This window comes from Coregonus lavaretus (assembly GCF_964263955.1).
Source record: "Coregonus lavaretus genome assembly, chromosome: 33".
NCBI lineage: Eukaryota > Metazoa > Chordata > Actinopteri > Salmoniformes > Salmonidae > Coregonus > Coregonus lavaretus.
Window position 1 is genome coordinate 3,320,570 of NC_140020.1, and position 144,179 is coordinate 3,464,748.

The window sequence follows — 144,179 nt, forward strand, 5'->3', positions numbered from 1 at the left end:
ATATAGTCAGAGGACCGTTATTAGAATGTTTTAACCACTCCTATGTAAATGGTAGATTATCAGACACTCAAGAAGAAGGTCTGATTTCATTATTACTGAAACAGGATACAAGTGGGAAATATAAAGATCCAGTCCATTAAACAAATTGGAGGCCCCTTACACTTCAGTGTTGTGATGCAAAAATCCTAGCAAAATGTATAGCGCATAGAATTAAAAAGGCATTGTCGGACATTATTCATTCTAATCAGACAGGTTTTTTTACATGGACGATACATTGGAGATAATATAAGGCAAGTACTGGAAACAATAGAACACTATAACAAATCTGGGAAACCAGGCCTGCTATTCATAGCAGACTTTGAAAAGGCATTTGATAAAGTACGACTGGAGTTTATATATAAATGTCTGGAGCGTTTCAATTTTGGAGAATCTCATATAAAATGGGTTAAAATCATGTATAGTAACCCTAGGCGTAAATTTGTAAATATTGGCTATTTCTCCTAAAGTTTTAAACTGTCAAGAGGAGTAAAACATGGTTGTCCACTATCGGCATATCTATGTATTATGGCCATTGAAATGTTAGCTATTAAAATCAGATCCAACAATAATATCAAGGGATTAGAAATCCAGGGCTTAAAAACAAAGGTATCATTGTACGCTGATGATTCATGTTTTCTTTTAAATCCACAACTTGAATCCCTCCACAGACTCATAGAGGATATAGATACATTTCTAACCTCTCTGGATTACAACCAAATTATGATAAATGTACTAATTATATTACACATTGGATCACTAAAAAATACAATTTTTATATTACCATGTACAGTGGGGGAAAAAAGTATTTAGTCAGCCACCAATTGTGGAAGTTCTCCCACTTAAAAAGATGAGAGAGGCCTGTAATTTTCATCATAGGTACACGTCAACTATGACAGACAAATTGAGAGAAAGAAAATCCAGAAAATCACATTGTAGGATTTTTTATGAATTTATTTGCAAATTATGGTGGAAAATAAGTATTTGGTCACCTACAAACAAGCAAGATTTCTGGCTCTCACAGACCTGTAACTTCTTCTTTAAGAGGCTCCTCTGTCCTCCACTCATTACCTGTATTAATGGCACCTGTTTGAACTTGTTATCAGTATAAAAGACACCTGTCCACAACCTCAAACAGTCACACTCCAAACTCCACTATGGCCAAGACCAAAGAGCTGTCAAAGGACACCAGAAACAAAATTGTAGACCTGCACCAGGCTGGGAAGATTGAATCTGCAATAGGTAAGCAGCTTGGTTTGAAGAAATCAACTGTGGGAGCAATTATTAGCAAATGGAAGACATACAAGACCACTGATAATCTCCCTCGATCTGGGGCTCAACGCAAGATCTCACCCCGTGGGGTCAAAATGATCACAAGAACGGTGAGCAAAAATCCCAGAACCACATGGGGGGACCTAGTGAATGACCTGCAGAGAGCTGGGACCAAAGTAACAAAGCCTACCATCAGTAACACACTACGCCGCCAGGGACTCAAATCCTGCAGTGCCAGACGTGTCCCCCTGCTTAAGCCAGTACATGTCCAGGCCCGTCTGAAGTTTGCTAGAGTGCATTTGGATGATCCAGAAGAGGATTGGGAGAATGTCATATGGTCAGATGAAACCAAAATAGAACTTTTTGGTAAAAACTAAACTTGTCGTGTTTGGAGGACAAAGAATGCTGAGTGGCATCCAAAGAACACCATACCTACTGTGAAGCATGGGGGTGGAAACATCATGCTTTGGGGCTGTTTTTCTGCAAAGGGACCAGGACGACTGATTCGTGTAAAGGAAAGAATGAATGGGGCCATGTATTGTGAGATTTTGAGTGAAAACCTCCTTCCATCAGCAAGGGCATTGAAGATGAAACGTGGCTGGGTCTTTCAGCATGACAATGATCCCAAACACACCGCCCGGGCAACGAAGGAGTGGCTTCGTAAGAAGCATTTCAAGGTCCTGGAGTGGCCTAGCCAGTCTCCAGATCTCAACCCCATAGAAAATCTTTGGAGGGAGTTGAAAGTCTGTGTTGCCCAGCGACAGCCCCAAAATATCACTGCTCTAGAGGAGATCTGCATGGAGGAATGGGCCAAAATACCAGCAACAGTGTGTGAAAACCTTGTGAAGACTTACAGAAAACGTTTGACCTGTGTCATTGCCAACAAAGGGTATATAACAAAGTATTGAGAAACTTTTGTTATTGACCAAATACTTATTTTCCACCATAATTTGCAAATAAATTCATTAAAAATCCTACAATGTGATTTTCTGGATTTTTTTTTACAGGCCTCTCTCATCTTTTTAAGTGGGAGAACTTGCACAATTGGTGGCTGACTAAATACTTTTTTCCCCCACTGTAGTTTACCCCAAAAGAAAATTGATGGTGATGTGGATATACTCGGAATACATATCCCAAATGAAACAAATGATCTCACTCCAATACATTTTAATAGAAAGTTAGCAAAAATAGATAACATCTAGCTACCATGGAAAGGTAAATACCTGTCTATTTGTGGAAAAATCACCCTGATTAAATTTGTAGTATTATCCCAGTTTACCTACAGTTGAAGTCTGAAGTTTACATACACCTTAGCTAAATACATTTAAACTCTGTTTTTCACCATTCCTGACATTTAATCCTAGTACAAATTCCCTGTCTTAGGTCAGTTAGGATCACCACTTTATTTTAAGAATGTGAAATGTCTGAATAATAGTAGAGAATGATTTATTTAAGCTTTTATTTCTTTCATCACATTCCCAGTGGGTCAGAAGTTTACATACACTCAATTAGTATTTGGTAGCATTGCCTTTAAATTGTTTAACTTGGGTCAAACGTTTCGGGTAGCCTTCCACAAGCTTCCCACAATAAGTTGGGTGAATTTTGGCCCATTCCTCCTGACAGAGCTGGTGTAACTGAGTTAGGTTTGTAGGCCTCCTTGCTCACACACGCTTTTTCAGTTCTGCCCACAAATTGTCTATAGGATAGCGGTCAGGGCTTTGTGATGGCCACTCCAATACCTTCACTTTGTTGTCCTTAAGCCATTTTGCCACAACTTTGGAAGTATGCTTGGGGTCATTGTCCGTTTGGAAGACCCATTTGCGACCAAGCTTTAACTTCCTAACTGATGTCTTGAGATGTTGCTTCAATATATCCACATAATTTTCCTTCCTCATGATACCATCTATTTTGTGAAGTGCACCAGTCCCTCCTGTAGCAAAGCACCCCCACAGCATGATGCTGCCACCCCCGTGCTTCACGGTTGGGATGGTGTTCTTCGGCTTGCAAGCCACCCCTTTTTCCTCCAAACATAACGATGGTCATTATGGCCAAACAGTTCTATTTTTGTTTCATCAGACCAGAGGACATTTCTCCAAAAAGTACGATCTTTGTCCCCATGTGCAGTTGCAAACCGTAGTCTGGCTTCTTTATGGCGGTTTTGGAGCAGTGGCTTCTTCCTTGCTAAGCGGCCTTTCAGGTTACGTCGATATAGGACTCGTTTTGCTGTGGATATAGATACTTTTGTACCTGTTTCCTCCAGCATCTTCACAAGGTCCTTTGCTGTTGTTCTGGGATTGATTTGCACTTTTCGCACCAAAGTACGTTCATCTCTAGGAGACAGAATGCGTCTCCTTCCTGAGCGGTTGGATGGCTGCGTGGTCCCATGGTGTTTATACTTGCGTACTATTGTTTGTACAGATGAACGTGGTACCTGCAGGTGTTTGGAAATTGCTCCCAAGGATGAACCAGACTTGTGGAGGTCTACAATTAGTTTTCTGAGGTCTTGGCTGATTTCTTTTGATTTTCCCATGATGTCAAGCAAAGAGGCACTGAGTTTGAAGGTAGGCCTTGAAATTCACCTCCAATTGACTCAAATGGTGTCAATTAGCCTGTCAGAAGCTTCTAAAGCCATGCCATAATTTTCTGGAATTTTCCAAGCTGTTTAAAGGCACAGTCACAGTCAACTTAGTGTATGTAAACTTCTGACCCACTGGAATTGTGATACAGTGAATTATAAGTGAAATAATCTGTCTGTAATCAATTGTTGGAAAGATTACTTGTGCCATGCACAAAGTAGATGTCCTAACCGACTTGCCAAAACTATAGTTTGTTAAAAATAAATGTGTGGATACCGAGCAGTTGCCATACCAGGCGGTGATGCAACCGGTCAGGATGCTCTCGATGGTGCAGCTGTAGAACTTTTTGAGGATCTGGGGAACCATGCCAAATATGTTCAGTCTCCTGAGGGGGAAAAGGTGTTGTCGTGCCCTCTTCACAACTGTCTTGGTGTGTTTGGACCATGATAGTTTGTTGGTGATGTGGACACCAAGGAACTTGAAACTCTCGACACGCTCCACTACAGCCCCATCGATATTAATGGGGGCCTGTTCGGCCCACCTTTTCCTGTAGTCCACAATCATCTTCTTTGTCTTGCTCACATTGAGGGAGAGGTTGTTGTCCTGGTACCACACTGCCAGGTCTCTGACCTCCTCCCTATAGGCTCTCATCGTTGTTGGTGATCAGGCCTACCACTGTTGTGTCGTCAGCAAACTTAATGATGATGTTGGAATCGTGCTTGGCCACGCAGTCGTGGGTGAACAGGGAGTACAGGAAGGGACTAAGCACGCACCCCTGAGGGGCCCCGGTGTTGAGGATCAGTGTGGCATATGTGTTGTTGCCTACACTTACCACCTGGGGGCGGCCCATCAGGAAGTCCAGGATCCAGTTGCAGAGGGAGGTGTTTAGTCCCAGGGTCCTTAGCTTAGTGATGAGCTTTGAGGGCACTATGATGTTGAACGCTGAGCTGTAGTCAATGAACAGCATTCTCACATAGGTGTTCCTTTTGTCCAGGTGGGAAAGGGCAGTGTGGAGTGCGATTGAGATTGCGTCATCTGTGGATCTGTTGGTGTGGTATGTGAATTGGAGTGGATCTAGGGTTTCTGGGATGATGTGAGCCATGACCAGCCTTTCAAAGCACTTCATGTCTACCGACGTGAGTGCTATGGGGCGGTAGTCATTTAGGCAGGTTACCTTCGCATTCTTGGGCACAGAGACTATGGTGGTCTTCTTGAAACTTGTGGGTATTATAGATTCGGTCAGGGAGAGGTTGAAAATGTCAGTGAAGACTCTTGCCAGTTGGTCCACGCATGCTCTGAGTACACGCCCTGGTAATACGTCTGGCCCCGCGGCCTTGTGAATGTTGACCTGTTTAATGGTCTTGCTCACATCGGCTACGGAGAGCGTGATCACACAGGCGTCCGGAACAGCTGGTGCTCTCATGCGTGCTTCAGTGTTGCTTGCCTCGAAGCGAGCATAAAAGGCATTTAGCTCATCTGGTAGGCTCGCATCACCGGGCAGCTCGCGGCTGGGTTTCCCTTTGTAGTCCGTAATAGTTTGCAAGCCCTCCCACATCCGACGAGCATCAGAGCCGGTGTAGTAGGATTCAATCTTAGTCCTGTATTGATGTTTTGCCTGTTTGATGGTTCGTCTGAGGGCATCGCGGGATTTCTTATAAGCATCAGGATTAGTGTCCTGCTCCTTGAAAGCGGCAGCTCTAGCCTTTAGCTCGGATGGTTGATATGATTGACTGCTTCTTCTCAATTCCTGTTGGCTGTCTCACACTAACATAACTGACTAGGCAGGCTAGCGCGAGAACTTCTGTAGTGTGAGAGTACAATCAGTAGAGCAGGGCTCTCCAACCCTGTTCCTGGAGAGCTACCATCCTTTAGGTTTTCACTCCAACCCTAATCTAGCACACCTGATTCTAATAATTATCTGGTTGAATCGGGTTAGTTTCAACTGGGGTTGGAGCGAAAACCTACAGGAGGCTCCAGGAAAGGGTTGGAGAGCCCTGTACTAGAGCGAGTGGCCCCCTCTGGCCGAAACAAGAACAACATGAATGGCAAGTCAATACCGGTAATAACAGCTCAAAACGATTCACTCAATCCACAGTCCTTTTTTACATTATGTGGGTAAATCAGGGACATTTCCGCCGAAAGATCTAGCCGGGGACAGGCCACCAAAATCGGGGACTGTCCCCGGAAATCGGGGACATCTGGTCACTTTATCCCACGGGAAACATACAAGTTTTTAAAATGCTCCCGAGTTGAGAATGTTGGTAGCCTAACCAGAGACCAAGATAGTTAGTTAAGGAGCCAATGCTAACTAGTGTTAGCACAATGACTGGAAGTCTACAGGTACGCTAGCTAGTGAAGGGGTTCTCAAAGTGGGGTCCGCAGAGGTAATGCCAGGGATCAACAGACAGATCTCAAAATATATACACTACCAGTCAAAAGTTTAGACACACCTACTCGTTCAAGGGTTTTCTTTATTTTTACTATGAAATAACACATATGGAATAATGTAGTAACCAAAAAAGTGTTAAACAAATCAAAATATATTTTATATTTGAGATTCTTCAAATAGCCACCCTTTGCCTTGATGACAGCTTTGCACACTCTTGGCATTCTCTTAACCAGCTTCATGAGGTAGTCACCTGGAAAGCATTTCAATTAACAGGTGTGCCTTCTTAAAAGTTAATTTGTGGAACTTCTTTCCTTCTTAATGCGTTGAGCCAATCAGTTGTGTTGTGACAAGGTGGGGGGGTATACAGAAGATAGCCCTATTTGGTAAAAGACCAAGTCCATATTATGGCAAGAACAGCTCAAATAAGCAAAGAGAAACAACAGTCACTTGGTCAGTCTATGTCATGGAACGAGCAGGTGTTCCTAATGTTTTGTACATTAAATAAATATACCCTTTATTAGGCACATCCATCCAGTACCGGGTCGGACCCCCTTTGCCTCCAGAACAGCCTGAATTCTTTGGGGCATAGATTCTACAAGGTGTGGTGTTCAAACATTGCTCAATTGGTATCAAAGGACCTAACATGTGCCAGGAAAACCTTCCCCACACCATTCCACCACCACCACCAGCCTGTACCTTTTAGGCAGGATGGGGCCATGGACATGATGCTTACACCAAATCCTGACTCTGCCATCAGCATGACGCAACAGGAACTGGGATTCATCAGACCAGGTGGTGTTTTCCACTCCTCAATTGTCTAGTGTTGGTGATCGCATGCCCCCCCGGAGCCGCTTCTCGTCTGCTGCAATAGCCAATCCGTGACAAGGACTGACGAGTTTTGCGTTCCGAGATGCTGTTCTGCACACCACTGTGCCGATATTTGCCTGTTTGTGGCCCACCTGTTAGCTTGCACAATTCTTGCCATTCTGCTTTGACCTCTATCATCAACAAGCTGTTTTCGCCCACAGGACTGACGCTGACTGGATGTTTTTTGTTTGTCGCACCATTCTTGGTAAACCCTAGACACAGTCGTGCGTGAAAAGCCCAGGAGGCCGGCCATTTCTGACATACTGTAACCGGCGCGCCTGGCACCGACAATCATACCACGGTCAAAGTCGCTTAGGACACTCATTTTGCCCATTCTAAAGTTCAATCGAACAGTAACTGAATGCATCGATGCCTGTCTGCCTGTTTTATATAGCAAGCCACGGCCACGTGACACACTGTCTGTAGGAGCTAACCATTTTCGTGAACGGATGAGTGTATATACTATTAAAACCTACCCAAACCAGAAACCGTGGATAGATGGAAGCATTCGCGCAAAACTGAAAGCACGAACCACCGCATTTAACATTTACATTACATTTACGTCATTTAGCAGACGCTCTTGTCCAGAGCAAGGTGACTGGGAATATGGTTGAATACAAACAGTGTAGTTATTCCCTCCGTAACGCAATCAAACAGGTAAAACATCAGTACAGAGACAAAGTGGAGTCGTAATTCAACGGCTCAGACACATGACTTATGTGGCAGGGTCTACAGACAATCACGGATTACAAAGGGAAAACCAGCCACGTCGCGGACACTGACGTCTTGCTCCCAGACAAGCTAAACACCTTCTTCGCCTGCTTTGAAGATAACACAGTGCCACCAACGCGGCCTGCTCCCAAGGACTGTGGGCTCTCATTCTCCATGGCCAACGTGAGTAAGACATTTAAGCGTGTTAACCCTCGCAAGGCTGCCGGCCCAGACAGCATCCCTAGCCGTGTCCTCAGAGCATGCTCAGACCAGCTGGCTTGAGTGTTTTACGGACATATTCATTCTCTTCCTATGCCAGTCTGCTGTCCCCACTTGCTTCAAGATGTCCACCATTGTTCCTGTACCCAAAAAAGCAAAGGTAACTGAACTAAATGACTATCGCCCGTAGCACTCACTTCTGTCATCATGAAGTGCTTTGAAAGGCTAGTTAAGGATCATATCACCTCTACCTTACCTGACACCCTAGTTCCACTTCAATTTGCTTACCACCCCAATAGATCCACAGACAAAGCAATCGCTATCGCACTGCACACTGCCCTATCCCATCTGGACAAGAGGAATACCTATGTCAGAATGCTGTTCATTGACTATAGCTCAGCATTCAACACCATAGTACCCTCCAAGCTTATCATTAAGCTTGAGGCCCTTGGTCTGAACCCCGCCCTGTGCAACTGGATCCTGGACTTCCTTCCGGCCGCCCGCAGGTAGTGAAGGTAGGAAACAACACCTCCACATCGCTGATCGTCAACACAGGGGCCCCACAAGGGTGCGTGCTCAGCCCCCTCCTCCCTGTTCACCCATGACTGCGTGGCCACGCACGCCTCCAACTCAATCATCAAGTTTGCAGATGACACAACAGTAGTAGGCTTGATTACCAACAATGAGGAGACCGCCTACAGGGAGGAGGTGAGGGCCCTGGCAGAGTGGGGCCAGGAAAATAACCTCTCTCTCAACGTCAACAAAACGAAGGAGCTGATCGTGGACTTCAGGAAACAGGAAAGGAAGCATGCCCCTATCCACATGGCCAGGACCGCAGTGGAGAAGGTGGAAAGTTTTAAGTTCCTCGGCGTACATATCACTGTCAAGCTGAAATGGTCCACCCACACAGACAGTGTGGTGAAGAAGGCGCAACAGCGTCTCTTCAACCTCAGGAGGCTGAAGAAATTTGGTCTGTCACCTAAAACCCTCACAACTTTCATCCAGAAGGCAAGGTCAGTACAGGTGCATCAAAGCTGGGACCGAGAGAATGAAAAATTAGACTGTTAAATAGCCATCACTAGCCGGCTACCACCCGGCTACTCAACCCTGCACCTTAGAGGCTGCTACTCTATGTACATAGTCATGGAATCACTGGTCACTTTAATAATGGAACACTGGTCACTTTAATAATGTTTACATACTGCTTTACTCATCTCATATGTATATACTGTATTCTATTCTACTGTATTTTACTCAATGCCACTCCGACATTGCTCGTCCTAATATTTATATATTTCTTAATTCCATTCTTTTACTTTTAGATTTGGGTATTGTTGTGAATTGTTAGATACTACTGCACGGTAGTAGCTAGGAACACAATCATTTCGCTACAACCGCAATAACATCTGCTAAATATGTGTATGTGACCAATACAATTTGATTTGATTTGATATGTAATGGCGTGTATAGACAGTCTATGAATAGAAAAGGTGTGTACAGGAGTAGTTATATAGGATGAACCATGACTAGAATACACTATATACATATAAAGTAGGTAAAACAGTATGCAAACATTATTAAAGTGACCAGTGTTCAATTACTCTATTTACATAGCACCTTTTTTTCTAATAGTGTATCCAGAACCTAAAAGGGTTCTTCGGCTGTCCCCATAGGAGAACCCTTTGAAGAACACTTTTTAGTTCCATGTAGAACCTTTTTGGTTCTAGGTAGAAGCTTTTGGGGTTCCATGTAGAACCCTTTCCACAGAGGGTTCTACATGAAACCCTAAAGGGTTTCACCTGGAACCAAAAAGAGTTCTATCTGGAGCCAAAAAAGGGTGCTCCTATGGGGACCCTTTTTTCTAAGAATATAGGGCAGCAGTCTCTAAGGTGCAGGGGTAGAGTACCGGGTGGTAGCCCGGCTAGAACAGTAACTAAGGTTCAGGGCAGAGTACTGGGCGGAGGATGGCTAGTGGGGACTGTTTAACAGTGTGATGGCCTGGAGATAGAAGCTGTTTCACAGTCTCTCGGTCCCAGCTTTGATTCACCTGTACTGTCTCCTCCTTCTAGATGGTAGCAGGGTGAACAGGCCGTGGCTCGGGTGGCTCGGGTGGCTGAGGTCCTTGATGATCTTCTTATCCTTCCTGTGACACTGGGTGCTGTAGATGTCACGGAGAGCAGGCAGTGTCCCCCCGGTGATACGTTAGGCCTACTGCACCACCCTCTGGAGAGCCATGCGGTTGCATCTGTAGAAGTTTGTGAGGGCCTATGGGGTCAATCGGGATGTCTTCATCCTCCTGAGGTTGTAAGTACAGTACTGTAACAAGTATCGTAATTACTTCATTTGTACTTACAGCGTACTAAAAAGGATTTGTCTTGATGAAAGTAACAAGAAGTTGACATTCATTTTTGTTATTGTAGGCCTATTAATGCATGAATCCCAGCAATAGAAATATCACTGCGTGTCTAGTCATCTTGTTAACCTTGTTACTGGCTTTAATTGAACTGCAAGTTGTTGAAGACAAAAACAATAAACACATTAGTTCAAGTGTTTCCCACGACTGCCCTTTTACCATCCAAGGGGCGAAGATGTAGTAAGGTTAGAATTTCCTCTCTCCTCTCACCACAAACTGGGGAAACATTATTATTCTTAACCGGACCACACTTCCTCATAAGTGTTGCTTTCTTTCACATGCGAGAAAATAGTGTTTCCCATTGGAGTACATTGTGGCTAATGGGAACGTTGCACAATGAACATTGTTTTCAACACATACTTTACAGTGGGGCCCCTGAATCAGAAAAACATATTATTTCAGTCAAGACAAAAACAGACAAAGACAAATTGAATACAATGAATCCACAAACTAGAGTGGACAAAGTACATTACTTCACATTTACATTTTCCTCTGATGCTTTTTCAACTCTCTTTGTATATCTGAATAACCATTCAAAAGTTACACAGTATTACATAAATAACAATTCATTGCAAAAAATAAAAAATAAAAAACCATCAGGTCGCTAATAGCCTGGTACTCAGGGCTCTATTGTCCCTCTAACCACTCTGACATCCATGCAAATGAAATCGAAAATCAGATCAAACATTAATCATTATCATCAAAACAGTATTGTGCATTTAAAACTTACTTCACTGTGATTGATACATTTGAAGAAAGAAGTTCAACAACAGGTTGAAACTGAGTGGAGAACATGGTTGTTGAGGATGTTGTTTCAAAGCCTAACACAATGGACTGATCTTACTAAGGTGCTAATTAATTAAAAACACCCGTAGGCATATTAGAGCTTATGCATACGCAAGCCCAAGCCCGACCCCCCCCGATTTAAAATAATATTTCTGCTATTATACAATAGATAGCCTACCGCATATTATGCACAACAGAAAAACATAACAAAATATACACTACCGTTCAAAGGTTTGGGGTCACTTAGGAATGTCCTTGTTTTCGAAAGAAAAGCAATTGTTTTGTCCATTAAAATAACATCAAATTGATCAGAAATACAGTGTAGACATTGTTAATGTTGTAAATGGCTATTGTAGCTGGAAACGGCTGATTTTTTATGTAATATCTACATAGGCGTACAGAGGCCCATTATCAGCAACCATCAGTCCTGTGTTCCAATGGCACGTTGTGTTTGCTAATCCAAGTTTATCATTTTAAAAGGCTAATTGATCATTAGAAAACCCTTTTGCAATTATGTTAGCACAGCTGAAAACTGTTGTGCTGATTACAGAAGCAATAAAACTGGCCTTCTTGAGATTAGTTGAGATTAGCTGCGACCCCCTTTGAGGTAAGATACTCTTATATACATATGTCATGGTACTAGTTTACTACTAGTAGGTTATTAATTGACCTGGGTCAAATATTGAATTTTGCTCAATGTATTATTATATTGAAACGAATAGGGCATTTATTTTTTTGAATTGTGAATTAATACTACAGTATTTCTTTATTGTGATTTATCTTCATATTCTTGCTAAAGCTGGCTATTTTCTATAACATTTATTCCTGGTGTCCTGCTCATTATATTTATATTGTTTACTCTCACTAGCGTTGGTGTACGGCGGCAGGTAGCGTAGTGGGTAAGAGCGTTGTGCCAGTAACCGAAAGGTTGCTGGTTCTAATCCCAGATCCGACTAGGTGGAAAATCTGTTAATGTGCCCTGAAGCAAGGCACTTAACCCTAATTGCTCTGGTTAAGAGCGTCTGCTAAATGACTAAAATGTAAATGTGCACTTACCCAGGAGTGGGTTACACATGCAATGTGTGCGAGAAATTGGGAAATCACTCAGTGTTTATATTGTGTAATTCTAGGAGGTCCCGTGCTTTCACATTTTTTGATATGTGGCTTATTTCAAGGAAAAAAAGGGCCTCCAAATATTTCTGCAATGAATCACCCAAATGAACACATTAAACGGCAAGATGAAACACATTTTCCTTTTACTTTCATTTGGCAGTGTGGTGCCAAGAGAAAAGGGAAGTCGAACCACTGCATTGAACATGGCATTAGAGAGCATAAGCACTCTGCCACTGAGGCTGCTTTTAACAAAATAATGGATGTTGTTGATTCGTTTTTTATAACAACACTACTGGCCCTATTCAATCACAACTGATAGCAGATAGAGATGAATCATGAAAAGGGCCCCAATTATTCTCTTGACCATAAATACGTTTGTCATATTCTCTAGTACAATGAACCAAGTACAATACACTTACATGAGTCTCTAACTGGATGATATCGTTCCTATTGATGCAGATAAGGGTACTGCTACAGTAACTACTCTGTTACTGCATAAGGAATTTGATATTTAAGCAATGAGGCCCGAGGGGGGGTGGTATATCGCCAATATACAACGTATAAGGGCTGTATTTACGCACAACGCAACGCAGAGTGCCTGAATACAGCCCTTAGCCGTGGTATGCTGCCCATATATCACAAACCCAAAGGTGCCTTATTGCTATTATAAACTGGTTACCAACTAAATTAGAGCAGTATAAATAAGTGTTCCGTCATACCCGTGGTATATGGCTGTCAGCCAATCAGCATTCAGGGCTCAAACCACCCAGTTTATAAAATAAAAAATACAGTATCACTATTACATCACTATTACATCACTATTACTTCAGATTGCAGCATTAGGTTTGATCTAGAACAAGCCTTCCTGTTTATAAACATTTGTGTCTCTGTCTAGCAATATTCTAACAGCGAAGAATCTAAATCTTAGTCAAGCATATACTGCAGTCAATCCAATAATAATAATAATTAGTTGTGTGCTTATATTTCTCCTATTTCACACATGTACAAGTGTGTATTGTGCATGAGTGAATTGGAAAGTTTTTTTTTTTGCCTATCCCAACTCTCTCTGAGACGCCCTCGGAGCTTGGGGTCAAGGCCAGGGTCAACGGTAGACATAACATAGTAAACTTAAATCTGTCTCTCTCCATTTAGTGTGATATGTTACGTTTCGTATGTACTGTATTCATTTGTGGATGTCCGCCATCCAATTCGTACAACATGTTACGAATTATCGAAACGTACGATATGTTACGAATTCCAATTTTCTGTGGCTATCGTTTCACCTTGTCGGCTCAGGGATTCAAACTGACAACCTCTCAATTACTGTCCCGCTCTAACTGCTAGGCTACCTGCCGTCCTATAATCTACAACAGTGGTCAAAACCGTAGTCCTGGAAAGCTACGGGGTTGTGCAGGTCTCTTGTTCTAGCCAAGCACTTCAGCTTATCAGGATCTTTAGTAATGGGTTGTCACAAACATGCGTACACATAGCTTTACAGCCTCAGGAGTGGTATCCAATAGAAGATGTTCTCTAGAAACGAGGATCCACGTAAACTCCCAGCTAGCGCATAACGTTCTGAGAACGATATGTTTCTTAGGGCTTGGTGAGAGCGTGGTTGTCCTATGGCTATTTTGCATACAACCTTCCCACAACTTTCTGGGAATGGTGCAGGATAGTTGCTTGGCTTTGGAATATTCTCAGCACATTTAAGGAACTTGACAAAATAATGTTATTTTCTTGGTATTTCTTTACTTTAACAGAACGTTTCCTAAAAGTTCAAACATGGTTACATTTAATTACATTTTTGGTAATGTTCTAGTAACGGTCTCCAACTGGTTTGACATTGGGAATGTTACCAAATAGTTCAGAGAACGTTAAGAAACAACGTTCTTCTGTGAGAACTTCAATACTTCAGCATAACGTTTCCTACATGTTTCCTATTTAAAGTAATGTTCTCAGAACATTCAGAAAATGTTAAGGAACAACGTTCTTCTGTGAGAATTTCAGTACTTCAACATAACGTGTTCTGCAGGTTTCCTCATGGTTCTATTAATGTTATGTTCTCAGAACATTAAGAAAACTTTTCATAAAAACCACAAGAAAACATTACTGTTCAAAGAACATTCTAAGAATGTTTTTGAAAAACATATACAGTGCTATGAAAAAGTATTTGCCTCCTTTCTAATTTTCTCTACTTTTGCATATTTGTGATACTGAATGTTATCAGATCTTCAACCAAAACCTAATATTAGATAAAGGGAACATAAGTGAACAAATAACACCAAAATTACATATTTGTTTCATTTATTTCATAAACAAAGTTATGCAACACCCAATTCCCCTGTGTGAAAAAGTAATTTCCCCCTTACACTCAATAACTGGTTGTGCCACCTTTAGCTGCAATGACTCCAACCAAATGCTGTTGATCAGTCTCTCACGTCGCTGTGGAGGAATTTTGGCCCACTCTTCCATGCAGAACTGCTTTAACTCAGTGACGTGTGGGTTTTCAAGCATGAACTGCTCGTTTCAAGTCCTGCTAAAACATCTCAATTGGGATTAGGTATGGACTTTGACTAAGCCATTACAAAACTTCCAATGTGTTGCTTTTTAGCAATTTTCATGTAGACTTGATTATGTGTTTTGGATCATTGTCTTGCTGCATGACCCAGCTGCGCTTAAGCTTCAGCTCACAGACGGATGGTCTGACATTCTCCTGTAGAATTCTCTGATACAGAGCAGAATTCATGGTTCCTTCTATTAAGGCAAGTCCAGGTCCTGAGGCAGCAAAGCATCCCCAAACCATCACACCACCACCACCATGCTTGACCTTTGGTATGATGTTCTTACTGTGGAATGCAGAGTTCAGTTTTCGTCAGGCATAATGGGACCCATCTCGTCCAAAAGGTTGACTCAAGTTTGCCAAAAAGCACCTGGATGATCATCAAGACTCTTGGAAGAACATTCTATGGACAGATGATTCAAAAGTATAACTTTTTGGACGACATGGTTCCAGTAATGCCTGGCGAAAACCAAACTCTGCATTCCACAGTAAGAACATCATACCAAAGGTCAAGCATGGTGGTGGTGGTGTGATGGTTTGAAGCTGGTGTACAAAACCGAAAGTAAAAGACACAAAAACAAATTGGGAAAAAAAACACATTGGGAAAACCCCACCATTTGCGAAACGCTGCATTAGGTCATGCAGTCACCAGTAGTACACACGCTCTCATAACCTTTGAACTCCTACCCATATAAATATATATCTACTGCTGAATACTTTCCAGTAGTGTCCACTCAACTAGGGTCCTTGGTTTACAGCTTATCATGTATCATTCTCTGTAGGGGAGTCATTTTATTGCAGTGAGTGTGATGATAAACTGTTGAGTGAGGCTGTGATAACACTGCAAGCCTTAGTCAAGTGAGGCATGGATTCCTGGCGCCCACTCCTACTCTCCTCTATACAAAGAGCGATGAACAAAAACTGACCTTGTGATGTGGGTAACATTTAGACTGTCCCACATACAGTGCCTAGTGGAAAGTCTACACACCCCTTGCACAGTGTTCACATTTTTCTGCCTTAAAATTAAATCTAAAAAGGGATTAAAATGAACATGTATTGATTGCGTATATCTTCACACCCCAGATGTAATACTTGGTGGAAGCACCTTTGGCAGCCATTACAGATGTGAATCATTTTGAATACGATTCTACCAACATTGCACAGCTCTAAGGGCAACATATGAGACTGACCGGCTCGATTCGGTCTTATGTGGCAAAATATATCACATCCATTTATTTGTAATATTTTGTATTGCTCAAGCTCAGTAAATTTGGTTGGGTGTCATTGGTGGACAGCAATATTCACACCTTGTCTCTGAATTTAAAGCAGATTTAAGTCAGGACTGAGACTGGACCATTCAGGAACACTCACCATCTCTTGGATAGCCATTCTGGTGTGTCTTTGGCATAAAAAATGTGTGTAATTGTCCCGTCACACCCTGATCGGTTTCACATGTCTTTGTGCTTGTCTCCACCCCCTCCAGGTGTCGCCCATCGTTTCCTAGTTTCCCCGGTTCTGACCATTCTGCCTGCCCTGACCCCGAGCCTGCCTGCCGTTCTGTACCTGCCTGACTCTGACCCGATTACGAACCTCTGCCTGCCCTGACCCCGAGCCTGCCTGCCATTCTGTACCTTACTGACTCTGTCCTGGATTACGGACCTCTGCCTGCCCTTGACCTGTCTTTTGCCTGCCCCTTGTTTGGTCAATAGACATCTGTGATTGTAGCTGTCTGCATCTGGGTCTTATCCTGAGTTCTGATAGTACGAACTGGCCATGACTGACCCAGCAGACTCAGACCAGCGCCACAATGCTGTCTCCCAGCAAGGAGCCACCATTGGAAGACACAAGGAGTTACTGCAATGCCTTATGGAGGGACCATACCCTGGCGGAATGCCATGACCAGGCGTTCGATAAATTGCTGGAGCAATTCCGCGGATTCCCTACAATGCATCAAGCCACACCAGTAATTCCCCAGACTCTCAGCAACCCCGCCACCAGCGGCGCTTCTTCCCAGCCTACCACAGTGTCCAGAGAACCCCGCTTACCTCCTCCTCCGGAGCATTACGCTGGAGATTCTGGAACCTGCCGGGCCTTTCTTTCCCAGTGCTCCCTCGTCTTCGAGCTGCAGCCTTCGTCGTTCCCCTCGGACTGCTCGAGGATAGCGTACATCCTAACGCTGATGTCCGGGAGGGTACTCGCCTGGTCTACGGCGGTGTGGGAGCAACAGTCCGCCATCTGCCTCAGTCTGGAGGAGTTTGTGGCGGAAGTACGGAAGGTGTTCCAGTCTCCGTTGTCCGGGAGAGAGGCTGCTCGTAAACTTCTCCAGCTACATCAAGACTCCCGTAGTGTGGCAGACTATGCAGTGGATTTTCGCACGTTGGTGGCTGAGAGTCCTTGGAACCTGGAAGCATTGTTCGACACGTTTCTTTACGGATTATCGGAGGTGATCAAAGATGAGCTCGCAGCCCGGGATCTGCCCATGTACCTCGACTCCCTCATAGCCTTGACCATCCGGATCTATGGGCGGCTACGAGAATGTAGGAAGGAGAGGGAATCTGTTCCCTGTCGCCCTCGTTCGCCCTTGATTCCCACCTCGCCTCTGAGGAATCCCTGAAAACCCCGACTGCATTTCCGAGAGAATCCGATGTCACCTGAGTGCTAACGGGAATCACCGTGGGCTGTTCACTCACCTCCTCCAGAGCCCAAGCAACTGGGAAGGGTCGATTGTCTCCGGATTAACGTTTACACAGACTGAACACCAGGAGCTGTCTGTATTGTGGGACTACAGGACATTATATTTCCACCTGCCCATTAAAAAGACCAGGCTCATCAGTAGGTACGAGTACTCTGGGGAGCCGTACAGGGATTTTCCAAACTCTCATTACTCGCACCCCTCTCCATGCCACCCTGTGAAGGGGTGACCAGGCCTAATCACTCCGGTTGCTCATTGACTCTGGGGCTGATGAGAGCTTTATTGATGCTACCATGGTGTCGGAGCTTGGTATCTCCACTCAGCCCCTCTCCATTCCCATGGACGTCAGAGCGCCGGATGGGCACTCTATTGGCAGAGTCCCCAACAATACAGTTCCTATCAACCTACGAGTATCAGGAAATCATAGTGAGTGTAAGCAGTTCCTGTTCATCGAATCTCCCAATGTACCTGTGGGTTTGGGATATTCTTGGCTCCAGAAGCAAAATCCCCTGATCGACTGGGCTACTGGTGCTATAGTGGGTTGGAGCCCGTTCTGCCATGCTCTTTGTCTCAAGTCGGCCCAGCCTGCCCCAGGACGTCTTCCTGCAGGCTTGAGAGAAGCCTCGGATCTCTCCGCCATTCCCACGGAGTACCTGGACCTCCGGGAGGTCTTCAACAAGTTCCACGCTACTTCTCTCCCTCTGCATCGACCCTACGACTGCACCGTTGACTTTCTCCCGTGCACTACACCCCCTTGGGGGTGGCTTTACTCCCTGTCGGGTCCGGAGACCAAGGCTATGGAGGAGTACATTGAGAACTCTCTCTTTGCAGGAAGTATTCGCCCATAGGCCTCCTCCGCCGGTGCAGGGTTCTTCTTTGTGGAGAAGAAGGACAAATCCCTGTGCCCATGTATCGACTACAGGGGCCTCAATGACATCGCTGTAAAAAAAAGTTGCCCTCTACCACTCATCTCCTCGGCTTTCGAACCTCTTCAGGGAGTGACCATATTCTCTAAGTTGAACCTTCGGAACGCCTACCATCTGGTTCGGATACGGGAAGGAGAAGAGTGGAAAACAGCCTTTTTACACGGCTAGTGGGCATTATGAGTACTTAGTTATGCCATTCAGGCTGACCAACGCTCCCGCTGTGTTCCAGGCCCTGGTCAATGATGTGGTCCGGGACATGCTGAAATGGTTCGTGTTAGTCTACCTCGACGACATCCTGGTCTTTCCCGGTCAGCTCAAAAACACGTCCTCCAAGTCCTTCAGCGTCTCCTGGAGAACCAGCTTTTCGTTAAAGCGGAGAAGTGTGAGTTCCATCGCTCCACCATCTCCTTCCTAGGATACGTCATCACGGCAGGACATATACAGATGGATCCAGACAAGGTGAGAGTGGTGGTGGATTGGCCTCAACCCACATCCAGAGTGCAGCTGCAACGTTTCTTGGGGTTTGCTAACTTCTACTGCCGCTTCATCCAGGATTGATTGGCGCCGACGAAGATGGCGGCCTCGCAACTAGCTCTTTTATGTATTATTCTTTACATTATTAGCTCAGAAAGTGTTTTGTGTCATTACATATAGCCGGGAAAAACTATTGGATGTCAGAGAGGCGGTAACTCAACAGCATTACGACCAGGAATACAACTTTCCCAAAGCAGATCCTGTGTTTGCTCTCCCCAGGGCAATTGAACTGATTCCAGTGGCTGACCCAAAATATCGCTGGCGGAGGAGAGGCACTCGGAGCAGCCTGCTGGTTCGATTTAGGAGGCGCGCACACCACCCACCACATCCAAGTATACTACTCACTAATGTTCAATCTTTGGATAACAAAGTCGACGAGCTCAGGGCAAGGATTTCTTTCCAGAGATACATCAGGGCCTGTAACATACTTTGTTTCACGGAAACATGGCTCTCTGGGGATATTCTATCGAAATCGATCCAGCCAGATGGGTTATCAGTTCATCGCGCAGACAGAAATAAATATCTCTCCAGGAAGCAGAAGGGTGGAGGTGTGTGTTTCATGATTAACGACTCATGGTGTAGTTGTAGTAACATACAGGAACTGTTCACCCGACCTAGAATACCTCACAATCATATGCCGACTGTATTATCTCCCAAGATAATTTTCTTTGGTTATAGTCACGGCCGTGTATATCCCCCCTCAAGCCGATATCACGATGGCCCTCAAAGAACTTCACTGGACTTTATGCAAACTGGAAACCACATATCCTGAGGCTGAAATTATTGTAGCCGGGGATTTTAACAAAGCAAATTTGAGGACTAGGCTGCCGAAGTTCTATCAACATATCAACTGTTGTACTCGCGCTGCTAAAATCCTCGACCATTGCTATTCGAACTTCCGGGATGGTTATAAGGCCCTCCCCCGCCCTCCTTTCGGCAAATCTGACCACGACTCCATTTTGCTCCTCCCTTCCTATAGGCAGAAACTCAAAGAGGAAGTACCCGTGCTAAGGACTATTCAACGCTAGTCTGACCAATCGGAATCCACGCTTCAAGATTGTTTTGATCACGCGGACTGGGATATGTTCCGGGTAGCTTGCGAAAATAATTTAGACGAATACACTGAAACGGTGACTGAGTTTATCAGGAAGTGTATAGGTGATGTTATGCCAACTGTGGCTATTAAAACCTACCCTAACCAGAAACTGTGGATAGTTGGCAGCATTCGCGCAAAACTGAAAGCGCGAACCACCGCATTTAACCATGGCAAGGTGACTGGGAATATGGCAGAATACAAACAGTGTAGCTACTCACTCCGCAAGGCAATTAAAGTGGCAAAACATCAGTATAGAGACAAAGTGGAGTCGCAATTCAACGGCTCAGACATGAGACGTATGTGGCAGGGTCTACCGATGTCTCGCTTCCAGACAAGCTAAACACCTTCTTCGCCCGCTTTGAGGATATCACAGTGCCACCGACGCAGCCCACTACCATTAACTGTGGGCTCTTCTTCTCCGTGGCCGACGTGAGTAAGACATTTAAACACATTAACCCCTGCAAGGCTGCCGGCCCAGACGGCATCCCTAGCCGTGTCCTCAGAGCATGCGCAGACCAGCTGGCTGGTGTGTTTACGGACATATTCAATCTCTCCCTATCCCAGTCTGCTGTCCCCACATGCTTCAAGATGGCCACCATTGTTCCCATACCCAAGAAAGCAAAGATAACTGAACTAAATGACTATCGCCCTGTAGCACTCACCTCTGTCGTCATGAAGTGCTTTGAGAGACTAGCCATGGATCATATCACCTCTACCTGATGATGTGGGGGTGCTTTGCTGGTGACACTGTCTGTGATTTATTTAGAATTCAAAGCACACTTAACCAGCATGGCTACCACAGCATTCTGCAGTGATATGCCATCGCATCTGCTTTGCGCTTAGTGGGACCTCCTTCAAGACTGTTGGAAAAGCATTCCTCATGAAGCTGGTTGAGAGAATGCCAAGAGTGTGCAAAGCTGGAAAACTATAGGTAAGATAAATGCATCTAGCATAACACATATGCTGACTGGTTGGTGTGTTTACGGACATATTCAATCTCTCTCTATCCCAGTCTGCTGTCCCCACATGCTTCAAGATGGCCACCATTGTTCCCATACCCAAGAAAGCAAAGGTAACTGAACTAAATGACTATCGCCCTGTAGCACTCACCTCTGTCGTCATGAAGTGCTTTGAGAGACTAGTCATGGACCTCTACCTGATGATGTGGGGGTGCTTTGCTGGTGACACTGTCTGTGATTTATTTAGAATTCAAGGCACACTTAACCAGCATGGCTACCACAGCATTCTGCAGCGATACGCCATCCCATCTGGTTTGCGCTTAGTGGGACTATCATTTGTTTTTCAACAGGACAATGACCCAAAACACACCTCCAGGCTGTGTAAGGGCTATTTGACCAAAAAGGAGAGTGATGGAGTGCTGCATCAGATGACCTGGCCTCCACAATTACCTGAACCCAATTGAGATGGAAGGAAAAGCAGCCAACAAGTGCTCAGCATATGTGGGAACTCCTTCAAGACTGTTGGAAAAGCATTCCTCATGAAGCTGGTTGAGAGAATGCCAAGAGTGTGCAAAGCTGTCATCAAGGCGAAGTGTGGCTACTTTGAAGAATCTCAAATATAGAACATATTTTGATTTGTTTAACACTTTTTTGGTTACCACATGATTCAATATGTGTTGTTTCATAGTTTTGATATCTTCACTATTATTCTACAAAGTAATAAATAGTAAAAAATAAAGAAAAACCCTGGAATGAGTAGGTGTGTCCAAACTTTTGACTGGTACTGTATAGACATTGATTGTTGAATAATATGACTTATAAATGCCTCACAAGCTTAGTTGAACTTAGTCTTACTCCTTCACAACCCAAAATATAAGCTTGTTTTACTCCAATGTTTGTAAGTAACAAAATTGTAAACAAACATTGTATATCTTTAATACATGGTTAAAACTATCATTTTGATCTCATGTTGAGCTCTGTCTATGAATTTGAGAATGGTAACATTTCTCCAGCCCCAGCTGTTTACCAAAATGTGGCAGGGTGAACGCTTTCTGGTTGTTTGAATCCCAGATTGGCTCTTTAAGGTATACAGTATTTTCCTTTTGTGAAAAGAAGAGGCAATTGCAGTGAGTGGATAGCAGGGAAATCAATGAAGATAAATAGAAACCGAAGGGGGAATTACTTCCTCCAGAAAGACCCATGGTATCCCCCTACCATGCGCATAAAGAGAGAAGCTTGTATCAGTGGGCAAGCATATAATATAAACGGCTGACACAGTGGAGTTCTTCAGTCTTGAGTAGGATGTAGTCTTGAAGAACTGCTACAAGTGTTGTTCATTTACATTTACATTTACGTAATTTAGCAGACGCTCTTATCCAGAGCGACTTACAGTTAGTGAGTGCATACATTTTTCATTTGTTCATTCAGCTATTCACAATGAGGTTGTCTGCTCTCCATATACTGCCCAGAAGAACGCGGAAAACTATAGGTAAGATAAATGCATCTAGCATAACACATATAAATAGCCTACAATATGCAAAGGTTGTAATGTATTAATAGATAAGAATAGCCTTTTGTTGATGCTCCCCCGAGTGGCACTGCGGTCTAAGGCAGACCCGCTGGTTTGATTCCAGGCTGCATCACAACCGGCCATGATTGGGAGTCCCATAGGGCGTAGTCCGGGTTTGGCCGGTGTAGACCGTCATTGTGAATAAGAATTTGTTCTTAACTGACTTGCTTAGTTAAATAAAAAATGACATTCAGCACATTCTAAATGATAGGATTTCATGTTTAGTATTGTAACATACAGCATGTGATCATTTCACATTTTGTAAGAGGTTGTCTTTCATCACATTGGAAGCACATCATCTGAAAAAGGAAGAGGGGAATATGAAACGTGGTCTTGTTAATATCTGATGCAAATATTTAGGCAATTTACAGTGGGGGAAAAAAAGTATTTAGTCAGCCACCAATTGTGCAAGTTCTCCCACTTAAAAAGATGAGAGAGGCCTGTAATTTTCATCATAGGTACACGTCAACTATGACAGACAAATTGAGATTTTTTTATCCAGAAAATCACATTGTTGTCACGGTTTCGGCCGAGGCTGCTCCTCCTCCTTGTTCGGGCAGGCTTCGGCGGTCGTCGTCCCCGGAGTACTAGCTGCCACCGTTCGATGTTTCATGTTTGTTGGGTTTTGTCTGTTTGTACACCTGTCCCTTGTTAGTGTTTGATTTTGTTTCCTATTTAGTTATCGTGTGTTGGGTCAGGTGTTATGTGTGATTGGTTTTTGTCAAGCTGTTGCTCTCGTTATTACTCTCGTGTTTTGTTGTTTTCGAGAGTCCGCACTGTGTGCGCTATTGTCATTTTTACGCACTGTGTTTATTTGTGCGTAATTTGTATTTTGCCTCCCGGTTGGGTTGGCTGTTCGCCTGTTTGGTGCTGCTTTCGTTGACTAAAGTCTGTTCACGAACGCCCGTGTTTCCTGCGCTTGATTTCCACACCGCATCTACACTCAGCTACTGACAATTGTAGGATTTTTAATGAATTTATTTGCAAATTATGGTGGAAAATAAGTATTTGGTCACCTACAAACAAGCAAGATTTCTGGCTCTCACAGACCTGTAACTTCTTCTTTAAGAGGCTCCTCTGTCCTCCACTCGTTACCTGTATTAATGGCACCTGTTTGAACTTGTTATCAGTATAAAAGACACCTGTCCACAACCTCAAACAGTCACACTCCAAACTCCACTATGGCCAAGACCAAAGAGCTGTCAAAGGACACCAGAAACAAAATTGTAGACCTGCACCAGGCTGGGAAGACTGAATCTGCAATAGGTAAGCAGCTTGGTTTGAAGAAATCAACTGTGGGAGCAATTATTAGGAAATGGAAGACATACAAGACCACTGATAATCTCCCTCGATCTGGAGCTCCACGCAAGATCTCACCCCGTGGGGTCAAAATGATCACAAGAACGGTGAGCAAAAATCCCAGAACCACACGGGGGGACCTAGTGAATGACCTGCAGAGAGCTGGGACCAAAGTAACAAAGCCTACCATCAGTAACACACTACGCCGCCAGGGACTCAAATCCTGCAGTGCCAGATGTCCAGGCCTGTCAGAAGTTTGCTAGAGTGCATTTGGATTATCCAGAAGAGGATTGGGAGAATGTCATATGGTCAGATGAAACCAAAATATAACTTTTTGGTAAAAACTCAACTCGTCGTGTTTGGAGGACAAAGAATGCTGAGTTGCATCCAAAGAACACCATACCTACTGTGAAGCATGGGGGTGGAAACATCATGCTTTGGGGCTGTTTTTCTGCAAAGGGACCAGGACGACTGATCCGTGTAAAGGAAAGAATGAATGGGGCCATGTATCGTGAGATTTTGAGTGAAAACCTCCTTCCATCAGCAAGGGCATTGAAGATGAAACGTGGCTGGGTCTTTCAGCATGACAATGATCCCAAACACACCGCCCGGGCAACGAAGGAGTAGCTTCGTAAGAAGCATTTCAAGGTCCTGGAGTGGCCAAGCCAGTCTCCCCATAGAAAATCTTTGGAGGGAGTTGAAAGTCCGTGTTGCCCAGTGACAGCCCCAAAACATCACTGCTCTAGAGGAGATCTGCATGGAGGAATGGGCCAAAATACCAGCAACAGTGTGTGAAAACCTTGTGAAGACTTACAGAAAACGTTTGACCTGTGTCATTACCAACAAAGGGTATATAACAAAGTATTGAGAAACTTTTGTTATTGACCAAATACTTATTTTCCACCATAATTTGCAAATAAATTCATTAAAAATCCTACAATGTGATTTTCTGGATTTTTTTTTCTCATTTTGTCTGTCATAGTTGACGTGTACCTATGATGAAAATAATTTGGGTGGGAGTGGGAGAACTTGCACAATTGGTGGCTGACTAAATACTTTTTTCCCCCACTGTATGTATGTGGAAGGGACAGGGCGTTACTATGTAGTAGTAAAATCAATGTTTTTATTTTCATAATGATTTGTGTCTCAAGTGTCTCATAAGAATGAAATTGAAATGTTGTTTTTTTCTCCTAATGCTACATTAAATTCTGTAGAGTATGGCAAATTATATATTGATGGATATCGGTCGCCTGTCAAATGTAGGCTATCTAAGCCATCGTCTCCGCCCTCTGTACAGCCATTTTTGATACCATAGCCAAGCCTACGGGTCTATCGATCATTATCAGGCTACGAATAGGTACCGAATGTTCTGAGAGCATGAAAGGTAGGCACATTTTAATTTGGCTTTTTGCACCTTTTGAGCACGTTATTAAATATTAAATAACAACAAATATGTGTCTGCCTTTGTGGTTTTGTTTTGGCTAAGCAGGCTTAACTCTACGTCTGCTATAAGAGAGAGAACGGCTATGGATGTCAAAGGGTTATTTTATGCAACATTCGCCTGCGGTTAAATAGTTTTAATAGAAACCGTTTGTTCAGTGTTGCCTATGTATGTTTTAACCTGAACCCACTATTGTAGCCTATAACTTCGTATTGAGTTTGTTTGCCTACTTTTACCTGTGTCGCAATGAATGGTACGATGTGATTTTCTAATTGCCTAGGCGATAGAAAAAAATTGTTGCAATGTCATGATAGGTTTTATGAAGAGAAAATATTGATGACTGTACAAAATATGTATTTTTTTTTTTTACAGAGGAAGTGGATACGGTTGGACCCGACCCGGTGGCAGCGATGGCTAATCTATCGCCTGCAATGCAGGGCAGTCCCAAAACTGTACATGGGAGGTTTAGGCATAAACTGAAAATACCCAAAATACCAGGCTTTAAGCGACGTCCACGGATCCCCAAACCCAGCACCACCTGCATAGTAGAGAGCAATCCTCCTCCAACAGGTATATGTAGCTACAGTATTAATTGGTCAGAAGTTGTATTCAGCATTCTCTCTGATGTTAGAATGTGTGCATAATATATATAGGCTATAGCCTACTTTAAGGTTAGTTTGGATAGTGCAATAAGTGCATGCACTATGAAGTAGCCTGTATGAAGTACTAGCCTACTACCTCAATATATTGATTTGTCAGATGTATCATCCTTAAAGAGGAACTCTAAACGAAATAAATCAGTGTGTTATTATATTTTATTTTAATGTGAGAAATTATTGGCACAATACATTTGTTGTGTCACGTACAGACTGCACTACAATAACTATTCTAAGTGTAACCCCCAAACCTCAATCATTGTACTTGATGGTATGTGTAAGGGTTGGTGTGAGGTGTGACCCAGGTGCGGTGCAGGATAGACAGTGGGCAGTAGGCAGAGATGGTGAAACAATTATCTTTACTGGTGGTCCCAAAACCAGGATACAAAATAACGGACTTATCACGAAAAATAAAGCAGGAGCAAATTGGTCTCCAAAAACAGGCTGACAGCAAAAATACGAAAAATACTAACTATGACAGAAAACAACAATGAAACAGGGAGAACACTTCTCAAGTACCTGTACTTCCGTCTTGTGATCAGACACTGATTCGTACTGCTTGGCATCAAGAAACTAGCAGAGAAAACTGAGCAAGGGAACATAGGGAAGTGAGGGAATAAATACACAGGTGAACAGGTAGACACAGGTGACACAAATAGGATCATGATTAGTCCAGACTGTGAGTGAGGAGGTGCCTAAGGTTGTCGGAGGAGGACACCTAGTGGGTCACTCCGGAACTGCGACCCCCTCCTGTAACAGGTATGTGATTGTCATAAACATTCTACTTGTTTTCTTTCAGAGGTGGTTTTGGACTTTCTGGAGAACCTGAAGGAAAATCGCTTGGTGGAGGCTTGCCAGCAGTTGCTCTTGCGAGAGGACCAGCTTTTTGGCCAAGAAACCATGACGGCGGAGGGGTTGGGCTGGGTTTGCAACGAGGACAAGGAAGACACTCTCCAAAAAGACTATGAAACCCTGCTGCTCCACTTATGGATGGCAGTTCACGCCACCTTCAGTTCCACACCCTCAGGACAACACATAGAGATACTTCGGAGCGCGGTGGAAACCATAACTCTGCAGGAAGAGAAGGACCAGCAATGGGAAGGGCGGCCCAAAGGCAGGAGCAAGGCCCCCGTGTGGCGGCCACACCAGTGCCGGCGCAACCACGACAACCTGCTTAAAAATATTGTGGAATCCCGGATGAGGAACGCGGCAGTGGAGGAGGACAATGTCAGCGTTAGCAGTGCGGACAACCTGTCAACGTCCATGAAAAGGGAGATCTGTAGGATGGGCAAGTGTCTGAAGGACGACGTTCTCAGGGTGGCCAGGGACGTGAGGGACTGCTACCCCCCAGACTTTGACGTGTGCAACTTGTACATGAGACTTTACCATCAGATGTTCTCAGCAAGGTTAACTGAACTGGCCCGCTCTGGGCTCGATGTGGATGACTGTAATTACCTCCTCTGCTGGGTTAACGATTACTATCCAAAGTAAGTGGGAAATGGGAGGGAAGTTGCCCCGGATTCTTGAAGGGCTTGTTAACTATCAATGTAAGTGATAGGGGCAATTGTGAAATTTTATTTTTTAAATGACCAAATCACGTTTAAGTAATGTCAAACCGCATATGGAGTTGATTTGAGTTGATTTGGCCATTACATTTAGAAAATTGCACAATTTCCCCTATCACTTCCATTAATTGTTAGCTAGCAGTGGCTAAAGTTAGCTGAAGTTTGTAGTGGCTGGAACCATCCCACTGGGCAAAAACTAGTTGAATCAACGTGGAAAACTATTTTGATTTGCAAAAAAGTCTTCAACTTAATGGAATTTCGTTTTCACCCAACTTTTAACATAAATCCAATGACAGGGTGACATTTTTTTGGTTGATTTCACGTTGAATTGACGGTAGTTGACCACTCAACCAAATGTAAATTAAAACTAGACGTTGAACTGACGTCTGTGCCCAGTGGGAAGCCACTACTGTTTGTGGCAGATGCTAAAAGGCTAGTTTCGCTTTTAAAATCTTCTGCTAACGTAAACGCTGCATATTTGGCATCGCTGATAGCTTAAGTTTGTCTACATTATCCTCCACTGTACAGTCTTTGAGTGTTTCTGAGATGTCTTGTATGGTTTCAATCAATTACATGATGTCATTTACAACATGTAATACCATTTTTATATATGTTTCAGTGACATCTTAAAACACAAAGACCTTGAGGGGCACATCAACATTGAGTCTTTGGGAACTCTTTTATCTGAGATGGATCTCACAACAGTGGAGGAGCAGTATCTACTACAAAAAGAGGTAATGAGGATGCCCCAAACAGCTAAATCTAATGAACAGGCTAAATCCATTTGTATACTTCTAGACAATCCTTTCAGAGTAGCCTGGTCCCAGATCTGTTTGTGCTGTCTTGTCAACTGCTATTGTGTGATAATGACCATAGGGTTTGGCAAGATAGTACAAACATACAGTTGAAGTCAGAAGTTTACGTACACTTAGGTTGGAGTCATTAAAACTCGTTTTTCAACCACTCCACAAATTTCTTGTTAACAAACTATAGTTTTGGCAAGTCGGTTAGGACATCTACTTTGTGCATGACACAAGTAATTTTTCCAACAATTGTTTACAGACAGATTATTTCACTTATAATTCACTGTATCACAATTCCAGTGGGTCAGAAGTTTACATACACTAAGTTGACTGTGCCTTTAAACAGCTTGGAAAATTCCAGAAAATGATGTCATGGCTTTAGAAGCTTCTGATAGGCTAATTGACATCATTTGAGTCAATTGGAGGTGTACCTGTGGATGTATTTCAAGGCCTACCTTCAAACTCAGTGCCTCTTTGCTTGACATCATGGGAAAATCAAAAGGAATCAGCCAAGACCTCAGAAAAAAATGTGTAGTTCATCCTTGGGAGCAATTTCCAAACGCCTGAAGGTACCACGTTCATCTGTACAAACAATAGTACGCAAGTATAAACACCATGGGACCACGCAGCCGTCATACCGCTCAGGAAGGAGACGCGTTCTGTCTCCTAGAGATGAACGTACTTTGGTGCGAAAAGTGCAAATCAATCCCAGAACAACAGCAAAGGACCTTGTGAATATGCTGGAGGAAACCGGTACAAAAGTATCTATATCCACAGTAAAACGAGTCCTATATCGACATAACCTGAAAGGCCGCTCAGCAAAGAAGAAGCCACTGCTCCAAAACCGCCATAAAAAAGCCAGTTTGCAACTGCACATGGGGACAAAGATCGTACTTTTTGGAGAAATATCCTCTGGTCTGATGAAACAAAAATAGAACTGTTTGGCCATAATGACCCTCGTTATGTTTGGAGGGAAAAGAGGGACACTTGCAAGCCGAAGAACACCATCCCAACCATGAAGCACGGGGGTGGCAGCATCATGCTGTGGGGGTGCTTTGCTGCAGGAGGGACTGGTGCACTTCACAAAATAGATGGCATAATGAGGTAGGGAAATTATGTGGATATATTGAAGCAGCATCTCAAGACATCAGTCAGGAAGTTAAAGCTTGGTCGCAAATGGCTCTTCTAAATGGACAATGACCCCAAGCATACTTCCAAAGTTGTGGCAAAATGGCTTAAGGACAACAAAGTCAAGGTATTGGAGTGGCCATCACAAAGCCCTGACCTCAATCGTATAGAACATTTGTGGGCAGAACTGAAAAAGCGTGTGCGAGCAAGGAGGCCTACAAACCTGACTCAGTTACACCAGCTCTGTCAGGAGGAATTGGCCAAAATTCACCCAACTTATTGTGGGAAGCTTGTGGAAGGCTACCCGAAACATTTGACCCAAGTTAAACAATTTAAAGGCAATGCTACCAAAAACTAATTGAGTGTATGTAAACTTCTGACCCACTGGGAATGTGATGAAAGAAATAAAAGCTGAAATAAATCATTCTCTCTACTATTATTCTGACATTTCACATTCTTAAAATAAAGTGGTGATCCTAACTGACCTAAGAGAGGGAATTTTTACTAGGATTAAATGTCAGGAATTGTGAAAAACTGAGTTTAAATGTATTTGGCTAAGGTGTATGTAAACTTCCGACTTCAACTGTATCTGCGACCAGGCTACTTTCAGGATGCTTTAGAATTTGAAATAATGTATTATTTTATAATGTTGTATACAATGTCTTTCAGAACCATAGTGTTAAGCTTACAGACTTGTGATGACCTGTGCTATGTTGTTTTCAGAGTAAAGTCAGGACCTGGCTCTCCAATGCTCTCAGTAAGGAGGAGGAGGGTTGGCTCAGTGGAAAGAGTCCAGAACTCATTGACGGGTACTGCTTCTCTCCTCTGGCCATAGACGTCATACAGGTTGATAGCTATTGGATTACTACTACTACTTCTTCTAGTACTTTTCTGTTTTCAGCCCTACTCTGTCTTTGACCTGAACATGTTCTTCTTTGTTTTCAAACTACAGATATGAAGTTGGTTTCTACAAGCTTTCATATTAACATGTCAACCTTGACATAATTCCATTTAAAGGGACATTACCCTCCAAAAACCAAAGTTTGTCTGATATTTTCAGACCTCAAAACAATGAGCACCATAAGTCAGAAATATTTAATAAATCCATGTACATTTCAGACATTTCTAGACTGAATTGAGTTGACATGGAATTGACCCCATCCCTGCTCTAAGCAGTTTTGACTGTAGAGGGTCAGGTTTGATCTGCTAATACTGTATGTTGTTCTGTTTAATAGGCTGTTGATGGGTCCATGAGAGAGGCCAGGACTATTCTGGGCAGTGAGGCTAAAGCCCAGAGAATCCTGTGTCAGCTGGACAGCTTCTTGATAAGGTAGTGTACCCATTCCTTATACAGTGCCTTGCTAAATTATTCATCCCCCTTGGCGTTTTTCCTATTTTCTTGCATTACAACCTGTAATTTAAATGGATTTTTATTTGGATTTCATGTAATGGACATACACAAAATAGTCCAAAATTGGTGAAGTAAAATGAAAAGAATAACTTGTTTCCAAAAATTCTAAAAAAATAAATAAGGAAAAGTTGTGCGTGCATATGTATTAACCCCCTTTGCTATGAAGCCCCTAAATAAGATCTGGGGCAACCAATTACCTTCAGAAGTCACATAATTAGTTAAATAAAGTCCACCTGTGTGCAATCTAAGTGTCACATGATCTGTCACATGATCTCCGTATATATACATCTGTTCTGAAAGGCCCCAGAGTCTGCAACACCACTAAGCAAGGGGCACCATGAAGACCAAGGAGCTCTCCAAACAGGTCAGGGACAAAGTTGTGGAGAAGTACAGATCAGGGTTGGTTTATAAAAAAATATCAGAAACGTTTAACATCCCACGGAGTACCATTGAATCCATTATTAAAAAATTGAAAGAATATGGCACCACAACAAACCTGCCAAGAGAGGGCCGCCCACCAAAACTCACGGACCAGGCAAGGAGGCCATTAATCAGAGAAGCAACAAAGAGACCAAAGATAACCCTGAAGGAGCTGCAAAGCTCCACAGCGGAGATTGGAGTATCTGTCCATAGGACCACTTTAAGCCGTACACTCCACAGAGCTGGGCTTTATGGAAGAGTGGCCAGAAAAAAGCCATTGCTTAAAGGAAAAAATAAGCAAACACGTTTGGTGTTCGCCAAAAGGCATGTGGGAGACTCCCCAAACATATGGAAGAAGGTACTCTGGTCAGATGAGACCAAAATTTAGCTTTTTGGCCATCAAGGAAAACACTGTCTGGCGCAAACCCAACACCTCTCATCACCCGAAAACACCAACCCACAGTGAAGCATGGTGGTGGCAGCATCATGCTGTGGGGATGTTTTTCATCGGCAGGGACTGGGAAACTGGTCAGAATTGAAGGAATGATGGATGGCGCTAAATACAGGGAAATTCTTGAGGGAAACCTGTTTCAGTCTTCCAGAGATTTGAGACTGGGACGGAGGTTCACCTTCCAGCATGACAATGACCCTCAGCATACTGCTAAAGCAACACTTGAGTGGTTTAAGAGGAAACATTTAAATGTCTTGGAATGGGCTAGTCAAAGTCCAGACCTCAATCCAATTGAGAATCTGTGGTATGACTTCAAGATTGCTGTACACCAGCGGAACCCATCCAACTTGAAGGAGCTGGAGCAGTTTTGCCTTGAAGAATGGGCAAAAATCCCAGTGGCTAGATGTGCCAAGCTTATAGAGACATACCCCAAGAAACTTGCAGCTGTAATTGCTGCAAAAGGTGGCTCTACAAAGTATTGAATAGTTATTCACGCTCAAGTTTTCTGTTTTTTTGTCTTATTTATTGTTTGTTTCACCTCAAAAAATATTTTGCATCTTCAAAGTGGTTGGGATGTTCTGTAAATCAAATGATACATACCCACACAAAAATCCATTTTAAATCCAGGCTCTAAGGCAAAAAAACAGGAAAAATGCCAAGGGGGGTGAATACTTTTGTAAGCCACGGTAGCTCTGGCCACTGGGTCGTGTTCATTAGGCACCAAATGGAAGAAAACTGACGGAAACAGAGAGAGACTACCTGGACTTGTCCAATAAGTAACACAGATTTTCCTTTTCTATTGCAAAACATTTGGGTTGTGTGCCCTAATGAACACAACCTGTCGTAGTTGGACGTTTATTTTTCCATTGTTCTAATGAACTTAATCACCAAGTTTCTATTGATAACCAAATAACTTTTTGCATTAAGTTTGAATGGTTTGGCATAGGGCTGTCCACATTGTGCAAAATAATATTTTACTGAAGAACATGCACTTTGATATCCAGCATCATGCTCAAAGCCATTGGATGAGCTTACTATGTTCTGGTTTCACATCCACAGACAAATTGCAGAATTCTATATGACCTTTTTCCTGGGAAATGTTGGTAATTCAACCTTGGTGTTCAACTGTCTTGTTGCAGACTGTCTTTGACCCTGTTTAGTTTATAATGGATATGTATGCTACAAATGAGTAATATGCACTGCAGTGTTATTATTCAACCTTTTACTGACATGATAAAGAAGAACCTGGAGATGCATGTTGACATTTTGTACAATGTATATTTGCAGCTATAAGAAATCTCTTGAAGAATTTGTGAAGAGGAGACGGGAGAACACTCAGGCAGTCGTGAAAGCTAACCTGGTTAGCATCGAACAATTCAGGTAGGCTAATGACTGTTGCTCATTTCACCAAGTCATTTGTTTCATAAAATTGCATTTTGTGTGGTAATTTGTTTGGAATTTGAAGGGTAGCTAGCTACACACAAGCTTCATAACACACGTATAACCCTTATATAAAACATTCATAAGCACTAAATAAGCATTTCATACATGCTTTTTGTTTCTACTAATCCCCAACCCCCCCTTCTCATGAAACAGTCTTGATCTACATGCATGCAGTATTGTCTCTTAATCTGAAGTTCTATCGTTTGTTCTACCTATCTACCTACTTTTAGACACTCTAGGAAAGTAGCTTTGAACTGCCATTGTCATTCTATCCCTCCATGCCTCCCAACCTCTTATTTGAGTTCATAAATCCCACATTGATATAATTATATTGGCTCCTCCTCTACAGAGACTTCATAGTGAGAAGAGAGGTGTCGATCTCAGAAGAGATCCAGACAAGCTGTATGTCCACAATGGCAGACCTGAGAGACTGTGGCTACGGATACTTCACCAGTCCCATACACGAGGAGCTCAGGGTAGGCTACATGTGGCAGCAGAGACACCAAGCATAATAGTATAGCAATACTCCAGTATACAATGTTACCTCTGCATCGTTAATTTGGTTGACTTTTGTCATCTAGTTCAAAATCCCAGACAGCCTTTCTCAAGTTAGATGATTTGAACTTACCAACGAGTTAAACAGGCCTCTGGATAGAACCATAGTTAAAATCTGGGTAACACTTTACTGTAGGTGTCCTTATGCATGCATTCATAAGCCATTATAACAGCCATATAACATTTGTCATAAGCTGTCATAAGTCATTTTCAATAGTTATGAGTCACGGCATGAGACGTTATTTGTCCGGTGTTAGAAATCACTGTTCATCCTGTTGTCATATGCTCTAATGTCAACTGTTAATACAACTGCTATTATACAGTCGTCTTGACAACAACATTCTTCCGTGGGAATGTCAGTACTTCAAAACAAATCAAATCAAATTTTATTTGTCACACACACGTGTTTAGCAGATGTTATTGCGGGTGTAACGAAATGCTTGTGCTTCTAGCTCCGACAGTGCCGTAATATCTAACAAGTAATATCTAACAATTTCACAACATATACCCTATACACACAAATCTAGTAAGGAATGAAATTTAAGAATATATACATATATGGACAAGCAATGACAGCGCGGCATGGACTAAGATACAGTATATACATATGAGATGAGTAGTGCAAGATATGTAAACATTATTAAAGTGACTAGTGTTCCATCTCTTAAAGTGGCCAGTGATTTCAATAGGCAGCAGCAGCCTCTAATGTGCTAGTGATGGCTATTTAACAGTGTGATGGCCTTGAGATAGAAGCTGTTTTTCATTCTCTCGGTCCCAGCTTTGATCCACCTGTACTGACCTCGCCTTCTGGATGATAGCGGGGTGAACAGGCAGTGGCTCGGGTGGTTGATGTCCTTGATGATCTTTTTGGCCTTCCTGTGACATCGGGTGATGTAGGTATCTTGTAGGGCGGGTAGTTTCCCCCCAGTAATGCATTTGGCAGACCGCACCACCCTCTGTAGAGCTCTGCGGTTGCGGGCAGTGTAGTTGCCGTACCAGGCGGTAATACAGCCCGGCAGGATGCTCTCAATTGTGCATCTGTAAAAGTTTGTGAGGGTTTTAGGTGCCAAGCCAAATTTCTCCAGCCTCCTGAGGTTGAAGAGGCTCTGTTGCGCCTTCTTCACCACACTGTCTGCATGGGTGGACTATTTCTGTTTGTCAGTGATGTGTACGCCAAGGAACTTGAAGCTTTCCACCTTCTCCACTGCGGTCCCGTCGATATGGATAGGGGGGTGCACCCTCTGCTGTTTCCTGAAGTCCACGATCATCTCCTTTGTTTTGTTGACGTTGAGTGAGAGGTTATTATCCTGGCACCACACTCCCAGTGCCCTCACCTCCTCCCTGTAGGCAGTCTCATCATTGTTGGTAATCAAGCCTACTACTGTTGTGTCATCTGCAAACTTGATGATTGAGTTGGAGGCGTGGTTGGCCACGCAGTCATGGGTGAACAGGGATCACAGGAGGGGCTGAGCACGCACCCTTGTGGAGCCCCAGTGTTGAGGACCAGCGAAGTGGAAATGTTGTTTCCTACCTTCATCACCTGGGGGCGGCCCGTCAGGAAGTCCAGGACCCAGTTGCACAGGGCGGGGTTCAGACCCAGGGCCTCAAGCTTAATGATGAGCTTGGAGGGTACTATGGTGTTGAATGCTGAGCTATAGTCAATGACAGCATTCTTACATAGGTATTCCTCTTGTCCAGATGGGATAGGGCAGTGTGCAGTGTGATGGCGATTGCATTGTCTGTGGATCTATTGGGGCGGTAAGCAAATTGAAGTGGGTCTAGGGTGACAGGTAAGGTAGAGGTGATATGATTCTTGACTCTCAAAGCAATTCATGATGATAGAGGTGAGTGCTACAGGGCGATAGTCATTTAGTTCAGTTACCTTTGCTTTCTTGTGTACAGGAACAATGGTGGCCATCTTGAAGCATGTGGGAACAGCAGACTGGGAAAGGGAGAGATTGAATATGTCCGTAAACACACCAGCCAGCTGGTCTGAGCATGTCCTGAGGACACGGCTAGGGATGCCGTCTGGGCCGGCAGCCAAGCGGGGGTTAACATGCTTAAATGTCTTACTCACGTCGGCCACAGAGAAGGAAAGGCCACAGTCCTTGGTAGTGGGCCTCGTCGGTGGCACTGTGTTATCCTCAAAGCGGGCGAAGAAGGTGTTTAGCTTGTCTGGAAGCGAGACGTCTGTGTCGGCGATGTGGCTGGTTTTCCTTTTGTAGTCCGTGATTGTCTGTAGACCCTGCCACATACGTCTCGTGTCTGAGCCGTTGAATTGCAACTCCACTTTGTCTCTATACTGATGTTTTTCCAGTTGAATTGCCTTGCGGAGTGAGTAGCTACACTGTTTGTATTCTGCCATATTCCCAGTCACCTTGCCATGGTTAAATGCGGTGGTTCGCGCTTTCAGTTTTGCGCAAATGCTGCCATCTATCCACAGTTTCTGGTTAGGGTAGGTTTTAATAGTCACAGTTGGCACAACATCACCTATACACTTCCTGATAAACTCAGTCACCGTTTCAGTGTATTCATCTAAATTATTTTCGCAAGCTACCCGGAACATATCCCAGTCTGCGTGATCAAAACAATCTTGAAGTGTGGATTCCGAATGGTCAGACCAGCGTTGAATCGTCCTTAGCGCGGGTAATTCCTGTTTGAGTTTCAGCCTATAGGAAGGGAGGAGCAAAATGGAGTCATGGTCAGATTTGCCGAAAGGAGGCCGGAGGAGGGCCTTATAACCATCCCGGAAGTTCGAATAGCAATGGGCGAGGATTTTGGCAGCGCGAGTACAACAGTCGATATGTTGATAGAACTTCGGCAGCCTAGTCCTCAAATTTGCTTTGTTAAAATACCCGGCTACAATAAATGCAGCCTCAGGATATGTGGTTTCCAGTTTGCATAAAGTCCTGTGAAGTTCTTTGAGGGCCGTCGTGGTATCGGCTTGAGGGTGGATGTACTATAACCGAATACAATTCTCTTGGGAGATAATACAGTCGGTATTTGATTGTGAGGTATTCTAGGTCGGGTGAACAGAAGGACTTAAGTTCCTGTATGTTACTACAATTATTTGTGGTAACATACAGGAATAAGGCTGTAACGTAACAAAATGTGGAAAAAGTCAAGGGTTCTGAATACTTTTCTGTATGCACTGTACATGTCCGTACATACACATAACAAGTAGGTCACATGGGGGAGAGGCATTGGAGATGTTGCTTTATTTCTTTTTTCTGTGAACCTTTGTTCTTCTTATCTAATCTAACAGTAGGAAGGAGGGAGAATAAATATAAGCCTTCAGGAGAAACCCCTCCTAAATGGTTTCCGATGTTTGAAGGGCAAAGCATGACTGTGGGTCACAATGTTGTGATCCAAGTGACCACTCAAATCACATGGCCTGGACATTTTACATTTAAGTCATTTAGCAGACGCTCTTATCCAGAGCGACTTACAGGAGCAATCAGGGTTAAGTGCCGTGCTTAAGGGCACATCGACAGATTTTTCACCTAGTCGGCTCGGGGATTAGAACCAGCGACCTTTCGGTTACTGGCACAACGCTCTTACCCACTAAGCTACCTGCCGCCCCCATCTTTGTGGGTTACAGATTGTCCATGTTTTTCTCCCATAAAGTTTTTACTTTGCTCTTCAGTTGTGATGAAACAGTTCACGTATATTCTGGGTGGATAATGTGGATTTGATTTTTACACATTTGTTAAATTCTCATTTTAGTATTATTGTTATTATTATTTTATTTTTTTTCAAATTAGTGGAATAGAGAGGGAATTGATTTTAACTTTAACTAATATGAAGTTGTTATGACGGTACAACTGTTAGCAGTTCATGCTATTCTTCAATAACACAGACCCCAAAGCAAATCAGGGGGAGAAAAGTATATTTATTCAAAGAGAACAAATCATAGTTGTTATGCTGGAAAGTAGATGGTAGATGTTCATTCTTCCCTGTCCTCAATGTTTCTCCACTGAACAAAGAGACATGATGTAGTTTATAGCCTCAAGCCTAGCATGTGGCTGACCAATTAGAATTTCTTGCAATAAAATTGGGCCAATGGCCAAACGCCAAGTATCCTGTTTCAGGCTCAATGTATAGACAATTTCGACCAATGAGAACTTGCCACATGTAGCTATGAATCCTGGACTGAAACCCCTACACAGATTCTAAACAGATGTTGAACTGAAAAACAACTATTTCCATTGATCGTTAATTCCCTATTGACCTATAGTCCTCTATTGACCACTAGTCCTCTGCGTTGTGTATTTATCTTAAAATATTCTTACATGTTCTGACCACTGTTATCAACTGTATCAAGGTCGGATATTGACCTCTGCATCACTTCCTGTCTCCTCAGATGCAGTACCGTAGGCTGTGGACACAGGCCTGGTTTACTGGGGGTCAGATGGTACTGGATGACCTTCTGGGGACGCTGGACAGACACATGCAGCAATTCACAGACCTCAAACCCATCTGTATGGAGGTAAGGTTACACTCACACACACACCAACAGATGTGTGAAAACACAGACTCGTACACACACACACACACACACACACACAGTGACATTACACACACAGTGACGTTTGTGTGTGTGTGTGTGTGTGTGTGTGTGTGTGTGTGTGTGTGTAGGAGCTGCTGGGCCGGCTCCACATGGAGATGATGGTGGAGTATGTGAAGAGGATGATGAAGAGGAAGATGAGGCTGAAGGACAAGGAGCAGCAGGAAGCAGCAGCCATGTTACTGGCTGACAGCAGCAAACTGAGCACCTACTTTACTGAAGCAGTAAGCACTGTTAATGTACACAAACACATGAAAGTAATAGCATTATTCTTGCTCTGACACACAAAACCAACTCAAACACACACTTCAAAACATTTATACTAAGAATTGTTTTATTTAAAATGTTTATGATGTATAAAGAATAAGAAAGAAAGAAAGAAAGATTGAAAAAAACGAATTAACCCCCTAGAGGCCTAATGCATCAATCTAAAATCCCCATCAAAATCCGTCAATTTAAGCTAGAGATATACGTTTTTTTTGCAATCCACTGCATCCTCCGATGTTGCACTTCTGCATCTGCGGTGAAAGGTGGCAGACCTAGAGGTCTGTTTGTCAGACCATGAGACATCCCGAAAATTGGTCTTCTCACGCAAACGTCTGTAGGTTCTGAACGGTTTGACCTACAAACTATTATGCCTACTCTATGGAAAGGGAAGACTCTCACGAACACATTTTGCTCCAAGACCCCCACAAGTGTCAGGGGACTCGTACTGTCGATGTGCCAACTTCTGTTTCTAGCGTCCAAACCGTTTGGGGTACAAACTAATGTGACCCCACTGTGGAAAGGGGAGATTCTCACTATGGTGTTCTCCGTTGTGCTCTACGACCCCCACAAGAGTCACGGGACTCGTCTGAAGGTAACCGGCATCGGTTTAAAAAAATGAATGGAAGTATGAAGGTCGTTTTGTGCCTACCCCAAAAAGGGGTTAAATATGTGTAAAAAAAAAAAAAAGAACTTACAATATTTCCTGAGCTTTCCTATATCTTCTAGATAAACTTCTTCTTCAAAACCTTGTTTCTTATTATTTATTTTTTGACTGTCTTTTTTTTTGCCATTTATGAATGTGTTACTCAATGCGTTTCTCTGGGCTGTAGTAGTAAAGGTCAAATTCAATATTTTATCAAAAAATAATAGATACCTAAAGGGGTCCTACAATTCAGTCAAATAGCTAAATGATCCATATGAGCATCTTAAAACAATTCCATAAATCAGCTTAGAACCACCCCCCTCATGGCTACAGACGTGCTACGGGTCGGTAGTAATTTAGGCAGGTTACCTTAGTGTTCTTGGGCACAGGGACTATGGTGGTCTGCTTGAAACATGTTGGTATTACAGACTCAGACAGGGAGAGGTTGAAAATGTCAGTGAAGACACTTGCCAGTTGGTCAGCGCATGCTCGGAGTACACGTCCTGTTGATCCATCTGGCCCTGCGGCCTTGAGAATGTTGACCTGTTTAAAGGTCTTACTCATATCGGCTACGGAGAGCGTGATCACACAGTCATCCGGAACAGCAGATGCTCTCATGCATGCTTCAGTGTTACTTGCCTCGAAGCGAGCATAGAAGTAATTTAGCTAGTCTGGTATGCTCGTGTCACTGGGCAGCTCGCAGCTGTTTTTCCCTTTGTAGTCTGTAATAGTTTGCAAGCCCTGCCACATCCGACGAGCGTCAGAGCCGGTGTAGTACGATTCGATCTTAGTCCTGTATTGACGTTTTGCCTGTTTGATGGTTCGTCGGAGGGCATAGCGGGATATCTTATAAGCTTCCGGGTTAGAGTCCCGCTCCTTGAAAGCGGCAGCTCTACCCTTTAGCTCAGTGCGGATGTTGCCTGTAATCCATGGCTTCTGGTTGGGGTATGTACGTACAGTCACTGTGGGGACGACGTCATCGATGCACTTATTGATGAAGCCAGTGACTGATGTGGTGTACTCCTCAATGCCATCGGAAGAATCCCGGAACATATTCTAGTCTGTGCTAGCAAAACAGTCCTGTAGCTTAGCTTCTGCTTCCTGCTTTAGTTTTTGCTTGTAAGCAGGAATCAGGAGGATAGAATTATGGTCAGATTTGCCAAATGGAGGGCGAGGGAGAGCTCTGTGTGTGGAGTAAAGGTGGTCTAGAGTTTTTTTCCCCTCTGGTTGCACATTTAACATGCTGGTAGAAATGAGGTAAAACGGATTTAAGTTTCCCTGCATTAAAGTCCCCGGCCACTAGGAGCACCGCCTCTGGACGAGCGTTTCCTGTTTGCTTATGGCCGTAAACAGTAAATTGAGTGCGGTCTTAGTGCCAGCATCGGTTTGTGGTGGTAAATAGACAGCTACGAAGAATATAGATGAAAACTCTCTTGGTAGATAGTGTGGTCTACAGCTTATCATGAGATACTCTACTTCAGATGAGCAAAACCTAGAAACTTCCTTAGATATCGTGCACCAGCTGTTGTTTACAAATATACATATACCGCCACCTCTTGTCTTACCAGAGGCTGCTGTTCTATCCTGCCGATACAGTGTATAACCCGCCAGCTGTATGTTATTCATGTCATTGTTCAGCCACGACTCGGTGAAACATAAGATATTACAGTTTTTTATGTCCCGTTGGTAGGATATTTGTGCCTGTAGTTTGTCCACTTTAATATCAAGCTATTGTAAGTTGGCCAATAGTATCGATGGCAAAGGCAGATTGGCCACTCGTCGCCGGCTCCTTACCAAGCACCCCGATCTCCTTCCGCAATATCTCCTTTTTTTTCTACTGCAATTGACGGGGATGAGGGCCCTGTCGGGTGTCTGGAGCAAATCCCTCTCGTCAGACTCATAAAATTAAAATTATTTGTCCAGTTCAAGGTGAGTAATCGCTGTTCTGATGTCCAGAAGCTCTTTTCGGTCATAAGAGACGGTAGCAGCAACATTATGTACAAAATAAGTTACAAACAGGCTGCCTGCTCCTGGACACGCTGCTTGGTCCTGGTATGGTGGGATCTTCTGTCACGATCGTCGTATGGAGTAGACCAATGCGCAGCGTTAGTTGCGAACATACTTCTTTATTAAGTGAATAACGACAAAAACAACAAACACGATAACGTGACAGCCAACGGTCAAACACAAACCTAACTAGAACAAGATCCCACAACCACAAAGGGAAAACAGACAGTTTAAATATGGCTCCCAATCAGAGACAACCAGCCACAGCTGACACTCGTTGCCTCTGATTGGGAGTCACTCTGGCCAACATAGAAACAGACAAACCAGAACTCCCAACATAGAAATACACCACATAGAATGACCCCACCCTGGCTCAACATATAGAGTCCCAGAGCCCGGGTGTGACAGTACCCCCCCCTAAAGGCGCGGACTGCGACCGCGCCTCAACTTGAACAAAACAGGGGAGGGCTGGGTGGGCATTCCTCCTCGGCGGCGGTTCTGGCTCCGGGCTTGCCCACCACCCTCCAATCATCCCCCCATAGCGCCCCTGGTCCGATCTGGCCCCGCTGGCTGGAGCTGAACTGGACATAGTAGGAGCGGATAGCTTCAGCTCCGTTGTGGAGCAGCTGACCGGTACCTGATTAGGCACCGGTGACCCAGGCACGGGTTGTGCCGGACTGACGACACGCACCCCTGGCTTGGTGCGTGAGGCAGGAACGGACTGGACCGGGCTGACGATGCGATGGCTTGGTGCGTGGAGCAGCAACGGGCCGGACCGGGCTGACGATACGCACCCCTGGCTTGGTGCGTGGAGCAGGAATGGACCGGACCGGGCTGACGATACGCACCCCTGGCTTGGTGCGTAGAGCAGGAACGGGCCTTACCAGGCTGACGACTCGCACCCCTGGCTTGGTGCGTGGAGCAGCAACGGGCCGGACCGGGCTGACGATGCGCACCCCTGGCTTGGTGCGTGGAGCCGGAACGGGCCTTACCGGGCTGACGACTCGCACCCCTGGCTTGGTGCGTGGAGCCGGAACGGGCTTTACCGGGCTGACGACTCGCACCCCTGGCTTGGTGCGTGGAGCAGCAACGGGCTTTACCAGGCTGACGACTCGCACCCCTGGCTTGGTGCGTGGAGGAGGAACGGGCCTTACCAGGCTGACGACTCGCACCCCTGGCTTGGTGCGTGGAGGAGGAACGGGCCTTACCAGGCTGACGACTCGCACCCCTGGCTTGGTGCGAGTAGCAGGAACAGGCCGGGCCGGGCTGGCGACGCGCACCGTAGGCTTGGTGCGTGGAGCAGCAACGGGCCTTACCAGGCTGACGACTCGCACCCCTGGCTTGGTGCGAGTAGCAGGAACGGGCTGGACCAGGCTGACGACTCGCACCCCTGGCTTGGTGCGAGTAGCAGGAACGGGCTGGACCAGGCTGACGACTCGCACCCCTGGCTTGGTGCGAGTAGCAGGAACGGGCTGGACCAGGCTGACGACTCGCACCCCTGGCTTGGTGTGTGGAGGAGGAACGGGCCTTACCAGGCTGACGTCGCGCACCGTAGGCTTGGTGCGAGTGGCAGGAACAGGCCGGGCCGGGCTGGCGACGCGCACCGTAGGCTTGGTGCGTGGAGCAGCAACGGGCCTTACCAGGCTGACGACTCGCACCCCTGGCTTGGTGCGAGTAGCAGGAACGGGCTGGACCAGGCTGACGACTCGCACCCCTGGCTTGGTGCGAGTAGCAGGAACGGGCTGGACCAGGCTGACGACTCGCACCCCTGGCTTGGTGCGAGTGGCAGGAACAGGCCGGGCCGGGCTGGCGACGCGCACCGTAGGCTTGGTGCGAGTGGCAGGAACAGCCTGGGCCGGGCTGGCGACGCGCACCGTAGGCTTGGTGCGAGTGGCAGGAACAGGCCGGGCCGGGCTGGCGACGCGCACCTTAGGCTTGGTGCGAGGGGCAGGAACAGGCCGGGCCGGGCTGGCGACGCACACCGTAGGCTTGGTGCGAGGGGCAGGAACAGGCCGGGCCGGGCTGGCGACGCACACCGTAGGCTTGGTGCGAGGGGCAGGAACAGGCCGGGCCGGGCTGGCGACGCACACCGTAGGCTTGGTGCGAGGGGCAGGAACAGGCCGGGCCGGGCTGGCGACGCACACCGTAGGCTTGGTGCGAGGGGCAGGAACAGGCCGGGCCGGGCTGGCGACGCGCACCGTACACTTAGTGCGAGGGGCAGGAACCGGCCGGGCCGGGCTGGCGACGCGCACCGTACACTTGGTGCGAGGGGCAGGAACAGGCCGGGCCGGGCTGGCGACGCACACCGTAGGTTTGGTGCGAGGAGCAGGAACAGGCCGGGCCGGGCTGGCGACGCGCACCGTAGGCTTGGTGCGAGTGGCAGGAACAGGCCGGGCCGGGCTGGCGACGCACACCGTAGGTTTGGTGCGAGGAGCAGGAACAGGCCGGGCCGGGCTGGCGACGCGCACCGTAGGCTTGGTGCGAGTGGCAGGAACAGGCCGGGCCGGGCTGGCGACGCGCACCGTAGACTTGGTGCGAGTGGCAGGAACAGGCCGGGCCGGGCTGGCGACGCGCACCATAGGTTTGGTGCGAGGAGCAGGAACAGGCCGGGCCGGGCTGGCGACGCACACCGTAGGCTTGGTGCGAGGGGCAGGAACAGGCCGGACCGGGCTGGCGACGCACACCGTAGGCTTGGTGCGAGGGGCAGGAACAGGCCGGGCCGGGCTGGCGACGCGCACCGTAGGCTTGGTGCGAGAGGCAGGAACAGGCCGGGCCGGGCTGGCGACGCGCACCGTACACTTGGTGCGAGGGGCCGGAACAGGCCGGACCGTATTGGGGACACACACCACTGGCTCTACCCCGGGATCTGGAACGGGCCGGACCGGACTGGTAACACACCCCAGTACCTCTCGCCGTGCCTATACACCTTCTTTCCCTACTTTGACCAGTGGCCCCCGTAACCTGGTGGCCTTCTGAATTCGCCCCTTTTCTGCCTCCGTCAGCCCCGTCGTCCATGCCCTGTGCCCCCCCCTAAAAATTTTTTGGGGTTGCCTCTCGTCCGTCCGACGCCGACACTGATTACGCCGTTGCTCCTCTCTCCGTCGCGCTTCTACCGTCTCACTCCATGGCCGGCGATCCATCCCGGCCAGGATTTCCTCCCAGGTCCAGGACCCCTGCCCGTCCAAGATCTGCTCCCACGTCCAGGCTGCCTGCTCCTGGACACGCTGCTTGGTCCTGGTATGGTGGGATCTTCTGTCACGATCGTCATATGGAGTAGACCAATGCGCAGCGTTAGTTGCGAACATACTTCTTTATTAAGTGAATAACGACAAAAACAACAAACACGATAACGTGACAGCCAACGGTCAAACACAAACCTAACTAGAACAAGATCCCACAACCACAAAGGGAAAACAGACAGTTTAAATATGGCTCCCAATCAGAGACAACCAGCCACAGCTGACACTCGTTGCCTCTGATTGGGAGTCACTCTGGCCAACATAGAAACAGACAAACCAGAACTCCCAACATAGAAATACACCACATAGAATGACCCCACCCTGGCTCAACATATAGAGTCCCAGAGCCCGGATGTGACACTCGGGACCTGCTCTCATGGAATAAATGTATCCAGCAGGTAACGTTTAAATTTTTCTGCACCGGTAGGCCTGTTCTGTCCCGAGTGGAAAGGTAGGCCTAACTTTTAAAAGTACCATGCTCAGATTCATAATGACGTCTCAGATTTAATTATTTGTAAAGAAGACACACTGATTTGGCATTGGAGAAATATGATAAGATGAACACATAGGCCTCTCTCTCTGTCCATTCTTAGCCTGTCATTTCAGTCATTTGTATTAAAAAAGATTCTGCTATAGAATGATGTAGAATTGCATGAAATGTTTATAAAAGGCAATTTTTTCTCGGACCTGCAAATATGATAATAGATTCATGCAACGCTTTTACTATAAAGGAGATATTTCCACCTCTACTCTTGTCCATGGTGGTCTGCAAGCCCACAACCTTCTGGCCCGCAGCCCTGTGCACTATAAAAATTCCTGCGTTGCCATGTAATGCTTACAGGATGAAGAACAGTTTATATACAGTGGGGGAAAAAAGTATTTAGTCAGCCACCAATTGTGCAAGTTCTCCCACTTAAAAAGATGAGAGAGGCCTGTAATTTTCATCATAGGTACACGTCAACTATGACAGACAAATTGAGAAGAAAAAAAATCCCGAAAATCACATTGTAGGATTTTTAATGAATTTATTTGCAAATTATGGTGGAAAATAAGTATTTGGTCACCTACAAACAAGCAAGATTTCTGGCTCTCACAGACCTGTAACTTCTTCTTTAAGAGGCTCCTCTGTCCTCCACTCGTTACCTGTATTAATGGCACCTGTTTGAACTTGTTATCAGTATAAAAGACACCTGTCCACAACCTCAAACAGTCACACTCCAAACTCCACTATGGCCAAGACCAAAGAGCTGTCAAAGGACACCAGAAACAATATTGTAGACCTGCACCAGGCTGGGAAGACTGAATCTGCAATAGGTAAGCAGCTTGGTTTGAAGAAATCAACTGTGGGAGCAATTATTAGGAAATGGAAGACATACAAGACCACTGATAATCTCCCTCGATCTGGGGCTCCACGCAAGATCTCACCCCGTGGGGTCAAAATGATCACAAGAACGGTGAGCAAAAATCCCAGAACCACACGGGGGGACCTAGTGAATGACCTGCAGAGAGCTGGGACCAAAGTAACAAAGCCTACCATCAGTAACACACTACGCCGCCAGGGACTCAAATCCTGCAGTGCCAGACGTGTCCCCCTGCTTAAGCCAGTACATGTCCAGGCCCATCTGAAGTTTGCTAGAATGCATTTGGATGATCCAGAAGAGGATTGGGAGAATGTCATATGTCATATGGTCAGATGAAACCAAAATAGAACTTGTCGTGTTTGGAGGACAAAGAATGCTGAGTTGCATCCAAAGAACACCATACCTACTGTGAAGCATGGGGGTGGAAACATCATGCTTTGGGGCTGTTTTTCTGCAAAGGGACCAGGACGACTGATCCGTGTAAAGGAAAGAATGAATGGGGCCATGTATCATGTGATTTTGAGTGAAAACCTCCTTCCATCAGCAAGGGCATTGAAGGTGAAACGTGGCTCGGTCTTTCAGCATGACAATGATCCCAAACACACCGCCCGGGCAACGAAGGAGTGGCTTCGTAAGAAGCATTTCAAGGTCCTGGAGTGGCCTAGCCAGTCTCCAGATCTCAACCCCATAGAAAATCTTTGGAGGGAGTTGAAAGTCCGTGTTGCCCAGCGACAGCCCCAAAACGTCACTGCTCTAGAGGAGATCTGCATGGAGGAATGGGCCAAAATACCAGCAACAGTGTGTGAAAACCTTGTGAAGACTTACAGAAAACGTTTGACCTGTGTCATTGCCAACAAAGGGTATATAACAAAGTATTGAGAAACTTTTGTTATTGACCAAATACTTATTTTCCACCATAATTTGCAAATAAATTCATAAAAAATCCTACAATGTGATTTTCTGGATTTTTTTTCCTCATTTTGTCTGTCATAGTTGACGTGTACCTATGATGAAAATTACAGGCCTCTCTCATCTTTTTAAGTGGGAGAACTTGCACAATTGGTGGCTGACTAAATACTTTTTTCCCCCACTGTAACTGCATATCTAAGACTCTGTTCTGTCCAAGAACCGAGGGTAAACGGTAGACGTTCTCTGCTATCCACTTTGTTTTGGTTATTATTTTGGGTATAGGGGGAGGGTCACTTTTTTTTGTTCAAGCGTTCAGGGAGGGTTCAGGTAAAATATGTTTTGCTGAAAGGAGGGCCATCCATTTTCTTTACAGAGAGGTCCGATTTTCTCCCATGTGACCTTTATTATAAATAACGTTCAGTCCCTTACATATTCCTGATTGGGTTGTCTTACACCATGAGGAGTAGATCTCTACCCATTACTCAGTCCATGTTTCCACTGTACTGCAGCCTGTAAGGGCCTCGCTTTCCCAATTTGTACTTTATCTAAAGGTTGTCATGTTTGGTTAAAGTCAACAAAGTCACAGCATGGGGAATGTGTTTGTAGTGGAGAAGCTAACTCTAAATCCAATCAACCCATTTTAAATGTTCTTCATGATCAATTGTATTGAGAGAAAGCACCTTTCTTATTGAGTGAACTTCTGCCACCTCTCTCCCTCTATAGTCTGTTTCCTACAGTGAAGGATTCTCCCAAGAGATCATACCTTACACTGTAAATGACTTTCCTCTGCTTTTTCAATGACTTCTCTTTCACTTCTCCATATAACGTTCACTCCCTATGCCAGTGTTTCCCTGGTCCTCCATTACCCCCAACAGTACACATTGTTGTTGTAGCCCTGGACAAGCACACCTCATTCAGCTCATTGAGGGCTTGATGATTGGTTGCCAAGTTGAATCAGGTGGCTTGTCCAGGGTGCTTGTCCAGTTTTGTCCTTAACTGCATAATGTTCATGACACACTCATATCCAAAGCGTTCTCCCAATTTGTAATTGTCTGCATCATTTCCAATCCCCCATATATTTTTGAAAATATATACAGTACCAGTCAAAGGTTTGGACACACCTACTCATTCAAGGGTTTTTCTTTATTTGTGGTAAAAAAAAATTACATTGTAGAATAATAGTGAAGACATCAACACTATGAAATAACACAAATGGAATCATGTAGTAACCAAAAAAGTGTTAAACGTATCAAAATATATTTTATATTTGAGATTCTTCAAAGGAGCCACCCTTTGCCTTGATGACAGCTTTGCACACGCTTCACATTCTCTCAACCAGCTTCATGAGGTAGTCACCTGGAATGCGTTTCAATTAACAGGTGTGCCTTGTTAAAAGTTAATTTGTGGAATTTCTTTCCTTAATGCGTTTGAGCCAATTGGTTGTGTTGTGACAAGGTAGGGGTGGTATACAGAAGATAGCCCTATTTGGTAAAAGACAAAGTCCATATTATGGCAAGAACAGCTCAAATAAGCCAAGAGAAACGACAGTCCTTCATTACTTTAAGACATGAAGTTCAGTCAATCCGGAAAATGTCAACAACTTTGAAAGTTTCTTCAAGTGCAGTCGCAAAAAACATCAAGCGGTATGATGAAACTGGCTCTCATGAGGACCGCCACAGGAAAGGCAGACCCAGAGTTACCTCTGCTGCAGAGGATACTTTCATTAGAGTTACCAGCCTCAGAAATTGCAGCCCAAATAAATGCTTCACAAAGTTCAAGTAACAAACACATCTTAACATCAACCGAATTGCTGCAAAGAAACCACTACTAAAGGACACCAATAAGAAGAAGAGACTTACTTGGGCCAAGAAACACGAGCAATGGACATTAGACCGGTGGAAATATGTCCTTTGGTCTGGAGTCCAAATTTGAGATTTTTGGTTCCAACCGCCGTGTCATTGTGAGACACGGTGTGGGTGAACAGATGATCTCCGCATGTGTGGTTCCCACCATGAAGCATGGAGGAGGAGGTGTGATGGTGTGGGGGTGCTTGCTGGTGACACTGTCTGCGATTTATTTAGAATTCAAGGCACACTTAACCAGCATGGCTACCACAGCATTCTGCAGCGATATGCCATCCCATCTGGTTTGCTCTCAGTGGGACCTACATTTGTTTTTCAACAGGACAATGACCCAACACACCTCCAGGCTGTGTAAGGGCTAATTTACCCAGAAGGAGAGTGATGGAGTGCTGCATCAGATGACCTGTCCTCCACAATCACCCGACCTCAACCCAATTGAGATGGTTTGGAATGAGTTGGACCGCAGAGGGAAGGAAAAGCAGCCAACAAGTGCTCCGCATATGTGGGAACACCTTCAAGACTGTTGGAAAAGCATTCCAGGTGAAGCTGGTTGAGAGAATGCCAAGAGTGTGCAAAGCTGTCATCAAGGCAAAGGGTGGCTACTTTGAAAAATCTAAAATATATTTTGTTTAACACTTTTTTGGTTACTACATGATTCCATATTTGTTATTTCATAGTTTTGAAGTCTTCACTATTATTCTACAATGTAGAAAATAGTACAAATAAAGAAAAAGCCTTGAATAAGAGGTGTGTCCAAACTTCTGACTGGTACTGTATATAAATGATATATTTGTGTGTGTATATATATATATATATATATATATATATACAGTGGGGAGAACAATTATTTGATACACTGCCGATTTTGCAGGTTTTCCTACTTACAAAGCATGTAGAGGTCTGTAATTTTTATCATAGGTACTCTTCAACTGTGAGAGACGGAATCTAAAACAAAAATCCAGAAAATCACATTGTATGATTTTTAAGTAATTAATTTGCATTTTATTGCATGACATAAGTATTTGATACATCAGAAAAGCAGAACTTAATATTTGGTACAGAAACCTTTGTTTGCAATTACAGAGATCATACGTTTCCTGTAGGTCTTGACCAGGTTTGCACACACTGCAGCAGGGATTTTGGCCCACTCCTCCATACAGACCTTCTCCAGATCCTTCATGTTTCGGGGCTGTCGCTGGGCAATACAGACTTTCAGCTCCCTTCAAATATTTTCTATTGGGTTCAAGTCTGGAGACTGGCTAGGCCACTCCAGGACCTTGAGATGCTTCTTACGGAGCCACTCCTTAGTTGCCCTGGCTGTGTGTTTCAGGTCGTTGTCATGCTGGAAGACCCAGCCACGACCCATCTTCAATGCTCTTACTGAGGGAAGGAGGTTGTTGGCCAAGATCTCGCGATACATGGCCCCATCCATCCTCCCCTCAATACGTTGCAGTCGTCCTGTCCCCTTTGCAGAAAAGCATCCCCAAAGAATGATGTTTCCACCTCCATGCTTCACGGTTGGGATGGTGTTCTTGGGGTTGTACTCATCCTTCTTCTTCCTCCAAACACGACGAGTGGAGTTTAGACCAAAAAGCTATATTTTTGTCTCATCAGACCACATGACCTTCTCCCATTCCTCCTCTGGATCATCCAGATGGTCATTGGCAAACTTCAGACGGGCCTGGACATGCGCTGGCTTGAGCAGGTGGACCTTGCGTGCGCTGCAGGATTTTAATCCATGACGGCATAGTGTGTTACTGGAGCTCCTGAGTGGCGCAGTGGTCTAAGGCACTGCATCGCAGTGCTACCTGTGCTACTAGAGATCCTGGTTCGAATACAGGCTCTGTCGCAGCCGGCCGCGACCGGGAGACTCATGGGCGGCGCACAATTGGCCCAGCGTCGTCCAGGGTAGGGGAGGGAATGGCCGGCAGGGATGTAGCTCAGTTGATAGAGCATGGCGTTTGCAACGCCAGGGTTGTGGGTTTGTTTCCCATGGGGGGCTAGTGTAAAAAAAAAAAATGTATTCACTAACTGTAAGTCGCTCTGGATAAGAGCGTCTGCTAAATGACTAAAATGTAAAATGTAAATGTTACTAATGGTTTTCTTTGAGACTGTGGTCCCAGCTCTCTTCAGGTCATTGACCAGGTCCTGCCGTGTAGTTCTGGGTTGATCCCTCACCTTCCTCATGATCATTGATGCCCCACGAGGTGAGATCTTGCATGGAGCCCCAGACCGAGGGTGATTGACCGTCATCTTGAACTTCTTCCATTTGCTAATAATTGCGCCAACAGTTGTTGCCTTCTCACCAAGCTGCTTGTCTATTGTCCTGTAGCCCATCCCAGCCTTGTGCAGGTCTAAATATTTTATCCTTGATGTCCTTACACAGCTCTCTGGTCTTGGCAATTGTGGAGCGGTTGGAGTCTGTTTGATTGAGTGTGTGGACAGGTGTCTTTTATACAGGTAACGAGTTCAAACAGGTGCAGTTAATACAGGTAATGAGTGGAGAACAGGAGGGCTTCTTAAAGAAAAACTAACAGGTCTGTGAGAGCCGGAATTCTTGCTGGTTGGTAGGTGATCAAATACTAATGTCATGCAATAAAATGCAAATTAATTACTTAACAATCATACAATGTGATTTTCTGGATTTTTGTTTTAGATTCCATCTCTCACAGTTGAAGTGTACATATGATAAAAAATGACAGACCTCGAAATGCTTTGTAAGTAGGAAAACCTGCAAAACCGGCAGTGTATCAAATACTTGTTCTCCCCACTGTATATATATTCCCTTTATTATGTTCCCCTCCTCTAAACTAATGGATAGCACTTAGGCTTCTACTTCCAGCTTATACATACTATATACATTTTATGTACAGAGTATATTTTCCAATAGATTTCTCTTGTTTGTTTTCAGCTACCCTCAACCCCTCCCATCTATCTCTGAACACCATCCAGTTAAATTTGCCAATATATTTTTCAACTGTGATGTTTCACAAAAGTTCTGAACTTTTCTATTTTTGTAGATTCTACATATTGTAAATTAAAGATAAATATTTTTTCTAAGAGTATTATTATATTGCTCGATTGACTATGACTTTTTAAATCACCCAGCAGTGCTATTTGCAGAGTTAGCTCCAGGTAAATGTTGCAATTCTTCAGCCATTCCTAAACCTGCGACCAAAAACAAGCTACATATGGACAGTACCAAAACAAGTGATCTAATGATTCTGTCTCTTTGCAGAAAAATCTGCAGAGCTGGGATGGTTGTATCATCCATATACAGTGGGGAGAACAAGTATTTGATACACTGCCGATTTTGCAGGTTTTCCTACTTACAAAGCATGTAGAGGTCTGTAATTTTTATCATAGGTACACTTCAACTGTGAGAGACTGAATCTAAAACAAAAATCCAGAAAATCACATTGTATGATTAAGTAATTAATTTGCATTTTATTGCATGACATAAGTATTTGATCACCTACCAACCAGTAAAAATTCCGGCTCTCACAGACCTGTTAGTTTTTCTTTAAGAAGCCCTCCTGTTCTCCACTCATTACCTGTATTAACTACACATGTTTGAACTCGTTACCTGTATAAAAGACACCTGTCCACACAATCAATCAAACAGACTCCAACCTCTCCACAATGGCCAAGACCAGAGAGCTGTGTAAGGACATCAGGGATAAAATTGTAGACCTGCACAAGGCTGGGATGGGCTACAGGACAATAGGCAATCAGCTTGGTGAGAAGGCAACAACTGTTGGCGCAATTATTAGAAAATGGAAGAAGTTCAAGATGACGGTCAATTACCCTCGGTCTGGGGCTCCATGCAAGATCTCACCTCGTGGGGCATCAATGATCATGAGGAAGGTGAGGGATCAGCCCAGAACTACACGGCAGGACCTGGTTAATGACCTGAAGAGAGCTGGGACCACAGTCTCAAAGAAAACCATTAGTAACACACTACGCCGTCATGGATTAAAATCCTGCAGCGCACGCAAGGTCCCCCTGCTCAAGCCAGCGCATGTCCAGGCCCGTCTGAAGTTTGCCAATGACCATCTGGATGATCCAGAGGAGGAATGGGAGAAGGTCATGTGGTCTGATGAGACAAAAATATAGCTTTTTGGTCTAAACTCCACTCGCCATGTTTGGAGGAAGAAGAAGGATGAGTACAACCCCAAGAACACCATCCCAACCATGAAGTATGGAGGTGGAAACATCATTCTTTGGGGATGCTTTTCTGCAAAGGGGACAGGACGACTGCACCGTATTGAGGGGAGGATGGATGGGGCCATGTATCGCGAGATCTTGGCCAACAACCTCCTTCCCTCAGTAAGAGCATTGAAGATGGGTCGTGGCTGGGTCTTCCAGCATGACAACGACCCGAAACACACAGCCAGGGCAACTAAGGAGTGGCTCCATAAGAAGCATCTCAAGGTCCTGGAGTGGCCTAGCCAGTCTCCAGACCTGAACCCAATAGAAAATCTTTGGAGGAAGCTGAAAGTCTGTATTGCCCAGTGACAGCCCCGAAACCTGAATGATCTGGAGAAGGTCTATATGGAGGAGTGGGCCAAAATCCCTGCTGCAGTGTGTGCAAACCTGGTCAAGACCTACAGGAAACGTATGATCTCTGTAATTGCAAACAAAGGTTTCTGTACCAAATATTAAGTTCTGCTTTTCTGATGTATCAAATACTTATGTCATGCAATAAAATGCAAATTAATTACTTAAAAATCATACAATGTGATTTTCTGGATTTTTGTTTTAGATTCCGTCTCTCACAGTTGAAGTGTACCTATGATACAAATTACAGACCTCTACATGCTTTGTAAGTAGGAAAACCTGCAAAATCGGCAGTGTATCAAATACTTGTTCTCCCCACTGTATATAACATTCTATTAGTTGCAAGAATTTTGTATAATAATTTAAATGGGAAAACTGTTCAATTGTTCTCCCAAGTTAGACTAAGCCCATTGGAATGCATGAGATTCTCTTCTGTAGCCCACATGGAAAGCGGTTGAAAACCACCACCATCTGGGTAATTTTATGACTTGGCAGACTCCAGGCAGTCTTTAAATCAAATCACTCATGTAGCTTAAACTGCAGCTGTGGACGGATTCTCCTAAACTCTATTTATTTAGACTTGTCTCTAAACCTTAGTGGGGAATATAAACAGGTCAAAACATTTGGTTTACTGATGTTTAGTTACTGTGAAAGTAAATCATGTTTTGACCAAAATGGAGGATAAAGTCAATCATTTTGATTTGATTCAGCTCTATTTGTAACTAGGAATTTTCATCCATTGACAATTTTCACAAGTTTCAGGAACTATATATGCAAATTGTAGTTACTTAAATGCTTTCAACATAAATACCTGTATTTCCAGTCTTTTAATAACTGCAGGTCTTCACAAACGTAATCTTTTAAGTCCTCTTAATGAGTTTGCTACAATGTATACTTTGTTTATATTTTAATTCCTGTAAAAGCAAGTCCCACATATAGCTTTCCACTTCAGCCCCCTGAAGTCAAACCATTGCCCAACCCACTCAACAGATATTAGTATCAAATCAAATCCAACTTTATTTAAAGTGAATGTAAACATCCCAAATATGTAAAGTAGCCATAATACAGTAAATGGAAGACATTAAATACATGAAAGTATGCATAATTTGACCTTTCCACTGTCCACAGGGGTCCAAAAGGAGCTGGCTGAGTAAGGTCCTCCCTAAAATTGCGGAGGTGGTCAGACTACAGGACCCAGGAAGCATCCAGCTGGAGATCGTCACCCTGGCTAGGGACTACCCAGACCTTAGGTGAGACAGACAGACAGATCCTCCACACAAGGCTAAAGACATAGATGGAGAGCTTACCTACAGTGCATTCGGACAGTATTTAGACCCTTTTACTTTTCCCACATTTTGTTATGTTACAGCCTTATTCTACCCACAATTCCCCATAATGACAAAACAAAAACAGGTTTTTTGAAATGTTTGCAAATGTATTCAGATCCTTTACTCAGTACTTTGTTGAAGCACCTTTTGCAGCGATTACAGCCTGGAGTCTTCTTGGGTAGGACGCTACAAGCTTGGCACACCTGTATTGGGGAGTTTCTCCCTTTCTTCTTTGCAGATCCTCTCATGCTCTGTCAGGTTGGATGGGGAGCGTCGCTGCACAGCTATTTTCAGGTCTCTCCAGAGATGTTCAATCAGGTTTAAGTCCGGGCTCTGGCTGGGCCACTCAAGGACATTCAGAGACTTGTCCCGAAGCCACTCCTGCGTTGTCTTGGCTGTGTGCTTAGGGTCGTTGTCCTGTTGGAAGGTGAACCTTCACCCCAGTCTGAGGTCCTGAGTGCTCTGGAGCAGGTTTTCATCAAGGATCTCTCTATACTTTGCTCCGTTCATCTTTCCCTCAATCCTGACTAGTCTCCCAGTCCCTGCCACTGAAAAACATCCCAACAGCATGATGCTGCCACCACCATGGTTCTCCCATCTCCCCAGAGGAACTCTGGAGCTCTGTCAGAGTGACCATCAGGTTCTTGGTCACCTCCCTGACCAAGGCCCTTCTCCCCCAATTGCTCAGTTTGGCCAGGAGGCCAGCTCTAGGAAGAGTCTTGGTGGCTCCAAACTTCTTTCATTTAAGAATGATGGAGGCCACTGTGTTCTTGGGGACCTTCAATGCTGCAGACATTTTTGGGTACCCTTCCCCAGGTCTGTGCATCGACACAATCCTGTCTTGGAGCTCTACCGACAATTCCTTCGACCTCATGGCTTGGTTTTTGCTCTGACATGCACTGTCAACTGTGGGACCTTATATAGACAGGTGTGTGCCTTTCCAAATCATGTCCAATCAATTGAATTTATGGCAAGTGGACTCCAATCAATTTGTAGAAACATCAAGGGTGATCAATGGAAACAGGATGCACCTGAGCTCAATTTCGAATATCATAGCAAAGGGTCTGAATACTTATGTAAATAATAATAATAATAATGTAAATAAGGTATCTGTTTTTTATTTTAATACATTTGTTGTTGTTTTTAAACAAAAAAAAAACGTGTTTTCGCCCAGATGAGGAAAATAATTAATTTAATCAATTTTAGAATAAGTCTGTAAAGGAACAAAATGTGGGAAAATGTAAGGGGTCTGAATACATTCACAGAATCACAGAACTCCAGTCACATTACCTGGTACTACTTTCACAGCACCCCAGTCACATGACCTGGTACTACTTTTACAGTTCCCCAGTCACATGACCTGGTACTACTTTCACAGTACCCCAGTCACATGACCTGGTACTACTTTTACAGTACCCCAGTCACATGACCTGGTACTACTTTTACAGTACCCCAGTCACATGACCTGGTACTACTTTCACAGCACCACAGTCACATGACCTGGTACTACTTTCACAGTACTCTAGTCACATGACGCAGGACTAACATAAAATGGGTCCGTCAGATTAAATGTGGGGTTCGCCTAATGTGAAAGGCATGTCTGTGGGTACATCTTTCATATTTCACATAAGCAGCAACGCCATTATAAAAGTTGTGTGGCCTTAATCCTTAAATGCTGAACACAGATGTTTGGGCAAAATTTGATCTCAACATCTCTGGTTGCACTTTCTTTGCCATCTGCTTTGTCTAAACTTGTCCTTTCATGATGTTGTTCATGCTCAAAAGAGGGAGGGAGGGAGGGAGGGAGGGAGGGAGGAAGATACACAGAGAAGGGGTGTAATATGACTCCTGTCTGATGTCTAGGACCGGCCAGCGATCCCTGCTATCCCCAGCACTGTGCAGTGGAAGAATACAGGCCAGGGCTAGATATGCATCCCAAATGGCACCCCATTCCCGTCATAGCGCTCTAAAATTAACTGTTTTCAACTATGTTGATCAACTATAACGGACTAAATTAACTGTTTTGAACTATGTTGATCAACTATAACGGACTAAATTAACTGTTTTGAACTATGTTGATCAACTATAACGGACTAAATTAACTGTTTTGAACTATGTTGATCAACTATAACGGACTAAATTAACTGTTTTGAACTATGTTGATCAACTATAACAGACTAAATTAACTGTTTTGAACTATGTTGATCAACTATAACGGACTAAATTAACTGTTTTGAACTATGTTGATCAACTATAACGGACTAAATTAACTGTTTTCAACTATGTTGATCAACTATAACAGACTAAATTAACTGTTTTGAACTATGTTGATCAACTATAACGGACTAAATTAACTGTTTTGAACTTTGTTGATGAACTATAGTGTTTTTTGCTCTTCCACCTTTCTCAGTTGGAGGCATATCTCGGCCCTGCTCTTCCTCAAAGCCAACCTATCCACGGCTGATGTTGATGGCATCAAAGAGAGCCTGGTAGAGAACCGTCCTACAGTCAACTCCTCCAATACCAACCCACCATTCTTCTCCAAGGTCCCAGCAGTCAAAACTTGGTACATGCCATCTGAATTACGAAAATACGTCATATAACCAGATTACAACTAGCTGGTCTCTGTTACAACCAGGTAAAGACGTCTTTCTTGGTTGTTATCTTGTCATCTAACCAGATTATAAAGAGTCCTTTGCTTTCCATAAAATATGTAATAATAATGTCTTTGCAACTACCGTATTTTCCGCACTATAAGGCGCACCGGAGTATAAGCCGCAGCAGCTAAATTGAATGATGTGTACATATATAAGCCGCACTGGACTATAAGCCGCAGGTGTTTTAATGTTTAATTACCATATGTAAGGGTTCGTGCACAAAGGGGATTGTCGGGAAAGAGATGGCTGCTTGAGGAAGCTCCCATTTATTAACATTTCAACAAACAAGTTGCATATTTGCATAACGTATTCAAGTGTTACCATTTAGTGCAATAGTAGCTACAGAACATATACTGTGCTGTGTAAACGGTACTGTATCACATAGCGTTTCAGACACACAAACTTTTCAACTTTCAAACTTAAACGGTGCGCTCCCAGCGCACATACCGGCAGTGATCTACAGCAGTGGTTTTCAACCAGTGGTCCTTGAGGGAGTGCTAGGGGTTCCCCAGCAAAATTAGTTAATAGCGTCACAATCATTTAACCACTTAACTTTGGTTATTTTTGAAAAACCTTGAAAAAGTGTGCACATCTTTGAATATTTATCTACATTATAGCCTACAGTAGTACCATAACAAAAAAACAAAGCTTACAGCGCTTGACGAGGCAATATCAATGGCTAAATTAAATGTTTTTTTTTTAAAAGTGCAAAATAAAGTGCCTGTAACACGACAGTAAGCGCGTAAGCCTAAAGTTGCAGCAACACGGCTGCTTAAAATATACGGTAATCAGCCTACCAGAAAAGTCATTAATCCTCGTCTTCATCTTTTAGGCTAAGGTGCAGTACACGGCTGTAACCAGAAAAGTCAAGTCATTAATCCTCATCTCCGTCTTCTTCCTGCGTACTAAAACCACCAAAGTCCTCATCTTCAGTGTCGGAAACTAACAGGCTCAGGGTGGCTTCGTCAGCCACTCTCCTCTCTCCTTCGTTGTCGCTCTCAAAACCAACGAACTCCTCTTCGTCACTGTCGGAATCGAACAGCCTCTGAAGGGCCTCAGCTGTGGCGGCGTCCTCCTCTTCATCACGCAGCAGTCCAGCCTTTCGGAACCCGTTAATGATCGTGGATGTTTTGACACTCCTCCACGCTATCAGGATCCACTCGCAAACTTGAGCGAAAGTTGCTTTTCGCATGCGACCAGTTTTGGTGAATGATTTATCGCCGCTAGTCATCCACGCCTCCTACTGAACGCGTAGTGCCACTTTGAACGCACGATTGACACTGATGTCGAGTGGCTGCAGATGCTTCGTTGTGCCCCCAGGAATCACAGCTGGAATCGAGTTTGTGCTCTTGATGGCTGCTTTCACATAATCCGTTATATGGGCCCTCATGCTGTCCAAAACGAGCAAAGCTTTTTTTTGGCGAAATAATCCTCCAGGGCGCTTGACGTAGCACTCATTCAGCCACTCATTCATTACGCTTTCCATCATCCACCCTTTCTTGTTGACTTTAAAGGAGATGCCGTTCAGGATCTTTTCTTTTGGCATTGTAATCCGCTTAAAAATCACCATTGGCGGAAGCTTTAATCCAGATGCTGTGCAGCAAAGAACACAAGTGAAATTCGTTCTCTCGTGGACAGTGGTTCTCAACGTGATGGACGATTCACCTTTCTTGTTAACAGTCCTAGTGAGAGGCAGGTCAAACGTCAAAGGCACTTCATCCATATTTATGATCTGGTCTGGTCCGATGGAATATTCCTCTATCTTTCTTTGTGTGAATTCGCCGAAGTTTGTTATTATTTCCTGGTAGTCGGGAGGGAGTTGCTGACACACAGTCGTCAGCGCCCTGATGGACAGTCCCTTTCGTCTCATAAATCTGAAACACCAGGATGGTCCACCTCTAAAATGTTAAATTTTGATTTCGGTGGCGACTGTTTCAGCTTTCAGTCGGATCTGTACGGTGGAAACACCTCGGCCGTCTGCTCTCTGTGTGTTCACCCAATCTTCAAGAAAGTCTTCAAGTTCGGGCCATCTGCTTTTATTACCTCTGAAAGCTTTTTTTTGACTTTTTGCATTGAGACAGTTCTTCCCGCTGGCGTCGCCAACGTCTCACCATTGACTCATTGATGCCAAGGCTACATGCGGCAGCTCTATTTCCTTCTTTTACAGCCAGATTGACTGCCTTTAACTTAAAAGCTGCATCATATGCATTTCTACGTTTGTTTTCCATAATGAGGGTTTGTGCATGAAAACTTCCTTTGAACAAACTGTCTCGCTCTCGTCATGTCTGTCTGTCTTGCCTCTCGTTCTGTCTCTCGTTCTGTCTCTCGTACCACTCTCGGTTCCACTTTTACTTTTGCGCGCTACCTGTCTCACTCTTTTCCGGCCTCCAGCTTTTCCTGCTGGAGCCCGCCGCTTAAAGGTGGGGGGGCGCGGACCGGTCATAGAGCCCATAGAGTTAAAGTTGGTGGACTGTAACCTGTAAAATCCATAGATTTAGGAGGTCTTCTAGTGGCCGTTAGCTGTAAAAATCCATAGATTAGCCACACCGTTATATAAGCCGCAGGGAAAAGCTGTTTTGCTTAGTGGGCTGCTAGTGAAATGGTTTAAGAAAATGGTGATTCACCTCAAAGGGAATGGGTCTAAGCATTTCACTGTTAGTCTACACCAGTTGTTTATGAAGTATGTGACAAATAAAATTGAAAATGTAAAGATTTAAAGATTACAATACTTTATTTTTCTGTGCGATCACAAATGATTTTCTTCTCTTTGTAGCCAGATGTGCAGTGGATTTCTGAATGCCTTTTATTTTAGTAGACTGTGGAAACTCACAATTTATTGGACTGTATACTATTCACTTATAATGCCTGAAATATGAAAGCAAGTGTTCAATGTCAATATATATCAAATGTGGAATAAATTAAATTGTTTCAATGGATGACTTCAGTTTGACGACTCAGTTTGACGACTCAGTTTGACTCATGACTCACATGTTTTCCAGTAAAACAAAACTACAAAAACCCTGATGACATCATCTTTATTTAGAGAACGCCAGCCCCCTGGACATGTATGATGAGAGGGTCCATTGTCAAAGTATGCATGTGTGAATGCGTTACACCCCGTCCACAACAGTTTCTCAAAATTACCTCATTGTTGTTTGGAACCAACAAGTAACTCCTCACACAACCCACGTATTCATCAATGACTGCCCCCAGCCAAGTGTCAATATGTCACCATTGCACTGACAATAGCTACTCCCCCATGCTTCTTCATAACTCAAATTTATGCATCCCAAATGGCACACTATTCCCTTCATAGTGCACTACTTTTGACCCTATGGGCCCTGGTCAAAAGTAGTGCACTAAATAGAGAATAGTGTGCCATTTGGCATACTCCCCATATGATTTACTACCATACTCCCATACAAAGGCACTTTGTTAATGACTCCACTGCACACAGCCGCTCTCTGTCCTCCCCTCAGTACTGTGAATACCCCTTGAGCTATGTAATAACAACAGGCTCTTCTGGCTTAAATTGAATCACTGCAAGTGTCAAGCGTCAAGTATCAAAAATTGTATCAAAGTTACTCAAAGTCAAATAAAAGTGTCAGGATACTATGACATACCCCTTCACATTACCATGACATACCCCTTCACGTTACCATGACATGCCCCTTCACGTTACCACACTGTACAGTTGATGCTTCCCTAACCATATATACATTATCATTTAAATATATTAAAGGGGAAATCTGCTGTTCAAACAATAACAAAGTATAGTTTTAACCATGTTTTAAGGCTATACAGTGTTCGTTTACAATTGTATTGTTTACATTTTCATGTTAGTCATTTAGCAGATGTTCTTATCCAGAGCGACTTACAGGTAGCGCATTCATCTTAAGATAGCTAGGTGGGACAACCACATTATCTCAATCATAGTTAGTACATTTTTCCTCAATAAAGTAGCTATTAGCAAAGTTAGTGCTGGGGGGGGGGGGGGGGAGACAAGTGTGAGTTTATGAATGGCAAAACACATTTTGGGTGGGGGGGAGGGGTGATGAAGGGGTGCGGGGTTATTTGAAGAGGTAGGGTTTCAGATGTTTTCGGAAGATGGACAGGGACTCTGCTGTCCTAGCTTCAGGGGGAAGCTGGTTCCTCCATTGGGGTGCCAGGACAGAGAAGAGCTTTGAGCTGGCTGAGAGGAGCTGTCCTCCCGTAGGTGTGGGAGGGCCAAGAGACCAGAGGTGGCAGAACGGAGTGCTTGGGTTGGGGTGTAGGGTTTGAGCATAGCCTGAAGGTAGGGAGGGGCAGTTCCTCTTGCTGCTCCGTAGGCAAGCATCATGGTCTTGTAGTGGATGCGAGCTTCATCTGGAAGCCAGTGGAGTGTGCGGAGGAGCGGGATGACATGGGAGAACTTGGGAAGGTTGAACACAAGGCGGTCTGCGGTGTTCTGGATAAGTTGCTGTGTTTGATGGCAGAAGTGGGGAGCCCAGCCAACAGCGAGTGGTTGAGTGTCATCCACATAGCAATGATAGGATAGATGTTTATAAGTTACTCAATCTGGTAGAGTATCAAAGGTATCTGAGTAGGTTGCTTGAAATGTTCTGCTACAGAAACGAGTGCCAGAAAAGTGGATTCCTGGATTAGCATCTTGCAGATGTCTGTAATGTGTTCCAGATACAGTGGGGAGAACAAGTATTTGATACACTGCCGATTTTGCAGGTTTTCCTACTTACAAAGCATGTAGAGGTCTGTAATTTTTATCATAGGTACGCTTCAACTGTGAGAGACGGAATCTAAAACAAAAATCCAGAAAATCACATTGTATGATTTTTAAGTAATTAATTTGCATTTTATTGCATGACATAAGTATTTGATCACCTACCAACCAGTAAGAATTCCGGCTCTCACAGACCTGTTAGTTTTTCTTTAAGAAGCCCTCCTGTTCTCCACTCATTACCTGTATTAACTGCACCTGTTTGAACTCGTTACCTGTATAAAAGACACCTGTCCACACACTCAATCAAACAGACTCCAACCTCTCCACAATGGCCAAGACCAGAGAGCTGTGTAAGAACATCAGGGATAAAATTGTAGACCTGCACAAGGCTGGGATGGGCTACAGGACAATAGGCAAGCAGCTTGGTGAGAAGGCAACAACTGTTGGCGCAATTATTAGAAAATGGAAGAAGTTCAAGATGACGGTCAATCACCCTCAGTCTGGGGCTCCATGCAAGATCTCACCTCGTGGGGCATCAATGATCATGAGGAAGGTGAGGGATCAGCCCAGAACTACACGGCAGGACCTGGTTAATGACCTGAAGAGAGCTGGGACCACAGTCTCAAAGAAAACCATTAGTAACACACTACGCCGTCATGGATTAAAATCCTGCAGCGCACGCAAGGTCCCCCTGCTCAAGCCAGCGCATGTCCAGGCCCGTCTGAAGTTTGCCAATGACCATCTGGATGATCCAGAGGAGGAATGGGAGAAGGTCATGTGGTCTGATGAAACAAAAATATAGCTTTTTGGTCTAAACTCCACTCGCCATGTTTGGAGGAAGAAGAAGGATGAGTACAACCCCAAGAACACCATCCCAACCGTGAAGCATGGAGGTGGAAACATCATTCTTTGGGGATGCATTTCTGCAAAGGGGACAGGACGACTGCACCGTATTGAGGGGAGGATGGATGGGGCCATGTATCATGAGATCTTGGCCAACAACCTCCTTCCCTCAGTAAGAGCATTGAAGATGGGTCGTGGCTGGGTCTTCCAGCATGACAACGACCCGAAACACACAGCCAGGGCAACTAAGGAGTGGCTCTGTAAGAAGCATCTCAAGGTCCTGGAGTGGCCTAGGCAGTCTCCAGACCTGAACCCAATAGAACATCTTTGGAGGGAGCTGAAAGTCCGTATTGCCCAGCGACAGCCCCGAAACCTGAAGGATCTGGAGAAGGTCTGTATGGAGGAGTGGGACAAAATCCCTGCTGCAGTGTGTGCAAACCTGGTCAAGACCTACAGGAAACGTATGGTCTCTGTGTTTGCAAACAAAGGTTTCTGTACCAAATATTAAGTTCTGCTTTTCTGATGTATCAAATACTTATGTCATGCAATAAAATGCAAATTAATTACTTAAAGATCATACAGTTGAAGTGTACCTATGATAAAAATTACAGACCTCTACATGCTTTGTAAGTAGGAAAACTTGCAAAATCGGCAGTGTATCAAATACTTGTTCTCCCCACTGTATGTGTTTCTGTGTGTTTGTGTGTATGTGTTTGTGTGTGTGTATATGTGTCTGTTTGCAGGATATATTGTACAGTGAGCTATTTTGTTGCTGAAGAAGATTGTCAAACAAGACTACACCCCTGTTGCCCCCTGAAAACATTGAGATCCAGATAAACATTTTGCTGAAACAAGGAACTTCAGAGAAACATCAAACTGATTTGCTGATAAGTGAGAAAACTTACATTTACATAATTTATTAGCCACTCTTATCCAGGTACTTACAGTAGTGAGTGCATACATTTTCATACTTTTTCCCCATGGGAATCAAACCCACAACGCCATGCTCTACCAACTGAGCCACAGGAAAATGTTTCCCCGGAATTCATAGAATTGATGAACAGATTCATACCCACAAACTTTTTATTATAGTTTCTATCGTAGAATTGTTGTATTTTCTCCTGATTGTTGTCTCGGATTAAAATATTTTCATATGAATTTAATCTGTTATGAGTAATAGCAGCTGGTCTCTCTGAGTCACATTATAATGATAATTTGTGAGTCACATTTTAACGTCGCAAATTCCAACAAGGCAATTTAACTACTGTGTCATTTGGTATAGAGCCTGGTCATGTCTGCCTGCTAAACTCACACCTATTTAATGTATTGGTTTATGTGCAAAATGAAAATGTACCTTATTGTCACTACTAGCCATTGTGCGAAGAGGAAAATGTGTCATCACCCACATTCCATTGTACAGGCTTTAGCTGCTAAATTGTGGATGTGAACCCTGACTGTCACGATCGTCGAAGGAGGAGGACCAAGGCGCAGCGTGATGAGCGAACATACTTTATTATCTTTAGTGATAATACGAACAAAACAATAAACGATGACGTGACGTCCTAGGTTAAACACAACCAACACGGAACAAACCAAACGGAACAAGATCCCACAACTATTGTGGGAAAAACAGCCTGTTTAAATGTGGTTCCCAATCAGAGACAACCAGCCACAGCTGACACTCGTTGCCTCTGATTGAGAACCACACCGGCCATCATAGAAATAGAACACATAGAATATACAACACAGAACAAGAACACATAGAATCTACACACCCTGGCTCAACATATAGAGTCCCCAGAGCCAGGGTGTGACAGTACCCCCCCCCCCAAAGGTGCGGACTGCGACCGCGCCTCAACATAAGTGCATCGTCGGACCGGGCCGACGATGCACACCCCTGGCTTGGTGCGTGGAGCAGCAACGGGCCGGACCGGGCTGACGATGCGCACCCCTGGCTTGGTGCGTGGAGCAGGAACGGGCCGTACCGGGCTGACGATGCGCACCCCTGGCTTGGTGCGTGGAGCAGGAACGGGCCGTACCGGGCTGACGATGCGCACCCCTGGCTTGGTGCGTGGAGCAGCAACGGGCCGGACCGGGCTGACGATGCGCACCCCTGGCTTGGTGCGTGGAGCAGGAACGGGCCGTACCGGGCTGACGATGCGCACCCCTGGCTTGGTGCGTGGAGCAGGAACGGGCCGTACCGGGCTGACGACTCGCACCCCTGGCTTGGTGCGTGGAGCAGGAACGGGCCCTACCGGGCTGACGACTCGCACCCCTGGCTTGGTGCGAGTGGCAGGAACAGGCCGGGCCGGGCTGGCGACGCGCACCATTAGCTTGGTGCGGGGAGCAGGAACAGGCCGGGCCGGGCTGGCGACGCGCACCGTAGGCTTGGTGCGAGTGGCAGGAACAGGCCGGGCCAGGCTGGCGACGCACACCGTAGGCTTGGTGCGAGTGGCAGGAACAGGCCGGGCCGGGCTGGCGACGCGCACCGTAGGCTTAGTGCGAGGGGCAGGAACAGGCCGGGCCGGGCTGGCGACGCGCACCATTGACTTGGTGCGGGGAGCAGGAACAGGCCGGGCCGGGCTGGCGACGCGCACCGTAGGCTTGGTCCGAGGGGCAGGAACAGGCCGGGCCGGGCTGGCGACGCGCACCATCAACTTAGTGCGGGGAGCAGGAACGGGCCGGACCGGACTGGTGACGCACACCACTTGCTTGGTGTGAGGAGCGGGACTGGGTTTCGTCATAACCCTCCGCTCCCTCAGCTGCCTACACAGTTCCTCTCGCCGTGCCTCTATTCTCACCTTCTCCCTTATCGCCTCCAGTAGCTCTACCCTCTGCACCACTAACTCCTGCGCCCTCTGGACCAATAGCCCCCTTAACCTGGTGGCCTCCTCACCTAACCTCCTAATATGCCCTGTAGCTGCCTCCTGCTGCCCCGTCGCCCATGCCGTGTGCCCCCCCCTAAAAATGTTTTGGGGTTGCCTCTCGTCCGTCCGACGACGACCCTGTTGACGCCGTTGCTCCTCTCTCCGTCGCGCCTCTACCGTCTCCTTCCATGGACGGCGATCCATCCCGGCCTGGATTTCCTCCCAGGTCCAGGACCCCTGCCCGTCCATTATCTGCTCCCATGTCCAGGCTGCCTGCTCCTGGACACGCTGCTTGGTCCTGGTATGGTGGGATCTTCTGTCACGATCGTCGAAGGAGGAGGACCAAGGCGCAGCGTGATGAGCGAACATACTTTATTATCTTTAGTGATAATACGAACAAAACAATAAACGATGACGTGACGTCCTAGGTTAAACACAACCAACACGGAACAAACCAAACGGAACAAGATCCCACAACTATTGTGGGAAAACAGCCTGTTTAAATGTGGTTCCCAATCAGAGACAACCAGCCACAGCTGACACTCGTTGCCTCTGATTGAGAACCACACCGGCCAACATAGAAATAGAACACATAGAATATACAACACAGAACAAGAACACATAGAATCTACACACCCTGGCTCAACATATAGAGTCCCCAGAGCCAGGGTGTGACACTGACTATGGGAGCCCCATTCCTACCTGCTGGTTTAGGGGTTACAGCCACTACTGTCTCCTGTGATATTTTGTATCACAGGAAATACGGTGACAATAGCGCAGTATGGCACAGGGGTGCGGAGAGATGTGTTGCTTTGAGATAACTAGCCTATATTATCAGATCAGATAAAAAAGGACCAGTTTCCCAGACGCAGATTAGGGCCTAGTCGTGCACTGAAAAGCATGTTTAATGGAGAATCTCCTTTTAGAATGATTTTTTGTTCAGGACTATAATTAATATTAATATGTGTGGGAAACCAGCCCAAATTATTTTATTTTGTATTCTTACTTAAAACGTTTGAATTCTTACTTTTTTTTTGGGGGGGGGGTCAAATACATTAAAAAATAATGTATGCACTCACTAACTGTAAGTTGCTAAATGACTAAAATGTAAAATGTAAATGATGAAACCCATCAAAATCAATGAAGGATGCTCCTTGAGACTTTGGACAAGGGTTCTTCTATGGTTATGGAGCCAATGTAATAACATGTTATGAGCGTTCTATAAACCACCCAATAGGTTTTCAAGCAGACAAAGCTGTGATCAAATTGAAAAAGTGTTGAAATGACATTACATAAACATTTTGCTAGGGTTACCAGTCAGTCTGGCCAACCTCCCCAGGCCTTTGCGATCATCATACAAATATCTCCCTCCAATGTGACTGATTACCATTAGATCATAATCTAACATGAGACCAACATTTCCAAACATAGTTGCCAATGATCTGTCCTCACCGTGCCACACCTCAGGAAGAGGGTGGTGGTGTGGTGTAGGGTTTCCTAAACTCTGTCCTGGGGCCGCCATTTTGGTTTTTGCCCTAGAACTACACAGCTGATTAAAATAACCAACTCATCATCAAGCTTTGATTATTTGAATCAGCTGTGTAGTGCTAGGGCAAAAACCAAAACGTGCACAGGACTGAGTTTGGGAAACCCTGGTGTAATGGTCAAGCCAAAATGCCATTAGTGAATTTCAATACAATACTACATACCATTGGAATAATGGGAAACTGTCACGATCGTTTACGGACGAGAAGGACCAAGGCGCAGCGTGATATGCATTCATATTTATTTACGTACTGAACACACGACAAAACAACAAACGAACCGTGAAGTCCAAGGTAGACAAAAAAAACATACCACACACGGAACAACATGGCCAGTATGAAAAAACAAACATGTATGCACTCACTAACTGTAAGTCACTCTGGATAAGAGCGTCTGCTAAATGACTAAAATGTAAAATGAGACTGAGGGAGAAAACCCAAAATAATGTAAAAAAGGAAATGGTGTTGATATGTTGATGAAGGAATTGCGTTCTTATGACTGTGATGATTGGCAGAATTATTTGCAGGATTTTGTCAAGCAAAGCTGACATGGCCTTTACCTCAGCTCAGGGGTTTCCAGACTAACCCTAATGAATAAAAATATCAAGTCAGTATGTCACTACTCGCTAAAAGTTCTTATGGCTTTCTCTTGATACATGGATTTAGCAGCAGCAGATGATGCATTGTGACACATATAAACAGAAATGTAAACAAAAGGCCTATCTGAAACAGAAATGTCAAATTATAATTTAATTTATATTGCTTTGTTCAAGTGTGTTCACACACATTCATAATATAATAAATATAATATCCCATTTAGCAGACGCTTTTATCCAAAGCGACTTACAGTCATGCGTGCATACATTTAAAAAAATGTTTGTGTATGGGTGGTCCCGGGGATCGAACCCACTACCTTAGCGTTACAAGCGCCGTGCTCTACCAGCTGAGCTACAGAGGACCACATTCATATTTTAAACTCTGCTGCCCCTAGTGGATATAATTTGAAAAGGCATAGGCTTTTATTTTGAGTGTAATCATTTTTATTTATTGTAGAATTATTCTACAAATAGCCTTCAATTCTATTGTGAACATGCCATGTGGACCAAGAACTATGCCATATCCATAATTCTACTGGGGATGTTATAGTACAGTATTTGTTGTTGTTCTTAAAATGTGCACGTCTTTTGGCATTTATTGGAACTATGATAAAATATATATTATCTATTATAATTGTATTACATCCGAGTGTCATCAAATTGTTCGCGGGGCTTTTATGAATACAAATACATACTATTTTCTATTTTTACCAATGACCTGCCACTGACATTAAACAAAGCCTGTGTGTCCATGCTGATGATTCAACCATATACGTGTCAGCAACCACAGCTAATGAAGTCACTGAAACCCTTAACAAGGAGTTGCAGTCCGTTTTGGAATGGGTGGCCAGTAATAAACTGGTCCTGAACATCTCTAAAACTAAGAGCATTGTATTTGGTACAAATCATTCCCTACGTTCTAGACCTCAGCTGAATCTGGTAATGAATGGTGTGGCTGTTGAACCAGTTGAGGAGACTAAATTACTTGGTGTTACCTTAAATTGTAAACTGTTATGGTCAAAACATATAGATTCAAAGGTTGTAAAGATGGGGAGAGGTCTGTCCATAACAAAGTGATGCTTTTTTGACACCACACCCAAAAAGCAAGTCCTGCAGGCTCTAGTTTTGTCTTATCTTGATTATTGTCCGGTCGTGTGGTCGAGTGCTGCAAGGAAAGACCTAGTTAAGCTGCAGCTGGCCCAGGACAGAGCGACACGTCATGCTCTTCATTGTAATCAGAGGGCTAATATAAATACTATGCATGCCAGTCTCTCTTGGCTAAGAGTTGTGGAGAGACTGACTGCATCACTTCTTCTTTTTATAAGAAACATGAATGTGTTGAAAATGCAAAAATCTTTGCATTGTCAACTTATACACAGCTCTGACACACACACTTACCCCACCAGACATGCCATCAGGGGTCTTTTCACAGTCCACAAATCCATAACACATTCAAGAACGCCTACAGTATTATATAGACCCATAATTGCATGGAACTCCCTTTCCATCTCATATTGCTCAAATGAACAGCAAACTTGGTTTCAAAAAACAGATAAAGCAACACCACACGGCACAACACCTCTCCCCTATTTGACCGAGATATTTTGTGTGTTTGTGTTGATATGTAGGTACAAATGTGGGCCGTTTTTACATTTACAAGTATGTAGTTCTGTCCTTGAGCTGTTCTTGTCAATTAATGTTCTGTATTATGTCTTGTTTCATGTTTTGTGTGGACCCCAGGAAGAGTAGCTTCTGCTTTCACAACAGCTAATAGGGATCCTAATAAAATCAAAATACACACACACACACACACACCTCTGACTACAATACTTGAACAGGCTCTCTGACCACTACTTGCCGGCCTGGTTTCTCACCAAGTATATTCATCTGATCAATACACTTGATTTAATGGGAAAACAGCATCGCAAAATAAACTAGATGGGAAAGCAACATTTTTCTGCATCTATCGTATATATCAGGTGTTGGAACCGGTTCAGGGAACAGAACAGAAAAACCGGAAAATAACAACATTATTTGAGGAACAGAACCCAAACCGAAAACTGAAGTGATCTATACTGTTCCAGAACAGAACCGTTATTTTAAAACCATGGGACCCAGTTAATCCTAATAAACTACAAACAACAACTAAAATAATAGTTGTCTGTCCTCTCCCCATCTTTACAACCATTGAATCTATCTATATGTTTTGACCATGACAGTTTACAATCTAAGGTAACACCAAGTAATTTAGTCTCCTCAACTTGTCATCTGAGATGCTTGTTCATTTGGTGTAAATAGTATACAGGAAACCATTTTTGGCGTATCAAACCATTGTCAGTGTCAGCAAGATGACACTTACCATGATGCTGTTATGTAAGGGGTTGTCTTGTTGACCCATGATGTAATAATGACACTTGCCCCTACATATTTGTCTTGACTGCAGAATGCTGTAGATACTTTATGTACCAGGCCAAGACTTGGATGTCTGTGGTCTGCTGAACAATAGCTTATGTTCCAGGGACATTGGTTGACTTAGGTCTGATGCCTTGACTCAGCACCCTAACTCAGATGTACCATATTTGCTTAAAATAATAAAATATTTATTCTATTACCACAGACAAGAAGAAGCAATTTTGAATGTAGAATTGGGGGGTTTGTCTCTCCAATCAGAATCAGAGCTAATCACTTTGTAGTGTATTAAGGATTATGATTTGATAAGGTTTCAAGTGGAACCTGAGAGAATGTTTAAAGTAGAGGGAGCCATTTTGTAGTGACACCCCTGTTCGTTGGAGACAGGTGATTGGACAGTAGAGGGAGCCACCCATATTTTTGCATATCTTATAAGTATAGGCTAGAGACAAAGGACGTTAGAACAGACATATTATTTTTGGACACTGTTCTCCAGACACTGCAGGCGTCTGTAAACTTATGCTGAAATCTTGTGATATAAATAAAACTTATAATCAAAGTACAGTATAAGCGGACTCTTTGTTTCACAGCAATAATTAGCAGCATTGACTCGACACTACAACTTCCTGGCTTCTATCCAACACCACACCCTCTACAGGTACAGAGTACACATACACACAGAACCAGGAAGTGAGTGCAGCAAAGTGGCAGAAGCTATGGACTCGATCAGTTGTTCGATTTGTCTGGATACACAGAGGGATCCAGTGACTATTCCCTGTGGACACAGCTACTGTATGGGCTGTATTAAGGCTTACTGGGATCAGGATGATCAGAAGGGTGTCTACAGCTGCCAACTGTGCAAGGAAAGCTTTATTCCTAGGCCAGTTCTAAAGAAAAATACTCTGCTGGCTGAATTAGTGGAGAAACTGAAGACAGGACTTCAAGCTGCATCTCCAGCTCACTATTATGCTGGACCTGGAGATGTGGAGTGTGACTTCTGCGCTGGGAGAAAACTCAAAGCCGTCAAGTCCTGTCTGGTGTGTCTGGCCTCTTACTGTGAGACTCACCTCCAGCCTCACTATGAATCTCGTGCTTTTAAGAAGCACAAGCTGATCAAAGCCTCCACACAACTACAAGAGAAGATCTGCTCTCGTCATGACAAACTGTTAGAGGTTTACTGCCGCACCGATCAGCAGTTTATCTGTTATCAGTGTTTATTAGATGAACATAAAGGCCATGATACAGTCTCAGCTACAGCAGAAAGGACTGAGAAACAGAGGCAGTTGGAGGAGAAAAGGCAGAAATCCCAGCAGAGAATCCAGAAGAGAGAGAAGGAGATGCAGGAGGTAAGACAGTCTATGAAGTCACTCAAGCTCTCTGTTCAGGCAGCGATAGAGGACAGTGAGAGGATCTTTACTGAGCTGATCCGCTCCATTGAACAAAGTTGCTCTGAGGTGAAGGAGCTGATCAGAGCCCAGGAGAAGATTGAAGTGATTCGGGCTGAAGGACTCCTGGAGCAATTGAAGCAGGACGTTGTTGAGCTGAGGAGGAGAGACGCTGAGCTGGAGCAGCTCTCAAACACAGAGGATCATATCCATTTCCTCCAGAGTTTCCAGTCTCTCTCTGTCCCTCCTAGATCTGAGACCATCATCACCGTCAATCAATGCGTCTCCTTTGAGGGTGTAAAGAAATCACTCTCTGGGCTGAAAAAGCGACTAGAAGATGTATTTAAGAAGGAAATGGCCAAGGTACCTGGACTGGGTAAGCTTACATTGGATCCCAACACAGCACATAACCGTCTGTGTCTATCTGAGGGGAATAGAAAGGTGACATGGAGTTCTAGGTTCCAGTCCTATCCTGACCATCCAGACAGATTTACCTCAGACCCACAGGTGCTATGTAGCGAGGGTCTGTCTGGAGCCTGCTACTGGGAGGTTGAGTGGAGAGGGTTTGGGGTTTATATAGCTGTCTCATATAAAGGCATCAGCAGGAAATGCAGAGGGGAGTGTTTGTTTGGACAGAATGATCAATCCTGGTGTTTAATCTGCTCTCACGCTGGCTGTTCTTTCTACCACAATGATAAAAAGACTGTCATACGTGTCCCCTACTCCTCTAGAGTAGGAGTGTACCTGGATCACAAGGCAGGTACTCTGTCCTTTTACAGCGTTTCTGATACAATGACCCTCCTCCACAGAGTCCAGACCACATTCACTCAGCCCCTCTATCCTGGGCTTGGATTTCAGCATGGGATCCATTTTGGTTTTGGACCATCTGTGAAGATACTTTCATTGACACAGAAAGGATCTTTGATATGAACATATGTAGACATGATTACAGTAATTGCATACAGATGTAGGATCTTAATTTGAGCCAGTTTGCTACAGCAGGATAATAATCCTGCAGCAACAGGAAATTTGAATTTTTATGTGGATTATAATTAATGGATTTTTGTAGGGGTTGATACATTTTTCGTAAGGGAAAATCAAGTCTGAAATTTCAAAGTGGAAATTACAAACTTCAGAAGCCTTTTTAAACCTCAAATACATTACACATTTTAAATTGCCTTCATTGCACAAAAAATTATCATGCAACAGAGTGATCAAATTAAGATCCTACATCTGTAATGATCTGAAAATATGATTTTATTTAAATATGTGTGCTTGCTTCAGCCGTCTAAAATATATTTTTTTATGGAAGTGGGAGATGTGTTAGATGTAGAATTTAAGCTGAACAGAAGCTGAAGCAGTTTAATAATAGCCTAGTAGGTCTGATTTCTTTAGTCGACTATATAAATTACAATTTTGTAAGCTATGTAAGTAAAAGTTTTTTTCACTTTAGTGAAAGAAGATGTAGTTGTTGTAACTGGTAGACAATAGCATACAGAATCTGGTCCAAGGAGTAGATAAATATTATCTGATTTTTAGCTCGAACATGGCCACTGTGAACCAATTAATGTGCATAGGTGTGTGGCCTGACAAACAAACGCTTGTAAATCAGACAGATTAGACGTCACTATATAGCTATCTGTTGGAGAGACTGACTACCTTCATTGTTTTCAATCCATTAGCCCAAAAAAATTTGTGTATTACAACTCAAGAGTTTTATGTGTTTTTTTTCATGTTATTGCAACCTTGTTTGATTGTCCCTGCTGTTCATCTTTCGAGTGTAGCTGTGCTTTCACACTCCTGAGTTTCCATTTTGGGGTGCAAGTCTATTTCTGACATGAGGTGAGGTGAAAGGTTAAACCGAGGTCACACCAATTCCAATCCTGAAGGGAGGATCTGATTGGCATAGAGTAGATGAACCGTAGGTCTGGCACGTTTTTAAAAGTAGTTAAGTCAGCTTTTTCATAGAGCCAGCAGCAGCATACAATCAAATGAATGACCCCAGTTGGCTTTTCAGTGAAGTTGCTGAACCCAACCACTGTGGATTGTGGAACAGTCTGACATTTCAATTAAACTCACATGATGGCCCAGTGTAAATGCTTGACTTGATGGAGTGGCCACCGGACGATTCTGTCAACGTGTTGTCGAACAGGCAATATTTTGTTGGAGTGCACAATGGCACAACTGAGCACAACACTCAGTAAACAAGTTGTGGTATGGACTGTGCCTTTGGGTATACTGTACCCTGAAAAATAAGTAAGATTAATTGTAACTATGAAGCATAGAATATTATTCTTATATACACTACACTTGAGGGGGGCTATAATCTTAATTTGGTGGTCAGTAAGGGTTAAATGCTTCGCTCACTGTTGAACTAGGTTGCCCCAGATTTCAGTGGTCAACAACAACTCCCCCTCAGCCTCCTCTCTCCACCACCAACAATAATTCCACAGGTAATCCAGGAAGGCTGCCAGTGCCCCACTCTATTCAGATCAGCATTCCACATGCTTTAGCAATCTGTCCCCTTGCCTCACACCCTGCCAGAGCTGTATTTTGTTTTTTACTAGAGTGGTTGAAAACACGTCCAGAGCCTTCGGCCTGTATGCAGCCCTCTCTGCCCAGGCCAACTGGGCATTATACGTTCCACCACAAAGAGAAGTATTACAGTTTACATACAGTTTGAAAGTAACTGGTCCACCACGCAAGCACTCTCTGGTATGTTATACTTTAAAACATGTGCATGCTCTCTCCTAGTTTTGAAGCAACCAAGAGAGTTTTTACAGAGTTTTTACATTGTGCAGAGTCCAGCACAATGTAAAAACACTGTAAAAACTCTTGGTTGCATCGAAGCTAGCTCTTTCCCAAAGTATTGCTGTAGGAATGAATGATAATGTCTTGTTATACCACCAACGTTAGCTATAATATAAATACACATAGGCTATTCAATAGCCTTTCAATATTTGGTTATTCAATATATGGTTAACCCATTACTAAATATATTCCTTCAAAGGCCATTTTAATGGTTGGGTCATTCCTACATATGCAGTGCCATTTGGACTTCAAATCCTTTGCATTAAAAAATATATATATATATTGAGTATTCTGTCAGAAAAATGAGATGTTTGACTTTCAGAAAAACATATTGGTCAAGCTCAGGCACTTAAACACATTTTGGGTGCATTTTCCAATTTGTTAGGTGCATAACCCTAAGAGGATGGAACCTACAAGGTGAAAATCTTAAATAAAATAATAATAATAAATACAATAATCATGAAAAAATACTTTATTGACGAAAGAGACTTTAAATAGGACTATAACATAATGAAGAAAGATTTTAAAGATTTGATTATTTTATGGCTTATATTTCTTGTGGAATTGATAAATAACACCTGGGGACATGGCAAAAACGCCTACATCCACTGACAAAAAGAGTTAAAAATGCATAAAATTCCCTTTCAGGATACATATTTTGGTGTTTTTAAGGTAAAGGACACCTGACCTTATACTTAAAGCCTTTTGGAATCCACATTTTACACTAAATAAGAACTGATATTTCCTGGGGACAGAAAAGGCACCACATAACAGCAAAAACCCGGTCGTCAAAATGTAGGGATCTCATCCAACTGAACATTGTCCTCATTTTTCATTCATATTTTCCCCCCATCAATTCAGCAAACAATGATTGGCACCAAAATGAACGAGTAAGAAGTTGCTATTTGAGTGACGTCGATAAAATGGGCGTGAGTAGTGGCGGAGCTCGGGTAGATTGACAGCACATTGACACATCGCTTAGCTACGTTATAGTGGCGTTGCAAGGACCTAGCGAGAACGTTCTGGAGGTGAGTCGAAGCAAGTTTGAAGATCAAGGTGGCTAGCTAGATGACCGATTTTAATTATTTATGTTCACTAATCAGCGGATATTCAACTAATTATTCAAACGTATAGAGCAGATCAACTTGTATACCTTTTTAAGCCAACGTTGGCTAATACTATAACTAGGTTAGCTAGGTTTTCTGTGGGTTCCATATGTTATCATAGTCATTGGCTAATGCTAGCTAGCTATTACTACAAGCTGACAGCTGTCATTTTGTACTGATTTGTTTGTCCCTTTGGTTTATTCCAGATACCCCATTTTTGGGCGTCTCGAGTTTTCTCTGCGGGCTCTAGTACCCTCCACCGTAAGGTCGGACTACTCTTTCGGCACCGTTGCAGTGCCGCTCGGTCTCCACTTTACTGCAACCCTAACGTTACTGCTCATCCACACAACACTTTATTGCGTCTCTGGGCGACCAGCGGTGTGTTTATGTCTTTGTTTTGCGAAAACGGTGAGTACCCGGACGACAGGAGCGACGGATGGGAAAGGTATTTTAACATCAATTATACTTTAATCCCTGTGTGGCTGTTGGTATTGCATTTATTTCAAAGATGTTTGTATGGTGAATGCGCCTCCTATGTGGACCAAGATGGCGTCTTCCTCCCCTCGCGTACTGCTCCTCTGTATGACGCACTCTGCAGCACATTGCTCAATCGAGGCCTGGTGTGCTTCTCAAACCCCCTTCTCACCTGTTACATGTGCGATGATTTAATACTGATAATGTTCTTAGCTATATTGGCAATTTTTATATTTTCGTGCCAATAATGGAATTAACATGTTAGGTTTATCTTGAAACCCACTGTAGTGCACTAGGTATACGTTATATGATTCATATGACATGTGGGAATAGTTTTCTCATGCGTGCATTTTCCTATGGTTAGTGTTACATAGTTAGCAAGCTACAATGGCGTAGCTAACCATATGATGCCACTGTTTGTAGGCCAGTTATTCCTTTCCAAATGTTATCTTGTACATTGTGGTGACTTAACCTGCCAAGTGTGCCAAATTCCTTTTTTTGGAAGAGAAGGGACTTAAATGGTAATTGGTCTGATTGGAAAATGAGCTCTCTTCGTACTTTTCACGAAAAAAAAGAAGGCTACTTCAGTACTAACCAATATGATGGTTTATAACCTAGGGCTGGGTGATATGGCCTAAAAATTATCTATACTTTTTCAAATTTAAGGTCGAATCACTATATATTTATTTATTTAATTATATATATATATATAATTCTGTAAACTTTGTTGTACTATTAAAGGACAAATTCACTGCGTTTCAAACGGTCAACAATAATCAAATGAATTCAGGGCTTGTGAAATTATACCAAGGCTAGATATAAGCCTTCAACAATTGTTATCAAAATAGTGTAACGTGCTATTTTGCAATCACAACTCTGTCTATTTAAACGCCCATTTTGTTAATATAACCAGAACTAATGATTAACTTTTGTAGCGCGCATTTATATAAAACGAACACTGGTCTCATAAACAGTCTCAGCACAAGCCCACGTGCTAGTGAGTAGCCAGCTAATCTTTATATTTCAAGTGTAGCCAAGTTGGATCTATTTGCTTGCTAACAAGGAAGAACTGTTATAAACGCCAACTGTTTGAACAGCATGCTAGCCTGTCCATTTTGTTTAGATGTTGAAATCAACTGGCCTACCTTATTTCTCATAAGAACTTGCCAGTTCCTTATAAATGTGTTTTATGCTTATTGCACATTTTATAAATCACGGACTAGACGGCTAGTACAACGGTCTTTGGCTAAAATGCTGCTAGTAGTACGTGGTACTGCAATGCCACACGCGACAAACTGAACGTTCATTTTCCATAATCAATGTTCATTGATACTCCCGTTTTTGAAGTGTCTGCTCTGCGGCCAATTTGAAGAGTTCAGACGAGTATCGTTAGAAAGGTTAATTTCTCTATTACAGTAAAATAATGTCTCCATGTGTTTCGGGGTCCATTTGACAGATTTCTGTTGGACCACACCTCAAATGGAGATAATGAGTTGAAAACCGCTTGTCAGAGTGGAAGTGATATCTTATCTTTGTTGTGAGGTGTGTGTGTGTGTGGATAGGAAGATGCGACGCAAGAGTTTGTCGCTTGCCTTTGGAACAACAACTCTCATTGTTAGGGTGGAGACATGAGCATCTCGTCATTATATACAGATCTCTGGTGTAAATGGGAAGGCACGAAGGAGACAAGACCAAAAAGACATGAGAACAAGCGGACCTAAACCGTCATAAAAAAAAAAACAGGATTCTTGCGAAACAGGCATTTGGAATATCTCGCAAAAACATGCATTTTGAATTAATTCGATATATCGCCCAGCCCTAATATTAGCAAATGCGTGGGGTATGTGTTTTGGCAGGTGTTAACCACAGATAAGTGACCGCGTGCAAGGGTGGGAAGCCCATAGGGACTCATGTCTTGTACCGGTCTCACACAAGATAGCTGGGTACATTCACACTTCATACTAACACATTCTTTCTTTGCTGTGATGTCTTCCTTCGATCAACACAGTCTTCCCCTCTCTTCTCAGAGCTGTTGCGCAGCTGTTGGAACCTGTGTGGGGGGAACTTAGCCTACAGGCGCGGAGCTTACAGCCTCAGTGGCAAGACCTTTTTCATGTCCGAGCCCGAACCCTCTTCCAGTCGTTTATGTCATCCCATCTTCGCCAGACAGAGGATACCAAAAATTTGCAGTCCAAGATCTTTCTATCGTACTGATAAAGCCCGCGGCCAGCCGTCATGTCCGTCAACGTCAACCGCAGCGTGTTGGATCAGTTCTACCGCTACAAGATGCCCCGTATAATCGCCAAGGTGAGTACGGGTCACGTGGACTGGAGTCATCCCTACAAGATCTGATCCTAGACCTGTGTTTAGGGGACATTCCTACCTTTTTAACAGTGTAGTGGTTGCCGTGAGGGTTTGGTCAGTGACCAGAGTGCAACTAGTCAAAGCTTCATTCCCTTGTCTCCCTCCTTGAGAACTGAAATAAAATATGTAAAGGAAATCAATATGGTGGAAACCTAACCAATCCATTTTAGTGCTTGAGGCAAGGGAATAAGTCCACGTATAGTCTAACTGAGGGTAAACTTGTTCTTAAGACACTGAAATAAATGTTCCCAGCCTTAACAAAAAATACTTTTCACTAGAAGAAGCTTCGATTTGTATGTGATTTTTTAAAAATGTGGTGCTTAAATGTCTGCAACCCCCTCCCCCCCCCGAGTTGAGGTGCGAGTTGAAAGGCATTTACGCTGTCAGAATGTGACCCAGTTGGAAGGATGTTGTCCTCAAACTTTGTTTCTCTGGTCTCATCCTCCAGGTGGAAGGCAAGGGGAATGGTATAAAGACTGTTATAGTCAACATGACTGACGTTGCCAAGTCTCTGAATAGGCCTCCCACGTGTAAGTATAACCCCCACCACCTCCGTTCCCAGGGACACCTTCAGGAGCCAAATGTTGTCCAACTTTGCAGGTAGAAATGCCATGTATAGAGCAGACATGATTCCTTATTCTGTTAGAAATGGCCCGTTTATAAATAAACATGCCTCTATCTGAACCTTCCACAACATTGTCCTGCTGAACGCGCCCCAGCCTTTTGGGCACTGGTCTGACCCACTAGATAGATGCCAATTTCACAAGGTTGTGAACAGTTTGGAATAGTTGTTAGTACTTGTAAATGCCTCTGTGTTCCCTCCATTGTGCCCAGTCATCTGTAACGATAGGTTAAAAGGGGACATTGCACTCCAAAATTAAAGTTTGTCGGATGTTTTCAGACCTCAAAAGTAGTCTGACATCAAGATGAGTCCGCATCCCACAACGTGAGTTGTGTAGATTGGGCATAGGCCAATGCCTCAACTCAAAATGGATGGAAAAGATGAGCACAGCAAATCTGGAAGTTATATGCTGCTTATCTTTTCCATTCATTTTGGATTGTGGAATATAGCCATATCTACACAACTGATGATGTGGACTCATTTTGACATTGACAATATGGTGGAACCCCCTTTCATTTGTAGTAACGAGTGAGGCTATGAATATCAGTACAAAATACAATAAGCTCAACTCGCTCAAACCTATGATGAGGATGGGAAGGCTTTTATCTGAATGTAAACTGAAACATATTTGCTTCTTGTTCTCTCTGTCCAGATCCCACCAAATTCTTTGGTTGTGAGTTGGGTGCCCAGACCCAGTTTGATGCCAAGAACGACCGCTTCATCGTCAACGGGTCGCACGAGGCGAACAAGCTGCAAGACATGCTGGACGGATTCATCCGGAAGTTTGTGCTGTGTCCCGAATGTGACAATCCCGAAACCGACCTGGTAAATAGTCCGGAAAGCTTTTAATTTTTCTGTTCCAACATTTGTCAGATCCTGGAAAAGGTCTAATTGAAACTGAACTTTGACCCACCCTCTGCTATGGAAGGATCAAATAAAAGAAAGGTGGGGTGGGACACCAGTTCTTCACTATCTCTCCATTTTGGCTTGTGACGGTACTCATTTCCTATATCCAACCAGGACCGACCGGCCTCCCTTTAGATACGAAATCCACTGTTTTGCAAATCCAGGGTCACATGCTGGAGCTTCCCATTTGGTGTTTGCTTTGTTTTTCATCCAAACAGCCTTGTCTGCTGGACTTGGTGTCCTCTGGCACGTTGTATTGTCTGTACAGGGAGGGAGGGATGAACTCGATGGTCCCCCCCCAACCACACCCCTCTGTGCTATGTTTTCGCTGACGGGCATGTTTCTATTGTAATTAGGTCAGCGCTGTCACCGGTCCGCACAGCCAGGGGGATTCTGTTCTGCGGCGAGGCATATCTAGGCAGGGCCCGCATCACGAGTCAATGCGCGGACGCTTTCCGAGAGAACTCCAGTGCTATTACAAATGACCGAATGGAATGTGCACAGTGACTCATTCCACAGCTTTCGGTGGTTAACTGGGGCTGGCCGACACTGTTTAGTTGGGAGGGGTTCTTATGTCAGAGCTGAATAGAAATCCAATGTATTGATGTCAGGTTCTAAACCTTGCAATAAGTGGTGTTTGATAGATTCATATCTTACAAGATGTTTTATTATCTGCGTAGAGGATCAGCCCATAGAATTAGTATGACTAGTATAGCGTCTGTCTATGGATGGCCCTGTTCTTTTTGATATATAAAGTGATAGAAAAACACTGGTTCTCCTTCGCTGCGGCGGTGCGTTTGTTCGGCCCTGCTTCCCCTGCACTACGGAGATCCAGGCCGCGCTCCTGCAGGTGTCACATGATCCTTCCGTGGGGCTCAGGATGCTGCAGTCAGTCTGGGGCCTGCTGTCACCTCCGCCATGGAGCCTGCTGACACCTCTGCCATGGGGCAGAGGCAAGGTGCTTGTTAACCAGGGCCCCTGAGTGCAAGGTTACGAAACGTTCCCAATGGAAATGTAAAGAATAGGTCAGTTAAACTTGGATTCAACCTCGAAAACCTAGAAATAAAATCTTGCGTCAGATGCTCGATTAGGTTCAGATGTTGAGAGAGAGAGCGAGAGAGAGAGAGAGAGAGAGAGAGAGAATAATGAGACTAGTGAAGTCTCCATCCCCCTAAACCAATCATGAACAGACAAGATCCATGCACATCTTTCCTGGCCACACTGGGCTTATTCATACATCTGTCGCAAACCGGTCGCGTCCCATTGGAATGGAGTGATGAATATGCAGTCTATATTGAGAACAGGAACGAACGGCTTGCATTATTCATTGGATTCCTACAGTAGGCCTTGCCCTCAAGCATCCAAGGCATCATACTGTATTACACTGTCTAGAAAAATGCATGTGTCACTGTCCGTCAATGATCAAGTCAGAAAAACGTATCTTGCTATATTATGGGGTGGTTGCATAGACCTAGATTAAGCCAAGACTCTGCATTGAGCTTACTTTTTCTTCACAGGCCATGCTTAATCTAGGTCTGTGAAGCTGGCCCATAGAGCAAGGGTACTTGAGCACCATTCTTTTTAGGGGATGATATTAAACAGAATATTGGGTCACAAAGGTGTTTACAGCAAGAACGAGATTAGCTTCTCAAACTGGCCATCCTGCGTACTGGTCGTGTTTACAGTGCCTTCAGAAAGTATTCAGACCCCTTGACTTTTTCCACATTTTGTTACGTTACAGCCTTATTCTAAAATTGATAAACTTTTTTCCCCCCTCTATCTACACACACTACTCCATAATGACAAAGCAAAAACAGGTTTAGGTTTTTTTGCGAATTTATAAAAAAATAAATACATTTACATAAGTATTCAGACCCTTTACTCAGTACTTTGTTGAAGCACCTTTTGCAGCGATTACAGCCTGGAGTCTTCTTGGGTAGGACGTTACAAGCTTGGCACATCTGTATTTGGGGAGTTTCTCCCATTATCTGCAGATCCTCTCAAGCTCTGTCAGGTTGGATGGGGAGCGTTGCTGCACAGCTATTTTCAGGTCTCTCCAGAGATGTTCGATCGGGTTCAAGTCCGGGCTCTGGCTGGGCCACTCAAGGACATTCAGAGACTGGTCCCGAAGCCACTCCTGCATTGTCTTTGCTGTGTGCTTCGTGTCCTTGTCCTGTTGGAGGGTGAACCTTTGCCACAGTCTGAGGTCCTGAGCACTCTGAAGCAGGTTTTCATCAAGGATCTCTCTGTACTTTGCGCCGTTCATCTTTCCCTTGATCCTGACTAGTCTCCCAGTCCCTGCCGCTGAAGAACATCCCCACATCATGACGCTGCCACCACCACGCTTGATTGTATGGATGGTGCTAGGTTTGCTCCAGACGTGATGCTTGGCATTCATTCCAAAGAGTTCAATCTTGGTTTCATCAGTCCAGAGAATCTTGTTTCTCATGGTCAGAGTCTTTAGGTGCCTTTTGGCTAACTCCAAGCAGGCTCGTGCCATTTACTGAGGAATGGCTTCCGTCTGGCCACTATCATAAAGGCCTGAATGGTGGAGTGCTGCAGAGATGTTTGTTGTTCTGGAAGGTACTCCAATCTCCACAGAGGAACTCTGGAGCTCTGTCAGTGACCATCGGGTTCTTGGTCACCTCCCTGACCAAGGCCCTCCTCCCCCGATTGCTCAGTTTGGCCGAGCGGCCAGCTCTAGGAAGAGTCTTGGTGGTTCCAAACTTATTCCATTTAAGAATGATGGAGGCCACTGTTCTTAGACCTTCAATGCTGCAGAAATATTTTGGAACCCTTCCTCCGATCTGTGCCTTGACACAATCCTGTCTCGGAGCTCTACGGACAGTTCCTTCGACCCTCATGGCTTGGTTTTTGCTCTGACGTGCACTGTCAACTGTGGGACTTTACATAGACAGGAATGCCTTTCCAAATCATGTCCAATCAATTGAATTTACCACAGGTGGACTCCAGTCAAGTTGTAGAAACATCTCTAGAATGATCAATGGAAACAGGATGCACCTGAGCTCAACTTCGAGTCTCATAGCAAAGGGCCTGAATACTTATGTAAATAAGGGATTTCAGTTTTTTATTTTTAATACATTTATTAACCTGTTTTCGCTTTGTTATTGTGTAGATTAATGAGGGTAAACAAATATTTAATCAATTTTAGAATAAGGCTGTAACCTAACAGTGGAAAAAGTCTAGGGGTCTGATTACTTTCCGAAAGCACTGTATAATTGCGGGGATGCACACGTCTGCGTATTTTTGCTACCCAACTACACAGGATTGCCATTTTGCGTAGCTAGTTGCTTTGCCTACCGCGTAAGATATGAGACTTGAGTACTAATAAGACCATACTGAAGATACATTTTTTTTTTTCTTCTCTGTTCTTCAGCACATCAACGCCAAGAAACAAACCATCGGGAACTCCTGCAAGGCCTGCGGCTACAGAGGCATGCTGGACACGCGACACAAGCTCTGCACATTCATCCTCAGGAACCCACCAGGTGAGCCAGACCTTATTCACACGGTGATGAACAACTTTTAGGCATTCTCTGGGAATGCCTGAGAAAAGCAGGGGATTTCTAAAACGTCTTCCAATGCAGTCAGACGGAAGGCACGACTCTGAAAAAAAACACTCACTTTTATTTAGTGCTTTCAGGAACTCCGCTTTGTCAGACATGCATGCTTTCCAGCACTACCATTCTGGAAATTCCATTCATGTCATTTATTGGAAAGTCAGGGAATTTCAGAATGTACTTTACGGGGTTGTTCAGGCTGAGGCTTTTTCAATGTGGGTTTAAAAACAACCCCAGCCGTACAATATGCTTAATTTTAAAGCACACGTGAACACAGCCATTATTTTGTTACTAGACACGTGATTTGTTTGTCTTGTGGGTCACAAACAACTTCTTAAGGCACTAGATGAGTCATGTTGGGTGGTATTTTGCTGCTGAAACATGAGTCATCGTCATGAGTCAAAGATGAGCAGCAGTGAGCGTTGCCGTACCCTCGGAGAGCAGCATCTGCCGTGGCATCTGTTCTCCCAGCACTTTCTTAGCACTGCCTCAAATCATCCGAGGCTCTCGGTTTTTGTTGTTGTTCAATTTACTACACCAAAGAAACACCAAACACAAGGAATCAAGAAATGATTGAGAGAGAGAGTGTGTAATGTCAGGTGGTCTGTCCTAACTGCCCTCATCTCTGTCTGCGAACAGAGGACACTGGGTCTGCCAAGAAGAAGGAGAAGAAGAGCAAGAAGAAGGACAAGGAGAACGGCTCCAGTGACGGAGAAGCCGCCAACCACAATGACATAGACGCCCCCGACGCTGTGGTGAGTACTAGCACTTCATCCACCCAGTGCCAGCCAGACCCCGGTCAAAAAAGCATTGGCAGAAACTTGAGGGGCGTTTGACCGACGTTGCGCTTGGGTTACCTTGACCTGTAGACTGGTCTTGAGAGGCCTACTTGCCGAAACGTTGACTTCATGGCTAAGTTTCTGTATCATCCTTCACAGATCTGATAGGTGAAATATGGCAGAATCTAGGTAGAGACATTTCTTAGATTTACCCAGTTGTCTCTGATCCATGAGGGGGAGTGAATGGACAGCTTTCTGGAATTAAACGCAACCAGTCTCCATTCTATCTCCTGGATCTTGTTTCTCTATAGCATACAGCCTTATGGGAATAGTTTTCACTGTGTAGCGCTGATTGTCTTATTTTCAAAAGCACTGTAAAGCTGAAATGTAATGGATTTGCTCTAGGACGGTGACGATGATGACCAGGACTGGGCGGAGGAGACGACCGAGGAGGCCCAGCAGCGCCGGATGGAGGAGATCAGCGCGCACGCTAAGAACCTGACCCTCAGCGAGGACCTGGAGAAACCCCTGGAGGAGAGGGTCAACCTCTTCTACAACTTTGTCAAGGTCAGACTCCGGACCCTGTCCAGAAACAACCCCATTTCTGTTTTGCATGGACCTTGTCAACTCCATAACTCACTTCCTGGGCCCTGTCAACTCACTAACACGCTCTGCCTGGGCCCTGTCAACTCACTAACACGCTCTGCCTGGGCCCTGTCAACTCACTAACACGCTCTGCCTGGGCCCTGTCAACTCACTAACACGCTCTGCCTGGGCCCTGTCAACTCACTAACACGCTCTGCCTGGGCCCTGTCAACTCACTAACACGCTCTGCCTGGGCCCTGTCAACTCACTAACGCTCTGCCTGGGCCCTGTCAACTCACTAACGCTCTGCCTGGGCCCTGTCAACTCACTAACACGCTCTGCCTGGGCCCTGTCAACTCACTAACGCTCTGCCTGGGCCCTGTCAACTCACTAACACGCTCTGCCTGTGCCCTGTCAACTCACTAACACGCTCTGCCTGGGCCCTGTCAACTCACTAACACGCTCTGCCTGGGCCCTGTCAACTCACTAACACGCTCTGCCTGGGCCCTGTCAACTCACTAACGCTCTGCCTGGGCCCTGTCAACTCACTAACGCTCTGCCTGGGCCCTGTCAACTCACTAACACGCTCTGCCTGGGCCCTGTCAACTCACTAACACGCTCTGCCTGGGCCCTGTCAACTCACTAACACGCTCTGCCTGTGCCCTGTCAACTCACTAACACGCTCTGCCTGGGCCCTGTCAACTCACTAACACGCTCTGCCTGTGCCCTGTCAACTCACTAACACGCTCTGCCTGGGCCCTGTCAACTCACTAACACGCTCTGCCTGGGCCCTGTCAACTCACTAACACGCTCTGCCTGTGCCCTGTCAACTCACTAACACGCTCTGCCTGGGCCCTGTCAACTCACTAACACGCTCTGCCTGGGCCCTGCCAACTCACTAACGCTCTGCCTGTGCCCTGTCAACTCACTAACACGCTCTGCCTGGGCCCTGTCAACTCACTAACACGCTCTGCCTGGGCCCTGTCAACTCACTAACACGCTCTGCCTGGGCCCTGTCAACTCACTAACACGCTCTGCCTGTGCCCTGTCAACTCACTAACACGCTCTGCCTGGGCCCTGTCAACTCACTAACACGCTCTGCCTTGCTTATTGCTCGATTGCATATATGAAGACTCGGGCCTTGCACAGAAACAACCCCCACCTCCGTAGTTCAGATTCGCCTCCGCTCTCGTCATACTGATTCCATTTACTGTGGTCACAGTAGTGACCTTAGGGGTGTTATGGAGGTGACGGGATGCCTCACTCACCCAAGTCTTGTCACTTCTCTTGTGTTCCACCTCTAAACTCTAGACTATTCTCCTCCCAAAGATTGTTCGCTACGTCTAGGTATTTTGTCAATATCTGTTTTGCCTGGGCCTTTTCAACGCCATAACATACTGCTTTGCTTATTGCTTGCTTACATTTAATGTATAGATGTATCCAAATGGGTTTGATAGACTCCACAAGGAAATAAACCTGCGCTAAGCAGAGTGCAGATGCACCATGGTATGTAACTACATTGTTGCTGCCTTTGGACAGGTCTATGTTGCTAAAAAAAAAAAAAAAGATTTTAATCTATCAATTGTATAAGGATGAATAAAGAAAATGAGGGGGAAGCCAAATCAAGATGTCCTCACAACTGTTTGAGAGTGAGATGTCGTCTCTTGGTGGCTCACTCCATCGCTCCCTCCACAGCAAAAGAAGGAGGACGGTGCCGTCGACTCCTCGGATAAAGAGATCCTGGCGGAGGCGGAGCGTCTGGACGTGAAGGACACTGCCCCGCTGATCCTGACAGAGCTGCTGATGGACGAGAACATCCGTGACCAGATCAAGAAGTACAAACGCCACTTCCTCAGAGTGAGTCCCACTCGGCTTTACTGTGTGACTGTTCTGGCTCCTTAATACCTTAGCTCTGCGCCATAACTCAAATTTGTAATGAGGGTCAGTGTTGTCACACTAATTGTTTGGCATAACGTCAACAAAATTCATTGTGGCAATAGATACAGCTATAATCCTGCTGTTGGATTTTACTCAATCTTCACCTTCCTTTTTTTTTTCTTTTTTTTTATGATGCTCTCTGGTGTCTAGTTTACCCACAACAACAAGAAGGCCCAGAAGTACCTCCTGGGGGGCTTTGAGTGTCTGGTGAAGCTACACCAGACCCAGCTGCTGCCCCGCGTGCCCATCGTCCTCAAAGACCTGTACGACGCCGACCTGCTGGAGGAGGACGTCATCCTGGCCTGGGCAGAGAAGGTAACTGGGATGGACATCAACAGGGTTAAAGGGTTGTAACTGAGATGACAGGATAAAACTATTTTGAGAGAATGTATTTTTAGACATGCCTCATCCAAGATATTTGACATATTAAACTGACTAAAGGCAGTAACCTACACTAGAACCTGTTGAGACTCCCCCATCCTACCTTTAACACATCAACTCTGTGTGTCAGGTGTCCAAGAAGTACGTGTCCAAGGAGTTGGCCAAAGAGATCCATGCCAAGGCTGCGCCCTTCATCAAGTGGCTGAAGGAGGCAGAAGAGGAGAGCGAGGGCAGCGGGGCAGATGAGGAGGAAGATGAAGATAACTTGGAGGTAATTAGTTATTGCTGCCACTGATTTTACCTGAAGACAGTCATTCCCGTCATACACATATAGACATTGGTTTGGTGTTATTGCATTGAAATGCAAATGATCACTGTCACAAGCTTTCAGCTCTCCATGGACCTATTCAGATAGAAATGTGAAGAGCTGACACGATGCCCTACTCTGCATGACAGAGCACCGTCTGTTCTGCTCCGTACATTTCTATCTAACCATTCTGTTTATTGTGCATACTACTGAAGCTCCTGGTGAGAAATGAGTGGCACCGGAGTGTCTTAATTTCACCTAATTAACATTTCCCTCACTCCACTTCGCTCCCCCCAGGTGGTCTACTCATCCTCTGCCCGAGAGCTGAAAGTGGAGACTGTGAAACCAGAGAAGCCTGCGGAGGAAGAAGACGACCTTGACATCGACGCCATCTAGAAACAAAACAAGCCTCCACCTACCGGAGTTTTGGAACATCAATTTTGCATGCCTCCACCCCTCCCACTACCTTCCAGCTTTTCTAGATGATTCTATTTACTTTGCGCCTGTGTTATCAAGCTCGCTAGATGGATTGATGTTTGTATATGGGTGGAGAGTTTATTTTGTAGTTTATACTAGAGCGCTAAATGCACTGAATTTGTTTACTCATGTATTTTGCTTCTCCAATCAATTAAAGAATGTTTGCCACATATAGATTGTGTTGTTTCTGAAGTTAATCCGTTTCAGGTGTTTTCATGGTTGCCAGGGGGGGAGATCCGGTAGTGGCGTACTGAATATAGGGGCAAAGCTGACCATGACTTGGACTGGTGCCGTTTCCTCTTCCAAGTCTGTAGTTATTACGCCAATATGATGATTATGGGCATAGTGGCATAAAATGGCTACTACTGTAGTTTAGTTCAGGTGGTAATGTTATGGTCTCCAGCAGTAAAGTTGCGCCTAGTAAATTCACCGTAACCCCGTTTTGGACATTAGGCAATGTGAGAATGAAAATGGAATACTAAAATAAAGTTGTAGAATGTGTAACAACCATTAGTATTATATGGTCTTGCAACTGCCTGTGAAAATACTTGCACTCCATCTGGCACTAGGCTCTTAAGGGGTGGTTTCGTGGACACAGATTAAGTTAATCATAGCAATTGTGTTCGTTGTTCCGTAGTTTATGCCTGCCCATACCAGAACCCCACCGCCACAATGCGGCACTCTGTTCACAGCGTTGACATCACCAAACCGCTCGCCCACACAACGCCATACACGTGGTCTGCAGTTGTGAGGCCGGTTGGACGTACTGCCAAATTCTCTAAAACAACATTGCAGGTGGCTTATGGTAGAGAGATGAACATTCAGTTCTCTGGCAACGGCTCTGGTGGACGGTCCTGCAGTCAGCATGCTAATTGCACACACCCTAAAAAATGGAGACATTTGTGGCATTGTGTTGCGAAACTGCTCATTTTAGAGCTGCCTTTTGTCCCCAGCACAAGGTGCACCTGTGTAATGATCACACAGCTTCTTGGTATGTCACACCTGTCAGGTAGATGGAGTATTTTGGCAAAGGAGAAATGCTCACTAACAGGGATGTAAATGAAAATGTGTGTGAACAAATTGAGAGAAATAAGCTTTTTGTGCATATGGAACATTTCTGGGATCTTTTATTTCAGCTCATGAAACATGGGACCAACACTTTACATGTTGCGTTTTATATATTTTTGTTCAGTGTGCATCAAGTGCCTTGATGCTGCTGCCCAAGCAAACTACAAGGTAGAGTTCTATGAATATGGAAGCTTCCCTGGAGTCATTGGCTGTACAGATGGATGTTCTATTCCCATCAAGTCTCCCTGTACAGCAGATGCTGAGGAGTACAGGAATCGTAAAAACTGGTTCTCAATAAATGTGCAAAGTGTGGGCACTCCCAATTTGCAGTTCTCCAAGACTCCAACATTGTTGCCCGTTGGAAAGGTGCAACTCAAGACTCAAGGATTTTCCTAAACTCTTCTGTGTGCTCAGCTTGAAAGAGGACAACATAGTGGAATCATACTTGGTGACTGGGTATGCACAGACCAACTTCTTGTTCAACCCCTATCTTCATGCAATAGGACCTGAGCAACAACGGTACAACCAAGCTCATATCCGCACAAAAGGTGTAGTGGAGTGCATGTTTGGTGTATGGAAGAGTCGTTTTCAGTGTCTCAGAAACACATTGCGCTTTCAACCAAGAAGATACTGCAATGTAATCATTGTAACAGCAGCGCTTCACAATGACCTCAAACAACATGGCTGCCCAGATCAATGACCTCAAACAACATGGCTGCCCAGATCAATGACCTCAAACAGCATGGCTGCCCAGATCAATGACCTCAAACAACATGGCTGCCCAGATCAATGACCTCAAACAACATGGCTGCCCACATCAATGACCTCAAACAACATGGCTGCCCACATCAATGACCTCAAACAACATGACTGCCCAGATCAATGACCTCAAACAACATGGCTGCCCAGATCAATGACCTCAAACAACATGGCTGCCCAGATCAATGACCTCAAACAACATGGCTGCCCAGATCAATGACCTCAAACAACATGGCTGCCCAGATCCTCACACTAGACAATGACAGAAATGGACAAGCCTGCAGAGATGCTTTTGCTATGCAGCACTTCCCACAAAGATACTGTAGCTCAAGTGATTGAAGCAAACAATAGCCACGGGTTGGTAACAAAAAGGGGTAACACTTTACAATAAGGTTCCATTTGTAAAGGGTTGATAAAGGGGTTATAATTATATTAATGATTTGTAAATGCATTATAAACTATTAATAAATGGTTATATCGCATTGGTCAAAATAGTGCAATAACTTGTCAGTGTTTGCCAAATAGTGAGCCAATATTCATCTCCAGTTATTAGCCATTTATAAATGCACTTACAAATGCTGATATGACGAACCCTTATGTATCATCATGCAACCTTCTTTTCAATAGGTGCACAGTTGAACAATAGTTATTTTCTCACTTCTGGGTGTGATGCATTGGCGCTCTATCCCATGGTTTTCATGATGTGTCTTGACCCACCTTTCAAATCCTGATGCCCTGGCCAAATTGACTTCCAGGACATTATTCAATCATCATTCCTAATGTATTACCCCTTACCAGATTATATCAAAACACTTACCACTTCTCTGCGATAGTCCAAGTATGATTAACTCTCTGGTGTGAAATGGTAACCGTAATACCTCTGGTTGGTGAAACAGTGGAGGAGGTATCCTCTGACAACATTGAATGTTTTGGTCATCATACCCACCAGTCATTGACTGAACATTTTTAACAAAGTGTTGAATCTTCTCTCATGTATGTAGTGATGACTACCCAGTACTGCCTGTAAGTATGTCTAAGCTCTGAGTGATTTACTCACATTTATAACTGCTGAAACGGTACCTTTCAAGAAAGTGGAAACCTACTGACCATTTATTAACTCGTTAGGCCTACCAATATAATTTATCAAAATATACTGTACTTTAAAAGAAAGTGGAAACCTTTTTTTGCCATTTATTAATGAGTTGCAAACATTTATAAAAACATATAATCTCCTCAAACATGCAATACATAGTAAGGACATGTCATTTAATAGAAATATACACTGGGAAAGCAGTTTTAATTGCAGTGACTCAAATCTGTAGCCTATCATTGGTATAGTGAGTAGCCTAGCTAATTCAGATAAACAGAGGGAGGTCTTTTTATCCCCTTTTTAACATTACAAGTCAGAATTGAAATTGACAACAGATTAACTATTTAAAATACAACATAGTGTCTCATGGTCCCCTTCTGTGTCTTCATCTGTTTCTTTCTAGTTAAGGATTTTCCCATCCTGGAGTCAGAGACCTCCCGTAAGGTCTCAGAGATCTCCTGTAAGGTCTCAGAGACCTCCCGTCTTTGACTTTGTCCTCCAGCCCCCTCCAGCCCAGGTTAGTGACACAATCTTCGCTCCTGGCTCCTACAGATGTAGTGGACTGACCTTCATCCTGTCTTATCCCTCCAAGCTATGGTGATCATCTGCCTCTAGAAAATGATTACATTGTTTGGTTTAGGTGACTTGCTCCAATTCCACACAATGCTTGTGTTTTTGTGTCCCAACCCTGGTTTTTTAAGCATCCTCAGGTCAGCACCAAGTGCACATCGTTAATCTAATTAGGCTACACAAAGATTAACTGGTTAGTCCTTACCTACCTTAGCCTGGGACGCCGTAGTCTAGAACTAATTAATCTGAAGTTAAGCAATGTCTCAGAAAGCAATTTTTAAAATCTGGATTAATTTAAGTAGAATTAGTCTAGTCCTGATTTAAATTAAACTTTGTCTGGGAAACTACAAAACAGCAGCGATTTCACAGAACTGCTCATCTGTGATCACAGGGGATTCCATCAGGAAGTATAGATGGTTTTCCTAAAGATAAGATCAAAGCATTTTATCATGCTCTTATAAAATCTAAAACATGTTTAGCATTCGGTACAGTACTTGGTTCCTACATCATGTGGGCTTGAGTATGTGTTTCGTTTATGAGAACAAAGGGATTATGAGTGAGTGACAACGCAAATTCAGCAGGCTGTGAAATGCATTTTTAGGACAAGGTTTGATGCCATGGAATAAACAGGTTTCAACTATATCCACAAGATGGCGCCACTGACTGCTAGTGAAAGGAAGATTTCATGAACTGCTAAAAGCAAAGATTTTTTATAACTAACCCACAGCCTGTTGTTTCCAATGGGAGATAATGAATCATAGTGGGCAGAACAAGTAAGGAGGTGGGCAGAGCCAAGCACGAGCCAGTGATATTCTATTGGTGTGTTCTAGCAATCATTTGTATATTTCTGTTAGAGACCGCCTACTCTGTGAAGCGCGCGTGTGGAATTGCTCAATTCGCCCTTGCACTCCTTCTAAACAACGCATTTTTTGTTGTTGTTGAAACTTTGGCAAAGGGTCAAGTGCACAAAACGCAGTCCACTCTGTTTGTTACAGGTTGTAGTTTTGGAAACAGAAAACTGTATGGAGATCAAATGTTTAATTGATGAGAAAGTTAGCAGAATGTCGGCCAAAATCCATCTCGCTCTATCTTTTCCCACATGCCGGCCACTGGGCTTCCTCTCATTACCAAATTTGGTATTGAGTGGAAACGCCAACCGGATGCATCACATTTATACATCCAGCAAACGAACCCACGAACCATCATGATCTCACCAGATGTATAAATATTTCACCAGACGTATAAATGTGAAGCATCCGGTTGGAGTTTCCACTCACTACCAAATATGGTGGTAAGAGGAAGCCCAGTGGCCGAAGATGGAGCAAGATGGAAACGTTTGATCTTAATACAGTTTTCTGTTTCCAAAACTAGAATCTGTTACGAACAGAGTGGACTACGTTTTGTAGACTTTACCTTTTGCCAAAGTTTTTAAAAAAAAATAGTAGTGCAAGGGCGAATTTAGTTATTGCACATACGCACCTCACAGAGTAGGCGTGCTAGAATGAGCCAATAGGATCTCACTAGCTCGTGATTGGCTCTGCCCACCTCCTTGCTTGTTCTGCCCACTATGATTAATTTGCTCCGATTGGAAACAACAGGCTGTGGTCTATCTTGGGTTAGTTATAAAAGTCTTTGACATCCGTGTCGCGAAACAGGATGGTTCGTTCCAGGCTAAAAAGTGCATACCAGTTGTCATGTTCCCACATAAACCACTAGACGGAGCTATTACATACAATTTCAACTTGAATCCACAAACAACAACAAAAAGACTACAAATGTTACATTTTAAGATTTGTATCAAGCACATATGTAAATAAATAGTAGGTCAGTACTCGACTCGAGTAAGTCAGTATACTCAAAATAGGGACATAGTTAGACATTCCACTATCCAATGACAATAAGAATGAAACCTCAAAATAATTCATAAACCAATGCCTGAGTAAAAATAGAGAACTGAATGCCAAAACTGATGTTACCGCCTGACTTGCCTCGTCGCTAACCAGGCACAATGACGTGTTTTGGAGGTATGGCAACATTACAGTCAGACTAAATGGAATAATACTGTAGCTGTCATTGGAATTAAAGAAGTTGTTAAACACCTGAAGGGTATGTCATAGACATATAGTAGATATGTAATTAGTACCAGTATTGGTAGATATGTCTTACCCATGGAATTTACAGAGATTGTGGACATCAACAATAAATACTTCACCAAAAGGAATGCTTTTCGTTGTCTAGAATATACTTTGTCAAGATAAATTGTTGTAATATACAGTAGGGTGGAATCCTTCAACACTGATAGATAGAAACCACTTTACACTTGTAGATTTATATAAATCTAACTGGAATGAAATGTAACTTGGATCACACTCATCTTAGGCTTTTTGAATCCTATACAGGTAGACAGGGCCAGAATGTTATAATCTAATCACATGAGCTGCAGGACCAGAGTCAGTGTGATTGATTGATTCACAATAATAATAATAATATGCCATTTAGCAGACGCTTTTATCCAAAGCGACTTACAGTCATGCGTGCATACATTTTTGTGTATGGGTGGTCCCGGGGATCGAACCCACTACCTTGGCGTTACAATGACGCAACATGGTGACTGATGAGTGTGTTTTGCTGCCAAATGTTCCTTCAACTTTTGGATGGGCTTTTTGGGTCTCTCTCTCTCTCTCTCTCTCTCTCTCTCTCTCTCTCTCTCTCTCTCTCTCTCTCTCTCTCTCTCTCTCTCTCTCTCTCTGTGTGTGTGTGTGTGTCTCTCTCTCTGTGTGTGTGTGTGTGTGTGTGTGAGACAGAGAGACAATATGATATTGTGTGTGCGAGTGTCTGTGTGATCACCCTGGGAACGTACAAAGATACCTTTGTGCTAATGAGGTGGGGTCAGTGTGACATGTGAGTGAACTCCCAGGCTCTTCTCTGCTGGTTGCGTACCCTCACTGCAACAGCCAGGGCGAAACTGCACATTGTTGCCCTGGAGACCATCTCATGGTGAGAGAAGAAGACAGCTGTTTTTCTCACGTGAAGAGAGAGAGAGAGATAGAGGGAGAGAGAGAGAAAGGGAGAAGAGAGAAAGAGAGAGACTTGGATCTCAAGCTTCATCTGACTGTTTTTTAAAACAAATAAATCAGTCTTTCTCTAAAATTGTTTTTTAAAATATTTTCCTGTCTTTCTTGTTTGCTCAGCCTCCACCCCTTTGTTACACATAACCCTTTTTTTTTTTTTCTCTCTCTCTCTCTCTCTCCATTTTCTCTGTGTCTCTCTGTGAATAGACCCTTTGATGGTGTATGCCACACAGGAAGTGTACTGCTAGAGGTGCTGCTCATGTGAGAAACACAAGACAGGATGCAGTGTGTGTGTAAGCATGTGAGACTGAATGACTGTTGTTACAATATTGATGGAATTTATCTCAGATTATTATTGCATTAGGGGAACCAATCTGTGCTTACAGTTGTTTCACTGACAATGCATGCATGGGACAGAGGGGGTAGGCTAAATGCCTTTAGGCACAGTAGGCAGGGTATTTCATGTCTTGTGCAGCAGGTAGATTTTTCTCTCTAGTAATCACCCTAGCAACAACAAACAGCTCTGCCCCAACCGAAGCTCCAATAAGCTTTAAAGCCATGTCTTTCCTCACTTCCTCTCAACGCGTTGGGTTTGACTTGGCACTCTCCAGCTAGTAGGCGGCCATCTTGGATATAGCAATTAAGCAAACCACCCTTACTTTTGGGATGGGGAGGACTTTAACCGAACTTGGATCTTTCGGAGTACCAGCACCATCGGAAAGCGGGGCAGCGCGCGTCGGAAGCTGAAATTCAACAGTAACCCAAGTCGCCAAAACTGTCTGCAAATTCTGAGACCGGTTTTACGTTAACTCCCCCTTCCCCTCCCCTTTTTCCTTGACTAAACGTTCTGTGCATTTGTTGAGAGCCTGTGAACTATTGGAATACAGTTTATTGAGTTTTAGTTACCTAAAAACGGATTGGAACATTTTGCAGTTCGGGGTTATGGTTTGTTGTTGGACATTATTTTGTGGGGAATTGTATTTTTCGCAATCTGTCCCACCTCTGTAAGGTGCGTTCTGTACAGTAATGCGGTTCGACAATTTACTTAATTCATCTGTGCTCTAGACATCTTCCAGCGTATGTTTGCTGGAATTTAGGCGTTGCGTTAAATCCATGTTCTTCAATAGCAGTTGTAGACCTGCTTTCCTCCTGTTGGGCTAAGGTGCAACAAAAGCAAAAAGGAGACCCAGAACGCCGAACCACTTCGGAGATCAAGACATTTAAAATGTCAACCAGAACGCCACTACCCACTGTCAATGAGCGTGATACTGAAAATGTAAGTATTTGTTCAAGTAAGTTAGGCGTTGCTCTTTTCAGCTCTCAAATTGGTATTGACCAACTTTTAAGAATGATGTTTGTGCCAATGTAGGTGTTATGGTCTAAATGTTATGGGACTTTCAAGACAACTGGGAACTGAGTGGGGAAAAAACTAGGTCAAATCATGACGTCAGTGATCTTCAGGTCGGAAAGTCAAATCAAATATTATTTGTCATATGCTTCGTAAAAAACAGATGTAGACTAAAAACGAAATGTTTGCTTACCGGTCCTTCCCAACAATGCAGAAATAAAATAAAGTGAAATGGTAGAAAACACCAGGAATAAATAGAAAAATAATAACACAAGGAATTAATAGACAATGAGTAATGATAACTTGGCTATATACAAGGGGTACCAGTATCGAGTCGATGTGCACGGGTACGAGGTAATTGAGGTAGATACAGTATGTACATATAGGTAGGGATAAAATGACTATGCAACGGGATAGATAATAAACAGTAACAGCAGTTGGTTAACTATTTATTTCACTAACTATTTAGCAGTCCTATAGCTTGGGGGTAGAAGCTGTTAAGGGTCCTGTTGGTTCCAGACTTGGTGCATCGGAATTGCTTGCCGAGCGATAGCAGAGAGAACAGTCAATGACTTGGGAGGCTGGAGTCTTTCAAAATATTTAGAGCCTTCCTCTGACACCGCCTGGTATAGAGGTCCTGGAAGGCAGGGAGCTCGGCCCCAGTGATGTACTGGGCCATACGCACTACCCTATGTAGCGCCTTGCGGTCGAATGCCAAGTAGTTGCCATACCAAGGTGATGCAGCCAGTCAATATGCTCTCAATGGTGCAGCTGTAGAACGTTTTGAGGATCTGAGTGCCCATGCCAAATCTTTCCAGCCTCCTGAGGGGGGCGAGGCATTGTTGTGCCCTCTTCACGACTGTGTTGGTGTGTTTGGACCATGATAGTTCCTTAGTAATGTGGACACCGAGGAACTTGAAGCTCTCGACCTGCTCCACACAACAGCCCCATCGATGTGGATGGGGGGCGTGCTCGGCCCTCCGTTTCCAGCTCCTTTGTCTTGCTGACATTGAGGGAGAGGTTGTTGTCCTAGCACCACACTGCCAGGTCTCTGACCGCATCCATGTAGGCTGTCTCATCGTTGGAGCTCTAGAAAGATGCCTGAGTTTCCGACAAATCCACAATTGAAAGCTTTGAAACTGAGATATGGATAGGCCTATATATATTACCTATAATGCTGCATCATATAGGTGAATGTTAAATTGTGGATTCACCAGTAAGTACAGCATGTGAACATCATTTATAACTTTTAACCATGAGAAACGACTTCCCTGCTGGCACAAGGTGGAATCTTTACATTACAAAGATGCCTGCTTTGTTACTGGTTGGCATGGCATTTTGAGGTATATAAGCCAACCGGCACACACTGTAATTAGGACAAGCTCTCTGCGCCCACCCCGTTGGAGTTGAGCGACAGGTGCCCAAAATGTGTTCACATGCCTCTGAGCATCACTGAGCACAATTTGGATCAATGAACTGTCACCGGCACAAAACCGGACAGGCACTCTGTTCCGATGCCATTCAGATCGCCAATGCTAGGATGAAGGGCTCACACTCGGTAAAAAGGCACCGCATCACCATAGTAAGTATCCGTTTTCTTCCTGGAGTGACCCATTTTCGTATTTTGAAGTTGTTTTCCGTATGCGCCACAGCGCGCGAGCGAGAGAGAGACTTTATCTAGTCAATGCGACGGTGAAGATGACGTTGAAGTTATTGAATTGAACTCAATTACAAAAGTATAGGGCTATTTAAGTGTCTCAGGGTTCGTACTAGATTTACTGTAAGGTTTAGGTGTTGTTTGGAGACATAGGAATTCTGTGTGCAAATTGGCTGTTTTTGTGCGTTTGTGTGCGTCCTATTTAGAAAGACCCTATCAGTAATTTGTGTCGAGGGGTCACAAGGTATAGGAATGTTTTTCCGCAGTGGCCACTGTATGCTGACCTTGATGACAAGTTTATGGTCAATGGTCCTACTCTCTCACTTTAGAGAGTAAGCAACTAACAGAGACAGATCTGCTATTTTGAAAACCTGTATTCTGCTTCTCAAACTGTCACATTCAAGTTTGGGTTGATAGACTGGTGCTGTGGTGTTTTTAAATTAGCCCCCTCGATCACACAGCACATAATTAGGCTACATCTGACCCATGGCAACATGAATGGAAGAACCTTTCACAATGGAGCCGTTACTTGACACCATCCGATTCCATCCGTGACCAAGTCTTTGACACTCTACAGTTGCAACCTTGGTCTGTTATTTTGGGACACAATGTTGAATCAGCGGTAGGCAGCACACTGATGAAATACAGTAAGAGCGGTATGCAGCACGCTGATGAAATACAGTAAGAGCGGTAGGCAGCACGCTGATAAAATACAGTAACAGCGGTAGGCAGCACGCTGATGAAATACAGTAACAGCGGTAGGCAGCACGCTGATGAAATACAGTAACAGCGGTAGGCAGCACGCTGATGAAATACAGTAACAGTGGTAGGCAGGACGCTGATGAAATACAGTAACAGCGGTAGGCAGGACGCTGATGAAATACAGTAAGAGCGGTAGGCAGCACGTTGATGAAATACAGTAAGAGCAGTAGGCAGCACGCTGATAAAATACAGTAAGAGCGGTAGGCAGCACGCTGATGAAATACAGTAACAGCGGTAGGCAGCACGCTGATGAAATACAGTAACAGCGGTAAGCAGCACGCTGATGAAATACAGTAAGTGCCATTGTCTATGTGCTTCACTGTTAAATGCTTGGAACTGTGAGGGGTTTGGCAGGGTGATAAACCCACAGATGGGCCTTCTGACGCTATCAAAGAGGATCAGCAAATGTATCAAGTTTGCTGCTGTAGCCATCTCAATGCTGGGTTTACATCGCTCTATGGTCCTAGAAATGAGGACGCTTCGTTTCTTAGGACCTATTCCATAGAGGTCAATTGTTATGGTCTCATTGTATTGCACATTGTAGGATTATATTTCACAGTTGCCCTTTTGGATGATCTTTTGAAAGGTTAGAATAGTCAAGTTTTCTGTCAGTTTTGAGCTTCAGAGCTGCCAGAACTAGGGTATATGGAAGGTAGACAAGCTTGTTGGTGTCATTTAGCATTTAAGCTAATCTGTGAAAGGGGGGAAAAAACAAGCCAAAAAGTTCAACACCGTAGTTGTAGGCACAGAACTTGCTGTGCACGCTAGTAGCAAAAAATGCTCCTCCTCCATGAACAAAGTGTTATGTTTCAGTTTTTTTGAACAGTCACTGTGTCTTATGAAACTCTTGGGCATATAGAAAGTGTTGACTGTAAAGGATACACCACAAACTAACGGGGGCGTTTTCACAGCGTTGTGGTAACATCCCAGCAATGTGTCTAAAACGTTGCCACAATGTTACAATAATGCCCTTTTAGACGATTGGCGATGGTTTCTAGGTGTGTGGATGTGTCGTTAAATGTAGACCGAGACTGAAGTGAAGTATTTTGCATTATCTTATTTTTGTACCAATGGTCGTTCTGATCTCACTCACTGAAACCAACGACAACTTGAAAAATAATTGTAGGTCGTTTACCGAAGTAAACAGATTGACATTTCCCATGTAACCACATGTTAATACAATGTTCTATAGTTAATACTGTTTAGGGACATAAGTATAAGGGTGTATAGAGTTAGCCTGCAGGAACCAATTAACTGTTGACAGACGGTTGAGAAAGGTGCTTGGTTTTGGTTGACCCATCTGAAGTGCTTGTCAGGATAGGACAGCAGTGCCCCATTTGACCAACTGCACCTGCGTCACAGCCCTACGGGTTGATGGATACTTTGCCAGGCTAGGACATCGATGTTGGATAGATACCACTCCACTACCAACCCTCCTCTCACCATACACACACTATTGCCATTAAGGTCATTAACCTATTCTCTTCCCATTTATTACTTGTAGGGCTGACCCCATTTAGTCAACTGGTCGATTGTTTGGTCGATAGGCTGTTGGTCGACTGAGATTTCTTTAGTTGAGCAGTAGCAGCAACAAAAAAAACATTTTTCATGGTATTCAAGACACCTGTCTGATTTGCGCCTGTCTGAGTGGACTGATCCATTCTGGAGGCCATGGGGATGGCCCAGTCCATCGCTCTAAAGCATGTGCTACTGAAATTGTATATGGTTAAGGACAATGATGCAACACTAATACAAATATTATTTTATAACAAATGCTCTTTCTCCCGCGTTTGATAGCGGTCGCTGTCCACGGTTCTGAAACATCAGTGTGCTGTTGAATTGGCGCCTTTTCCTAGACCATGTTGCTATGTGCATAATAGCAAAGTTAACCAGCATATTGGTGTTGAGAACAATGTGGCGGAGGCAGCAGTGGAGTTAGGAGATGAGAAAACAGCCCTTGCCTTAATTGTCTAAGAAAAGTGAGGAAACCCCAACTTAATTAGCTCTATAATCAATAACCTAACTGTTAAATGGGCCTGGCTTTATAAATCATCAATATATCTACAGAACTAAGACAGATCCTGCTTGTGTTGCCTTTTTGAGTGTTTGTTTAATAGCCTACTGATTCTGTGAGCAGCAAGCCTCACGCAACCACATGTCGGATGAACAATTTCACAAAATCTGGTGTGTTTAATCTTTGCTATGCTGTAACAAAAGCTTTACACTTTTTTTTTTTCCCGTTAGAACAGCCTCTCTGGTATTACGTATAATTTATTTAGTGTTATTTACACTTCCAAATTGTCAGAATAATTATATTTATAATAATAATAATAACCCTCCTTTTTCTTGATCTCCTTCTTATTGTTATATTACTATTATTATGATCATCATTATAATAATAAGTAATGTCATAATCATTATCAGACTTAGTAGCCTATAGCAGCCTTGTATAACCACCATCGAGCTGTAGGCCTACGAGCGCATCCTGTTCATTTTAATACCGTAACTTACTTAGGCCTATATTTCAATACTTATATAGGTTACTGTATCAATCAATCATTCATTCGTTCATGTCATCACACAGCATACGAGTCATTCATCATTTGAAATGCAATCAAGCATTTTTAGTTTTAAAATAACAAAGCGACCCTTGAATAATTAGCGTAAACAATAAATAAACCGTTCCATTTCGGCAATTACATTCACGAATACATGCAACTGTTTTTAGTCTTTGCTGTAATAAAGGCTTCACAAAAAAAAAAAAAAAAACTTACAACAGACTCTCTGGTACGCTTTTAATATATTTAGTGTTGTTTACAGAAAAATTATATTGTAATCTAACAGCACTTATTTGGTACTCATAATATGACACAGCGCTTGCTCTCCAGTATTTTCCACAACTAGTCACATTTATTCCACACATCTGACTTCCCCTTTACCTCCTGAGCAACCAGTAAACATTCCCCCGTTTCAAGTTTATTTGTCAAGTCATCTGCATTCATCTTGCTGTCACGTGTGTTACGGTGTTCAGAGTATGTTATAACCAATTTATTTGATGTGATTATGATATGCTATAGGGGGTCAGGCCCTATTGGTCACGTGCATGCGATGCATACATGTGTCACATAAAGCGAGCAAGGGTTGAGGGAATGTTTTTCCCGTACAAGTGAGGGATTTCGGTAACAAAACTTTTCAGTCAGAAATGGCTGTAATTCTGTTGCAGCGTCAGCAACACGGACAGCGCGATATACAATGTTGATGTTTTGTGGTGGTTGCTGCAGCAGGGAGGAGAGACAGACAGTGGGTGCTAGTCACACAGTCACTCGCTGTATTTTTTTTATTACATTTTTACAAAGCGCAGAAAGTCTGAGCCATGCCCGGCACAATCAAATCAATTGCGGTCGGACTCCCTCTAGTCATTTGTGTGTCTTAACTATTTAATCAAACAGAGCGCTTAAAGCATCAGACAAGCTCAGTGCATATAGTTGATTTGATTAAAATACATAGGATGTGTCTATATATGGAAAAATACCCATAATTATTTTTCTACCAATCGATTGGTTGAAAGATCAGAACTCTCGATCGACCAAGATTTTTTTTTTTTGTCGGGGACAGCCCTAATTGCTTCTCATTAATACAACACGTATGGTTTTCCATAGAACGTATGACCTCAAATATGAACAAGTATTAACCTTTTTTTGGCAAATGTCATTATTACATTGTTATTAGTATTTTTTTAAACGTATTTTTACACAAAGCTATTCCAAAGTTATTCACAGTGCACTAGTTGATGATTCAACTGTGAGTAGGGCTTTCGGAAAAAAAGAGAACACCATGGTGAGGCTCAATCATACATTCATTGTGTTTGGAGCTTATCTTTGTATTGGGACCTTATCAGTTGATAGCAGTGCAAAACCGCACACTGTTGTTTAGTTAGTTAGTTAGTCAGTCAGTCAATAAATGGATTGATATCAAGCTTATGTGAAGATACGACTCATTGAAAGACAATATATACCTGGATTGATTGCTGTGAAAATGGGTTGGAATTGATTCTGAGACTGTTGTTAGGTAATGTATCTGTACATTACTTACTTTAAGATACAGTATTATAGCCTTGTTTTTCTTTTCCTAAAATATCTGTACAGTCAATTTTAACAACAGAATGTCCCTTAAAAGACATTGGCTCTTAAGCTATTTTGAGTCTGTTCAAGGTCTGCATTCTAAAATAAGTGTCTGTTCTAGGTGAGTTATTACACCGTTTATGGTTTCTCACTGTCAGGTTTGTGTGAGTGCAGCCGCACGCTCACTCAAGTACTTTGCTCAATCTTTAGGCCTAATGCTAATGACTTTACAATGTTGTTCAAACATTTAGCAATCTCTACTATACCATCTTATTACCAGGCAGTGCTGATATCATTACTCACCCCAGGTGATTTTCTTCCCCCCCAAAACATCAGCTCGATGAACAATCGATAATTTTTTTTATATATATACATTGGGGAGAACAACAGGTAACGAGTTAAACAGGTGCAGTTAATACAGGTAATGAGTGGAGAACAGGAGGACTTCTTAAAGAAAAACTAACAGGTCTGTGAGAGCCGGAATTCTTACTCGTTGGTAGGTGATCAAAAACGTATGTGATGCAATAAAATGCAAATTAATTACTTAAAAATCATACAATGTGATTTTCTGGATTTTTGTTTTAGATTCCGTCTCTCACAGTTGAAGTGTACCTATGATAAAAAAAATACAGACCTCTACATGCTTTGTAAGTAGGAAAACCTGCAAAATCGGCAGTGTATCAAATACTTGTTCTCCCCACTGTGTGTGTGTATATATATATATATATATATATATATATATATATATATATATATATATATATATATATATATATATATATATATATATATATATATATATATATATATATATATATATATATATATATATATATGTATATATATATATATATATATATATATGTATATGTGTGTGTATATGTTTTGACACTTTATTCAGACAGTTAGAAAATGAGATGGAGACAGTCAAGTAGGAGAAACAGTGGGGAGGTTGGTCACGGGGATTGAACCCCAGTCCCCAGTGATTGTTTTAATGTCTATTGACAAGTTGAGCTCTGATCAATGCCCTCCAGGCCAGGAACATTGGTTATCCCAGTGGTAGAGACAGTCTTGTTCTTTCTTTCTTGGAAAGAGTTTAGGAAAGGCCGTAGCTCCATGAACCCTTATAAACCTGTAAGGTTTAGTCAATATTCTCTGACATGCAACTTCAAATGACTTCGGACACTCTATTAATCTCCTCCCCACAGCACACCTCGCACACCGATGGGCGCAACGAGGTCACCACGCGGCCCGGACGCTCAGGCGCCCGCTGCCGGAACTCCATCGCCTCGTGCACCGACGAGCAGCCGCACATCGGCAACTACCGGCTGCTCAAGACCATCGGAAAGGGCAACTTCGCCAAGGTCAAGCTGGCGCGCCACATCCTCACGGGTCGAGAGGTGAGACACCTGCAGACACAGGAGGCACCTGCCATGTTTGATAGCACATATTCTACTTTGTTTGGCTAGAATAGAATTCAGTAATTGTTTGTACTCAATAGTTTTTTTTTCTTTTTTTCTTTTACCAAAGTTAGTTAGTGGACTCACCTCACCCTTGCTGTACTTGACAAGTCAAGGGGCAATGCACTGCACCAATTGTAACAATAGTCACTGTAATTGAATTTTGTTTATTGGTGAAACAAACAAAATGCAAGTTGGGAAAATTTTATTAAATGTACTGTGCTTAAACACAGTAAACAAACTTACTGAAGCAACAAAAAGGAGGCAAATTTTATTGAGAACCTCTCCAGCCCTCCGTTCTCCCAGAATGCTTTACGCACTCTAAAATTGCACCTTGGCAATCTGAGAAACAAGTTTGTTGTCATTGAGTGGCCCGCCAATAGGCATGCCACTTCCTGTGTTGAGTTAGGAGTGGTTTCAGCAGGAAGTGATTGTTGTCCTTTACTCTCTCTTGACAGGTTGCCATTAAAATCATCGACAAGACACAGCTGAATCCTACCAGTCTTCAAAAGGTAAAATAAAAACCTGTCTTGTCTCCCTATTGAACAGTACACAGCCTTCTCCAACGTTATTCCCACGTTAGTGTTGTGGATGACTGGGATATCATTAAGCCTGCGCTGCAGTATATAATATTTCTACTTTGAAAGCGGTAAAAAGCATTAGTACATTAGTAACACTTTTTATGCCCTATATCCGTTATGTATTATACAATCAGTCTGGTTTCTATTTTGATGGCGGTGCCCTGTGAGTGTGTGGGACTTCCCTTCATCAAGTAGCCCTTGAAACTAGTTTTGTACCGAAATGCACAATTATAGCTAACTAATACGATTCCCCGTGGGATTCTGACATGTTGTCATTCTGGGTGCTACAGTACGTGTCTTGGCAGCACAACTAGCTTAATTTCAGTGTGTGTAACCCACTAACTTCCCAGCAGACTCAGCATTAGTTTGAGCAGAGGCGCAAAGTCCAGACCCCCTTAAAGGTCTAAGTCGTCGTACTGCACTGCACCTCATGGCGGGAGGAAACGGGGTAAAGTGGCGGCTGGTAGTGGAACCCTCAGCGGACTTGGATTTCAGAGGCTGCTAATAATACCCTCGGAGGAGATATCAGAATTAGAGGCTGGTGAAAGAACAGCGCTGGCCCTGCCGACAAGGAAAGAGAATCAGCAACTGTGCTGTAGCGGGGAAAAGGAAAGGGGAGAGGAGGCCGTTGGAGGGTCTGGAGCACACAGTACCAAAACCTTCCTCCTCAAGGCCCATTTTATTATTATACTCTGATGAAAGCTGAAATGATCCGATGCTAAAACATGCCAGCTGGCCCAAAAATAAATGTATGGTGAGGTGACGTCTTTCTGGACTTTTTTTATTTAAAATACTATTTTGAGTGCCGTAACTTGGACATCATGACCTTTTCCCCTGATAATGTTTTGTGGCAGAGTAACCATAACCCAAAATTAGGGCACGTGCCAACAAGTAATATCATATATACAAATACATTTCGACCCACATGGAATTGTAGTAGACGTTGCTATGGTGCCCCTGGGTGGCAATTTACCAGACTGCGGCTACTGCCCTGTCCGACCCCCTTCCTTCAGCTATATAGATCAGACTGTCACATTGGGGTCGGTGTGAGACTGATGATGTTCATCCCCCCGCCACCCCACCAACTCCTATAATTAGCCAGCACTTGTTTTTCCAGGCCATCGATTTGGTTTGCTTTCCATTCGCTGGCCAATCGACAGCCCGTGGCTTGAACTGTGGGTATACAGGATGAGAGGAGAGAGGGGATGGACACAAGGACGATGAAGGAGAGGAGAGCGGGCGAGCGTCATGCTGCACTCTCTCTAGTTTCTCTCTCGCTCTCCACCCGGTTGCTTAGCACTTCACCAGGAGGCACACTGCTTTCTGGGTCGGCAGGCAAAGCCAACAGGCATCTGAGTGATGAAGTGGTTATAAACACTTTCTGGTTGCTGCGCCGTTGCGTAACTGAGCCTCCAGTGGGCGTCCAACGGAGCCGGATAGGGTCGGCTGTGCTGTGTGCCCAGGAAGGCAGGTGGTGACACGGGGCACCACAGTTCTCTGAACAAGCTTGATGTGTCCTCATAACACTTTTTGTCCTCAAAACACTTTATGTTCTTACAACGCTTTATGTCCTCACTACACTTTATGTCCTCACAACACTTTGTCCTCACAACACTTTGTCCTCACAACATTTTGTCCTCACAACACTTTATGTCCTCACAAAACTTTGTCCTCACAACGCTTTATGTCCTCACAACGCTTTATGTCCTCACAACGCTTTATGTCCTCACAACACTTTATGTCCTCACAACACTTTATGTTCTTACAACGCTTTGTCCTCACAACACTTTGTCCTCACAACACTTTATGTCCTCACAACACTTTGTCCTCACAACACTTTATGTCCTCACAACACTTTATGTCCTCACAACACTTTATGTTCTCACAACACTTTATGTTCTTACAACGCTTTGTCCTCACAACACTTTGTCCTCACAACACTTTATGTCCTCACAACACTTTATGTTCTCACAACACTTTATGTTCTCACAACACTTTGTCCTCACAACGCTTTATGTCCTCATAAAGCATTGTCTGATAAGTCATAGTCTCTATGGTCTGACCCTTCCTCCCAGTACTGGTCACTGAGGAAGACCTCTGAGTCCATGTTGAAAGGTCTGCTCAGTCTGTTCAACTGGATTACTATGGCAGCTTTGGGACAAAGTTAGTTGATCAGGACTTGAAGGATACGAGTGGTAATACAGTACACAGTAAATGCTGTAGTGGTAAATCATTTTGAATGTTAAACTCACCTGAATACCCCCAATGGGAACTATATAAAGCCGTCTCTCTTCACTGCTGTTAAATGGATCTGTCATTCACTCTCATGTAATATTTGAACATTTCCAGCATTTAGGTGGAAAGTATGTCCAGCCTTTTTTAATTTTTACATTTGTATTATTTGTAATTCTTTTTTTTACAGCCCATCTGGGCATCCTAAATTAAGGACCTCATTCAGACAATGGGCACCTTTGTCCAGCTAAAACATTTTCACCCCTCCAGCCTTCTTTACCTCCCCTCTTGCGCTCATCAGTTTGTTTCACAGACTCGTTCGCTGCAGCTATTTTTATTTGCGTTGGTGTGACGTGTGACCTCTTATGTAATTGGTGGGAGTGGGAGGAGAGCCTCACTGCGGAGTCAGTCAATCTTACTGCTTTTAGAAGCAAGTGGTTTTATTAAGACCGGGGTCAGGGCACCGGGACGTGAATACAAGTAGCGGAGGATGAGTCTGAAGTATACCAGTGAAATCCTTCAAACACATCAAGGGGGATCTGCTAGAGGTGTGATGACGTCACCCTTACCTGGGTGTCGTGAGTTATGTTAGTCAGCCATAGGATGTGTGGGGGTGGAAGGAGGGGGCGATATTGGTCAGGAGAATTGTTTGCCAGCTTTGGTAGATAACATCAGTTGATTTTACCTCTAAATGTTAGTGCCATACACACAGTTTGTATTCAGACACTAATTACTATCATTACTTTTACATTTTAGTAATTTAGCAGACGCTCTTATCCAGAGCGACTTACAGTTAGTGAGTTCATACATTTTTAAATATTTGTTATATATTTTTTTATACTGGCCCCCCGTGGGAATCGAACCCACAACCCTGGCGTTGCAAGCGCCATGCTCTACCAACTGAGCTACACGGGACAAGTCATTGTATCTTGTCAGTGTCAGCTCCGTATCAACATAGCGGTTTCACATTCAAAATGTTTTCACACTGTTGTGTTTATGGATTGAAATGAGTGTCTACACAATAATCTCTATTATTCCACTAGTATGAGGCCGTATTCAATCCAAGCTGGCCACTGTGAATTTCTGGTGGAAAGACGAAACGATAGTCTGCCTGTACGGTGCTGCATGTTTGGATGAATATAATCAGGAAGAGAATGATTCATGTGTGAAACAAAAAGATGCCCAATTATGGTGTTCATTCATCTTCCTCACAGTACGGGAAGAAGGATTTTTTGCTCCAAACCGGGAAACTCCCAGTTAACGCTTTTGATTGAATAACAACCTTTAGTTTCCAACTCCTCCACATACTGCAATTACCCTATTGTGGAAGCAGAGGGGCGAGCAGGTACTGTAAGGTGTTTTTTGTAGGTGTAACCCACAGTTTTGGGACCGGGACTACAGTTAGCGATGCCTCAGGAATGCGTGCGCCGGAGCGAACAGGGTTGTCTGGCGGCCCTTAGCTATGTTGGCCAGTCCCATTTTGCTTCTGGCAAGGCAGTGACCTCATTGGCGTTGACATCAGCCAGTAGCAGAAAGGGACGGTTGCTGTTATGTCTGTGCCTCTCCATTTGTTTACTCATCTGTTTAGCTGTTGTGTCTGGGCTCGACCTGCATCTTCATAACGTCTGAGGGAGCTGTCTTGCTTTTGCATAGCGCACTCTATTTTGTGGGTTGAGGGGGGGGGGGGGGTCATTCAGATTCAAAATAAGGATTGCTTTCATAGGATGTTAGGATGAGGAGCCAGCCAAATGAATTATACACCTCTGCTACCATTCTAAAGAAATGAGTGTCTACGGTGATGTGTCGTATGACATCCATCACACTTTATCTTTAAGAGATCCACAGACGCCCATCATCCAAGGGCTCTGGGAAGATTGATTGTGTGTTTCTTTGTAGTCCCAACATTACTCAATTTCCTCCGTGTTCCTTGCCGATGTCTTCTGCAGACTGAGTCACCAGACGTTATGTATCACGGTGTGGGTAGCAGCTGCAGAGTATTCTCCTATCGGGAGACGCGCTAGAGGAGAAGAGGTGGAGAGAGAACCGATTTTGGGGCACCCCCCCCCCCCACAAAAAAAATATCACTTTCCCCAGCCACAAAATTCACAAATTCTGTTTTAATAGCTTTGAATGACTGTAAAGGAAATAACTAGGCCTATCTGTGTCAGTTGATGTGGAGTTGAGTCCTGGTTAGAGTCATGAGACACTGAGACTCCGACCCCTCTGGATGCAAACGTCGCTGCAGGGCATTAGCCTGCCTCAGCTGATGTCTACTCCCCCAGATGTCGTTGTTGTGTCTGTGAAGGATACAGGTGGCCGCCCTCCATGGGGGAAGCGCAGGCCCGTAAGTGGTTCCTCTCGGCCCGGACTCTCCCTCTCCTCTCTCTGGCACTCCAGAGGCACACTGCCATCAAATGTTTCTGGAACATTCCCTTTCCTGTTTTTCTTTCTACAGGAGAGTGAGATTTGTTTTCCCTGTGCAATATATATATATATTTTTTCCCCCTTACCACTCCATAGTGCAGCACCATCGTCACCACAGCTTTAGAGGCAGTACTGTGACGGGATTGTTTTTGTTTTATTTTTGGGTCGGCACGGCTGAGCCGCCGTCACACTGCACGTATTATCTTCTTTCCTCATAATTCTTTTTTCAGACATTTGACCTCGGAGGTGCTCATGTCTAGGTCGTATTTGAGGTGCCAGGCCAGGCGACGGTCAGGGCTGGGGTGCTGTGGCTGCGTTAAATCTCTCCAGCAACCGGTCTCTCCATGACCCTCCATGACCCCAGGCAGACTCAGGCAATCCTCGCTACCACACCACACCCACACCACCTAGCCAGACTGCTTCCTTCCTCCCGGGCTCTGTTTGTGAAGCGATGAGTCACCACCCGGCGCTAAGGGCGTTCATCATCCATAACCGAGGATTGTCTTGAACAAGCGAATTTCAGGGGGTTGGGTGACCAATATACCCCCTTCACTGAAATTAACTGCCTTCTAGGGTTCATATGAGCAATCTGAGTAAAAGAGCTACCCAGATAGCTCGAAAGCCACAGAGGTTTTATTTTTCCTTTTATTACATTGTCTACTCACTAAAGGCAAGGGGCATTCTCTTTAGGGCCACCTCCCTGGCATGTAGAGATATTTGTGATGTGCTCGACGGTAGTCATATTTCCATAGGATCTTGTCATTTCCCCCTGAAGCTAGGTCACTTCAAACGAGAGGGTTGATACTAGAAAACACCAGCATCTCGACCAACAGACGCCCAATTCAGACCAAAATAAACCTGATAGTAGACCAAATAAACTAGGTAAATTAGTTCAGCTGAACTTCATATTGTATACAGTTGAAGTCGGAAGTTTACATACACTTAGGTTGGCATCATTAAAACTTGTTTTTCAACCACTCCACAAATTTCTTGTTAACAAACTATAGTTTTGGCAAGTCGGTTAGGACATCTACTTTGTGCATGACACAAGTAATTTTTCCAACAATTGTTTACGGACAGATTATTTCACTTATAATTCACTGTATCACAATTCCAGTGGGTCAGAAGTTTACATACACTATGTTGACTGTGCCTTTAAACAGCTTGGAAAATTCCAGAAAATGATATCATGGCTTTAGAAGCTTCTGATAGGCTAATTGACATAATTTGAGTCAGTTGGAGGTGTACCTGTGGATGTATTTCAAGGCCTACCTTCAAACTCAGTGCCTCTTTGCTTGACATCATGGGAAAATCAAAAGAAATCAGCCAAGACCTCAGAAAAAAAATGGTAGACCTCCACAAGTTTGGTTCATCCTTGGGAGCAATATCCAAATGCCTGAAGGTACCACGATCATCTGTACAAACAATAGTACGCAAGTATAAACACCATGGGACCACGCAGCCGTCATACTGCTCAGGAAGGAGACGTGTTCTGTCTCCTAGAGATGAACATACTTTGGTGCGAAAAGTGCAAATCAATCCCAGAACAACAGCAAAGGAACTTGTGAAGATGCTGGAGGAAGCAGGTTCAAACGTATCTATATTCACAGTAAAACGAGTCCTATATCGACATAACCTGAAAGGCCGCTCAGCAAGGAAGAAGCCACTGCTCCAAAACCGCCATAAAAAAGCCAGACTACGGTTTGCAACTGCACATGGGGACAAAGATCGTACTTTTTGGAGAAATGTCCTCTGGTCTGATGAAAGAAAAATAGATATGTTTGGCCATAATGACCATCGTTATGTTTGGAGGAAAAAGGGGGTTGCTTGCAAGCCGAAGAACACCATCCCAACCGTGAAGCACGGGGGTGGCAGCATCATGCAGTGGGGGTGCTTTGCTGCAGGAGGGACTGGTGCACTTCACAAAATAGATGGTATCATGAGGAAGGAAAATTATGTGGATATATTGAAGCAACATCTCAAGACATCAGTTAGGAAGTTAAAGCTTGGTCGCAAATGGGTCTTCCAAACGGACAATGACCCCAAGCATACTTCCAAAGTTGTGGCAAAATGGCTTAAGGACAACAAAGTCAAGGTATTGGAGTGGCCATCACAAAGCCCTGACCTCTATCCTATAGAAAATGTGTGGGCAGAACTGAAAAAGCGTTTGCGAGCAAGGAGGCCTACAAACCTGACTCAGTTACACCAGTTCTGCCAGGAGGAATGGGCCAAAATTCACCCAACTTATTGTGGGAAGCTTGTGGAAGGCTACCCGAAACATTTGACCCAAGTTAAACAATTTAATCCTACCAAATACTAATTGAGTGTATGTAAACTTCTGACCCACTGGGAATGTGATGAAAGAAATAAAAGCTGAAATAAATCATTCTCTCTACTATTATTCAGACATTTCACATTCTTAAAATAAAGTGTTATTTAACCTTTATTTAACTAGGCAAGTCAGTTAAGAACACATTCTTATTTACAACGACGGCCTACCCCGGCCAAACCCGAACGACGCTGGGCCAATTGTGCGCCACTCTATGGCAATCACGGCCGGATTGTGATACAACCTTGAATCGAACCAGGGTCTGTAGTGACGCCTCTAGCACTGAGATGCAGTGCCTTAGACCGCTGCGCCACTCGGGAGTACTTCCTTATATGTGGTCCTGTTTGGCTCAGTTGGTAGAGCATGGCGCTTTCAACGCCAGGGTTGTGGGTTCGATTCCCACGGGGGACCAGTACAAAAAAAAGTATCAAGATGTATGCACTCACTACTGTAAGTCACTATGGATAAGATCGTCTGCTAAAATGTAAATGTGAAATGTGTTCAGGAGTCTTGTTGGGCACTGTTTATTTCCTGCAGTGCTTCTTGGGTGCAGGAAATTGGGTCACGGGTGGAAGCATGTCTCGTTTTGTCTCCGCCTCCCAGGGCATGGAGTACTTTTATTACACATCCTTCATCCTTCTCCTTGAAGTAATCACTGATCTAACACACATGGAAAGGGTTTTATTACATAGCTTTCACCTATCCAGTTTGGTGAAATCGGTGAAAGGGAAGGATGAAAGTGAGGATGAGCACTTTTTAGTATTTGAACAGGGCCTTGATATGTACATGGAAATCAAAAACCATCTCCCTGTGATACTGACACTGCCATCAAAGAGAGTGTCAGAGGACATCCATTACAACATTTGTCCAGTAGAACAGTAGGACTGGAGGCCAGTGACGCAGCGTTTTATCCCAGCGTGTTCTGCAATTATTTTTTTGTTGTTGTTTTTTTTGGCCTTGCTCATGAAAAGCAACCACTGAAACCCCAGTCAGCTATCACCGGTGTCGATCCAATAAGAGAAAGCCACATTTAACTGTCCTGAACTGTGTGGTTTGTTTCAAGCCAAACCCTCAAGACGGTAAGCAGTGAAAGTGCAGGGCCAAACCGCGGTGGTGACATCTTGTCCACCTTCATGGTTCGTGACACACTCACCATATTAGTCCAATAGTAGGACACACTCACCATATTAGTCCACTAGAAGGACACACTCACCATATTAGTCCACTAGAAGGACACACTCACCATATTAGTCCAATAGTAGGACACACTCACCATATTAGTCCAATAGTAGGACACACTCACCATATTAGTCCACTAGAAGGACACACTCACCATATTAGTCCACTAGAAGGACACACTCACCATATTAGTCCACTAGAAGGACACACTCACCATATTAGTCCACTAGAAGGACACACTCGCCATATTAGTCCAATAGTAGGACACACTCACCATATTAGTCCACTAGAAGGACACACTCGCCATATTAGTCCAATAGTAGGACACACTCACCATATTAGTCCACTAGAAGGACACACTCACTCATATTAGTCCACTAGAAGGACACACTCACCATATTAGTCCACTAGAAGGACACACTCACCATATTAGTCCACTAGAAGGACACACTCACCATATTAGTCCACTAGAAGGACACACTCACCATATTAGTCCACTAGAAGGACACACTCACCATATTAGTCCACTAGAAGGACACACTCACCATATTAGTCCACTAGAAGGACACACTCGCCATATTAGTCCAATAGTAGGACACACTCACCATATTAGTCCAATAGTAGGACACACTCACCATATTAGTCCACTAGAAGGACACACTCACCATAGTAGTCCACTAGAAGGACACACTCACCATATTAGTCCACTAGAAGGACACACTCACCATATTAGTCCACTAGAAGGACACACTCGCCATATTAGTCCAATAGTAGGACACACTCACCATATTAGTCCAATAGTAGGACACACTCACCATATTAGTCCACTAGAAGGACACACTCACCATAGTAGTCCACTAGAAGGACACACTCACCATATTAGTCCACTAGAAGGATGCCGTTTTCATCTTCACGCCTGTTCCAGGTCATCGTCTTTGCAGTCTTGCTGCACTGATTATTATGTCTCAGGAACCCCATAAATATGATCTGGTAATCTTTTTAGAGATTCATAGCTTGACTGCAAAAAAGACAACCTGGAACAAAACCCATTTCAATTTGGGACAGGTCATTGCATTGGACAGCACAGTCACAGCATTTGTCTTTGGACATCTTAACCCATACAGGACAAGTCATGTTGACCACTGACAGAGTACAGCTAGATCAGGTGTCATGCTACTAGTTACGATGGCCAGAGACGTGTGTGTGTGCCTGTGAGTGTATGCGTGCATGCATGCATATGTACAGGTCTTAGTGTTTCTGCAAGTGTGTGTGTGTGTGTGTGTGTGTGTGTGTGTGTGTGCGTGTGTGTGTGTGTGTGTGTACACATTTATGAGTGTATAGATGTCAGATCTGAACTAGATTATTTATTTTTTTAATTGAGGAGAATTTCCCTGCTGCATCAGGAAATTCAAATTAGCATCGTGATTTCTTGAAAATGAGCAGTTCTCTTTCTCTCCATGTGGGTGCAGTCGTGTCATTGGGATCAGGCTTGCTATCATAATATTCTCAATCGTTCGCTCAAACACTAGGCCTATGTCCTATTACTGCAACATCCGAAATGCAAATCAACAACCGTCGTTTCATATAGCTTAATAACACAAGATAGATATTGGTCTCCACTAGGCTACAGTGTCAAGTGTTCAATCGTGGCCTGGGGTGGTCTATGGACAGTCCAGGGATATTGTACCCCCGATCTTGATAAGAAATGACCATACAAGACACTGTTGGATAACATACATAGGAAACTACTAAAATAATAACAGTACGCTACACCAACATTAGTTTCCATTCATACAAAGTGTCGTCATGATCTGACCTAGTTTTTTTTTTTTAATCTGCCTTAGCAGAGAGGAAGAGGAGAAGCGAGAGGGCTCACTCTCGCCAAAATATGTCCAGAATACAGCCCAATGCGTTTCTGTGGGCTTAATGTGCAGACCTAAGCTTGTCGCCTGCCTTCGTCATCACATCATTAAAAAGAGATCTGATAGTTTTTTATTTATTTATTTTTTACAAGACATCTGGGAACTCGAAAAAAAAAAAAACTAGGTCAGATCATGACGTGGGTGATCTTCAGGTCGGAAAGTCGGACCTCTAGAAAGATGCCAGTTTCCGACTTGGAATTCGGAGTTGGATGACCTTTCAAAACTATTTTTCCCAATCTGAGCTTGTTTTTTCCCGGGTTCCCAGTTGTCTTGAACACACTGAAGTTGGAAGTCGGAGATTTCCGAGTTCCTAGTTGTTTTGAACGCGGCATTAGGTGACACTGACGTCATGTTTTAGGGCGCGGTAATGAGGTGACCAATAATAGTTGCAATTGAGATCAGCTGTGCGGGTGAATTTAGCGCGAATTGATGGTTTAACGAGACATCAGCTGGCGATGATCTCATGCCATCCATTGCTTGCAATAGACCCCTTGTTATTTGATTATATTCCAATACGCTACATTTTGTAGGCTTCCCATTAGCCTATCCATTGTCACATAATGAATGGTTTGAAAACCGATAATATGCTACTGTTTGTTTCCCTGGCTGAGTTGATGGGCTGAGTTGATGGGCTGAGTTGATGGGCTGAGTTGATGGGCTGAGTTGATGGGCTGAGTTGATGGGCTGAGTTGATGGGCTGAGTTGATGGGCTGAGTTGATGGGCTGAGTTGATGGGCTGAGTTGGGCCATCAGTTGATTGACAGATGTAGGCCTACTGTAGAACGATAAGCTTTCCTCCAGTGTGGATGCTCGCCCATGTTTTATAGTTAGGCTATGTATAATTTGCAGAGGTGGGTAGTGTACTGAAAATCTGAACTTAAGTAAAAGTACTGTTACTTAGATTGTAATTTACTCAAGTAAAAATAGCCATCTTAAGAAACTACTCAAGTAGGAATAAAAAAGTATACGGTCAGAAAACTACTTAAGTACTAGTTACAAATTTTAGTTAGGTCATTTTTTTACACCTTATGGTAAACTGTGACAGCAAACAAAAAGGACAATTTAATGCAATTTATTTGACATTCACTTATTATTTAAGCCTGCCAGCACCATCTTGCAAATGTCCTCCAGCACAGGTATGATCCGCTCACCTTTTTGCATCTACTGCAGTTAAAGGCGTTAATTTTAATCAAATCGCATTCAATTGTATGTATTTTTTAAATTAAACAAAACATACATTGCTACAGAATGTAGTAATGCCATGTAATTTGATGTCAACGCATATCAAATGAGGTATTTTGTTTTACTACAATGTAAAAACAATTAAATCTGAGCCATGTTGGTTTAAAAAGCTGACTCTTCCGAATGAAAATTGATCACTTTTGACTGGCATCAAACAAAGTCCATAGCCTGTACAGTTTCAATAACGGTCTTATTCAAAGTTGACTTAATATCTATTAATGTGCTCAATTTCATAAAAGGTTAAATGGTAATCGAGACATTGGAATCATTTCACAATTTCAATAGCATTAATGAAAATTAATTTCACAATATCATTTCAAGTACATGTGATGGTGAATGCGTACTAAAAAGATTTACACCAAGTGTGACGTTTCATTTTTCACTCAGAACGAAATATCAAGGAGGATCAGGTAAGGGTTACAACAGTCAAACAACAATCAATATCGAAATGTCATTATCAATCATGTTACTATTATGCAAATCAGACACATTTCAGCATGGAATTAAACATCAAGGTAGATATTCAGGTAAGAGTCATATAAGTAATAAATAATCAAACAGTGCAGAAAACAATTGCCATCGTCAACTTAATCATATTTTTCCTGCCAAGGTAGGATTTACCAGTCATGTCTAGATGGGATACAGTTTTTGTCAAATTGACATCAAGTAGATTTTTGGGGTATTTTAGCTAATCCTAACCCTTTCCCTAACCTTGACCTACCCTAACCTGCTACGTTAATTATCCTAACCTGCTGCGTAAGTTCTCATAACCTGCTATGAAAAGTACATTTTTGACAAAAGTTGTATCCCTTCTAGACAACTGGATTTACCTTCCTCTTCTGAACACACACACACACACACACACACACACACACACACACACACACACACACACAGGGTGAGAGAGAGCAATATAGTGGGAGTATGCTGCGCTTGACACTGCAGCTAGCTAGCTTAGCCAGCTTATCTAGTGGTAACCTAATGTGATGGCTAGTTGGCTATTGTCACACACATCTGATTAATCTGTTCTCTTGATGCCAATGACAAGGTGGCTAGTTGGCCAACAAGCAGAGATCATATGGGAAGCTAAAGGCAGGAGATTAAACTTTGTCTGTCCGATTCTGTGTTAGCCAAAGCTAGCTAACTAGCCATCTAATTAGCACCTAGCCATTTGCTTTGCACTCGCCCTCAAAACATAATTTCCGAGAAATTCTTATCTTTATTCCAGAAATATATAATATTACAAAGTCAGAAGGTTATTAAAGTGCTACTTACCTCTGATTGCGTCTAGCTAAGAACCCACAAACAAAAAATGTCCTCAGGAGTGATTACACGTGCTTCACTTCAAGAGCCGTGGTGGAGACGACAGGGTTTGACGGACAACTTTGAGAGCCAATGGACTTAAGAGCGTTGATGACAAGCTATTTTACGAGCTTTTTTTATCCAACAGCAACGATATAATAATATACATCTATGTAGCTGAAGTGATTTGGTAAAATGTAACGGAGTAAAAAGTCAGTTTAATTCCTTCATAAATTACTTGAGTAAAAGTACACGGAGAGTAACTAGAAAAGTACTAGTTCCTCCAAAAAATTCAAAGGGCAGTAGTGGGCCGGATTCCAACCCATGCCGACTCAGCTGCTGTCAGCTGCTGTATCCACTGGACCACACAGGCACTGAGGATGTATACATTTATTCTGACTATTGCTTGCCTTGAACATATAATAAAACAATATATTTTTTTATTTTAATAACTGATTTAAAGAAAACATCTACCCCCTGTCAATTTATTATAATCCATTTAAGAATTCACAAGAGGCGCTACATAGTCTACTTAAACTGACGCCTAGTGGACCTGCAGTCTAAAATAGCTACAAACTCTGCTTCCAGCTGCACCCTGGCGGTGATTCTAAATATTCATTCAGATCCTCATGCTGCAGGATTATTTTTTCCTCCTGCGACGAAAGGGGCCAAATTAAGATCCGACATCTGTGTGTGTGTGTGTGTGGGTGTGGGTGAGGTCAGGGTAGGAAGTGTTAATCTGCCTGTGGCCTGAGAGCCAGCTAGAAGTGAAATTAAGGCCCAGCTACTGTGCACAAACAACCTGCCTACCCAACACAACACCACTGATAAGAATACCAACAGAATATGGCCTGGGTTGGTCCAGTGGTCGAAGCCACTGTCTCTGGAACACGCATTCAGTGCCTTCAGAAAGTATTCACACCCCTTTTACTTTTTCCACAGTTTTGTTGTTACAGCCTGAGTTTTAAAATATATTACATTTCGGTTTTGTGTCGCTGAGCTACACACAATACCCCATAATGTCAAAGTAGAATTATATTTTTTACAAATTAATAAAAAATGTAAAGCTGAAATGTCAGATAAGTTGCATGGACTAACTCTGTGTGCAATAATGGTGTTTAAAATTATTTTTGAATGACTACCCCAGCTCTGTACCCCACACATACAATTATATGTGAGGTCCCTCAGCCAAGCAGTGAATTTCAAGCACAGATTTAACGACAAAGACCAGGGAGGTTTTCCAATGCCTCGCAAAGAAGGACACCTATTGGTAGATGGGTAAAAATTTAAAAAGCAGACATTGAATTTCCCTTTGAGCATGGTGAAGTTATTAATTACACTTTGGATGGTGTATCAATACACCCAGTCACTACAAAGATACAGGCGTCCTTCCTAACTCTGTTGACGGAGAGGAAGGAATCCGCTCGAGGATTTCACCATGAGGCCAATGGTGATTTTTAAACCAGTTACAGATTTTAAATGGCTGTGATAGGAGAACACTGATGATGGATCAACAAAGTTGTAGTTAATCCACAATACTAAACTAAATGACAGTGTGAAAAGAAGGAACCCTGTACAGAATAAAAATATTCCCAAACATTCATCCTGTTTGCAATAAGGCAGTAAAGTAATACTGCAAAAAATGTGGCAAAGAAATTAATTTATTCTCCTGAATACAAAGCATTATGTTTGGGGCAAATCCAACACAACACATCACTGAGTACCACTCTTCATATTTTCATACATGGTGGTGGCTGCATCATGTTATTGGTATGCTGGTCATCGGCAAGGACTAGGGAGTTATTTTTTTTAGGGTAAAAAGAAATGGAATAGAGCTAAGCACAGGCAAAGTCCTAGAGGAAAACCTGGTTCAGTCTGCTTTCCAACAGACACTGCGAGACAAATCCACCTTTCAGCAGGACAATAACCTAAAACGCATGGCCAAATATACACTGGGGCTACTTACCAAGATGACAGTGAATGTTCCTGTGTGGCCTAGTTAGAGTTTTGACTTAAATCGGCTTGAAAATCAATGGCAAGACTTAAAAAATGGCTGTCTAGCAGTTATCAACAATCAAACCTGACAGAGCTTGAAGAATTTAAAAAATAATAATGGGCAAATATTGTACAATCCAGGTTTTCAAGCTCATAAGAGACTTACCCAGAAAGACTCACAGCTGTAATCGCTGCCAAAGGTGATTCTAACATGTATTGACTCTGGTGGTTGAATACTTATCTAATCAAAATATATTAGCGTTTTTATTTTCCTTTTAATAAAAGAAAAGTACTTTTCTTCCACTTTCACATTAGAGTATTTTGTGTAGATCGTTGACAAAACATAACAATTAAATCCATTTTATTCCCACTTTGTAACACAGCAAAATGTGGAAATAGTCAAGGGGTGTGAATACTTTCTGGAGGCACTGTACCACCGCAGCATGGTTTCAAATCGGGCCTACTGCTATTTCAGAAACTCTCCTATATCTTTCCTCTCGATCTATCTTATCCGATAAATGAGAGAAGTGGAATTGCCCCACTCCTTTAATAAAATAGAAGCAAAAAGAACACCAACAAATCTCGATAGCACTCCAGTTGAGCCCTCCGTAATAAAGAGTTTGTTGGGGATGTCGTCATCATGACGTAGCAGGTTTTTCAGTATGTCTATTGACGTAACATTATGTTGTGACGTTTCATTCAGCTGTATGTGAGCTAGTTCAACCCTAACTAGCTAACCGTATTCATGTTGTTTGTCTTGAATGTGTCAAGTCAGTTGTTATTAGAACCAGACATTGTCATGATGACATTGGTTATGTCTTGCTAATTTTTATTAGATTTATTAGGCTCCCCATTAGCCGATGGCAATGGTGACAGCTAGTCTTACTGGGGTCCGACACATAACGAAATACTTGACAATTTACATACATTTAAAAACATTAACATGTAGTGTGTGTGCATCTATCAGTTACACATACATATCAGTACATATACACAACAAGTAGGTCACATAGGGGAGAGGCGGTGTGCCGTGAGGTGTTGCTTTGTTTGTTTTTTGAAACCAGGTTTGCTGTTCACTTGCGCTATATGAGATGGAAGGAAGCTCTGTATAATACAACTTCCTTCAATTTGTTCTGGACCTGGGGACTGTGAAAATACTTCTGGTGTTATGTCTGGTGGGGTAAGTGTGTGTGTCAGAGCTGTGTATAAGTTGACTATGCAAACAATTTGGAATTTCCAACACCATAGTTTCTTCTAAAAACATGGAAGTGATGCAGTCAGCCTTTCCTCAACTCTTAGCCAAGAGAGACTAGCATGCTTACTATTAATATTAGTCCTCTAATTGCAATGAAGAACAAGACGTGCCACTTGTTCTGGGCCAGCTGCAGCTTAACTAGGTCCTTCTTTGCGGCACTTGACCACACGACTGGACAATAATCAAGATAAGATAAAACTAGAGCCTGCAGGACTTGCTTAGTGGAGTGTGGTGTCAAAAAAGCAGAGCATCTCTTTATTACGGACAGACCTCTCCCCATCTTTACAACCATTGAATCTATATGTTTTGATCATGACAGTTTACAATCTAAGGTAACACCAAGTAATTTAGTCTCCTCAACTTGTTCAACAGCCACACCATTCATTACCAGATTCAACTGAGGTCTAGAACTTAGGGAATGATTTGTACTAAATACTGTCACGCCCTGGCTCTGGGGACACTGTTATGTTGAGCCAGGGTGTGTAGATCTATGTGTTATATTTCTATGTTGGGGGTTCTAGTTCGTCTGTTTCTATGTTTGCCTGAGTGACTCCCAATCAGAGGCAACGAGTGTCAGCTGTCGTTGGTTGTCTCCTGATTGGGAGCCATATTTAAACTGTATGATTTTCATTCGTGGTTGTGGGATTTTGTTTCAAGTCTGTTTATGTTAGACCGTGAACTGTCACGTATCGTTTGTTGTTTTGATCGTGTCTCTAATTAAAGAGTATGTTTGCCTGCAACGCTGCGCCTTGGTCCTCTATATATGACGATCGTGACAAGTACAATGCTCTTAATTTTAGAGATGTTCAGGACCAATTTATTACTGGCCACCCATTCCAAAACTGACTGCAACTCTTTAAGGGTTTCGGTGTCTTCATTGGCTGTGGTTGCTGACGCGTATTTGGTTGAATCATCAGCATACATGGACACACATTCTTTGTTTTAATGCCAGTGACAGGTCATTGGTAAAAATAGAAATGTGTAGAGGGCCTAAAGAGCTGCCCTGCGGTACACCACACTTTACATATTTGACATTAGAGAAGCTTCCGTTAAAGAAAACTCTCTGAGTTCTATTAGATAGATACAGTAGCTCTGAATCCACGATATGGCAGAGGTTGAAAAGCCGTAACACATAGGTTTTCTAAACAACAGGTTATGGTCAATAATATCAAACGCTGCTCTGAAATCTAACAGTACAGCTCCCACAATCTTCTTATTATCAATTTCTTTCAACAAATCATCAGTCATTTGTGTCAGTGCAGTACATGTTGAGTGCCCTTCTCTATAAGCATGCTGAAAGTCTGATGTCAATTTGTTTACAGAGAAATAGCATTGTGTTTGGTCAACAAAAAAAATTCCAACAGTTTGCTAAGAGCTGGCAGCTGTCAGAACCAGTAAAGGCCGCTTTACCACTCTTGGGTAGCGGAATGACTGGCTTCCCTCCAGGCCAGAGACAAACACTTTCCTCTAGGCTCAGATTAAAGATATGGCAGATCGGAGTGGCTATAGTCAGCTACCATCCTCAGTAGCTTTCCATATAAGTTGTCAATGCCAGGAAGTTTATCATTATTGATCCATAACAATAATTGTTTAACCACTTCCACACTAGCTTGACAAAATTCAAATTTACAATGCTTTTCTTATATTATTAGTTTTTTATGCATGAGTACGATGGCTCACTGTTCGTTGTTGGCATTTCCTGCCAAACTTTGCCCACTTTGCCAATTAAGTAATCATTAAAAATAATTTGCAACATGAAATGGTTTTGTGATGAATAAGCCATCTGATTCAATGAAAGGTGGAGTTGAATTTGTCTTTCTGCCCATAATTTCATTTAAAGTACTCCAAAGTTTTTCTTCCATCATTCTTTATATCATTGATCTTGGCTTCATAATACAGTTTCCTCTTCTTTATGTTTTTGTTGTTGTTTAGTCACATAATTTATAATTTGCAGTAAGTCAGCCAGTCAGATGTGCAGCCAGAGTTATTAGCCACTTCACATTAGTCTTTCAACCATTCAGTTTTTCAATTCCTTATCAATCCATAACAGCCTTAACAGCAAATGACGCTGCAACTAGAGCTTTCTGACCAAATGTTAGCCAACTCATTTTGACCATCCAAAAAAAGTGTCAAGTATTACTGCCGGAAATTGTTTCATAGCTTTTCATTGTACAGCAATCACGAGAGGACACTCAGGACAGTAATTTATGCAGCTATTTGAAGTGATGGTCTGGTTTGACAAGAGTGCAACTTTTTCTGTGCTGTCAAAATGTCACCCCTTTACGATTTTTCATCTTTCTAGTTATGTGTTTGATGTTGATGGCTGTGTATCTGGCAGTGTGTGTGTGGGCTTTGTTTTGTGCAGTGTATACTGTATGTGTGCATGTTTGTGTGTGCGTTAGAGAAACGTGTGTGTGTGTTCCCACTAGTGTCCTAATGATTTCTAGGTGGCCTGTTAATAAGCGCTGATGAAGTGGAGCCTGTGGTATTTGTGACCTCCTAGCCTATAGGATGGCAGGAGCGAGTGGGTTGAAAGGTCAGCTCTGCTGTCTATGGCTTGTCTTTACTCAAGATCCCAGTGTAACATTTGGAGCTAACATTTTCACACAAAATTGACATGAAAGTCTGCATACAAATCTTAAATTAGGAATAGGCCCATAGTGTTCCGGGTTTGGGGTCAATTCCGTTCTCAATAAAGTTCATTCAGAAAAATTTCCCGTGGTTTTGGGTCAATTCATGGTCATAAACATGTCATAACAGCTGACATAACTGTGTCATAACCATGTCATAATATGTCATAACAGCTGACATAACTTGTCATAACCTGTCATGATATGGTCATAACACTGTCATGACCCATATATTTACACCTGTTGTGACATAATAATAATAATAATAATAATATGCCATTTAGCAGACGATTTTATCCAAAGCGACTTACAGTCATATATTGCATTATTTTACGGCTGGTTATGACACCTACAGAAGTGTCTCAACCCACATTTATTCAAATGTATTTTTCCCCTGCCAAGAAGTTTCCTTTCGTTTTGAAAGTTTATTTCTTAAATCACTTTACTTGGACTAAGAAAATACACTTTATGACACTGTCAAGAAGCGTTATAACCATCATAATCATATAGGCCAGATAGGCCTATCACGTACATGCCCTTATATCAGTCAGTCAAAAAGAGGGTGTCTTGTCCTGCTCCTGAAATCTGCTCCTGCATTCATCCCAGTCATCAGCAAACAGAGCTTTGGGGTAGGTGCATGTCTGATATCAGTGTGTGCACAATTACAATGATAATTTAATATGGTCAATTTCAGAAAATGTTATATAACATAGCCTACTTGTCAACAGTATGTTTATGGTGTAGTGGAACGTTTTGCCTTGTGTGGTAGGTTTTGTGGACTTTGACACTCTTATGTAGGTGTCATAACCAGGCATAAAATAACGTAATATATGTCACAACAGGTCTAAATATGTGTCATGGCAGTGCTATGACCATATTATGACAGGTTATGACAAGTTATGTCAGCTGTTGTGACATATTATGACATGGTTATGACCGTGTCATAAAGTTTTATGATGCTGGGTGTCAAGTAAAGTGTTACCGAATTGTTTAATTCAAGAATAACATTTCCATTATTTTCCTGAATTGGCTGCATTGAAAAATCAACAGGACCCCATATTGCACCAAAGCTCTGGGTTAGACCATACTGTCTATCTAAATCCCTTCAAACATTCCGTAGTTTTCTTATGTAAACATAATGAACAGATATTATTGTGAAAGCTTAACGATAGTAGCCCAAATATCTGTGGTGTAGCAATGGTTTGATGATGATAAGCATATTGTGGTCTCCCACCACTAGGAAAGGACAGACCAGGTGATGGAGGGAGAAAATGAGGGTGAGAGAAAATGGTGACTAAAAGATACAGGTAACTGCCAAAATAATGAAAACACTTGAGTAAATGAGGGAAACAAAGTGTGTTGAAAGCAGGTGCTTCTACACAGGCTTGGTTCCTGAGTGTATTAAACAATTAACATCCCATCATGCTTAGGGTCATGTATACAAATGCTGGGCAGGCCGTTATTTTGGCTACCATGGCTATGCCCCCATAGGATGACAATGCCCCCATCCACAGGGCACGAGTGGCCAATGAATGGACTGATGAGCATGATAATGATGTAAACCATATGCCATCAGTCACCACATTAACATTTACATTTACGTCATTTAGCAGACGCTCTTATCCAGAGCGACTTACAAATAGGTGCATTCACCTTATAGCCAGTGGGATAACCACTTTACAATGTTTTTTTTTCTTTTTTTTCTTTCTTTTTTTTTTGTGGGGGGGGGGGGGGGTAGAAGGATTACTTTATCCTATCCCAGGTATTCCTTAAAGAAGTGGGGTTTCAAATGTCTCCGGAAGGTGGTGAGTGACTCCGCTGTCCTGGCGTCGTGAGGGAGCTTGTTCCACCATTGGGGTGCCAGAGCAGCGAACAGTTTTGACTATAGTTGTTGGCATGACTTGCTACCTGTCTGGGACGGCTGCACCTTTTGTTCTCATGTCCTCTCTTTATTTACCGTTTCCCATTCCTCTCCACTGCTCTCTCTCCTCTCTCTCTCTCTCTCTCTCTCTCTCTCTCTCTCTCTCTCTCTCTCTCTCTCTCTCTCTCTCTCTCTCTCTCTCTCTCTCTCTCTCTCTCTCTCTCTCTCTCTCTCTCGGTAGTGGTGGTACTAGCAGTAGTGGTGGTACTAGCAGTGGTGGTGGTACTAGCAGTAGTGGTGGCACTAGCAGTAGGGGTGGCACTTGCAGTAGTGGTGGCACTAGCAGTAGTGGTGGCACTTGCAGTAGTGGTGGCACTAGCAGTAGTGGTGGCATTAGCAGGAGCGGCACTAGCAGTAATGGTGGCACTGGCAGTAGTGGTGGCACTGGCAGTAGTGGTGGCACTAGCAGTCGTGGTGGCACTAGCAGTAGTGGTGGTACTAGCAGTAGTGGTGGTACTAGCAGTAGTGGTGGTACTAGCAGTAGTGTTGGCAGTAGTGGTGGTACTAGCAGTAGTGTTGGCACTAGCAGTAGTGGTGGCACTAGCAGTAGTGGTGGTACTAGCAGTGGTGGTGGCATTAGCAGTAGTGGTGGTACTAGCAGTAGTGGTGGCACTAGCAGTAGTGGTGGTACTAGCAGTGGTGGTGGCATTAGCAGTAGTGGTGGTACTAGCAGTAGTGGTGGTACTAGCAGTAGTGGTGGTACTAGCAGTAGTGGTGGCACTAGCAGTAGTGGTGGTACTAGCAGTGGTGGTGGCATTAGCAGTAGTGGTGGTACTAGCAGTAGTGGTGGTACTAGCAGTAGTGGTGGTACTAGCAGTAGTGTTGGCACTAGCAGTAGTGGTGGTACTAGCAGTAGTGTTGGCAGTAGTGGTGGTACTAGCAGTAGTGGTGGTACTAGCAGTAGTGTTGGCACTAGCAGTAGTGGTGGTACTAGCAGTAGTGGTGGTACTAGCAGTAGTGTTGGCAGTAGTGGTGGTACTAGCAGTAGTGTTGGCAGTAGCAGTAGTGTTGGCACTAGCAGTAGTGGTGGTACTAGCAGTAGTGGTGGTACTAGCAGTAGTGTTGGCAGTAGTGGTGGTACTAGCAGTGGTGGTGGTACTAGCAGTAGTGGTGGCACTAGCAGTAGGGGTGGCACTTGCAGTAGTGGTGGCACTAGCAGTGGTGGTGGCATTAGCAGGAGCGGCACTAGCAGTAATGGTGGCACTGGCAGTAGTGGTGGCACTGGCAGTAGTGGTGGCACTAGCAGTCGTGGTGGCACTAGCAGTCTTGGTGGTACTAGCAGTAGTGGTGGTACTAGCAGTAGTGGTGGTACTAGCAGTAGTGTTGGCACTAGCAGTAGTGGTGGTACTAGCAGTAGTGGTGGTACTAGCAGTAGTGTTGGCAGTAGTGGTGGTACTAGCAGTAGTGTTGGCACTAGCAGTAGTGGTGGCACTAGCAGTAGTGGTGGTACTAGCAGTGGTGGTGGCATTAGCAGTAGTGGTGGTACTAGCAGTAGTGGTTGCACTAGCAGTAGTGGTGGTACTAGCAGTAGTGGTGGTACTAGCAGTGGTGGTGGCATTAGCAGTAGTGGTGGTACTAGCAGTAGTGGTGGTACTAGCAGTAGTGGTGGTACTAGCAGTAGTGGTGGCACTAGCAGTAGTGGTGGTACTAGCAGTGGTGGTGGCATTAGCAGTAGTGGTGGTACTAGCAGTAGTGGTGGTACTAGCAGTAGTGGTGGTACTAGCAGTAGTGTTGGCACTAGCAGTAGTGGTGGTACTAGCAGTAGTGTTGGCAGTAGTGGTGGTACTAGCAGTAGTGGTGGTACTAGCAGTAGTGTTGGCACTAGCAGTAGTGGTGGTACTAGCAGTAGTGGTGGTACTAGCAGTAGTGGTGGTACTAGCAGTAGTGTTGGCAGTAGTGGTGGTACTAGCAGTAGTGTTGGCAGTAGCAGTAGTGTTGGCACTAGCAGTAGTGGTGGTACTAGCAGTAGTGGTGGTACTAGCAGTAGTGTTGGCAGTAGTGGTGGTACTAGCAGTAGTGTTGGCACTAGCAGTAGTGGTGGTACTAGCAGTGGTGGTGGCACTAGCAGTAGTGGTGGCACTAGCAGTAGTGGTGGCACTGGCAGTAGTGGTGGCACTAGCAGTAGTGGTGGCACTAGCAGTAGTGGTGGCACTGGCAGTAGTGGTGGCACTAGCAGTCGTGGTGGCACTAGCAGTCTTGGTGGTACTAGCAGGAGCGGCAGTAGTGGTGGTACTAGCAGTAGTGTTGGCAGTAGCAGTAGTGGTGGTACTAGCAGTAGTGGTGGTACTAGCAGTAGTGTTGGCAGTAGTGGTGGTACTAGCAGTAGTGTTGGCACTAGCAGTAGTGGTGGTACTAGCAGTAGTGGTGGCACTAGCAGTAGTGGTGGTACTAGCAGTAGTGTTGGCAGTAGTGGTGGTACTAGCAGTAGTGTTGGCAGTAGTGGTGGTACTAGCAGTAGTGTTGGCACTAGCAGTAGTGGTGGTACTAGCAGTAGTGGTGGTACTAGCAGTAGTGTTGGCACTAGCAGTAGTGGTGGCACTAGCAGTAGTGGTGGTACTAGCAGTAGTGTTGGCAGTAGTGGTGGTACTAGCAGTAGTGGTGGTACTAGCAGTAGTGTTGGCACTAGCAGTAGTGGTGGTACTAGCAGTAGTGGTGGCACTAGCAGTAGTGGTGGCACTAGCAGTAGTGGTGGCACTAGCAGTAGTGGTGGTACTAGCAGTAGTGGTGGTACTAGCAGTGGTGGTGGTACTAGCAGTAGTGTTGGCACTAGCAGTAGTGGTGGCACTAGCAGTAGTGGTGGCACTAGCAGTAGTGGTGGCACTAGCAGTAGTGGTGGTACTAGCAGTGGTGGTGGTACTAGCAGTGGTGGTGGCACTAGCAGTAGTGGTGGTACTAGCAGTAGTGGTGGCACTAGCAGTAGTGGTGGCACTAGCAGGATTATCATTGAGCTGGGCCCTAGTGTTGGGCCCCAGTGGAGCATCATTGAGCTGGGCCCTAGTGTTGGGCCCCAGTGGAGCATCATTGAGCTGGGCCCTAGTGTTGGGCCCCAGTGGAGCATCATTGAGCTGGGCCCTAGTGTTGGGCCCCAGTGGAGCATCATTGAGCTGGGCCTGGAGGCTTTTACGGCGCGGCGCTCCCGCTACTCCCTTTCTAATGTGACCGGAGGCTGCTCCACGGGGGCTATGTGAAGAACACCTCCAAGAGTCACAACACTAGGGCCCAATTCACAACACTAGGGCCCAACTCACAACACTAGGGCCCAACTCACATCACTAGGGCCCAACTCACATCACTAGGGCCCAACTCACATCACTAGGGCCCAACTCACAGCACTAGGGCCCAACTCACAACACTAGGGCCCAACTCACAACACTAGGGCCCAACTCGCATCACTAGGGCCCAACTCGCATCACTAGGGCCCAACTCTCATCACCAGGGCCCAACTCTCAACACTAGGGCCCAACTCTCAACACTAGGGCCCAACTCTCAACACTAGGGCCCAACTCTCACAGTAGGCAGGAAATAGTATGGTTGCCGTGTGTGTGTGTGTGTGTGTGTGTACTGAGTATGTAAATGTATGCATGTGGAAAAACAAGGGAGGGAATCTGGAGACAAACACATTAGTGGGGGTTGAGAGGAAAGTGGGCCAGTGGACAATTAGGCCTGCAAGCCGAATTGACTGCTGTGCCTGTAAAGGAATGTGTGTGTGTGTGTCTCTTGTGTGTTTGCATGCACTTTACATTTGCATGTGTCTGTCTGTCTGTCCGTCCCGTGTAGCTCAGTTGGTAGAGCATGGCGTTTGCAACGCCAGGGTTGTGGGTTTGTTTCCCACGGGGGACCTGTATGAAAAAAAAAAAAAATTATGCACTCACTAACTGTAAGTCGCTCTGGATAAGAGCGTCTGCTAAATGGCTAAAATGTAAATGTAAATATAATCAGTCAATTTAAATAAATAAATTAGGCCCTAATCTATAGATTTCACATGACTGGGAATACAGATATGCATCTGTTGGTCACAGATACCTTAAAAAAAAAAAAAAAGTAGGGGCGTGGATCAGAAAACTAGTCAGTATCTGGTGTGACCACCATTTGCCTCATGCAGCGCAACACATCTCCTTTGCATAGAGTTGATCAGGCTGTTGATTGTGGCCTGTGGAATGTTGTCCCACTCCTCTTCAAGTTGCGGGATGTTGGTGGGAACTGGAACACTCTGTCGTACATGTCGATCCAGAGCATCCCAAACATGCTCGATGGTTGACAAGTCTGGTGAGTATGCAGGCCATGGAAGAACTGGGACATTTTCAGCTTCCAGGAATTGTGCACAGATCCTTGCGACATGGGGCTGTGCATTATCATGCTGAAACATGAGGTGATGGCGGTGGATGAATGGCACTACAATGGGCCTCAGAATCTCGTCACTGTATCTCTGTGCATTCAAATTGCCATCGATAAAATACAATTGGGTTCGTTGTCCGTAATTTATGCCTGCCCATACCATAACCCCACTGCCACCATGGGGCGCTCTGTTCACAATGTTGACATCAGCAAACCGCTCGCCCACATGACGCCATACATGTGGTCTGCGGTTGTGAGGCCGGTTGGACGTACTGCCAAATTCTCTAATACGACGTTGTAGGTGGCTTATGGTAGAGAAATGAACATTAAATTGTCTGGCAACAGCTCTTGTGGACATTCCTGCAGTCAGCATGCCAATTGCACGCTCCCTCAAAACTTGAGATATCTGTGGCATTGTGTTGTGTGACAAAACTGCACGTTTTTAGAGTGACCTTTTATTGTCCCCAGCACAAGGTGCACCTCAAATCAAATCAAGCTTTATTTATACAGCACATTTCAGACATGGAACAAATCAAATCAAGCTTTATTTATACAGCACATTTCAGACATGGAATGCAACACAATGTGCTTCACAGGAAAAAAATAAATAAAAACAATGAAAATAAAAACTGAAATATTTACTACACAACCAACATAAGAGGATCTCTTTTAAATATGTCCACAGTTTCAGCCCCCCTCAGGTTCTCTGGCAGGCTATTCCAGAGGCTGGGGGCATAATAACTAAAGGCTGCCACTCCATGCCTCTTGGTCCAAGGCTTTGGGATAGTTGAAAGGCCAGTGCCCTAGGACCTGAGGGACCTACTGGGTACATAACTCAAAAGCATATCTGACATGTATTGAGGTGCACAATCGTGGCTTTATTTAAAAACCAATAGAAGAATCTTAAAATTAATTATAAAACTAACTTTAACTAAGGCTGTCTCTGTGCTGTGGTGGGCCCGAAAACAAGATAGAAATGTTTCAAAAATACAGTTGGCATTAAAATAATAATTTGGCTGTTTAAAAACCAATTTCTCCAGAAGTTTGCTTAAGAATGGAAGGTTGGAGATGTCTGTGTCAACCAGAGAAAATACATCCATAGTGCCTTTGCGTGGTAGGCTAGGGCACATATCATCAAACTTCTCATCAGGTCTTGCTTGACTGATTTCCAGCCTAATGTTGGTTATCTTATCTCTGAAACATGCCGCAAACTCATCACATTTAGATGTGGAGGAAAGTTCACATAGGTTTGCGGGGGTATCATTTATCAGGCCATCATTGGTCGAGAACTATTCTCAAATTATTCTGATTATTAGTGATTTAAGTTAGAAAACTGAGCCTGTCTGGCATTTCTAATCGCCTTGTTATATATACAGTGCATTTGTTAAGTTACAGCCTTATTCTAAAATTGATTAAAACAAATAATAATCCTCATCAATCTACACACAAACCCCATAATGACAAAGCGAAAATGGGTTTTTAGAAATATTTGCAAATCTATTAAAAATTTAAAACAGAAATACCTTATTTACATAAGTATTCAGAGCCTTTGCTATGAGACTTGAAATTGAGCTCAGGCGCATCCTGTTTCCATTGATCATCCTTGATATGTTTCTACAACTTGATTGGAGTCCACCTTTGATAAATTCAATTGATTGGACATGATTTGGAAAGGCACACACCTGTCTATATAAGGTCCCACAGTTGACGGTGCATGTCAGAACAAAAACCAAGCCATGAGGTCGAAGGAATTGTCCGTAGAGCGCCGAGACAGGATTGTGTCGAGGCACAGATCTGGGGAAGGGTATCATAAACTGTCTGCAGCATTGAAGGTTCCCAAGAACCTTAAATGTAAGAAGTTTGGAACCAACAAGACTCTTCCTAGAGCTGGCTGCCCGGCCAAACTGAGCAATCGGGGGAGAAGGGCCTTGGTCAGCGAGATGACCAAGAACCCGATGGTCACTCTGACAGAGCTTCAGAGTGCCTCTGTGGAGATGGGAGAACCTTCCAGAAGGACAACCATCTCTGCAGCACTCCACCAATCAGGGCTTTATGGTAGAGTGGCCAGACGGAAGCCACTCCTCAGTAAAAGGCACATGACAGCTCACTTGGAGTTTGTCAAAAGGCACCTAAAGGACTCTCTGACCATGAGAAACAAGATTCTCAGGTCTGATGAAACCAAGATTTAACTCTTTGGCCTGAATGCCAAGCGTCACGTCTGGAGGAAACCTGGCACTATCCCTACGGTGAAGCATGGTGGTGGCAGCATCATGCTGTGGGGATGTTTTTTCAGCGGCAGGTACTGGGAGATCAGGATTGAGGGAAAGATGAACGGAGCAAAGTACAGAGCGATCCTTGATGAAAACCTACTCCAGAGCGCTCAGGTCCTCAGACTGGGGCGAAGGTTCACCTTCCAACAGGACAACGACCCTAAGCACACAGCCAAGACAACACAGGAGTGGCTTCGGGACAAGTCTCTGAATGTCCTTGAGTGGCCTAGCCAGAGCTAGGTCATGAACCCGATCGAACATCTCTGGAGAGACCTGAAAATAGCTTTGCACAACGCTCCCCATCCAACCTGACAGAGCTTGAGAGGATCAGCAGAGAAGAATGTGAGACACTCCCCAAATACAGTGGGGAAAAAAAGTATTTAGTCAGCCACCAATTGTGCAAGTTCTCCCACTTAAAAAGATGAGAGAGGGCTGTAATTTTCATCATAGGTACACGTCAACTATGACAGACAAAATGAGGAAAATAAATCCAGAAAATCACATTGTAGGATTTTTTATGCATTTATTTGCAAATTATGGTGGAAAATAAGTATTTGGTCAATAACAAAAGTTTCTCAACTTTATTATATACCCTTTGTTGGCAATGACACAGGTCAAACGTTTTCTGTAAGTCTTCACAAGGTTTTCACACACTGTTGTTGGTATTTTGACCCATTCCTCCATGCAGATCTCCTCTAGAGCAGTGATGTTTTGGGGCTGTCGCTGGGCAACACAGACTTTCAACTCCCTCCAAAGATTTTCTATGGGGTTGATATCTGGAGACTGGCTAGGCCACTCCAGGACCTTGAAATGTTTCTTACGAAGCCACTCCTTCGTTGCCCGGGCGGTGTGTTTGGGATCATTGTCATGCTGAAAGACCCAGCCACGTTTCATCTTCAATGCCCTTGCTGATGGAAGGAGGTTTTCACTCAAAATCTCACGATACATGGCCCCATTCATTCTTTCCTTTACACGGATCAGTCGTCCTGGTCCCTTTGCAGAAAAACTGCCCCAAAGCATGATGTTTCCACCCCCATGCTTCACAGTAGGTATGGTGTTCTTTGGATGCAACTCAGCATTCTTTGTCCTCCAAACACGACGAGTTGAGTTTTTACCAAAAAGTTCTATTTTGGTTTCATCTGAGCATATGACATTCTCCCAATCCTCTTCTGGATCATCCAAATGCACTCTAGCAAACTTCAGACGGGCCTGGACATGTACTGGCTTAAGCAGGGGGACACGTCTGGCACTGCAGGATTTGAGTCCCTGGCGGCGTAGTGTGTTACTGATGGTAGGCTTTGTTACTTTGGTCCCAGCTCTCTGCAGGTCATTCACTAGGTCCCCCTGTGTGGTTCTGGGATTTTTGCTCACCGTTCTTGTGATCATTTTGACCCCATGGGGTGAGATCTTGCGTGGAGCCCCAGATCGAGGGAGATTATCAGTGGTCTTGTATGTCTTCCATTTCCTAATAATTGCTCCCACAGTTGATTTCTTCAAACCAAGCTGCTTACCTATTGCAGATTCAGTCTTCCCAGCCTGGTGCAGGTCTACAATTTTGTTTCTGGTGTCCTTTGACAGCTCTTTGGTCTTGGCCATAGTGGAGTTTGGAGTGTGACTGTTTGAGGTTGTGGACAGGTGTCTTTTATACTGATAACAAGTTCAAACATGTGCCATTAAAACAGGTAACGAGTGGAGGACAGTGGAGCCTCTTAAAGAAGAAGTTACAGGTCTGTGAGAGCCAGAAATCTTGCTTGTTTGTAGGTGACCAAATACTTATTTTCAACCATAATTTGCAAATAAATTCATTAAAAATCCTACAATGTGATTTTCTGTAATTTTTTTTCTCAATTTGTCTGTCATAGTTGACGTGTACCTCTGATTAAAATGACAGGCCTCTCTCGTCTTTTTAAGTTGGAGAACTTGCACAATTGGTGGCTGACTAAATACTTTTTTCCCCCACTGTACATACCGAAGAAGACTCTAGGCTGTAATCACTGCCAAATGTTCTTTAACAAAGTACTGAGTAAAGGGTCTGAATTCTTATGTAAATGTGATATTTCATATTTTTGATTTGCAAACAATTTCAATAAAAACCTGTTTTTGTTTTGTCATTATGGGGTGTTGTGTTTAGATTGATGAGTGGGGAAAAAAACTATTTCATCCATTTTAGAATAAGGCTGTAACGTAACAAAAGTCAAGGGGTCTGAATACTTTCCGAATGCGCTAAATTAGGTTACTCACAATTACCATAGTGCCATTTCTATAGGAGTTGATATGGTTTCCAAGTCCTCTGTTGCTTATTCTGACAAGGAGAAATGGAGCACTACGAGACCCTGTCCGTCGTCTCTAAAACAGTTTGCGATGTTGCTGGAAATAATCCTGGATCCCCTGCGGTTAGGTTGAATCCAGTCTCTTTTAGAAAGTACTGGTTGCTCCCACAGCACAACAATCAAAGTTGTCACAAAAAGAGACATTCCTGTCGTTGCAAAGTTTCTTCAGGTACTCGTTTAGGGCAAAGAGTCGGTTGAAACGTTCCGAACCCCTTCGGTAGCACGGGAGGGGGCCAGGGATAATTATTATCTTCCCTGTGCTAGCGAGTGTCTTTAAATATGTTTTGTAGTCCTCCCTCAGTTCCTCAGATCGCCTAAAACGAAGGTCGTTAAAACCTATGTGAGTGACGATGGTGTCAATATTGGAGTAGTTGGCCAGAACTGTGGGCAGGAGAGAGTTGATATCATGGACACGGGCTCCTAGGTGACAGTGGATCTTGGTCGGTCCGCAGACCGTAGGCAGGCCAAAATCTCTCACCATCGAGCTGCCCACAATGATGGTGGTCGTGATGGAATCCGATGGGGAAACGACCTGCTGAACTGTGGTGGCCGTGGAGGAGGGTGCCACTGGATATATGATCATGCTGTTTAATCAGCTTCTTGATATGCCACATGTGTCAGGTGGATGGATTTGCAAAGGATCTCACTAACAGGGATGTGAAACAAATGTGTTCACAACATTTGAGAGAAATAAGCTTTTTTTGTGCATATGGAGCATTTCTGGGGTCTTTTTATTTCAGCTCATGAAACATGGGACCAACACTTTACATGTTTCATTTATATTTTTGTTCAGTGTATATCAGTTTCTAGTCTAGAGTCCTGCTCCCACACCATCTATATCAGTGTCTAGTCTAGAGTCCTGCTCCCACACCATCTATATCAGTGTCTAGTCTAGAGTCCTGCTCCCACACCATCTATATCAGTGTCTAGTCTAGAGTCCTGCTCCCACACCATCTATATCAGTGTCTAGTCTAGAGTCCTGCTCCCACACCATCTATATCAGTGTCTAGTCTAGAGTCCTGCTCCCACACCATCTATATCAGTGTCTAGTCTAGAGTCCTGCTCCCACACCATCTATATCAGTGTCTAGTCTAGAGTCCTGCTCCCACACCATCTATATCAGTGTCTAGTCTAGAGTCCTGCTCCCACACCATCTATATCAGTGTCTAGTCTAGAGTCCTGCTCCCACACCATCTATATCAGTGTCTAGTCTAGAGTCCTGCTCCCACACCATCTATATCAGTGTCTAGTCTAGATCCCACCCCAGTCCTCAGAGACCAGGTTCTCGGCCGTTGCACGTAATTGTTCTCTCCCAGGATTAGCACACCTTATTAAACCAATAAAGGGCGTGTAGGTTAGTTGAGTTGTTGAATCTGATGTGTTAGTGCTGGTCTGGAGCAAAACATGCCTTTTTCTAATGCTTCTTGGTAGAGTGGACACATCACAGACACATCTAGTTAACCTCAACTGTTATGTCAATTAACTTTTTTGGCTGTCTGTGTGTGTGTGTGTGTGTGTGTGTGTGTGTGTGTGTGTGTGTGTGTGTGTGTGTGTGTGGCTGATATGAAGGAATGTCTTGCGGAGTGTGTCCTATCCAGGGACAGAGACACTTGTCTGCTCAGCACAGCTCCTCGTTACCTGCAGGCTGCTAGCCTCTCATCCTGTCTCCTCCACTGAGAATGGTGTGTGTGTGTGTGTGTGTGTGTGTGTGTGTGTGTGTGTGTGTGTGTGTGAGAGAGACAGAGAGAGCGTTCATATGCATCATACTTGTAGTAGCAAAATGTATTTCAAAACCTCAAATTCTGTGACATCCATGCAGTGTTGCAACAATGGGCCTCATTTATCAACCGTTAGTTGAGCACCATACATTTATCAACTGTTAGCTGGCACCATACATTTATCAACCGTTAGCTGGCACCATACATGTATCAACTGTTAGCTGGCACCATACATTTATCAACTGTTAGCTGGCACCATACATTTGTATGTAAATGGTCATTGTATGAGGACACACATAAAACAGAATGACACTGACTGTGTGTGTGTGTGACTCGTCGGCCTGCCATATGGATGGATGTGTGTGTGCTTCTGCGTGTGTGTATCCACAGGACTACAGTGAATTATTCAGTACTCACATCTCTCTCCCTCTCCCGCTGAACAGCTCTGTGTTTAGTCATGATGAAACAGGCTGCTGCTGCCACTGCCTCACGGGCACGGCACACACACACACACACACACACACACACACACACACACACACACACACACACACACACACAGAGGGATGGATACCTCTCCATGCAAGAGAGACCTGTGTGGGCGGACTGTTCAGATGCTCCATAAAATGTTTATTACAGTAAAGTGTCTTCCTGTTTCCCTCCGGCTCTCCGCTACTGTACAAATACAGTACAGCTACATTACAGTTACAGTACAGATACGATATAGTACAGCTACATTACAGCTACAGTACAGATACGATATAGTACAGCTACATTACAGCTACAGTACAGATACGATATAGTACAGCTACATTACAGTTACAGTACAGATACAATATAGTACAGCTACATTACAGATACGAAATAGTACAGATACATTACAGATACAGTTCAGATACATTACAGATACAGTTCAGATACATTACAGATACAATACCGATATATTACAGATACAGTTCACATACATTACAGATACAGTTCAGATACATTACAGATACAGCTACAGTACAGATACATTACAGATACAATACCGATACATTACAGATACAGATACAGTTCAGATACATTACAGATACAGTTCAGATACATTACAGATACAGTTCAGATACATTACAGATACAATACCGATACATTACAGATACATTACAGATACAGTTCAGATACATTACAGATACAATACCGATACATTACAAATACAGTTCAGATACATTATAGATACAGTTCAGATACATTACAGATACAGATACAGTTCAGATACATTACAGATACAATACCGATACATTACAGATACAGATACAGTTCAGATACATTACAGATACAGTTCAGATACATTACAGATACAGTTCAGATACATTTCAGATACAGTTCAGATACATTACAGATACAATACCGATATATTACAGATACAGTTCACATACATTACAGATACAGTTCAGATACATTACAGATACAGCTACAGTACAGATACATTACAGATACAATACCGATACATTACAGATACAGATACAGTTCAGATACATTACAGATACAGTTCAGATACATTACAGATACAGTTCAGATACATTACAGATACAATACCGATACATTACAGATACATTACAGATACAGTTCAGATACATTACAGATACAATACCGATACATTACAAATACAGTTCAGATACATTATAGATACAGTTCAGATACATTACAGATACAGATACAGTTCAGATACATTACAGATACAATACCGATACATTACAGATACAGATACAGTTCAGATACATTACAGATACAGTTCAGATACATTACAGATACAGTTCAGATACATTTCAGATACAGTTCAGATACAGTTCAGATACATTACAGATACAGTTCAGATACAGTTCAGATACAGTTCAGATACATTACAGATACAGTTCAGATACATTACAGATACAGTTCAGATACAGTTCAGATACATTACAGATACAGTTCAGATACATTACAGATACAGTTCAGATACATTACAGATACAGTTCAGATACAGTTCAGATACATTACAGATACAGTTCAGATACAGTTCAGATACAGTTCAGATACATTACAGATACAGTTCAGATACATTACAGATACAGTTCAGATACAGTTCAGATACATTACAGATACAGTTCAGATACATTACAGATACAGTTCAGATACATTTCAGATACAGTTCAGATACATTACAGATACAGTTCAGATACATTACAGATACAGTTCAGATACAGTTCAGATACATTACAGATACAGTTCAGATACAGTTCAGATACATTACAGATACAGTTCAGATACATTACAGATACAGTTCAGATACAGATACAGTTCAGATACATTACAGATACAGATACAGTTCAGATACATTACAGATACAGTTCAGATACATTACAGATACAGTTCAGATACATTACAGATACAGTTCAGATACAGTTCAGATACATTACAGATACAGTTCAGATACAGTTCAGATACATTACAGATACAGTTCAGATACATTACAGATACAGTTCAGATACAGATACAGTTCAGATACATTACAGATACAGATACAGTTCAGATACATTACAGATACAGTTCAGATACAGATACAGCCGGGATGAACATTCCTGCTGCTGCTCACACATGAAGTGTATGTGTGTGTGTTTCAGGGAAATGGAGAGCGTTCCTCGTGTGTGTTTGTGTCCATCCGTGTGTGACAAAAATGAGAATAGTGTGTGTGTGTGTGTGTGTGTGTGTGTGTGTGTGTGTGTACCTGTCTTGAGCAGATTTTCAGGTTTTCATGTGTAATGCTGACACATGAACTGTGTGTTCAGTGCTATCTGTACTGTTCTGCCACTTACTTCTGTGGGAGTTTGATAGGGTACGTACTCGCACCCCCTCCCTCTCCCTCCCTCTCTCTCTCTCCCTGGCTCGATCCCTCGCTCCATCCCTCTTTCCCAGGAATTGTCATCCCCATCTCTATTCCAGGAAAAGAGAGCTGCCACGAATCATCTAACCTCGCTCACACAGATAAGCCGCCGGTTAATACATTGAAGTGCAACCTTGGAGCAGTGCGTGTGTCTGTGTCTGTGTGTGTGTGTGGGGGGGGGGGGGGGGTTGTGTCTGTGTGTTGTATAAAAATAAAAATGGTGAAGGTGTGTGTCTGTGTGTACTTCATGGCTGGACTCGCAGGCAGGTAGGGAACAGTGAACTCCTTATAGTCCCTACTCCCAAGACTTTAGACCCTACTAATTTAAGACTTTAGTCACTACTCCCAATCTAACTTCAGACTTTAGTCACTACTCCCAATCTAACTTCAGACTTTAGTCCCTAATCCCAATCTAACTTCAGACTTTAGTCACTACTCCCAATCTAACTTCAGACTTTAGTCACTAATCCCAATCTAACTTCAGACTTTAGTCACTACTCCCAATCTAATTTAAGACCTCAGTCCCTAATCCCAATCTAACTTCAGACTTTAGTCACTACTCCCAATCTAATTTAAGACCTCAGTCCCTAATCCCAATCTAACTTCAGACTTTAGTCACTACTCCCAATCTAATTTAAGACCTCAGTCCCTAATCCCAATCTAACTTCAGACTTTAGTCACTACTCCCAATCTAATTTAAGACCTCAGTCCCCAATCACAATCTAGACCGTGTGTGGGTGTATTTGTGTGTCGCTTTTCTCAAAAACGTTTGCATGAGGGTAACTGAAATTCCCCTCCTCATCCAAAGGAGACAAGTTAAAACACTTGGCAGGGAAACATTCCCCGCGCGCACACTGTCATCTGAAAACCCAAAGGGTGTCTGTCTTCGTCTGGAACCCTAAAGTGTGTGCGTTCACGTCTGGCTGCTTTCTATTGGGGTTTGTGTGTGTGTGTGTGAGAGTGATTAAAACTTCATGATTACTGCTGACTGTGGGAAGGCTGCCCTGAGCGGCCCTCTCCCCGTAGCGTGGCATCTCCCTCGGCATCTCTCCCTCATCCCAACAGTCTAAACTGGCTTCCTGTCCTCATCTCCTCTCCCTCATCCCAACAGTCTAAACTGTCTTCCTGTCCTCATCTCCTCTCCCTCATCCCAACAGTCTAAACGGGCTCCTGTCCTCATCTCCTCTCCCTCATCCCAACAGTCTAAACTGGCTTCCTGTCCTCATCTCCTCTCCTTCATCCCAACAGTCTAAACTGGCTTCCTGTCCTCATCTCCTCTCCCTCATCCCAACAGTCTAAACTGGCTTCCTGTCCTCATCTCCTCTCCCTCATCCCAACAGTCTAAACTGGCTTCCAGTCCTCAACTCCTCTCCCTCATCCCAACAGTCTAAACTGGCTTCCAGTCCTCAACTCCTCTCCCTCATCCCAACAGTCTAAACTGGCTTCCTGTCCTCATCTCCTCTCCCTCATCCCAACAGTCTAAACTGGCTTCCTCTCCTTGTGTCCTCTCCTTCATCTGCATTGATCTGAAATGACATGATTAGGGCTGTGACGGTGTTGGAATTTGAGGTTACAGTAATTGGCCAGGCCAATGTACACAGTCTTTTGGCCCATATCAGACTCAAAAGAAACATGTGGCTTTTCTCTGCAACTTTACTATTACCATCACACTTCTTTATTATTCAAGTTATTACCTCAAAATATTAGTCAAGTATACAAATTAAGAAATGTCAGGTTGGAGATTAATTCTGAAAAAATACAGATTCCAATTTTGACACCCTAAACCATTCACACCAAGTCCGATGTGTTTTCCCCTCCACTTTACCAAACAATTCTCATAACGTCACCAATGCTGCTGCGGTCATTCTCTGTGGCAATATGTTGTTCAAAGTGGCTAAAGAGAACACAGGAATGAGGGAAAAAATATATACATATATACGACTGGGAAAAACTAATATGCTACTGAAAGTATTAGGATACAGTGGGGAAAAAAAGTATTTAGTCAGCCACCAATTGTGCAAGTTCTCCCACTTAAAAAGATGAGAGAGGCCTGTAATTTTCATCATAGGTACACGTCAACTATGACAGACAAATTGAGAAAAAAAAATCCAGAAAATCACATTGTAGGATTTTTTATGAATTTATTTGCAAATTATGGTGGAAAATAAGTATTTGGTCACCTACAAACAAGCAAGATTTCTGGCTCTCACAGACCTGTAACTTCTTCTTTAAGATGCTCCTCTGTCCTCCACTCGTTATCTGTATTAATGGCACCTGTTTGAACTTGTTATCAGTATAAAAGACACCTGTCCACAACCTCAAACAGTCACACTCCAAACTCCACTATGGCCAAGACCAAAGAGCTGTCAAAGGACACCAGAAACAAAATTGTAGACCTGCACCAGGCTGGGAAGACTGAATCTGCAATAGGTAAGCAGCTTGGTTTGAAGAAATCAACTGTGGGAGCAATTATTAGGAAATGGAAGACATACAAGACCACTGATAATCTCCCTCGATCTGGGGCTCCACGCAAGATCTCACCCCGTGGGGTCAAAATGATCACAAGAACGGTGAGCAAAAATCCCAGAACCACACGGGGGGACCTAGTGAATGACCTGCAGAGAGCTGGGACCAAAGTAACAAAGCCTACCATCAGTAACACACTACGCCGCCAGGGACTCAAATCCTGCAGTGCCAGACGTGTCCCCTTGCTTAAGCCAGTACATGTCCAGGCCCGTCTGAAGTTTGCTAGAGTGCATTTGGATGATCCAGAAGAGGATTGGGAGAATGTCATATGGTCAGATGAAACCAAAATATAACTTTTTGGTAAAAACTCAACTCGTCGTGTTTGGAGGACAAAGAATGCTGAGTTGCATCCAAAGAACACCATACCTACTGTGAAGCATGGGGGTGGAAACATCATGCTTTGGGGCAGTTTTTCTGCAAAGGGACCAGGACGACTGATCCATGTAAAGGAAAGAATGAATGGGGCCATGTATCGTGAGATTTTGAGTGAAAACCTCCTTCCATCAGCAAGGGCATTGAAGATGAAACGTGGCTGGGTCTTTCAGCATGACAATGATCCCAAACACACCGCCCGGGCAACGAAGGAGTGGCTTCGTAAGAAGCATTTCAAGGTCCTGGAGTGGCCTAGCCAGTCTCCAGATCTCAACCCCATAGAAAATCTTTGGAGGGAGTTGAAAGTCTGTGTTGCCCAGCGACAGCCCCAAAACATCACTGCTCTAGAGGAGATCTGCATGGAGGAATGGGCCAAAATACCAGCAACAGTGTGTGAAAACCTTGTGAAGACTTACAGAAAACGTTTGACCTGTGTCATTGCCAACAAAGGGTATATAACAAAGTATTGAGAAACTTTTGTTATTGACCAAATACTTATTTTCCACCATAATTTGCAAATACATTCATTAAAAATCCTACAATGTGATTTTCTGGATTTTATTTTCTCATTTTGTCTGTCATAGTTGACGTGTACCTATGATGAAAATGACAGGCCTCTCTCATCTTTTTAAGTGGGAGAACTTGCACAATTGGTGGCTGACTAAATACTTTTTTTCCCCCACTGTATGCTATGTATCCTAAAGGATACATCATGAAAGGATCTTGGCTACGTTTCATTCAGATGCACCCCATTTAATAAGAGAGGAAACGCTGCCTGCAGCGCATCTCACTCAGACACATAAGCAAATCTTTGTCCTTTCCCAAAAACATATTAAAAACCTTGCCTTAGCGTCAAATCCTTTTTGTAGGATATCAAAAAAATTGTCTACATTATAGGATAATGCTAAATCAATGTAGCCTATGAGATAAATTGATGAGGAACGTTTTAAGGTGGATATATAGAGAGACAGCTGTGACAGGCATGAAGATGAAACTGACAACCGTTAGAAAACAGGTGCTTATGTTGACACTACATTTTAATTTGAGTAAGTGCTTTATCAAAGTCTGTGCAACCACTTATTGATAAGGGATCTTTTCGGGTTGCCTATAGCACAAGTGGTCGGCCAGGCTTAATATATAGCCTAATATATAGGCTATACGAATGATGCATTAAAATATTCATTAACTTCTAACACATCTCTCTGTCTTCTTCACTGTTCCCGTCTTGCGCAATTCACGCTCCACTGGCAACTCCACTGGTCCATCTCTTCCCCCTCTCTCTAGCTCTGGAATGAGTAGCCTATATATAGCCAATGAACAGCAGTATAGTTTGAAACTTATTTCGAGCAATTTAAATAAAATAAAATAAACGGAATAGGCCTTGGCCTATTGGAGAAGAGAAGCATCGATGGATCCTCTTGCTGAATGGATATAAAATAGGCTACTGCGTTGGCAATGAACTGGCAAGGAGTTTTGAATTTAGCTTATTTTCACATACGAAAAGACGCGAAAATGAAACCTGTTCCGAATAAATAATTGACAGATGATGGCAGGATGATATTTGGCAGTTGGTGTGAACGGCGTCATAAACAAGACGTGCTTGTAATATTATTTTTTCTTCGTAATTATTATTTGGACGAAAATAATGGCCTTGGTGAGAAAGGGCCTTTACTGAAGATTTGACTACATTAAAGAGTTTGATTCTTATTAAAGAGAGAGTCCCGACAGATTACTTTAGGAAACTTTCTAAATAACATTATAGGCCAAAAAGAAAGAATCAGCGAACTCACACATGTACTCCCCTGTATAAGGACCCGTCAATCAAAGCCACCAGCTAATGTTAGACACAAGCAAATATTTATCCTTTCCTTAAAAGGTATTAATAAACCTAGGTCTACCTTAGGCTCTCTGAAAGTAGGCTGTAAGATAAAGAATTGACAAGGAAAGTATGAAGAGGAGAGAGACAGCTATGCGACAGTATGAAGATGAAATTGACAATCATTAAAATAGAAACAAATACACGCAACATGTCCATACCCTATTTATCAGCGTTCATTACTCTATAAATTAAGAAAAGATTCCATATCAAATTATACCATGCCATGTTGGACAGGATTGGTGCATTGTCCATTTGACACAACGTTAGCACATTATAGACCTCAGAGCCAGAACAATTAATGAATAGTCAGACACATCCAACCAGTTTTTTAAAAAGAAGACCGATTTGTGTTTATTTATTTACTAGGAAGTAATGAAAATGTGCCTTGGATAAAAGAAAGTCCACACGTCGAACACATTTTTTTTTTTTTACTGAAGTGCCATAGCCTATACTCTAGTGCTTCTACATAATATGCCATTTAGCAGACGCTTTTATCCAAAGCGACTTACAGTCATGTGTGCATGCATTTTTTTTGTGTATGGGTGGTCCCGGGGATCGAACCCACTACCTTGGCGTTACAAGCGCCGTGCTCTACCAGCTGAGCTACAGAGGACCACACATCTCTGTGCATCTAGCAGATTCGCTGCAAGAGCATCAAACAACAGTTGGAAAGATGAGTAGTAGACAGTTAGCAAAACATTTGCTTATAATCATTAGTACACACTCCCACTATTAGTTTATCTACATGAAAATAAAGTTATAAAAATATATATCTATATATTGTATGTGTGTGTGTGTGTGTGTGTGTGTGTGTGTGTATATACACACACACACACACACACACACACACACACACACACACACAGTACCAGTCAAAAGTTTGGAGACGCCTACTCATTCCAGGGTTTTTCTTTATTTTTTACTATTTTCTACATTGTAGAATAAT

The 144,179-nt window shown here is 43.6% G+C and overlaps 4 protein-coding genes and 1 pseudogene across 13 annotated transcripts in view; all 5 read left to right on the forward strand.

Moving 5' to 3' along the window:
* Positions 1-26,920: 26,920 nt before the first annotated feature.
* tnfaip2a (tumor necrosis factor, alpha-induced protein 2a) lies at positions 26,921-57,924 on the forward strand. Its single transcript, XM_084150847.1, has 10 exons — positions 26,921-27,602; positions 28,300-28,414; positions 30,335-30,457; positions 30,847-30,941; positions 33,181-33,273; positions 33,686-33,812; positions 38,255-38,380; positions 38,530-38,682; positions 54,435-54,556; positions 57,045-57,924. The coding sequence occupies exons 1-10, from the start codon at positions 27,016-27,018 to the stop codon at positions 57,235-57,237; spliced, it is 1,734 nt and encodes a 577-aa protein (XP_084006973.1). The 5' UTR covers positions 26,921-27,015; the 3' UTR covers positions 57,238-57,924.
* Positions 57,925-70,983: 13,059 nt separating this feature from the next.
* Positions 70,984-73,740, forward strand: LOC311108299 (E3 ubiquitin/ISG15 ligase TRIM25-like; the record flags this gene model as incomplete). Its single annotated transcript, XM_084150926.1, has 1 exon — positions 70,984-73,740. The coding sequence occupies one exon, from the start codon at positions 70,984-70,986 to the stop codon at positions 72,580-72,582; it is 1,599 nt and encodes a 532-aa protein (XP_084007052.1). The 3' UTR covers positions 72,583-73,740.
* Positions 73,741-75,436: 1,696 nt separating this feature from the next.
* On the forward strand, positions 75,437-88,155 carry LOC311108721 (eukaryotic translation initiation factor 5-like). 8 transcript variants are annotated; one of them, XM_084151448.1, is made up of 12 exons: positions 75,437-75,491; positions 75,776-75,977; positions 78,071-78,350; positions 78,856-78,937; positions 79,682-79,854; positions 83,333-83,444; positions 84,156-84,271; positions 84,701-84,862; positions 86,576-86,737; positions 86,969-87,133; positions 87,330-87,470; positions 87,804-88,155. In XM_084151448.1, exons 3-12 carry the CDS (start codon positions 78,279-78,281, stop codon positions 87,900-87,902), a joined length of 1,284 nt encoding a protein of 427 aa, XP_084007574.1. In that variant the 5' UTR covers positions 75,437-75,491; positions 75,776-75,977; positions 78,071-78,278; the 3' UTR covers positions 87,903-88,155. The 8 variants fall into 8 exon arrangements, with proteins under 8 accessions (XP_084007574.1, XP_084007571.1, XP_084007569.1 ...); XM_084151445.1 differs by having other exon boundaries at positions 75,439-75,491; positions 75,776-76,014; positions 78,052-78,350; XM_084151443.1 differs by having other exon boundaries at positions 75,439-75,491; positions 75,776-76,014.
* Positions 88,156-89,129: 974 nt separating this feature from the next.
* On the forward strand, positions 89,130-89,751 carry LOC311108087 (putative nuclease HARBI1; annotated as a pseudogene). Its single transcript has one exon. The product of its transcript is annotated as a putative nuclease HARBI1 (transcript).
* A 5,432-nt stretch (positions 89,752-95,183) lies between these two features.
* Positions 95,184-144,179, forward strand: part of LOC311108188 (MAP/microtubule affinity-regulating kinase 3-like) — a 109,406-nt gene continuing 60,410 nt past the window's right edge. For both annotated transcript variants that reach the window (XM_084150807.1, XM_084150806.1), the window contains exons 1-3: positions 95,184-95,817; positions 103,638-103,829; positions 104,348-104,401. In XM_084150807.1, coding sequence (XP_084006933.1) covers positions 95,767-95,817; positions 103,638-103,829; positions 104,348-104,401 — 297 coding nt within the window. In that variant the 5' untranslated portion in view covers positions 95,184-95,766. The remainder of the gene's footprint in view (positions 95,818-103,637; positions 103,830-104,347; positions 104,402-144,179) is intronic.

Coding starts and splice junctions, on each gene's coding strand:
- tnfaip2a (XM_084150847.1), top strand. CDS start 27,016: ATGACGGCGGAGGGGTTGGGCTGGGTTTGCAACGAGGACAAGGAAGAC. Junction 27,603..28,299: donor GTTAACGATTACTATCCAAA/GTAAGTGGGAAA, acceptor TATATGTTTCAG/TGACATCTTAAAACACAAAG. Junction 30,942..33,180: donor CTGGACAGCTTCTTGATAAG/GTAGTGTACCCA, acceptor GTATATTTGCAG/CTATAAGAAATCTCTTGAAG.
- LOC311108721 (XM_084151448.1), top strand. CDS start 78,279: ATGTCCGTCAACGTCAACCGCAGCGTGTTGGATCAGTTCTACCGCTAC. Junction 84,272..84,700: donor TAGACGCCCCCGACGCTGTG/GTGAGTACTAGC, acceptor GATTTGCTCTAG/GACGGTGACGATGATGACCA. Junction 86,738..86,968: donor ACAAACGCCACTTCCTCAGA/GTGAGTCCCACT, acceptor TCTGGTGTCTAG/TTTACCCACAACAACAAGAA.